Source organism: Manis javanica, chromosome 16, assembly GCF_040802235.1.
Source record: "Manis javanica isolate MJ-LG chromosome 16, MJ_LKY, whole genome shotgun sequence".
In the NCBI taxonomy this organism is placed as follows: domain Eukaryota; kingdom Metazoa; phylum Chordata; class Mammalia; order Pholidota; family Manidae; genus Manis; species Manis javanica.
In genome coordinates, this window is record NC_133171.1 from 56,652,786 (window position 1) to 56,780,700 (window position 127,915).

The window sequence follows — 127,915 nt, forward strand, 5'->3', positions numbered from 1 at the left end:
GGATATGTACTGAGATCCCATGGTCCCAAGAATGGCAGCATCAGGGAAGTCTTAGAGATGATGTCCTCGCCGGATTCGAAGATGAAACGGGGCATGTAGCCAAGTCTGGAAGCAAGAGCCACTGTCAGCCCACAGGGCAGGAGTTCACCATTGTATCCCCCATGCCTAGAACAGTCTGACATGCAATACATGCTCAGTAAATGCCAGAATAAGCAAATTCTTGGGGAGGGCTTCTCGCAGCTCCTAGAGCTCAGCCCAGACCTCTGGTTGTGAGGTAAAGCAAAATGGATGCCTGGGACAGGACCACTGCAGAGCCTCCCGAGTCCTGCAAACTCCCGGCACTTTCTCTGAGGGCAGTGGGGAGCCATGGGAGGGTTGCAAGCAGCAGTGACAGCCCCCGCCTCACCCTCCATCCCCTTTCCCTGCTTGATCCAGTGCCCCGCACCACTGCAGCTGCCCTTTCCTTCATCCATCAAGTCCTTATTTGTGGGTTGGTGGAAATAAGGATGTATTAGGCACCTACTCTATGCCTGATGTTTTGCTGTGAGCTGGAGGTGAATTGGACAGTCCTGCCCATAAGTACCCATGATCCAGGACTGGGGTTCTTAATCTGGGGTATTGGAGAGGTTTCAGGGGTCTGTGAGCCCCTGGAGGTGTGTGTGTGTGTGTGTGTGTGTGTGTGTGTGTGTGTGTGTGTGTGTGCGCGTGTGTTCTCAGGTGGGCAGGGCCCATAGCTTTTAATAGATTCTCAGGTGTGGTTAGCTCCCTATACAGGTCAAGACCCATGTGCGGGGAAGAAAATTGCTTCACCTAACATTGCATCTGGGTACTGCTGAGACAAGTCACGCCCCAGGATCTTCCAATCTCAGCCTGACTCTGACTCTGCCCTGGCCCCCTAGTGCTCCCCAGCCCTGTGTCAAGAGCTGGCCATTCCTGGCAGCACCTAGTACTTCCTGGCTGCCCAGCAGGGTGTCCCGCCCACCGTCCAGGCCCCTGGTTTTAGGAGGGTGCTGGGAACTGTGGCTGTCACTCTATTTGGGAAGTCATCATGGGGAGGGTTAGGACCCAAGGTCAGGGCACAGACAGTAGGATCTGAAGGTGGGACCCACACAGCCAAAGGGGCACAGGGGCTCCCTGAGTGTGGTAGCTGGCAGAGGGGCATATTTCAATGCTGATTCCACCTTACCCACCTCCTACCCCTCCCCCCAGCTCTCAGAAACGCTGTTTCCTCTTTTAAGATCCCCTCCCCCCTACTAGCATCCTTTCACTTACTGATTTCTTTCATTTATTTTGGGGCACCACGTGGAAGGAGGATAGGAGAATGGTCGGGAGCACCAGGCTCTTGTGTCACTGAGCTTGGTTGGGAGGTGCCGACAGGGGGCTGGGGAGGCCAAGGTGGGCATGGGGCACAGGGCCAGGCAGGCTGCTCCCCCAGGTGTCAGGACTGTGGAAGATGGGGCCCTGCATGGGGAGGGACTCTGAGACTGGCTGTAATCCCTCAGCTGAGCTATAGAACCTGCGGGGTGTTGGCGGGTGTTGTGTGACGACATCATCACCTGGGGCTCTGTCTACCTGGACCGGAAATGATGCCCTGAGCCCTCAATTGTGCCTCGATTTCCTCATCTGTAAAGTGGGAACAATTTAGAGCTAGACTATAAGATTGGTGTGAGAAATAAGTGAGTTAATACCTGCAGCATTGCTGGTGATAAGTTTGATCCTGTGTTGACAGTAGGTTCACGGTGTTCATCGTACCACTCAAAATTAAGAGAAGGCCATGCATGGAACGCCTGGGGAGTGTGTCACAAACCCAGGACTATGGTTAATCTAATTATCAGGGGTTTTTATAAAAGCCTCTAAAATGCTTAGCACATGCTGAGTGCTCCCTAAACTGTGGCCATAATCTGGATGAGACAAAAGTCCCTGCAGGGGAGAAAGCCTACTGTTCACAGGCCCTGCTGTGGGCCAGGCACTCACACTTTCTCTTGTTTCTTCTAACACCCCTTTGAAGAAGGAATCCTTATTCCTCTTTTACTGAGAAGAGAAACTGAGGCTGAGCGGGGAAGTGCCTTGCCTCAGGAGCTGGGATTTGAACTCAGTCCCCAGCAGCTCAGCTCAATAGAAACAGTGCCCTGAGGGCCTCTGAACACCACCCCCTACAACCCAGGCCCAAAGGGCACGGCCGCCCAGCAGCCTGTCAGCCTAAGCTCCCCTCGGCATCTGTTTCCCATCCATCTCCTTACAGCCCATCTGGCATGAGTCAGGCCCCGGGATCTGCCCATCCTGGCCTCAGGAGCCCACACGCCACCTTGCCTGGGGCTGCAGTGGCTCCCTCCTCCCTTGCAGGCCACTCATCCTTCACAGGGATTGCAGGCCTGTGTTGGGAGGGAAGGTGATGGGGAGCAGAACAGGGTTCCTCCTGGAAGACCCAGCCTCCAGGTCAGGCCACTGGTGACCTAGAGAACAAGTGGGGTGGGGGAGGGAGCAGGAGGAGCAGGAGTCTGGGCAGGGGGCAGAAGGGCAGACTTCCCAGCATCGGGATGCCATCCACATGCACCCCGCAGTCCTCAAACCGGAGCCTGAGCCCCAGCTCTCAGCCTCAAAGTCCCGTTGGCAGCAAAGGGTAGTCGGATGGCTGTGAGCACCTGTGCTCCAGGCTCAGCCATTCCCCAAGCCTCCAAGAACTGCCATGCTGTCTGCCCTGGGCCCTGGCAGTGCCCCCAGCTGAGGATAGCAGGAATGGGGGGAAGGTCCTGACTGGACTCTAACTCTTGTTTGGCTCTGCTACGTTGTGCTGTATGACCCTGAGCCCTTCACTGCCCTCTCTGAGCCTCAGTACAGATCAGGGTCTGGTTGGTCGTCTCTCTTGTCCAGGCTCAGCCCTTGCATGTTGTGAGTCTAACCCCAGAGAGAGAGAGACTCCTTCAGGTCTTGATCCCAGTATCACCTCTTCAGGTAGGCTTTCCCTGACCTCTCATCCCCTCACATACTTAAAATTTCCCCAACACCTCCTATCCTGTGTCCCTGCTGTATTTTTGCCCCATAGCTGAAATTTCACCTTCTGACACACACTGGTCCTATTTATTTGTGTTTATTTACGAATGTTAACCCCACGGGAGAGAGGGATTGGTTTGTCCTGCCCACTGCTGTGCCCAGGGCCTGGCTGTAGTAGGTGCTCAATAAACATTTGCTGAGGGTGTGACTGGGCTCAGTGCTGTGACAGGCCCTGTTCCTGAGGAAAGCCGGTCAGGCACATGAGACAGGGAAGGAGGCTGTGCCTGCCCGCTTGGCACTGAGTACCAAATGGTGGCTGAGAGAAGCCTGGGTGAAGGGATAGGGGAGCCAGGTGTTGCCGGCTGAGTGTGGCAGTGCCCGGGCAGGGCCTGGGGAGGTGCCCACCAGCAGGGGCAGGGAGGCCAGGTCTGTGTGTGTGAGAGCAAGGGCGCCCTGGGTGTCTGAGGGCCAGTTTTCTCCCAGCACGTGTCCCAGCACATTGTCTCCTCTGGGCAGGGGCCGAGCCAGGCGGAAGGCAACCTTCCGACTGGACACAAAGGCCTAGCAGCCTCCCTCAGAAAGCTTGCACCCCTGATAAGGTGAGTAAATTTCAAAGGGGCTAATGGGGAAGGGGGTGGGCAGGGCTGCTGATAGCCTGGCCAGGGAGCTGCCAGCCGGCTCCCCCTACTTCCCACCTCTCCATGGCCCACCCCCGCAGCCAACCTACGAGCAAAACAGGTTCCAATTGTGCTCTTATCTGGGGCTGTGGTTTGGTAAGGCCCTACTGGCTCTGTGCTAATGGGGGGAAAGGCAGCTCTCGGGTGTGGGCAGTGACGCGGGCCCCTCCATCTCCGCCCCCCACGACGGGTGGGCCGGGGGTGCACCTGGCACCCTGGAGCAGGCAGGAGGGAGGACTGACGCATTGAGCAGGAAGGGGGCCCTGCTGTGGCTGAGTCTGGGCTCTGCAGCAGGTCCTGGCTCTGTGCCTTGCCACGCAAGCTGCTATCCTCTCTGTGCCTCAGTTTCCTCACTGAAGCTAAAATAGGGACTCTAATGATAGGGGTGCCACCTCAAAGGGCTATTAAGACAATTAAATAAATTAACTTCTGTGAAGCAAGTGGTATGGCATGTGGCTCACAGTGAGCCCTGGGTAAATGAGGGGCTTGGCTGGGAAGCCCTGAGAAATGAAGAGGCCAGGGCCTCAAGACCCTGCAGACTGGCTCACACTGCCTTCCTGGCCTCATCTCCCTCTACTCCCCTCTCTCTCTGCTCCAGCCACATAGGCCTCCTCCGGGTTCCAAAAGCATACCAGGCACAAGCCTGCCTCAGGGCCTTTGCTCAAGCTTTAGTGCCTGGAATCCTTGCAGATAACCACAGGGCTCCCACCTTCACCTCCTTCATGTTGTTGCTCAAATCACCCCTTCCCAAGGATATCTGGTCTAATGACCAAATTCAATGTGTTCCCCATGTCCCCAAGCACTCCTCACATCCTGGGCCCTATTTTTCAGGTGCTCATCACCTAGAGTACTATATAATTTACTCACTTACTGCTTTTCCTGTTGACTCTTTGTCTCTCTCTCTAGAATGTAAACCCAATAAGATCCACCCAATTAACCATGCTTGTCCCACTCTGGACCTTCAGCACATATTTGTAGAATGAATGGATTCATGTGAGAGACAAGGCCAGGGTCCAGGCTATATCTTGGGATACCACCCCACTCCCCATTGTAGGGGCCTGGAATGCATAGAAAGGATGTGCCTTGGTGTTGGTGTGTGTGCCAGCTGTCTGCCCCTGGCCCCAGACAGACCTGAAGGCTTCCCAGGGCTTGGAGCCCATTTCTGGCTGGAGTCCTCTCTGGCTCCACCCACAGGGGAACTCCGAGGAACCGGAGGGCTGTGCTAGGGCCCTGTGGTTGCGGGAGGCCTCCTTTGATGGTACCCCAGGTGTGAATCAGTGATGGGGGTGGCTGGATGAAGCTACAGGGAAGGGTATTGGGGATAGGGGGTGATAAGCCAGGCCTTGAACACAGGGAAGACTCACCCATCCGCTCAACCCTCCTGGAGCTTTGGGGTCTCTTTGTAAGGGGTCAGTCTGAAGAGGAGCAGGAGATGGCATTGGTGAGGAACCCCAGGGCTGGGGAACCAGGCCCTAAGCTGGGAAGGCCTTTGGCTCCTAGAATGGAGCGTCTTATCCACTGTATTTACCACACACAACAGGTGTTCCTGAAAGCAGGGAGCCCACAGAGAGCTAGCCTGGGAAGGGGTGCAGGGGTCATCTGTACCCTCTGAGGCAGAGACTCTGTGGCTGTGGCCAGCAGGCCATGAACTCCTTGGGGCCCTGCATGCTGCTGTTGGTGGACCTAGATACGGGGCTCCCAAAGACACAGCCATAACCCCCTAGCTTCCCTGGTCCCCTTGTGCACCATCAGGCTGCAATATGATGTTCTGGGAAGAGGACTCCAAGAACCCAGCAGGAATTCTGCCTCTGCCCAGTCTCTGGCCTCTGGGGAAGTTTAAGGAGCCTCTGTTTCTCATCTATGAATGAGAAGATCAGTGAACCCCTCAGGTGCTTATGTGGGCTTATCAGGATTGAGAGAGTACATGCCACACGTGTGCACAGGTTGGAGTCTGAATTCAGATTCCAGCTCTGTTGTGTGTCCGTGGGTCTGTTCCCAGCCTCTCTGATCCCAGTGTTTCCCTCTGTACCATGAGGGCTGCATGGTCTCTGGGGTCCCACAGACGAGGCTTCCTGCCCAGCCTGCCCTGCAGTCCCATCTGGGTGAGCAGCCCAGGCTCTCCGTATCTCAGCAGGGGAGCACTGCCCCGGCTGTTCCCACCTTCTCAGAGCTGAGGCCTGGACAGGGAAGAACCTTGTGTCCACCGGGCAAGAGGAAGCCCCAACTCTCTGCGACTGGCATGGGCCCCAGCCTTGTCCCTGCCATCGTCCCCAGGCTGCATCTCCTAGGAGGGTGGGACCCAAGTGGGAGGACCAGCTGGCAGGGAGATGGGGGCAGAAAGAAAGCTAGGAAGGCGGCAATCTGGCCAACCAACCGACAAAGACACACTGCTCTTGCCTAAGCACGTCTAGCTTCCATTGTCAAAGGACATTCAGTCATCACAACGCCCTACCTGCAAGGTCAGTATGGCAAGTATCATCTCCATGTCGCAGAGGAGGTGAGGGAGGCCCGCAGGAGCCTGAGACTGGCTCAGGATCACACCACTAGTCAGTGGCTCAATGGCCGGGGTGAAACCACTCCCTGCCTCCCTGCATCCCACCCAGCACTCTTTGCTCTCCGACAGGCTAGTGGCTTGAGAGGGTGGGCCTGCGGAGGGAGGCGCAGGCCAGATGCTCCAGAAATCACATTCTGTGTGCTGGCACTTATCAGGAACTCCTTATACTTGCCTATACCCATGTTTTAGTAGTTCTAATATGGTTAATGCCTTAACATCTGGTGAGTGCTGAACAGTGCCCAGCATATTGTGGGCACTCACTGTGCAGGGTCCATTATCAGGGCTGCATTGGGGTGCTGATACAAGCACAAGCTTCTGTGAGAGTGAACAGGAGGGCTGTCTGCCTGGAAGGGAAGCAGAGAATCGAAAAGCATCTGGACAAGGTCCCACCTGGGAGAACAGGGGGTCTTTTTATTGATGCAGGAAGCCTGGGATGGTCGACTGTATCCACTGTCAGACTTTGTATTACCTCCCCCAACTTCCATCCCATCCTACCTCGACCTTTTCTGGGGAATGATCTTCACCAAGGTGCTGTGGAAGTACAACCAAGCACAGGGCTTTCCGGGGCAAAAAGTCTAATCGTATGTTGGAGAATGTTGGCATCAGTTACGATGAAGGGGCTAGTTCTGAAGACCTTGAAATCTTCCTGAAGCCCTAGAATACTCACACTGTGGGTGGTAACATAAGTCCTTCTGAAATTAGAAAATAACAATAAACATTATCTAAACTGCCCTCCTCTGACAGAATAGGGCAACAGGTGCTTGGTGCCCTTCCGAAATGATCCAGAAAAAGAAGAGCCAGCACCTGTCCTCTGGGGACATCCCTCAACCCAACTGGCAGGATGAGAAGGAAGCTGAGCACTCACCTACGCGGCCCTCCTTGGGCTCATGGAGATGGAGGAACCCGGGGGTGGGTGCCTCACTGCCTCCCCCATTCAGGTGCTGTGGGAGAGCAGGCTGCTGCAGGGTGACCCCCACTCGGGGTCTGGGAAAGTGAGCTGCAAGTCCTTCCTGCACACCGCTGAGCGACGACCCTGGGTCAGGCTCTATGGAGCACAGAGAACATGGCTCTCACAAGGGGTAGGTGGGCCCATGAGCCTCAGATCCCCTTCCCTGAGGTTCTTGAAGTTCCCTCCATCCCTGGCCTGGGACAGCACCTCCTCCAGGAAGCCCGCACTGACTCCCCTTTCCAGGAGCCCACCCTTGGTGCTCCATCAAGCCCTCCACTGGGGTATGTATGGGTGGCCCTGAATTTCCTGAGCTTGCTTGCCTGTCCCTTGATCTTGACTGATCCCCCTTAGCATCCCAGCCCTAGATCCCATCTCTAGATAGATCTATCCCCTGTGCCTTGCATATAATATGAGCTCAGTGGCTATGCATCAATGAATGAATGAGTCAAGAGTGAGTGAGTGAGTGAGTGAGTGAATGCATCAGTGAGTTCCCAGACTGCCAGGGTATGCATCCCCTGGCAAGGAGGGGAAGGCCTGCAAGGGTTAACCGGGAGCCTGCCTGTGGTCTGAGGTAAGCAGGGAGCATATTTGTTCAGGTAAATAAGGAAGGATTACTTATAATGGGAAATCAGGCCCTGGCCAACTCTTCATCTCACAGCTGCCTGACTTCCTCCCAGCACATTCCTCCACTCTGACCGTGCCTACACTGCCTTGCAGACCCAGTCCCCAGAGCCGACCGTGGCCCTATGTAAGCCCCTCTGGTTGGGTTTTGCCGCAGTGCCAACAGGTGGCCCTGGGCTGGGGGCAAGGGGGCTCCCCATAGGGCATGCAGCCCTGAGACCTCAGAGGACCACCCCTGCAGGGTGGCCAGGCCCCCGGCGGCCCACCCGAGTGTCACCTCTGCCCCCAGCCCCGCCGGTCCCTGGTCCCACCGGCACCCCAGATGCCTGGCTGAGCTCCAGCAGTAGCCTAAGCTGCCCACGCCTCCCCCTGGCCCCCAAGGTTGACACTGCAGTGGACGACCCTTTGGGCACCAGACAGCTAACTGGTAAGTGTTGGGGGAGGCACGGGGGCTTCTTCCTGACAGTTGTGGGATTGCAGGTAACTGAGGGCAGGACTTGGAAGTGCACTTTGCAAGCTCAGAACTGATCTCCCAGGCATCAGCCACCCTGTGATCTGGGTTCTCCAACCCCAGAAGCCCCTGACCCCTCTGCATGCAGCCCAGCCTGCCTCCCTGGGTCACCCCAGAGCCTGGTTGAGACCCCTTGGCCTGGTGAGGCCTGGGGTGCCCCATGTCTGTGATGGCCCCTTCTGGGCTGCTCATGGAGACCAGCCCCTACAGCCTGCGGGGAGGCAGCTCTGCAGGTGCAGAGCCTCAGCTCCGGAGACCTGCTGGTTCTGCTTGGCTAGTGAAACACAAGCCATCTTTCTGCCACCACCAGCCATAGCTGCTCTGCCAAGGGAAGGGTCCCCTGGGGCCAGGCCACAAGTGGGCAGGGGCTTGCTGGAATCTAGAGGCTCAGGGTCAGTGTCCAGTTTGGAGCAGGCAGAACAGGCCCAGAGCCCAGAGGGTGGGCAAGGCTGTGGTGGGTGCAGGAACCAGGTGGTCTGGGGAGCCATGGAGCAAAGCCCCTGGGCACAGGTATGCAGGGAGTGGGGGGGGTGCCCAAGCTGGGCACACTAAGAGAGAAACGAGGGCCCTCAAAGGCACTCATTTCTAAGATTTGCCAAATGCGTCCTGTGGAGAGAAGGAAGTGGATGATGGAGATGACAGGGTAGAAGGCCAAAGGGTCTGTGGGGCTGGGGACTGCCCTGAAGCTGGACAAAGTGTGTGTGTGTGTGTGTGTGTGTGTGTGTGTGTGTGTGTGTGTGCGCGCGTGCATGTGCGTGTGCACATGCATGCACGTGTGGGGGGGTGTTGGGGAGGGTACAGGCCCCTGAGCTAGCCCTGGGTCCCCTTGCTTCCCCCTGTAGCTGAGCCCACTCAGCAGCCCATACACTGGCCACAAGCCTCAACTGGCCTGTCCCCTTTATGACCACCAAGGCTTTTCTCCTCCTTGACCTGGGCTGGGACTTGGCCTCATTTCCGGCCCCCACCTCCCCTATAAACAGCTTCACAACACCCCCAATAAAGCTGCTTTCCCCAGTGCCAGCTGCTCAGCTGAGTAACAAAGCAAACAGGTGCCTGGGCCGCCCCAGGCCTGAGGTGAGGACGGGGATGGGCAGAGACTCTCCACCAGACAGATAGGTCCAGGCCATGGCCCAGCCCAGCCAGGCTAGCCCTGCCCTCCCCTTGCCTGCTTGGGGAAGGGCTGGAGCCAGGGACCCCCAGCCTGGGGTCTTACCACCCCAAACTCACAGAAACTTGGGGAAAGGGAACATCCCAAGGGCCCCCAGGGAGATTAGGGTATGAAGGAGGTAGTCTCTCTGGTACAAGACCACCGTCCCCTTTGAGGGCCTGACCGTGAATGGTCAAGTGTTTCTCTATTCTGGGCACCAGAGGGGGACAAAACTCTGTCCCTAATGGACATGTTCATGGTGCATTACCAATTGTAAAATATAGATGCAATGCCATTTGATTTTCACGAGGACTAATTAGAACTTCTCTGTCAACCAAGCCTGAGAGAATAGGGTGGCACCCAGTAGGTGCTCAATCAATGCTCAGAAATTGTGACACTGGCAGTAAGCAGAACAAGGAGAACCCGCTTTTTACCACCAAGGTCATCGCAGATGTAGTTAATAGCCCTGAAACAATTAGCACAATTTTATGCTAACTCAGTTGGTGCAGCTTGAGTGTAACATGGGAAATCAGTTCAGGCTGATTCCCGAGACCCTTTGGGTGGAAGGCAAGAAAGGATGGGCTGAGGCCCCCTGTGTGTGACCTTGAGCAAGCCGCTTTTCCTCCCTGCATTTGCAGCTCCTTGTCTGTATAATGGGAAGTTTAGACCAGATGGCCTCCTCTAGTCAAGGAGGTGTCATAGAGGAGACAACCTGGAGCTGGGTTTTGAAGGCTGTGTAAGAACGGGTGGAAGCAGGCTGGCCGGCTGGGTTTGCCAGCTCTGCAAGACCAGTGTGCTTTCCCAGCCCAGGCTCCTCGGCAGAGGTCAGGGGACTCTGGGCGGCTCTGGCTGGGGCTCCCCCTGGAGGCCGGGTGTAGTGAGGCTGGCAGCTGCCCTGGGCTGGATTGGAGAGCGGGATGACCTCCTCCACCACCACCCTCAGCTCCTTCCCAGACTCCACACTTCAGGTGCTCCCCTCTGCCCACCACTGCCACCCGACTCTTCCTTCCTCTTCCCCTCATCCCTCACCCCGCTACCTTTCCCTCCCATCTTCTTCAGCTCCATCCCCTCACCTGCTGCTCCCAGGTGCCTCCTTCATGCATACTCAGCCCATTAGAATTTACAAGGAATCCCCATCTACACTCTCCCTCAATCTTCTTAACCCCTTTAAGACTTGCTCTTGACAGCCCATTTAACAGATGAGACAACAGATTCTCAGAGGAAGTTGAGTCACTTGCCTCAGTACCAGAGCTAGAGAGCAGAGCATCTGGTCTAGGACCCTACCCATCCCCCATCCCATTCCACGCCCCACCCTGTGCCCCCAGCCAAGCTAGCAGCCTGTCAGGTGGAACAAGTCTTCCCAAAGCAAACTTTGCACAAGCCGAGTTGCCCTGGGCTCTTCCTGACATTTAATGCTGGGCTCCTTGCTCTACCGAGTTCGCAGGTTCCTAGTCCAGAAGGTGCCCCCTGCCAGATTCTCCTCTCCCACCTCCCGGCACTGGGTGGGGCCTCCAAACCAGAGGCAGGCGAGCCTTCTCCCCCAACTGGACCAATCCTTCTCAGCCAGGGACCTGAGTGGGAATCTGCTGGGTGCCAGATGGACCAGAGCCCATCCAGGACCGTAGAAAGGGGGAATGAGGTCCCTCCAGGCACCACCAGAACTGAGGTGCCCTTCCTTCTCCCTCTAGCTCTGAGGTTTAGGAGAGGAGTCTGGGGGTGACTGTCCAGGCTAGGGTTCCAGCTCCGGGGACTGCTGACCGCAGTGGGGACCCAGGTCTCTGCTCTGAGGCAGCAAGTTGGCCTGAGGGCTACCAGCATCCAGCTTTTCCTGCCATGAGCCCCTCCAGGGCTCTAGGACCAGAAGGACAATGTGTCTCCGCTGACACTTCACAGTGCAGGTGGGTCCCAGGAACCCCCAGTCACCTGCCCCTGCCCATTTAAACCTCTTTGTGAAGTAATTTCTGTTCTTAGCCTCTCAGGACAGGTCATTCTGGACTTGTATCATTTTCTATAATGTTGAAGGGCCCTAACTCTGCCCCAAAACCGCATTTCCAAGCCCCAGTGTGTGCTCCCGGGCCCTAGGATTGGGGCTCAAGGCACATTTTCTCTCTCAGTCCTGTCAAGATTGTACAGATTCACCATCTGGGATATATAGAGCACCTCGTGTTTCAGCACTGTGCTGGGCCTGGGGGAGGCTACAGAGATGTGTAAGATTAGAGACCAGAGTACCCAGCATGCACACATACCTCTTGGGGGATTATAAAGTCTTCTCATATCACCGCCTTGCCTTGTCATGCCAAACCCCAGGGACAGTTGTCTTTATGAGCCCCCAATGTCACTGATGAGGAGCCTGAGGCCGCGAGGACCAGCCAGGGTGCCACAGGCATGCCTTCAGGGACCCAGCTGCCAGGCGGTGGTGGGAGTGTGGGGAGTGAGATATCCAAAAAGCCTCCGAGCTGTGTAGCAAATGCTGGAGAGAGGAGTGTGGGGCAGCACCATGTGATCCAGGGTGGATAGGTAGATGGCCGGGGCATGGTGCTCCAGGTAGGGCAAAGGAGCTTGACTGGGTGCTGGGGCAGGGAAAGCACCTTCTGTGTATGCTCTCACAGTGTATGCTCTGCGAAGGCTGAATGGAGTGATTTGCAGTTTCTGGAGAGCCCTGAAAGGCAGGATTTGTTCTTGATGTGGCTGGCAACCACTTTGGGGCTGGGATTTTCAGGGGCTGGGTCAGCAGAGGCAGAAGCGGTGGTCAGCAGGGGTGACCCAGAGGTCTGAAGGTGCCTAGTTATCAGCACCATCTCAGAAGAGGGTGGCGCTCAGTCTTGAATTCCAGTCCTGCTCAGTCACCATGGATGTGTGCCCCATAGCAGTCGCAGCACCTGGGTCTATCAGGTGCAAACCTTACTGGCTGCCTTGGGGGACCGCAGGCAGAGCCCAAGGAAGCAGTTTACTTACCTTCCCCTCGTCCCAGAAAGAGGTGGGAGTGATTGTCAGTGAGGCTGTGTGTGTGGACGCAGCAGTAGCGAGGCTGCAGGAGTGAATGGGAGACAGAGCCAGTCCAAATGTGCTTCCAGGTCCATGGCCTCTGGGAAAAGTGGGCTAGACCAGATCTCCCTAAGGTTCCCCCAACCCTTTCTCTTCCTACGCCTGTCCTCCTACTACCTGGCCATTTTCCCCAATTCCCTACCCACCCTCGAATCCCTGCATAGCCTCACCCCAACTCCAACTCCAAGTCTCCCTACACCTCTTCTCCTGGGCCCCTGGCCGGCTTCTCAAGTTGAACCTCCTAGAGAACAGGGCTCCTGAGGAAGGTAAGTCAGTGGCCAAGATGGGTCTAGAGTCTGAAAAGATGGGGAAGAGCTGGGGGGATAAGAAGAAATCTGCCTCCCATACTCTCAAGCAGAGCCCGAGACACGTGAGTCTTTCCTCAACTACTTCCCGGAGATGCACCTCCCTTCTTTCTGCCCTTGGAAACCTCTGGGGCAGCATGTACTTCGAGATGGCCACAAAGAGGTGCTTGAGAGAAGGCTGGTGCTGCCTGCAGGTGGCCAGCCTGGGATCCCTTCCTGGGTAAGGGTGTCTGTCTACCGGGGAGGCCAGCACGCAGCAGAGAAGGGTGGTCAGCACGGAGGATGCTGGTGATTTTCTTGGGCCCAGCTAGTATGAGCACTTTCAGAGGGCAGGGAGCAGGGGTTCCATGGTAGGGCAGGAGCTGTACCAAGAGAAGTGAGGGGGCAGGAGGAGAGCTGAAGGGTGAGGAGGGAATGTCTAAGGAAGGGGAAGGGGAGGCTGGGGCCAGAGGCAGGGAGGGTTCAGAGAAGCCAGACATGCCTCTCGGGCAGGTCGTGGGCACTGGCCCCGGACTCCCTGTGACCCGGAAGGGCTCGGCTTCTCTCCAGGGTGTTGACGAGGAGCCTGGGGGTCAGGCCCATGTGGCCTCTGCCCCTCTGTGTGGCTCCAGGCCCGGTCCTAGTCACAGCCCCCACAGCTCCCTGATTCTGACCCATTAAAGAAGGCCCTTCGCATCGAGGGGGGAGGGCATACAGCCAGGGCAGGGGCCACAGTGGGGAGCCAGAGAGGGCTGCCCTGGCTGGGATCAAGGCCAACTCAGAGCTGAGTAGCGAGCTCTGTCACCCCCCGCCCCACCCACTCTCCCTCTGTGCTCTTCTCACTGGGGTCTGCAGTTGGGATCCTGGGCTCTGGGCAGATGAGGTTGGTTCTCAGGATTGAGGGAGAGGTTCAGGCACATCTACCGCACCTTCAATCTCTCCCACGGGTAAGGCCTGGGAGCCTGGACTGAGCAGGATGTGGGAGACAGGCTCCAACCCCATGACAGCCAAGGGCCTTATGGAGACCTCCTCGGTAACTCTACTTCCCCAAGGCTGAGTTTCAGGAGATATCAGGGTCTTTTGCTGGTACCAGTTAGGGGCAGGAGTGAGAAGAGAGGAGGCAGGGGTGTTCCAGGGGCACATCCTGGCCCTGAGTGGGGCCATGTTGGGAAACAGCTGCTGTAAATCTCTTACTTTGGGTCCCTCTGTGCTCTCTCCTTAATCTGCCTTCCTGGGGGTATGGGAGGTGCTGAGAGAAGGGGCCCAGGGTGGCTAATTCTTCTGGCCACTGCCCCACCAATCTGGCCCTGTCTTTGGGCCTTGGCCTCCACCAGCTGTTACCAAACTTCCTTTGTCTGGAATCAGAGCCAGAGCTTCTGAGGCAGGAGGGAGCCAGGACACACTGAGCCTTAATCCAGACATGTGGCTTAATTCAGAAAAGATCAGCTCGAGGTTTGGAAGCTGGAGGCATCACTCAGGAGACAGGCAGCCCCTTGAGCCCAGTGGGCAGAGGCTGCTGTGAAGGCTGGGCCTGCCATCGGAGGGACTGAGAGCTGGAAAACACTGGGCTTGTCCCAGGCCCCTAGGCCTATGGAGCAAAGGCCTGCAGGTCAGCAGTCCTCTAGCCTGGTCCTGGCTCTGCTGTGTGACTATGGGCATGCACTGCCACTCTCTGAGCCTCATTTTTCCCGATGTACATATGCCCTCATGAGTGGACAATCATCTGTGAATACAATCATGGCTGAGTTGCTTGGCACAGAGCGGGAGAGCTGGCAGGTCAGAGGAGGGAGCGGTTGGGGAGGGCTTCCTGGGCGAGAAGGGCTTTGGGCTGAGCTGTGGTGAGCAGGAGGGGGTGTTTTGGTCAGGGGACAACAACGCAAGAGGAGATAGCTATGTCATGCCCACAGTACAAGGGCCAGGAGAGAAAAGCTGCTCTTATTAGAGCCTGGATATGGTCACCATGTCAGTTGATCCCTGGTTCTTCTCCAGACCCTGCCGCTGACCAGCCAATTAATCTGTCCCCCACTCTGGGATTCATTGTTCCCATCTATAAAATCATTACATAATACATGGTCCCTTTCAACTCTGATTATCTGAACAGGACAGGAGGTGGGCTCAGCAGCAGGCACCAGCCATTGTGATTGGACAGGGCTGCTAAGGGGAGGTTCCTGGGCAAACGGTCTGCGTCTGACGAAAGGGTGTTGGAGGGAAATGAGTTTGACAGTCGGGTGGAATAAGCAGGTTGGAGGTGGGAAGGGACTTTGGAGGATCAAGTTGCCCAATCAGGAGGTGAGCAGGATCCTGGGAAGAAGGGACAGGCCAGAGAAGGAGCCTCCAAGGGAAAGTGGTCCAGTGAGCAGAGCCTATGCATGGCCAGCTGGGAACGCTGGGTGAGCTGCACAGCTCCTCTGAGCCTCACATCTGCATCTATGAAGCAGGGCCTTCACAGCCACATGACCCCAGCTGTGAGGAGTACAGGGGGTAACCTGCAGGAACACTCTGGGCCTGGGAGGTGCTCAGAACACAGGTCTCTCTTCCCCCCTGAGTCCAGCCCCAGGGCCTGGAGGAGATGGCAGTTGTAGCCCGGGCACCCTGGCTCCTGGTTCCCTGACCAGTACACCAAGGTCCCCCAGACCTGGGCCGCTGGGGTCAGAGCATCCCCACCACCACCTTGCCGGCGACCAACTGGGTCTTTCTTTCTGCTACATGGTTAATCATTAACTTATTTTTCACCAAGGAAGTGTTGGAGCTGGGACCAAGCCTTGGTTGAGAACAAGTTCCTTGGCGTTTAGAAGCAAGGTGATGGGGAACTGCAGAGCAGGGTGTGAGGAGGGGGTTTGAAGTCCCTGAGGGGGAAGAGCCCTGGGCCAGGAGCTGGGAAACCTGGATCCAGGTCATCTAAGTCTCTGCACCTTAACTTCCCCATCCACAGAGGAGGAATGGGAGTGAGGCCCTGGCCACCTCTCCCAGGGAGGGCCAGACGCAAGGGCTACAGAGCTCACTCGGCAGATGGGACAGGGACGTGTCATTGCATCCCCGCCTGGCAGACGCTGCCACCGGCTCTGTCCATTCATTCTCAGTGACCCCTCATGCCACTGTGCCCTAAAACACAGAAGCTGCCTCCCATCTGACCTGTGGCTGAAGCCAAGCAAATAGGAGGGCCATGAGGGAAGCAAGTTCTGCTTCTTGGAAAAGCTTCCGTCTCCCTGGCATATGGCCCAGGGTGTTGGCAGAGACTGTCCTAACGTGGCAGGCATGGAGTTCTGGGGACGTGGATGGGGCAGGAGGCAGGCAGGGGTGATGGGGGGAGGGGAGGTTGAGAGGGGCTCTCTGGGGGTGGGGCCACCTAGTGGGTACGGTGTGGGCACAGGCCAGGGTGGGGACCCAGGGACAAAGTGAGCTATTGGCACTGCCTGGGTAAATAACGTGGGCCCACAGCACACACGTGTGTTTGCACAGAAGGACTTGAAATGATTCCAGGCCTGCCCTCTGTCCCCCACAGCCTTGGCCCCCCTTCCCTGGCCCTGCCCACCCCACCCACCCTGACCTTTCCTTCCTTGTCACTTAAAGGAGCCCTTGAAAAGGAGAGTGGAAACCAAAGGAAACGCCTTTCTTTCTTGCTGGCATGCTCTCCTTCTTGATAACTGGCGGGGCTTCCATGTGAAGTTGGGAGTGTTGGGCACTGCACAAGAGGGGACAAGAGAGGGCCAAAATTCCACCTGAGCTCCATTCACCAAGTTTTGCTCACCAGACAGAAAAGGACATCACTTCCTGAATTGTATGAGGGGAGCTGTCTTCCAAACTAGGTTCTGTTCTTATCCCACCTGCAGGGACAAATGCCACTGCACACTGAGGCTGAGCAGGACAGTTCCATGGGGTGACTGGAGATGGGCCAGGGAACCCCAACTCCATTCCAGTGTGGCACAATAAACCCCACTACTAAAGAGTCTACCCAACCTTTGGTTAAAGCCTCCCCCACTTACTGGCCCGATGCCTCTAAGGCAGCGATTCTCAAATGTGAACATGCATCAGAGCCACCCAAAGGGCCTGTGGAAATGCTTTGCTGGGTCTCCCCCTAGAGCTTCCAACTCAGTAGTCACATTTCTAACACATTTCCAGGTAGTGTTGATACCGGTGGTCAGGCATCACATTTTAGAAACACTGCTTGCTTAAAATATAAATACCCCTGAGAAAGGGCACACGTGAATTTGCCCTTAATCGGTAGGGTGGGTACCAGGAACCCAGCCTTGAGTGGGGGTGGGGCCAAGCACACCCTGGGGTTGTTGCTCAGTGACCACCTTACCAGCCCTATGCTGGGAATTATTCACACACAGCCATCAAATGGCCTTATGGAAAGAGAGGGGGCCTGCCTTCCCAACTAGTGAGGGGGTCCTACCCTGCCACATGCCTCACTTACTCCTGTCGTTCCTCACCAGGCTGGTGAAGATGACAGTGATCTTCACCTTTCCCTACCCTTTTCAAGGGCAGAATAAAAGAAAACAAGAAAGATTTAGGTTAGCTTTCAGAAGGAGCTTCCTCCACAGGATGTGGACTGGAATCTGGCTATGGGCTGCTCAGGGACAGAGCCTGGACATTAAAGGCTCTTTACCCAGGGCTCAGTTTGCCCATCTGCCAAATGGGGCTAACCCTGTCTCCACTTGTGAGAACTGAAGGAGATCAAGAACCTCAGGAGGTTGTTTTAAGCACACTCTGTGTGTAAAGATTTGCTGCTCCCAGCCAACCTGGCTTCCCTGGGGAGTGCGGGGGCTGTGCATCTTCAGTGTTACCCGACTCACGCCTCACTCTTTCCCAGCCAGGAGGCCGGTCTGCCCAGCCCTGTCCTAGCTGCCCAATGACCCAAAAGCCCCAACTCTTTCCCAGGCCCAGCCACTGCCCACTGGGTTCCTTATCCCCATAACCAGCTTAGCAGGCCCCATGGGGACGGGGAAGCAGCCAGACCTGACTCTCCTCCCTCTTGTACTTCTGCAGACGCAACCGCCAGCCCAGGCCGCAGCAGCATGGGCAGTGCCAGCCCAGGCCTGAGCAGCACGCCCCCCGGCCGCCCCCTGCTGCCCCCTGATGTGGTGCTGCGGACAGGCCTGGAGAAGGCGGCAGCGGGGGCACTGGGGCCTGAGAGACGGGACTGGAGCCCCAGCCCACCTGCCACACCTGAGCAGGGCCTGTCCACCTTTTACCTCTCCTACTTTGACATGCTGTACCCTGAGGACAGCAGCTGGGCAGCCAAGGGCCCGGGGGCCAGCACTCAGGAGGAGCCACCTGAGGAGCCAGAGCAGTGCCCAGTCATTGACAGCCAGGCCCCCGGGGGCAGCCTGGACTTGGCACCAGGGGGGCTGACCCTGGAGGAACACTCACTGGAGCAGGTGCAGTCCATGGTGGTGGGTGAGGTGCTCAAAGACATCGAGACAGCCTGCAAGCTGCTCAACATCACTGCAGGTGAGTCCATCAGCATGCCCACCTCCCTAGGGTGGAGCACAGGCAGAGCTGAGGTCACTGGGGGAGGGGCAGGGGCACTGCCTCGGGCAGCCCCAGCAATGCTGGGGCTTCTACACCTGCGATCAGCCCGTAACACACAGCAGCCTTGAGCCTGGGCCCTCTCTGTGCCCCACTTTCCCAGCCCAATGTCCCCACTTAGATGAAGTGAATTTGGGCTCTATACCATGTGGCCCACCACCTCCTCTTGGGTTCATCTGTGCTCTTTCCTCATTCACTCTGCTTCAGCCACACAACACTCACACCTCAGGACCTTTGCATGTGCTCATCCCTCAACCTCTTCACCCATATACCATATGATAGGCTGCATATTTTATTTATTTATCTTTTACTTCTGTCCCCCCATTGGAATGTACACACCCCAAGGACAGGGATTTTCATTTGTTTTGTTCACTGCTACATCCCCTGTTCCTAGGATGGCACCTTGCACATAACAGGTGCTCAGTAAACAGTAACTTCTTATTGTGCAGGGCCCTGTTCTAGTACTGGGAAATTGCATGGTGACTGACCTTCATTCACCAAACTGACATTACAGTGAGGGAAATATCGTAAATAAATAGATAAATGTGTCACTGGTTGGTAGTGATGTGGGCTCTGACAAGAAGGGCCATCAGGAGGCCAGGCTCATGTGTGTCTGCCAAGGCCTGGGAGGTATGGCTGTGGAGGTGGTGCTGAGGGGCTGCCAGGTCTCCAGGCCCCGGTCCTGCATTATTCCCCTGGCTTTGGGAGACCTGACCCTTCTCCTTGGTCACTGGGCTCTGGCATTTGAGCCTCCCACCCTCTGTGCTGCTGCTTTCACACAGGAAGGGTCTTCAGGCATCCCTCAGGCCCAGTCCCTCCTCCTCGGAGTCCTCTGGGTCCAGCCCCTGCCCCCTAGCAGGCCCAGCTGGTGTCCCCCCTTGATGCGGCTCTGCCCCTGCCCCAGTCCTCTGCTTGCCCAGTGTCCATGCCAGTCCCCACCCCAGGAGGTTTTCCCACGGCACCTCTGCTCCCACACAGTGCTGGGAGGGGCCTGCCATCTGAACAATGGGAACAGAAACAAATTGCTTTGACCCTAAGGAGGAAAATGGGTTTACTAAGTTGGGGCAGCCCAGCTTGCAGGTCACCTAGCTGGGGCAGCAGCTTAGACCACAGTGTTCACTTAGAGGCCCCTTTGTAACTGTGCCCACCAGACTGGCCTCCACCTGTGTGCCCTGCCAGGCTCACTCCTCAGCAGCAACTCAGGGGGGACACTGAGAACTTGACCAGTGTCTCCTCCCCTAGCCTCTGAGGCTGTAGCTACCCTGTGCCATTATTCATTCATTCATCTCACATGCACTGAACAGCTACTGTACACCCAGCCATAGGTGTTGGACAAGGGGATAAAACTCTCTGTGCCTCAGTTTCCTCATCTGTAAAATATGGTAGAGCTTGGGGATTGGAGTTGTAGGACTAATTCCTGGTGGGTTTTTTTTTGGTTCTTTGAGGGTTTGGGGGAAAGCAAGAAGCAGCTGGGGCTCCCTGAAAGGTCCTTTGGGGGACATGGAAGGATCTGGAAGGATTTGAGGTCTGGGTGAGAAGAGAGCTGCATAGGCTCAAGCTACCCTGCCCTGGGCCAACTTTACTTTTAGGGCCCTGGCTCCTCTCTCTCACCACCTCTCTTTTTAGGTACCCCCACCATCAAAGGGCCCCTCAAAGTCCTGTCTGGCCTGGCCCTACCCCAGGCCACAAGTTCTCCATTCCCAGGGCTCCCCATCAGGGTGTGCCCTCCCCTCAGCCCCTGGAACTAAGGAGTGTCTCTTGCCAGACCCTGTGGACTGGAGCCCTGGCAACGTGCAGAAGTGGCTCCTGTGGACAGAGCACCAGTACCGGCTGCCGCCCATGGGCAAGGCCTTCCAGGAGCTGGGGGGCAAGGAACTGTGTGCCATGTCGGAGGAGCAGTTCCGCCAGCGCTCACCCCTGGGAGGGGACGTGCTGCACGCCCACCTGGACATCTGGAAATCAGGTAGGACGTGGTGTGGATGAGAGCAGCCCCTCCCAGGCTCCAAGCCAGGGACACTGATGGGGGTGGTTAGGCCAGGGTGCTGTCCAGGAGGTAACTCTCAGCTGGAGAAGCAGCCCCTTAGTCCCAATCTTGGCTCCCTTCCAAAGTCCAGCCCCAATTGCTGTTGCCTTCCTGGGTCCCAGGTGAACTCACTGTCCTGGCCCCCGCACAGCCCTGGTCGCGCCTCCAGAACTTAGGACAGAACACACGAAGTTGAAAGGTAGAAATTAGACTGTGAGGACACAGGATGTCATAGCTGACAGGAACCAGGGGTACTTATGAAGTCCTTTGGCCTTTTACAATTTCATTTGTTTACTTTGTGTTGTTTTTCATTAAAAAAATAATAAAGTAACAAATATGCATGAATTTTTTAAAAAGACATTAGTGAAAAACAGTGTACAATGAAAAGTAATTGCCCCCTCAGTCCTGGCCCTCAGCCTTCCAATCCCCTCCCTGGAGGTGATCACTGCACCCATTTCCTTGGGTGCTTTGCTGGGGCAATCTAGGCACGTACAAGCAGATACATGTGTGTGGGGTTTGCCTCTTTAAACACGGACAGTAGCAGAGTGTCACCTGTTCTGCACTTAGGGCATCTTGGACCTTGTTCGCCATTGGTATCTATACAGCTACCCTATTTTTAATGGGTGTACCCAACCCCTTGGTGTTTAAATCATCTCCATCTCACTGGGAGCCCGCTGTGTGCCCTACACACAGCCAGGTGCTTTAAAGGAGGCAGTGTTTGCTCAATGACTCAAGGCCCCTCCCCTTAAGGGCCCAGAATGAGTAAGAGGACAGGACCCACTTGTATGACCCAGTCAGACACCAGTGTCCTGCCCCAGCCCAGCCCACTGGCCAGGGGCTAACATGGGCAGTGGCCAGTGCCAGGTTGAGAGTGGAAGCTGGCTGCCTCTATCCCCTACCCTTGGTCTGGAGGTGGGAGAGATGGGGAGGGGGCCAGGTGGAGAGCAAGAGGGGATAGAAGTGCTTGGTGGACTTGGCAACAGGAGGCAGGGAGAGTTTTTCTTATGCTGGGCACTGAGCAAGGTGCTAGGCAGAATTCGTCACCCTGCAGGACCTGTGAGGGGGATGTCCTGGCCCCACTTCACAGGTGAGAAAAGGGAGGCAGAGCAAGACCCCACTTTCGCTCTCCTCTTCTGAACACGGGGCTGCTTGTGGGGCCTCTAAGTCCCCTTCCAGTTCCAGAATCCTAAGTTTTCTTCTAGGAAGCAGCTCCCTGTAAACTATTGTCTTCCCAGACTGGCAGGAGGGAGGGAGCCATAGGGGACCCCCCAGTCCTCCAGCTACAGGGAAGCTTCCATGGCCCCACAATCCCACCCAAATGCCCTGGTCCACCCTTGGGTCTTTCCTGGGTCCCCAACCTCCTCTCCTTGCCCCACAGCGGCCTGGATGAAAGAGAGGACTTCACCTGGGGCGATTCACTACTGCGGTGAGCTGGGGCAGGCAGGGAGCACCGGGCCCCAGGGTCTGGGGTTGAGAGGTGGCTGCCACCGAAGCAAGGGGGCTCCCCACTCACCACCACCCTCTCTGGCTGCTCAGCCTCCACCAGTGAGGAAGGCTGGACCGACAGCGAGGTGGACTCATCCTGCTCTGGGCAGCCCATCCACCTATGGCAGTTCCTCAAGGAGCTGCTGCTCAAGCCCCACAGCTATGGCCGCTTCATCCGGTGGCTGAACAAGGAGAAGGGTGAGTGGGGCACCCTGCCGGGGCACCGTAGGGCTCGGGGCCACAGGGGAAACAGGCGTACCAAGGTTGGTGGGGCCAGCCTGGGTTCCTACCCTGTGCTAGGCACAAGGAGGGGTTGGGCTGGGCGGAGGGGTGGAGCTGCCCCCACCTTTGCCCTGAAGGCCAGACATGCCGCCCTGACTGGATAGTCCAGGGTCTGTGTGCCATTTGTGTCCACATCCATGTCCCCACAGACTCTGTCTTATTTAGGGTCCCCAGTGCCACACGATGACTGGGACATATAAGGCTTAAAACTCTGCTGAGAAGTGGGACAGCAAAACACCATAGCTTTGTCCTCAAAACACCATCGCTTCTCCCAGGAGACTGATGGTGCCCAGTGAGAAATACAATGTAAGCCACATGTGAGATATTAGATTTTAAAGAGTAGCCACGTTAAAAAATTTTTAATTTAAAAACAGGTGAATTTAATTTTAGTAATACTTTTATCTACCTTAACATTATACATTATAATTTCAACATATAATCAATATAAAAATTACTAAAGAGACAGCTTCACTAAGTTTTCAAATCTGCTGCATATTTTAAATTTAGCACAGCTCAATTCGGACTTGCCACATTTCAAGTGCTCAAGAGCCACATGTGGCTAGTGGCTACCTCATTGAACAACATAGGACTAAATGGTGTGAGTGTGTGTGTGTGTGTGTGTGTGTGTGTGTGTGTTTTGGAAAAGGCTCAGAGCCAAGAAACCTGGGTTCTAGGCCTCATGCTGCCATTAGTAGCTGTGGGTACCTGGGCTTCAGTCCTCTTATCCACAAAATGGACTAGATTCATGCATCCAACAAAACTTCATTGAGTACTTCATCTCGTTCCACACTTGTTCAGCAACATTTATGCAGAATTATAGTGTCGCAAGGGTTGCAGGAGGATTCAGCTGCACCCTGCCCTCAGTACCTACAGTCTTATAGAACTAGCAGGGAAGTGAGCTGGTGTGCAGAGCACATCGGTGCTTTGATGGGGTCATGGGAGCATCTGTGCCTGGGTCCAGGAGCACTTCATGTAGGAGGTAACTCTAGGGCTGAGCATGGAGGATGAGAAGGGGCTAGAGGAGGTAGAGAAGTTCTTGCACAAGGTGTGCTAACCCTGTGTGTATATGTGAGACGACAGTGAGCCAGTGCTCTGGGAAGAGGGTCCCGTAATAGAGTTCTAGGGAAGGAAGATCAGGAAAGGCAGGGTAGACTGGAAAGGCTTCCTGGAGGGGGCATGCTGGCCTGGGCCCTTCCCAGGAGGGTTTAGAATGAGAGCTGGGAGTATGAGCATTGTAATAGCTCATACCAATGGGTATTTCCTTCAGGCTCAACAACATGCTAGCCCCCTTTGACCTACAAAAGAACGCTTCTAAAGGTAGAAAAATGGCAAAGTCAGGATTCAAATCCAGATCATCATGGCTCCAAATCCACTCTTTCTACTACATCCTCTGAATTCATCTTGCCAGAAAGGGCCGTGTGAGCTGAAATGTCTGAGAATGGCCAAAAGGTCTTTCCGGCTTGGGAATTGCAAGGGTGAGGGCGGTGGGGGCAGGTGATGACTTTGCCAAATAAGACGTGCACACAGTCCAGAACCTTCTGTGTAGGGTGTTTAAACCCCACAGTAGTTGCCAAGGCTGGCAGGGGCCAGGCTTCAGGGCCCCCAATAACCCACAAATGTACACAGGCTTGCCCTGCACCCAGATTGGTGACTTCATATTATTTACCACTTCTGGGGCCCTGTGACACACTGCGTACACATCTTTAACCCTCACAACCTTGGGGCTGAATATGGTGGTCCCAGCAGACCAGCCCCACCCACAGTCGATGCTCGCTCCCTTGGCTTTCCGAGAGACTGACCTGCTGGCCTTGGCCCTTCCCACTCCTGCCACCCCACTTGCATCACTGGCTCCTCTGGGCCCTCCTGCTCCCCCAGGCATCTTCAAAATTGAGGACTCCGCCCAGGTGGCCCGGCTGTGGGGCATCCGCAAGAACCGTCCTGCCATGAACTATGACAAGCTGAGTCGCTCCATCCGCCAGTATTACAAAAAGGGCATCATCCGGAAGCCGGACATCTCCCAGCGCCTCGTCTACCAGTTCGTGCACCCCATCTGAGGGCCGAGGGCCAGGCCTTAGGCCTGAAACTGCCCTTGCCACACCTGCCTCCTGCCTGCCCCTGCCTCGGCCAGACCCTGAGCTGGGGAGAGAGCAGCCTGCTGGCATTCAGAGTCCAAGGTCAGGGAAGGGACCACCCAGTGCTCCCAGGGGTGCAAGTGAACTCTCTGGGGCTTAAGGGACCCTGGGGTGGGGGTGCTTCCTCCTCAGCCCTGACTGCTCAGGTGCCAGTCCGCTGCAGGATGGAGGGCGCCAGGGCTGCCCTCAGTGCTCTCGGCTCTCCAGTGTCGGCCCTCCCTCCACCCCAGCCTCTGACCTCAGGATTTCCTGAGCAGAGTCAACAGAATGGCAGTGACTTGGCCAAGGCCACCCTCAGCCCAGTGCTTTCTGCCATCCGTTCTGTACTATGCCTGGCATGGTTCTAGGAGACACCTGCCCCCCGAGCTGGTGAGCCAGTGGTGTCCTGCTGGAATGGATAATAAAGTTACCTAGAGCTGGCATGTGTTTGTGAAGTGAGTTAGTAACCCAGCCTGGAGGCCCTCTGTGCTCAAAGTGGCTGTGGTTGCAGGATCCTGGGTGGTCAAGGGAGGCTTCCTGGGGGAGGTGGCATTGAGCAGAGCCTAGAAGGTAAGCGAAAGTTGATTGGTAGAAGTTGTGGGAGAAAGGCAGTGAGGCTTCAAGGCCAAGGAAGGGCTGGAATGGTCCTCATCACCCTCCACCTGGTGTGGGCTAAAAAGAAGGAGGTGGGCTGGGGCCGAACAGGGTTCACTGGAGAGAAGGCAGTGGCGGCCTCTGTAGCCTCCTTGCTCAGCTTCCTGCCTGGGGCAGGCAGGCCTCCTGTGAAGGGACCTGGTGCCCTTGTCTCTGCTGGACCAACCAAGGGGCTGTGGGAGAAGCTGGGAGCTCAGCCCCCTCATGGAATGTTGGCTCTGCCTCAGACAAGGTAGGGGGAAGGCTGGCTGTGCAGTGTCCCTCTTGAGGAGAGGTCACGGGCCTCTGCAGCTCCCTCCATGGGCTGTGAGTCAGCAGCAGGGTGTGAGGGTTGCGAGTGTGTCGGGGAGGGGCTGTGGGTCAGGCGTGTGTGTGTGCTGGGGAAGTGGGGACCCCTCTCCTGGGCAGCACAACTCAGCTTCCTCATGCTTTTCTCAAATGTTTGCTCATCTGGCTCACGGGCCCTGAGGGCCAGCTATACGCAGGGGCTTCCGCTGCTTGATCGTCATTAACTTTCCGAGCAAAACTGTAAGGCCGGGTTACTCTTCCATTTTGCAGATGATGAAATGAGGCTCAGAACAGTTGAGTAACTTGTTTACAGTTGTACAGCCAATTGGTGGCAGAACCTGGAACTGAACCCACCAGGACGGGGCTCTCTCTGGCCCTCCACGCCTCCTGCTTCTTGACTGGTTGGCACCCTTAGCCTCCCTTGACCTTTAGCTTCTGAGGACAGGCTTCTAGGAGATGGGACAGGGAGCCAGCCAGTGCTCCCCAAACCACTAAGGGTTAAACACTGCCCTGTACTGCCACCTGTGCCCTCAGCAATTTCATTGTCTCCAGAAGAAAGTTTACTCCTGGCAGTGAGCAAACAGCACCTTGGCATCTGTCAGCTGGGCCAGGACTGGGTGAAGGAGGGGGCCCTGCCCAAGGCCTGTGTTTCACTGGGCCCCTGCTGTCTGCCCACCCTCAGGGAGAGGGCAGCCTGGGACCCTGGCCAGAACCAGCTCAACTCCGCTGAACTGGTTTTATCTTCAGTCTTCCCTCCCTGCCCCCAACTGAGTCCCTTGAGCCACCTGCATGTATGTCCCCAGCTGGGCCTGGACCTGCAGAGGCCTCCGATCCCAGGCTGGGCTGTGGGGGAGGAAGCAGAGGGGGATTAGGGTTTAGGAGTGGGTTGCTGGAGCCATTCCAGAAGGGGAGCTGTGGGGGGTCAGATGGGGCAGCTGTCTGGGCTGTGGATCTGCCACAGGCACACACACATCCGTGACACCTTGTGTGCTGGTGGCAAACCAGATTTCTCTTCCTCCTCCACACATCTGCCCATCAGAGCCCCATTAACCTAGGTATTCCCTGACCCTCTTCACAGGACCCTGCCTGCAGGGCTCCCATAACTACATGCAGCAACCTGCACGAATAAGACAAGGAAACCTTTTGTCTTTACTTGAAGTTCTCTGATTGGCTAAAAGCAGGGGCTTGTCACTGGAGGCAGATTTGAGGGGTGCAAGATACAGGGTAGAGAACAGATTCAACCTCATCTTGACCTTTTCTCCCTCCTGGGTACACCCTGAGGCTAGGGGATAGCTGGGGGCAGGGGGCAAGGGGACTGCAGTGTATCTGCCTTGAACAGATTTGTGTCAGGGTCCTGTCCGGCTGCCAGGGCCAGAGGGGCCTCAGAGAGACATCTAACTAGACTGTGGGGAGATGAGGCTGGGGTCAGGACATGGGGATGTAATGAACTGATGGCAGAACTGGGACTGGGCCTGGGATGCCTGCCCTGTCCCAGAAGAGATCTTGCTGGAGGTGGGGAGACTAGAGCAGGGCCTGGGCCTGGTAATACAGAGACCCAGAGACCCCATCCTGCATAGCCTCCTGAGGAAATCTCTTGCAGGAGCCCTCCTAGGGGTCCCAGACAGAAATGCTGGAGGTCGGGCAGGACGCAGAAAATGTAGCATGGCCCAATGTCATACTATAGGGAGCCTGGGACTGTGGATAGACAGGAACCACAGGCCTCAGCAGTCCTTCTAGAGTTTTGCTTTAAAAATTGAAATCTGCCTGTGGGTCAAATTCACCCTTGAACTCTGAGTTTGGGACTCCAAATGCCCTAGCTATCTTGGTCAGATCTCATCACCTGCACCCAGGACCCTAAAGGCCACAGCCTCAGGGCCCTGGAAGGTGAAGGGACCAGCGTTCAGTCTTCTAGCCAGTTGGTGGTCAGCCAGGAAAGCACCCAGTCATGCTGGGCACTACCTCTGCCAACATATACCCCAACCACATGTAACTCTCAGAGGGAGTGAAAGATACGACTCAAGATAACAATGTCCAGCCAGGTTGACACAGTTCTGGATTTTATCCACAGTCATACAATCACAACTTATATATATATATATATATATATATATATATATATATATATATATATATATATATATATTTGTATTTATATACCTTTAAATCATGTATAAAACAGGTGCATTGCTGAGACCACAGCACTTCTCAGAGTTTCACAAGTGTCAGACTAATGGAGTCAAGAAGCCAAGGATGGCAGAGGTGGGCATCAGGGCAGCACAGGCTCTTTACAGAGTCAGGCCGCAGAACAGTGGTTAACTGGGGACAAAACACATTACACCGAGCCCCACAGGGAGGGCCCATGCAGCATTGAGGGTGCGGGCGGGGGCTACAGGAGGTGGTGGGCACAGCGAGGGGTGCTGTGTTGAATGCCCTGACACCAGTGCTGATAGGTGGGGCTGGGTCCCTGGAGCTCAGAGGGTCTTCCAGCTGGGAGACCTTCCCACTCCGGGGTCCCAAGGAGAGAGTGGCCCCAAAAGGGGCTGCGGCGGTGGTTACTCAAAAGGAATGGGGTTTCAAGTCCCCCAGAGTGGGCAGCTAGAGTGCTAAGGGGTACAGGCCTGGGGTCCAGAGGAGCCACATCCCTTCCCCAAGTGTTGGGAAGCTGCTGGCACAGAGAGGGGGAGCCCAGGCCCCAAGGTGCACATGTGCCAGCTTCCTGCCTTCAAAGGGTACTTGGTGGGGGGCAGAGACCTCTAACCCCAACTTCTGCTTGGAAGAGAAGCTGAAAAGGCTCTTGTTCTGGTGTCTGGAGGACTGAGGCCTTCCGCAATCTTGCTTCAGGCTCTGTTTGGCCTAGGGCACATCTCAGGCTGCAGCAAAGGCCCAGTGAGCAGACAGTGACAAGAAGAGGGATGCTGGGGGAAGTGTGCCTGTTCCTGGGAGTGCCATCACCCCACCCCCCAACTCTCCAGGCCCTGAGGGAGGGCAGCCCCAGCTCAGACCCCTGCCAGTCTGCTGGGATCTTCTTGCCCACATTAACAGGGTCAGGGCTTTGAGGCTGGGGTCTATGACCTCCTAAAAGAGGGTTGTTGGAAGAAGCAGGGAACAAAAGAGGACTGAGGGGTGACAGAAGGGCTGGAGTTTCACACTCTCTTTACTTGAAGGCCCAGGGGGGCTGGTATTGTCTCTGGAAAGGGGGGTCCTAAGTCCTGAGGCTCAGAAGTGGTATCAGCTGTGATCAAGGCTCACCTGGTGCCTCAGAAAGTCCCAGGGACTCATTCCAGACCTTCCCAAGAGACTCCTTTTCTAGCCATTCCCCCCACCCACTCTTGGGGTCTTGTCCAGCCCTGCCTGCTTCTGCACCACCCATTCCCAGGGGGAGGCCATACTTGGTATGGATACTTGGTAATCCAGCACCACTTTCACCAACCATGGGAAACACTCCTGTTCTGGGCAGGCCCTTTGCCTCCTCCCATCCCCAAAAGTCCTTTAACTGAGACCCAAGCTTGGAGATATGGAGAGGCTGCCAGCAAGGGGAGTGTGGCTCCAGGGACTAGCGCTGGGTTTGGCAGGCGGGGGACAAGGAAGAAAGACAGGATGACTGTTCTGCTCCTGAGGGCCAGGGCTCTCCCCCCTGCCAACCCCATGCCTCTCCCATTGGCTGCAGGCTCTCCCCAGGCTGGAAGCTTCCCTGGGCCTGCAGTGTCTCCCCAGGCATGCCAGAGAGGAGGAGAGAGGGATGGGGAGTCTCGTGGAGGTTGGCTGCGCCTAGTGATTCTGCGGTTTTAGACGGACAAGGAGGGAGGGAGGCAGAATGGGCGGGCGATGCTCTCCTCCCCAAGAAACGGGAGGAGGCTGCTACTGTCGCCGGCTGTGCCCGGGGCGTTGAGGCCCCTCCCCTCAGCCTGAGGACTTCTGAGAGGGAGCGGGGTCTCTGCGAGTGCCGGAGGGGTGTGGCCCTGAGGAGGAGCCTGTGCCCACAGGATGAAGGGCCCCGGCGGAGTCGCCGTCCCTCAGCGGCGCCAAGCCTGGCCTGGGAAGGCGGCGGACTGCTGCCCCTTCTCTCACCCTCCTCCACACCACCGACTGTCACCAAGTCCAGCTTACTCCTCTTTGTGTCTGGGGGAGCCTGGGGATTCCTGGGAATCTCTAAGGGGGAGGAGAGTGACCATTCCTCCTCAGGCCCCCCAATCCTTAGGGGTGAACTAGAAGGGCACTCCCCAAGGCAGTGGAAGACTACAGACTGGGAGGCCTCCTTTTTCTGGGGTCTGGAGTGGAGGCCTTTGAAAAGGGCGGTTGTGGAAGGGCAGCAGGGTGGACAGGAGGCAGAGGTGGGGAAAACCAGGCCCAGGGAATGGGGGCAGGTGCTGGCGGCCTGAGGAGGGAGGGCAGGGCTGAGGTAGGGTGGGGGCAGTGGGACAGGGGCGAAGGGTCCAGGAGTCATCCCTCAGGGCCCCGGAGACTCTTTGGTGGGATCTGAAGAGCAGACGTGATGTCTCTGTTGCGCTAAGTCCCCAAACCCTCGCCTACGCTGGAGCCATCACCGCAAGTCCCACCACCCTGGCCTCCGGGCGGCCCTGAGAGTGCTCTGTCTCTTTGTAATTTTTGTTTTGTCCTGTTTTAACTTTTAAAAAAATAAAAGCTTGGTCGGAAAATATGTCTGGAACTCTATGGCAAGGGGAGGGAGACGAGAGTGAGAAGGGAGGGGAGGCTGTGGGTGACGGAGGGGGGAAGTGCGGAGGGCAGAAGGGCAGCTAGATGGCCTCCACGTAGTTGGCTGGGTAGAGACCCAGCTGCCCGCTGTCCAGCCGCCCGCGGCACCAACCCTGCTCGTCCTCCTCGCCCAGCTTGGTGAGCTCATCTCCTAGGAAGAGGCACAGAGGAGCTCCGTGACAGGAGCTCAGAGAGGGCGGACTCCCACCCCACACTGCTAGCCCTCCAAAACGATTATGCTGGGCGACCCCGATGCCCAGCCCCCTCCCACCCTGACCCCAATCGTTGCCCCAAAGCCCGCCGCTGAAGAACAGCGCCAGCAGCACCCGACACCCACCTGCTGCCCCAGCCACACACCTAACTGGGTCTCAGACCAGCTTCCCAAGGCCCAGGCTCCGCCCCCAGCTCTCTTTCTCTGGTCCCGTCCCAGTCCCCCACGCCCTGGACTTGCCCTCACTCGATTCTCAGGTCCTGACTCCGTCCCCGCCACCCAATTGCCACTCTCCGACCCGCAGTCGCCCTCCAGCTTGAGTCTCGGCCCCCGCAAATCCCTGCTTCCCCTGCCCTCAGGCCCCGCCCCCGCCTCATGCCCCGCAAATCCCTGCTTCCCCTGCCCTCAGGCCCCGCCCCGCCAGCCCCCGCACCATACCCGCCTTGAAGCTGAGCTCATCTTGCTCCTGGCCGTCGTAGTCGTAGAGTGCCCGCACACGCACCCCCTTGGCGTCGTCCTCGAAGGGGTTGGAACCCCCGTTGGCCTCATTGCCCCCAAATGGGTTCCCGCTCTCGTCGTCCGACCACTCGGTGGCATAAGGCTGGCCCCTGTCATAGCTACTGACACTGAGGGTGGAGAGAGGACCTGGCATGTACTGCCTCTCACGGATGGGCCTCGTGAGAGGGGTCCAGAGCCAACGGCCCTCATTGAAAGCTCTTTAAACAGATGGGAGGCAGGACTATTAGCATTTCCACTCAGCCCTAGAGTGAGGAGGTGCTTAAAGAGACCCCAGAGAACATCCGACCCCTTTTCTGAGAGGGGTGGTACAGCCTGGTGGTTAAGAGTGAGGATTCTGGAGCCTGGCCTCTTGGGCATCATATTCCGGCTCTGAGGCCCACTGACTAGCTGTGTGACCTTGGGCAAGTCACTTAACCTCTCTGGGTTTCAGTTTCTCCTTCTGTAAATGAGACCGTTTACACAGTTCTCAGAATGTTAGGAGGCTTCAATGAGTTCATATATGGAAAATGCTTAGAACAGTGCTGGGGACACAGTAGGTGCTTTCAAAGGATCAGCTACCACTATCTGAGAGAAGCATGAGGTTGCTGTAATTCAGGCCATTTCTTGTCTCCTGAAGTAAAATTCAGTTGCCCCAGTGTGCAGGCCCAGGAAGCTCCACAGGAGGCACTCACCTGCCACGGTCCCCTGCCTGGGATGTGGGCTCCACCACCCCAGTGGCGTTGCTCAGCATCACCCCCTCTGCCTTCTTGGGCTGTTTCTCCTTCTTGGTGGTGGTGTGAGGGAGGTCTGGGTTCCATTCCTGGTGGGTGCCAGGGGAGCAGTCAGGCCAGAGCGCTGCTCCCTGAGCCCCCTTCCAGGCTTTTCAGACTCCCTTCTCCATCCCCACACACCCTCACCTCAAACTGGGGCCAGTTCATGGGCATGTCTGGGCCGCTAGTGCTGCGGAACCATCTGAGGTCATCCTGGGCGTCGGCCCCCCGGATGACCTGCTCCAGCTCCCGGTACACGTGGATGTAGCTGTGCACAGAGGAGATGGGGAGGTGGGGGACAAGATGAACCAAGGCCCTTTTTCAACCTTAGGGAGGGCCAGAGCCCATTCAGGGGCCCAGGGTGCTGGCATGCCCTCCAGCTAGGAGTTGGGTGGAGCTTCCAAGGCACAGTCTCAGTGTGGGCAGCTCCCAGCATGCCCAGTGGGCACCCTTCTCCATCCCCACCTTAGCCACTCACCCATCCATCCAAGGATGTTTCTTGAGTACCTAATGTGCATGACTTACACACAGGCAGCCACTGCATTTGGAATCTCTTCCCCCTTGGCCCCTGCAGCGCTGTGTTACTATAACACAGGGGCCAGGATGCCCTGCATACTAGTTCTACCCTCTGCTGCCTGTGCCCGTGTCCACCATGCTGCCATGCCCAGCTACCTGCTATTCTCAGCTAGGTTGAGGTGACGTTTGATGTCCAGCAGCACCTCCTTGAGGAAGACCAGTCGCTTTTCCTCAAATTGCTGGCACTGTTCGAACACCTGCTCCATGCCCTCCATGTACTGGGGTGTGGTCTTGCCCACATCATCTAGCACCTTCTCATACTTCTCCTGCGTCTGTAGGCATCAGGGCAAAGGGAGAGTAAGACCCTAGCCTGAAGCTTCCAGCCACCAGCCACCAGGGACCCTCGGATCCCAGCCCTGTGGCACCTTCTGCACATCCTGCTTGCACTTGTCCACTTTGTCCTGCAGCTTCTTCTGCTGTTCAGGGGTGATTGACTGCTCCGTCTTGCTATTCATCTCCCGTGTTATGGCCAGCTTCTCCTCTTTGCAGGCCAGATGGTAGGCCTTCTTGGCTGCCTCTAGCTATGGGGAGGGGATAACAGGAGGCAGGGCTCCTTCTTGTAAGAAGGAAGAAAACCCTCCCACTGTCCATTTCTTGTCTCCTGAGGTGGGAGCTGTGAGCTCACATCCTTATGAGGCAGAAGGACTGCAGGCCCAGCTCCAGGTATCTGGGACCGGTGCCCACCCATCTGTGGATGTTTCCCTGCATGGCCCTGCCTGCTGCCCTTACGCACACCCTCCCATCGGACAGGCACTGCAGTGCCTGCCACTGTGGACATTTCCTACTGGAAGGCTGTGTGGCATCCCTGTGGGCACTGCCTTCCCCCCATCTACAGACACCCTCCCTCTGATCAGACTGCCCCTCTCAGCTCAGCCACCCTCCCTGGCCCCATCCACAGCAGCCACCCACTGGATACCTCCTTCATCTTCTTGGCCCAGGGCTTCTGGGCCTTGCGGAAGCCATCTTCAGCCTCCTTGGTCTCCTTGAAGCCGCCCATGATCTGCTTGTGATAGGCGTCCTTCTGCCAGTTCTTGACCTTCTCCAGGTCCTCGTTCAGAAGGTTGTTCTTTACCTCCTGGTGCAGTTCACTCACCTTATCTGCCTCTGTCATTATGGCGCCCCAGGCCCGCTCCAAGCTGCCATACTGTGGGCCTGAGGAAACGGGGATGGGGTCAGTAGGCCCCCCTCACACCTCTTTTTTCTGAGGCTTTTCCCATAGTTCCCACAGCAGCAGAAATAGCCTCCTCTGCTCTCTTTTGTTTTATCCATCCTCCAGGGCCCAAGCACAGCCACCTCCTCCAGGAAGCCTTCTCTGACTACTCTATCCTCACATTCCTAGCCTGCAGCACTCACTAAATTCTTCTTATAGTATCTGCCTCTGTGCCTCCTCCCTGTCTCCCTATCAGCTTGTGAGCCCATGGGAGACAGCCTGGATCCCATGAGCCCTCAAAAGACCAGTATACCACCAGTATGTCCTCCAGGAATGTTGGCTGAATATCAACTCAAGAACCAACTAGTGACATTTGGTTGGTTGGATGACATGGAGACATGCCAGGAAGCCATTGGAACCAGACATTCCAGTCTTTTGCTTGTATATTGGGCATCAACTCTTTGCCAGGCACTTGCTGAGCAATATGGACCCAGCCTCTGCCCTCTTGGGGTTTAGAGTCTAGTGGGAGAGAAAAACATTAACAAATACATGTAGAGCCCAACTTGAAACTGTTCAGATTAAAGGAATCTAGGGACAGGATAACTAAATGCAATGTGTGATTCTGGATTGGATCCTGGACCAGCACAAACAGTTGCTATAACAAAGTTTGCATGTGGGCCATAGTAAATGTCCTGAATTTGACAGTTGAACTATGGTTACATGAGCAAATGTTCTTATTCTTAGGAGATATGTGAAGGACTTAGGGTGAAGGCTCCACTTAAACAGTTTGGGAAAAAAAGCATTTTTTAAATTTGAGAGCGGTGAAAAAAATAAATGGTACAATGCTAACTGGGTGAAGGGTATGCAGTTCTCTGTACTATTTTGCAACTATTCTCTAAGTTTAAATTATTTGAAAATTAAAATTACTGTTTTTTTAATCCAACCTATAATTGTATCAAGTTGAGTTGAGCAGGGAGAGGGAGGCCAGGCTTGGTTTGGGAGGGGAGGAATGCAGATGTAGGGTCAGTGCCCGCAAAGGCCCTGTTGCCGGAGGATGCACATGCATCCAAGTGGCTGGTGCTCCCAGGACCCAGGCAGCTGGGGGACCTGTTGAGGTCCGGGGCGTGCATACGGGTGGGCATGGGGGAGCACCTTTCTCGATGAGCTGACGCCAGCGCTTGGCCCAGTCGGTGAGCTGCTGCGCGTACGCCTTCTCGATCTTGGCGCGCTCCTGCACGCAGTTCATCAGGTCGTTGCACAGGCGGTGCCCGTCATCGATGCGCTTCACCGTCCGCTTGTAGTTCCCCACCTGGCGGCCAAGGGGCAGGCACTACTCCCGCGGGCTCCCCGCCCCGCCAACCCGGTGCGCCCGCCCTGAATGCCGCGTCCTGCAGGGGGCGCCTGCCGCACCGATCTTCTCCCTTCACTGCCGCGCATCCGGTGGTGATGCACTGGGGGCTCCAGACCGCCTCATTTCAAAAGCCTTGGCACCCTGCATCACACCCCACCGTCTCTTACACCCCCTCATCCCACTGTAAACATAATTTCCTTGCTGCCACAAAATGCATAGGGATTTTTATAATTTGGACTTGGACTAGAATGAATTATTCATTTAGTTCGTGTGAGCTAAATCTATTATATTTATATAGAATCATATAAGCATTGAGTTGAGCTGCAGCTTCTTGACATAATATTATGTTTTGTAGACATCTCATTAGACACTTATTAATTTAGGTTTGGCAGTTTTCACTTTGGGTTTGGAAGCCAATAGAAAATTTTTTTTCTGGGTCTCAAATATTTTGGAAGGCTCCTGAAATGCTGGCTTCTAGTCTTGTCTCCACCCCTTCGTTGCCATGGGGCTCCCCCAATTCACTCCACTTCTCTGACCAGTGCTCCACCTGCTGCCCACTTCACAGGGTAGGGGTGGGCAGCAGCTGTGAAAGACTGTGTAAACTGTGAAGCCCCACACCTGGCTGTGTGAAGAAGGGCCAGGGTCTGAGCCAGGACCCCCAGAGCAGAGCATCAGGAGCAGCTTATTCCACATCATGAAATGCTACCAGATGTCTCGGGGGCAGCTGTGGGGCAGAGGAGCTCTGAGCTCCTGTGGACAGTAATCTTTTTACCCCACTTCGCGGCTACAGCTGCCTGCATGGGGGGGTGGGGGTGGGGGGAGCCTGGCTTCCCAGACAGCCAGGTTGTCTGGTCCCCTGACCTGGGGAGCTTCAAAGCCTCACCTCCCAGAAGCTGTCAGTGGTCTCCTCTGGAGCTAGTGAGGCCTCGTCGTAGGAGCCAGACATGGTGTGGCCGTGGGGGGCTGGACTGATGCAGAGCGATGATCAGCAGGTTGGGCTGTTCATGCGCTGGGAGGGCGGGAGAAAGATCCTTGGAGATGAGGGAAGTGCCCCACGTGTTCCATTCCAGGCCTGGGGTCCCAAATTGCCAGAGACATGAGCCTTGGTTTGGGGACTTCCTGCCCAGGGACTAGCTCAACACCTCTGATGAAACCCCAAGAGTCACCTGTAGCCCCCCTCATGCCCAGCGCCCCAGGAGCCCTTCACTTCATGTCCTCTCCTTCCCCTCTCCCCCAAATTCTTCCTCCAGCTCCCACATGGGTACCTCTTCTCAGAGGCCTGCCGCAACCATGAGAACCATGCTCCCCCAGCTGTTTCTGTGCTCCTGGACTCGGAGCTGAAAGCTGGAGCCACAGTTACACATTCACTCTATATAAGTGTGCGGTTTGCTTTGTAGACACATACTGCCCCTCAAAGCCCGCAATCAGGCTTATCTTTCCATGTCTGTACCCCTCCACAGGGACCGGCACCCTGTAGAACCCAATGGGGCTCAATGAACCCCAGCTGGCTTCTCAACCTGCCTGACACAGCCAGACCCCTGCAGCAGCCCAGAAGATCCTCCTCAGCTCCCCCACCCTCACCCAACACAGAGTCCCTGGTCTCAGCTCCCCAAACCCCCCACTTGCAGCCTGGATCCAAGCTTCCTGGGAAACTGGAAGAAGGGCCCCCTCCCACCTCCAGCCCAGGCTGAGTGCCTTAGTTCTCTGAGCCGCTGGTCCCTGTAAATGCCCTCCTGGCCACCCTGGTGTCCAGCCTCAAAAGCCTCCATTAGCTGCTTACATGTCTCCTAAGAGTCCTGGACATGCAGCTTCATGGCCCACAGGTCAGACTACTGTGAGCATCAGGACAGCTGTGTGTGGCCTGGATCTGTCATCAGGCATCACAGCTGGCTAATCTAGGCCGTGTGCTGCCCCAGGGATGGAGAAGGCTGCCCTACTCCCATCCCCAACCCAGGCCTTGCTGCCACCCCAGGTAAGAAGAGCTCAGCAGTCAGGGGACAGGACCCAGAGGGCTAGAGGCCTGGTCTTCAAAGGGCAGCAAGGCCGGGACAGGCCTGACCCCACTAGGAGCTGTCAGCCTCGGGCAGGGGATGCCCCCTGCCTCTGTGCTGCAATCTTGGGGACTGGGAACCCTGTGAGGGTGAGGACTGCAAGATTCAGTCCAACCTGGGGGTCCCTTGCCAGCAGTTGGCCCTCAGGCTCAGGGCAGGTGGCCCCAACAAGTGAGGATTCTTGACCAAGGATGTCCCTTCCCTCTCTAGCCACAGTCTCCCTATCTGTCCAGAGGCTAGTGCTCTGTTCCCAGGAAGAACCCAGTACTACCTCCTTGCCCCTCTCAGGCACTAAGTATGTTTTGCTCCTTTCCCCTTAGCAAAACCTCAGACAGATTCTCCTACAAACTCATGTCAGGGTGGGGGAGGGGGACAGGTAGAGGGAAGGTGGCTGGAAGTCATCAAGGGACAAAGAAATGAGTCTGAATTTTTCTTCTTAGCTTAGCACTTTTCACTTATAAAGCAGAGCTCACTTCATAAAGAATACTTTGAATTCAGAATCAGAGAAGTAAAACAGGGATATTTAATGCGGGACTTTCAGGCAGGTTAGGTAAGTATCCCCAGAGCCTGAGCCCCATCTAGAACCCTTAAAGACAGAGTTCTGCTCTTTGGGATCCAAATAATGTTCATCTGTCAGTGGGCTGGTGGTCGGGGCATTCCCTCACAGGACTGAAGGTAGAACCCACCCATGGCAGTGGGGAAATGACATGGTGCACCCTGATGGGGACACCTTGGGGTCCTCTCTCACCATTACAGGGGGCACACATCCTCCACCCAGCAGCACTACTCATAGGATTTCAGCTTCCAGTCAGCTAGGCGAACTCATGATGCCAGTTTCACTTGCTGCAGCACTACTTGTAAAAGCCAAAGGCTGGAAACAACCCAGATGCCCACCCAGGGGATGGGTTAACCTCAGGGATGGGTTAAGACAGTTATGTGCGGGCCTGTGACGGAATGCTCTAGTCCCGAACAGAACCCTCCCGCTGCCATGTCACTGAAACAGAATGAGCAAGATGCCGGACAGCGAGGCTCTGGATGCTTCCATTTGTATGGGGGGGAATACAGAAGCAGGGAACAGTTTTGGAAAGTGGGTAACGGTGGCTGCCTTGGGAGGACAGGGTGGCTGGGGAAATCGGGTGGGGGAGAGATTTTTCATGGTAGGTCATTTCGTACCTTTTCAATTTTGCCCTGTGTACATAAGCTGCGTATCTTTTTAAACCCTCCAGTCGGTGGTAGAGGAGAGCTGAGGGAGCCTGGGGGCAGGACCGAGGGTGCGCTCAAAGCATGGAGAGAGGGAAGAGTGCAGCTAAGACCTGGCATGTCAGGCTAGAAGGGAATGCATGGCAACGGCCACTCTCCACCTTGTCCAGACGCAGGGAGGGTGGACTTGCAGTGGTCCCTCCCTCAGTTGGGCAGGTAGCAAGTCTCCAGGCTGCCAGCTGAGGCAGCATATAGCAGAAATAGTTCTAGCCTTGGGGTCCCCTGCTCTGCCACCAAACTGCCAGGGGCCCTTGGGCGATTCACATGACCTCACTGGGCCTGGCCGTGAAATGAGGATGATACGATTCAACTTCAGGATTAGATGACATGGTGAGGGTCTGACCCACTCCAACCCCTGGCTGGACACCCCCAGAGGTGGGCTCAGGAGACAGGCAGGCAGGGTCAGAGAGGGGCTGTGGAAAGGGTGCATGAGCTCCCCAGCCCCATATGGCCACACACCATACATGCTGCCCTACCTCCTCCAAATGGGCCTCACTCCCCCTGGGGGGCAGGTGGGAGGCTGAACTCTGGCCAAATGTCATGTCTCCTGATGGCAGTCAGTGGCTGCCATCACTGAAAACGCTGCATCTCTCAGTCAGGAAGCTGGTGTGACCAGTGACTGCCACTCCTGTGTGCAGGCCCGACATGCTCTTAGTCTTCCTCAACCCATCAGATGGGCACAAGGCCCATGGACCTTCCTCACCAGTGGCTGTAAAGCTGTTGCAGACCTGTAAGCCCTTTATCATTAATAGCAATAGCTGGCATTTAGGAAGCACACACTTGGAGCGGAGGACTGTTCCCTTGTCTTAACTCATCAACTCCTCACAATAGCCCTAGGGCAGGCGCTCTGATCATCCCCACACTGCAGACAAGGGCCCGGAGGCTGAGGCAGGACTGGAAGAGCTCGGTCAGCTCTCAGCATTGATTTGTCACCATGTTGTAGTGGGGGTAGTAGTCCCGTTTAGGGTGGACCCTCTCTTCCTGTGAGCCAGGGAGGGTGCCAGTCCTTTCTGGCCCACAAGGATGGTCTACCCTCAGCATGCAGAACGGGGGGCCTGGAGCTCTGGCTCCAGCTCTACCACTTAACAGTGAGACCTCAGCCAAGTACCATCATGCGGTCTTGGTTTTCTAACTGATATGATGGGAAAACAACACTTTGTTTCTTTTGAAGATCAAATGACAAAGGGTAGGAGCTCATTCTGAAAAACAGAGATCACTATGGAAAAGTGAGGTTTGCATGCTGGACTTTTGACTTTTCCTTTATGGAGAAAGGAGCTCCAGGATGAAAGGTGTCCCTCCTCAGGCCCTGGGCTTACCACCAGCTGCCCCCAAAAGACCCTGAAGAGCAGGGACCTTGGTCAGGTTCTGCCCACCCTTGGCTTGAAGAAGGCATAGAAGAATTAAGAGCATGAGCCCAGAGCAGGCAGGCCTGGTATGGACAATGGCGCTATGTGGATTCCTATATCATCAGTCATTAACTACAGGCCTCAGGATCACCCAGCTCCTATTTCTCCTCCTGCCCCAAACCAACCCTGATGTGTAAACACTATGCCAGGTTCCACTGTTGCCTTACTTGGAATCTTCCAGTGACTCCCCATTTGCTTGAGTAAAAATCCGATTCCTTGCCAGGAGGCCCTGTGTGACTGCCCTTCCCTTCACCTCTCTGCCCTCACCTCCCTCCACGCTTACTTCCTGTCCCACTGACTTCCTTGCTGTTCTAACCCCAGGGCCTTTGCATCTGCTAGGAACGCTCTCCCGAGATTTCCAGGTCTGCTCGAATGTCCTCCCTGCATCTAAACCTGCAACTCTTTTTCTACCTTCAGCACTCCCCACTTCTCCCTCTGCTCACTTTATTGTTCTCCACAGCACTAGTCACTAGATGACAGGCTGTCAGCATTAGAGTATTCATCATGTTCACTGTCTTCTTCTCCCACTAGAATGTCACTTCTCTGAGGTAAGCAATTTTTGTATGTCAGGCTCTCTGCTGTATTTTCAGCACTCAGAGCGGTGCCTGACACAGAGTATGTGTGTGATACATTTTTGTTGAATGAATGAATACATGCCAAGAACCTTCTGGAACATTCATTCATTAAATAACAGAAACACTGAATTCTTTACTCCAGAGACAAATAATCACCTGCACACAGTAGGTGCCCAATAAATGTTGATAATGTTGGTGACACAACCAAAGAATCTCACAAGAGGGGAATCCTGGATGCCACCTGTCCTGTTGCCAGGTGTCCTGCTTCTCTTGGGGTCCCCTTCCTCTCCTCTTGGGCAACCCTCAGGGTCCAGTTCCAGGTCTTCCTCCTTGAGCCCTCATGACAGTTCTGCCCTCAGCATGGGGCCCCCTCCTCAGGGACTCTACAGCACACAAACAGAGCAGGTGTCAACAACCTCCAGCTCTTACACTACCCCTCTATTCACTTTCCCATTATGTCAACTACAACAAACATTTTTGATTACCTACTATGTGCCAGCCTCCTCATATACACTTTATTTCTAATCCTCACAACAACGCATTGAGATGGGCAAAGACTTCCCTGCCTTCTAGAAGACTCAGAGAGGTTAATAATTTGTCCGAGGTCACACAGCAGGGAGGAGACAGTCAGATTCAGATCCCAGGGTGAGTCCTTCCCCTGCCACCCACAACCCCGTGCTCAGCCCAGAGCCAGCACTTGGTGGGGGGTGGGGGTGGGGGTCACCCCAGCCCTCCTGGCCTAAGGGAGGGCTCAGCTCAAATCGGGGCAGGGGCATGGGAAGCCAGAGCTGCCTCCCCTCACCCCGGGCGGGCCTCAGGTCCCACAGACATTCCCAGCAGCTCCTCCCCTGCTCACCTCACCCAAGATGGACGGGCTCACAGTGCCTGACTTGGGGCCACACAGGGGCTGCCACAGTCCAGATGCAGAGATGCAGTGAGGAGCCAGGTTAGCTGTCAGGGGCTGTCCTTGCCCTCCTCCTCGGGACTCTGTGTGCCTTCCAGCCTCTGCCCCTCTGCTCACGCCCTCCCCCTGCCTGGGGTGCGTGCCTTCCTCCTTCCCCTCACTACCTCTCCTCAGGATAAAATGACCAACTCAATCCCACCCCTCTTAGAAGCCTGCCCTGAATATCCCAGCCCTCACCTACCCCACCCCTACCCCCTGGTACAGTTCCTGGTCACACCTGCCATGAGCCTCATCTTTCTGGGACTGGTTCACGGGTGTCGACCTGCTCTCCTGCTACCCTAGCACAGTGGCTGTGAGCACTGTCTGGGGGCCAGACAGAAGGACTAGGCTCAGATCCCAGTGTTGCGGCTTGCTGGCCGTGTGATCCTGGCAAGTTGCTTAAATTCTGTGCCTCAGTTTTCTTACCTGCAAAATGGAGGTGATAATACCACCTACGCCATGGGGTTGGTGTGAGGCTGAATTGAGTAACCAGCATGTAAGAAGCACTGTGTTAACCACTATTATTATTATAGCTATTGTTACCCATGTTTCCCACAGCTACAGAGCTTTCAAAACAGGAGACTCATCTCTCTGGATGACCTCACAACTCATCCCCTCTTTGGGCTAACATCCCATAGACCTTTGTTAAAGACTGAATTGTGTCCCCACAAATTTGTATGTTGATGTTCTACCCCTCAATGTAACTGTATTTGGAGATAGGGCTTTTAGGAGGTAATTGACGTTAAATGAGGTCATAAGGGTGAGGTCCTAATTTAATAGGGTTGGTGTCCTTATGAGAAGAGGAAGAGAGAGGTCTTGCTCTTTCTCCCCATGCACATAGACTGAGGAAGCAAGAGCGCAGCGAGAAGGCCGCCGTCTGCAAGCCAGGAAGAGAGGCCTCACCAGGAACCCAAGAGGCCAGCACCTTCTAGCCTCTAGGACTTTGAGAAATACATTTCTGTTGTTTAAGCCACTCAGGCTATCGAATTTTGTTATGGTGGTCTGAGCAGACTAAGTTGCCTTTCTGTGATGGTTGGGATGCCTGTGGGACCCCCAGGTCTCCAGGCCCCTGAGAAAACAAGATCCCAGGCCTGGCTTCCTCTTGCCTTCTCTTTGGGTCTAAAAACCAGGCCCCCCAACCTCCGTCTCCTCCAAGGGAACATCCCCTGGGAAGTCCCCAAGGGGCCCTCCCTCCAGAAATGAGTCCCAAGGTGGGGAAGAAGGAAGGGGATGGAAACATAAATGGGGAGACAGAGCAAGGTTGAGCCTGGGTCTCGGTTCAGGCCAGAGGTTCCCCAGGGAGGCCCAAGGTGGAGGGGACCAGCTGGGCTCATCCCAGCCAGGAAAGCCACCTCAGCCGCCCCCAGCTGCTCTCTCCCCCACTTCCCTAGCCCACTTCCTAGACTTGGGCCTTTGGCTCTTCACCACTCCATCCTCTCTCTTCTCCCTCCAGCTCCCCAAGCACCCAGGTCCTCTCCCTCCTCCAGAAAAATCACCCGTAAAGGCAGCCCCCCTCACTCCCCTGCTTCCAGGCCAAGTGGATGAGGCATCATCTCACTGAGTCCACCGTCTCTAGGGGGCCTGTAGGGCTGCGCCAGCGGCAAGCTCAGCAGGGGACGGAGCTTACACTCCAGTGCTGGTGGACGCCAAGAAGTGAACAAATATTCCCTCGTTAGGTTGTTAACAACAGTTCCTGGAAGAGTCAGGAGCAGCCCTCCAGCAATGACCTTGCCATTGGTGTACCATCCTCCTGGTGGGCTAAGCCTGAGGTGTCCTGCACTGCCTCCCGGAGGGCACCAAGTGAGCCCTCGCTGCCCACAGTGGGAACTGTCTTGATAAAGCACCTCTCTGCCTCGCCGCCACACTCTCAGTGCTTCCAGAGACTGCCTCCCAGATGAACCGCCCTCATCATTTCCTTGTCTCAGAGTCAGCTTCCGGAGGAGCCCCAGTGGGAACACCACAGGTGGGGAGGCAGGAATGCAAGCTGGTGGGGAGACAGGCCCGTCCTTTCTGCTCTGGTGCATCTCTCTCTCCTTAAGACCAGTCATTGTACACTTGGTCCCTCTGAGACTGTCCGTCCTGTTCTAAGCCCCCTGCATCCACGGCCTCCTGGAGGCAGGCACCAGGTCTATGCCCTCTGGGTGATGCTCCAGGTGGGTGTGCAGCATGCTCTCCTGAAAGCACACAACTCTGGGATGAATTCTGACCTGGAAGAAGGGGTCCCCCATTTACCAATACTAGGGGTGGGATGCATGCAGCTTGCTCACCTCCCCTTCCTGGCCAAGTAGAGCTGCCCTGGCCATGACTGGAGCAGAAAGAGGCAAGAAGCACGGACCCAATCCACGTACAACACTCTGTCCAACCCGATGCCTCTGGGGCAAATGTCCCACCAGAGGGATACTGCATCCCTTCCCCTGTGAGGGGAATCACAGGCCTCCCATTTTAGCACACATTCAGTGAGCTGGCCAGAGACAGAGGCTCCTAGCTTTCAACTGCAGCCCTGATCCTTGCTGTGCAGCTCTGAGCTATAGCAACAAACAGGACAGAAGATATCCTGCCTCATGGAGCTGCCTGTCTAGAGGGGCTAGACAGACAAGAAAGCCGAAGGACAAGTGAATGATCAAGTGTGTTGGAAGGTGACATGAGCTGTGGGGAAGAACAAGGCAGGGAGGGGACAGAGAGGGATGGTGGAAGTTGGAGTGATGATGTTTTACAAGGGATGGTCAGAGAAGGTCATGCTCAGAAAGCAACATTTCAGCAGAGACCTGAAGGAGGTCAGCAGGAGCTGTGCAGGTATCTGGGGGAAGAGCATCAGGCAGAGGGAACAGCCAGTGCTAAGGCCCTGAGGCAGACAGGGCTACCTCACTTGAGGAACAGGGGCTATGTGGCTGGAGTAGAGTGAGGGGGAGAAGGGAGGAATGAGGGTGGGGTTGGGGGCAGACTCTGGGGGGAGGACACAGAGCACACGGGCCCTTGTAGGTCAGAGAGAGGCCTCTGACTCCCCCAACCCAACAGTGAGATGGGGGCCCCTGTGGGCATGAGAAGAGGTGGGATGCTATCAGGTTCAGGTTTTAAAGGGTCTCTGGCTGCTGAGTGAAAGGTGGACTTGGGAAGTGGCAGGGCTAGGAGGACAGGGAGCCCGCTGGTGGGCGGCTGAAGTCCTCCAGGTGATAGAAGCAGGGAGAAGTGGTTGGAGTCTGGAAATACCGTGCGGCTGGAGCCAAAGGTAATTGCTAATTGTTCAGATGCATGAGAGGAAGGAGTCAAGGATGGCTCTGAGGTTTGGGCCTGAGCAACTGGCAGGTAGGATGCTGTTTCCTGGGATGGGGCACTTGGGGGGAGCCCAGGAACTCGGTTTTACAGACCTCAGTTCCCCATAAAGAGCCAAATGGAGATGTCTCCTTACTCTCCCCTACAGCTTCTGTGAGGCATGGGATATGGGGGCCTACCCGGGGCCAAATTGTTCTTCCAATCCAGGGCCAGACTCCTGGCTGAGCCCCAGGCCTCAAGTGTTCCTGGGGCTTCCCTTCAGCAACCTCTGAAATAGAGAAGGCTATTCGGGGCAGACTGGGAACCCAGCCTGGCTTCTAGGCAAGTGCGCTGGGCTACAGGCCCACTGGGTGCCATGGGGTAGGGCTGGAAAATGTGCCCCAGGAGGCCAATCTGGCGGGCTCACTGCCCCAGCATTTGGGGACCAGAGTGTAAGTGAGAGATTGAGCAAGCAAAGACAGAGCCAGGGACTGTGGGACGATAAACAATGAAAGAGAGGGCACATACTGCCTAGAAAAGGCAGGCCAGGATATGGGAGGTCAGGGCCAGACCTGGAGAGCCTGGAGAAGGGACAGCTCCTTCCTGTGTTTGCCAGAAACCTGTCCTCCAGGACTCAGCAGCCCCCCATCCTGGCTGTCGACATGAGGCAGGACAGATGCATGTGCCAGGCCTTGGAGGGTGGGAGGGTCTCCAGATCCCCCCAAAGGAGAGAGGGGAGCCATGGGTCCCAGCTTGGCACCCTTTGCCAACCCAGAAGAGGGTGGTGGGGTCAGAGAAGTAGGGGCCAGACTTGTGAGTGTCCACAGGTCACTTGGCTGCTGCTCCTGGGCACATCTACATCCCCTACCCACTCCTGCCCTATTGCCACCCCAGGCCCTTAACCCTAAAGCAGGAGCCCTCTGGGCCTAGGCTTGGCAGGTGCAACTAATGCTTGAAATGAATGAAGCCACATCAGCTTCTCAGTGTGAATACCCCCCTCTTGGCCTTGTACCAGGCCCTCTGCCCCAGTGCCCATGGAACAGGGAGCCCCACAGTGTGGTGCCAGGGCCCAACAAACGACCCAGCCCAGATCTCAGGAGGTGCTGGGTAGAAAAGGTGGGTGGGAGAGGGGGCAAGCCCTTTGCTGCCCAGGTACCTGAAGTGCACCCAAGGTTGCCCACACCAAGTCCCCTGACTCTCTCGGGCTGGGATCTCCCTTCATGTCAACCTTCAGCTCTGTCCCAGGGCAAACGGACCAGCTGCAGCCCACCCACTGCACTCTTGCAGGCCCCCTCCTGCCTACTGTGTGCCCAGAGCCAGGCAGCTCGGCCTAGCTCCTCCCCGGGCCTCAACCCCACCCCCTCCTGAGCAGCGGTCAGAGGCTCCTCCGCAGTGCCTCCAGGAGCAGTGCAGCAGAGGGAGAGAGAAGTGGAGCGGAGCGAGGGCCACAGGCACCCCCATCCAATGGGGCTGATCTCCTGTACCCCAGTATGGAAACCCTGGGCTTACTGGGTATGAAGCAGTGGTCCTTTGAGAGACCTGGGGAATCAAGGTCTGCAGGGAGAATGAGGGGAAAGAACCCAAGCTTGGGAGAGAAGGAGAAAGTTCCTCTTGCCTGACCAGGGGGCTCTAAGCCCAATGCCTGAGACCAGCTGGGCCAGCAGGGAGGTCCACTGGGGTGGTGGGTGAGACAGGTGGGACGTGGGCCTGTGCTCCAATGACCAGGGCCTGGCCTTGCCCAAAGTGGGGGTGGGGGCCATCTCCACTTCTTCCTGCCCACCCTCTAGCCTCAGCCTGGGGAGGGGTGCACTGTTGGTCCATGGCAGCCCCAGCCCCTCTAAGCCCACTTCCCTCATGGAGTGAGCATTTCTACAGTCAGAACCTGTGCAGTGGTGGAGAGAGGGATGGAAGTGCAGAGGAGGGAAGGCAACAGAGAGGGGCAGTCCTCCTGATGAGCAGGCTCCATCTTAAGGGGGCCTCCCAGGGTGCTGGCTGCTCTCCCCCACGTCCACTGGCCCTGGCCCCTCCAGCCTGCATGCTTCCTCCCAGGGACTGCTGGTAGGCAGGCAGGGGCAGTGGGCCCCGACCCTCCATGCAGCCTCCTCCAGCTGTCCCCGTTGGGATGCCTACCTGGGCCTGGCTGGGCACCAAGCCAGGGGCAGGTAGGAGCACACTGCCCCTGCTGGGCCAGGCCAGGGCCGGAGGGGCTGGCTGTCCTCCTCCTCCTCCGTGGTGGCAGGTGGGGAGGGGGCCTGGCGCCCGGGCTGGGGGCTCTGTCCTCTTGGGTTCCCTCCACCGGCTTCTCAGGAAGGCAGCAGCTCCAGAACTGCGGAAGCCAGCTCCCCGCCCCGCAGCGCCGCCTCCTCCCCCTACCTCCTCCCGACCCGCCTCCTTCTCCAGCCACCCACCTCCTGCTCGTTTCTATGGCAACTGGGCAATGCTTGTACAGACAGCCTCCCGCCCATGTACACCAGGGGACACCCTCCTTCTGCATGGCGCCTTCACCTTCACCGTGATGCTGGTGAACGCACAGGTTCACACGGCCACCCCTGACTGTGGGGAGCACCCTGCTCCAGCCCCTTTCCTCTCACTCTCCCTGAGACCTTGCTTCCCAACATCTGTTCAAGACATTGTAAGCTGCCCCTTTCCACTCATTTCTCTCAAGCCCTTAAAACTTACAGCCTGAAGTTCCATAAAAGACTTCCATTTGCTTGATCATTTATTCTCATTCCTCAAATTTTTATTTCAAGTCTTTTCAGGGTCAGGCTGAGTGTGAGATGCTCAACTACAATTTCATTATATGAGATTCCATACCGATTTCACAGAGTGGAAACTGAGGCCCACAGTAGTCAAACAACTTGTCTGAGCATCCAAGATTCCTGGGCTAGTTACTGGCAGTGAGGCCTCGTGATTCCACCTCTGGTGCTTCCCCCACAGGCCACAGCCGTCAGAAACTCCCACACACACAGCAAACACTATCATGGTCAGCACTGCACACATGGTCCATACACTCTATGTGTCCATGCACACATGCACCCCATCAACACACGTATATATACAAACAGCAGCGCATGTATTCGTGCACATGCATTTTCACAGGTCTGAGTACCTGCAGATTCAGACACAGGTAATACTCACATACACATACACATAACCATAACACTACTATCAGCACAGACCCAGCTTTAAGGCATGTGTACACACATCTACACAGATCTGAACACACACAAATGCTTCCCACACAGAATCACGGCTATACACAAAAGCCCCCAGCCCTAGCCTCATGGGAGGTGATCAGTGGCAAAGTTAAAGTGTCCCAACCAGGGGACTGAAGGTGAGCACTGAAAGAGGGGCTCTGTCCACTCCACACTCGCCCTCTAGGGATCAGACACTAATCTGCGCCCTGGGTCTCAGCTCCGCTGCTGGAGGGACTGGAGTTGGGTGGAGACCAGGTACCTGCTCCACCTTCCTCGTTCTGAAAGGCTTCTCTGCCCATCCAGACTAGATCTACCTAGATCTCCCTCAGCCTAGGGATCACAGATGTCTATACCCACCCCCAGCTGCAGTTGCCGCCCAGTCCTGGGACTTGGAATTATGAAAGGCTTCAGACAGCCCTGCCACCTCCCAGGAGGGACAACATCAAGTGACGGGGGAGGGCGTGGTGGGGAGCAGATCAAGTGGAGACTGGAGCCCAGGGCACTTAGCATGCCCCACAGGATGTGATGTCCCCAGCCCAGTACCACCTCGGACCTCAGGCAAGGATCACAGCAGCCCCTGTGCCCCAGGGCAATTCTCAGATACCGCACACAGCCCAGAGAGGGCAGATAAAATTGGAAAGAGCCGGAAGCCCACTGAAATTTAAGCATAAAGCAAAAGTAAAACTGCCTTTTCATAATAATGATAGCCTTTTCCATTTTTCATCCCATCTAAGACCCCTCTCAATCATAAGACTGATGCCAACTACACTGATATGCCATAAATTGTATGAAGCATCCCAATATCAGAGATGTCAAATGTGAGGGAGGATAATCATCTTGGGATAGATGACACAGCATTTCATTCATTCAACAGGTATTTATTAGGCACCCACTAGGTGCCAGGGACTGTCCTAGGTGCTGGGACACAGCCATGAGCCATGGGCAAAACCAAGTCCCTCCTTCAAGGGTGACAAGCTGGTGCATCCACTGAACTCCTATTCTCCTGCAGCACCTCTGGCCGTCACAGCAGCTGCAGGTGAGGTACCTACCAGAGCTGATTAGGAAACAGAAGCTCTAGAGATTGAGCAAAGCTAGTAAATGCCTCGACTGCGATTTGAAACCTCTGTCTGCCAAGCTTTTTTCAATACTCCACACTGGTTCCATTAAGAAAGATCTGATTAGGAGGCACAGCAACAGCTACCCATTTCCTAGAAGTTTCACAGCCAAGTGTGCTTCTCATCCTTAGATCAAAGGTAGGGCAAGGTCATATGAAGTGTTAGTCAAGTAATGGGTATGAGTAAGGAACCCCCCAGAATGACCTCAGAGGTGACTTCCAACTGACCTTCCTTGGTCCAGCCACCTGATGTGGCTTGTCCTCAGGCCTGGAGGTCCTCAGCAGAGGATCAGGTGGAGGCTCAGGCCAGGAGGGTAGGGACGCCTGGTATCTGAGGGCAGAAGCTCCCTGGAGAGCGGGGAAACCTCAGCTAGAAGGCAGGGAGGGATTGAGTTCCCAGGCACTGTAAGCAGAGCCCCCTGCCCACCTGCTGGCCCCCAGCTGTGATCATGTTTCTCCTAAAAAGCCAGCTTCATCCAAGGATACCGAAGACAGCTCCCCTCCCCGACCCTTCTGTCAGCCTGATCTGGCCCCATCTGCTGCCTGTCAGAGCCCCCAGTTCTGCCCTCCACACTCAGGCTCCATGGAAGGAGCTGACCCCTTCTGTCACCCCTTACTGACCAGCCCAGAGGGCATCCACCCCCACCCCACTCCCACTGTTAGTCTGATCCAGCCACATCTGCTGTTGGGAGGGCCCCCAAGTCACCCGTCTGCAGCCTTCTACTCCCCAAATTGCAGGTCCAGACAGGTCAGGTATACCCCTTACACTACACACACACATACCCCAAGCCCAAGCTCAGCCCCTATTCCTGGATCTTAACCACATTCCAGTCCTACAGACAGAATCAGTCTACAAACAAGGAGGCCTCACCCAGACCACAGAACAGCCCCCTCATGCCCCCCAGAAGAAGCTAACTCGTCCTGTCACCACCTCCTCATCCATCCCTAAAAGCATTCATTGCACCCCCTTCCCTGCCCAGCACACTTATCCCACATGTTCCCCAGCACCAGGCAAAGGTAATCAGGGCTGATTAGCTGCTGCTTTGCATATCATTTGCATAATTTCCCATGACTGTCAAAACGCCAGAATCCTCCAAACCCCTACCCATGACAGGTGGGGCTGGCCAGCTCTGAGAGATAAAATGGACAAAGCTCCCCTGAGGGTCTGTGTAGGGGGCTAAACACGTGGGCATAGAGAAAATCAAAGGGAGAAAATCAGCAGTGACTTCGAGTTTCAGACCCAGAAAGGCATGCAGAAGAGAAGGAGTGGATACTTACTGAGCACCTGCCAAGTCCGGGCACTATGCACAGTGCTTTATGCACTTTGCTCATTTGTTTATCATAATGAACCATTTTATAGATGTGGAAACTGAGGCTCACAGTAGTTAAGGCCTCACTAGTGAAAGCCTGAGTTCCAGGTCCAGCAGCTTGGGCACCAGCTGGGAGCTGGTAGGAAATGCAGAATCTCAGGTCCTACCCCAGACCTCCTAACTAAAAAGCTGCATTGCCAAAAGACCCCAGGAGACTAGATGGTGAGAAGTGCTAGGTTAAAGGACTTGCCCTATGATACTCAGCTGGAAGATGAAGCTGGTATCAGAGCTGAGGCATCTGACCAAATCCCATGCTAGTGTCTTTAATACATTTAATGCATATTTCCTGAACACCTACTATGTGCAACACTACTCTAGGGAGTGGGATACAGCAGATAACCAGACAGACAACACCCAAACCTCATGGGCACTTCATGCCAAAGTGGGGGGGACACACAACAAATAAACAATAGAAGTTCAGGTGGTGATAAGTGCTATCAAGAAAAATAACGTGGGGTAAAGAGACAGGATGAGTCTATCGGGACCATTTTAGAATCCCTCTTTGAAGAGATGACATTGGAACAGAGACCTAAATAAAGGGGGAAAGGGAAGTATGTGATGATTTCAGCAAAGAGTGTCTTCTGGCACTTTTGGAACAGCAAGGGCAAATGTCCTGAGGCAGGAGTGAGGTAGGCATGTTGAAGGCACCCCAAAACTAATGGATGGTTGGATGGTTGGATGGTTGAGTAGATGACGGTATGGCAGGTATAGTAAGCCAGACAGTGAGAGGCAGTAAATAAGGTAGGAATAAAGAAGAGGGGGGCAGGGGCTAGATCCTATAGGGACTTGTACACCATGGTGAGAACACTACTGTCTTATTCTACAGGTAGACTTCGGTATTTTTGAGCAAGGGGAGAAGGGATCCAATTTATGCTTTGAAAAGGTCACTGGGGCTTTTACATGGAAAAGTGACTAGGAGGCAAGGGCTGAAGCAAGCAGACCAGCTGAGAGGTCTTTCCAATATTTATTCCCAACAGAAATGAGTGCTCTGGCCAAAAAAATACATGTCCAAGAACATTTGCTCATCATAGCAAATTCTGTTCAAAGCACTTTGTTCATAATAGCTGAAAACTATTAGCAATCCAAGTGACCATCCACAGGACTGATAAGGAAATTGTGTGGTTTATTGCATGTGGTAGAGGCAGCTTGCATTTCCACTGCTGTATAGGATTCCACTGTGCAAATCCCACTGTGTGGTTTGTTCACACGGTTACATCTTATACAGCAATGAAAACATCTGACCACACACGACCACATGGATAAATATCAAGACATCATGTTGAACAAGAGAAGCCAAACTTAAAGGAACACACACAGTGGATTCTATTTATATGAAGTTCAAGAACAGGCAAATCTGGACTTCTGGATCCTGGAGTAGACGTAGTTCTCCCTGTCGCTCCTGTGAAGTACAGCTAAAAGCCCTGGACATTATTTATAAACCAAACCTATGGAGATTCTAAAAGGGGAGAGGAGGCAGACTGAGTAGGGACCTCAGGACCCAAGGGACAATGTGGCAGTGAGTTCTCTGGGTTTTCTTTTGAACCCAAACATTCCCTTTGGAGCTGGAGAAGTCAACAACCCAGAAATACCTGTGACTGTGGACAAAACATCCCCAAGAAAAGCCTGTCCTCTCTAGTCAGAGGACTAGGACAGGCACAGCCTAGCAAGACAAAAACCTTTAAAACAATAAGTGCCCTACTCTAGCCAAACACCCCGGAAAAAACTGCAGCCTCAGCCCCAAACCCACCTGCATAAACAGAGGCAGAGTGGGGAGCATTGCCTGGGTATAACCAGTGTCCCATCCCCTGCCACCAGGCTGGTGACAGAGAACAAGTGGGGGGCCAGCACTTCCATCCCCACCAGCAGTAGCAAGGCATCCCTCCTCTCCATGCTGGGCTCTCTTCTCTTCCACATGGCCTCAGCTGGGGCTAAAATGTCCAAGGCAGCCTCTTCATTCACATGACTGACTCTCAATGAGATGGCTGGGGTAGCTAGGAGCCGCTGGCTGGGGTGCCTGTCCCTCTCCCATCCCTCCACCCATACCCCATTTTCCCCTCCAGTGTAGTCTCTTCAGCAAGGTACCTGGACCTACTTATGGGGTAGCTTGGGGGTCCAAGAGTGAACATTCCAGAAGGACAGGTTCCAGTGTGTAAGCACTTACCTATCAAGCCTCTGCTTCAGTCATGCTGGTCAATGTCTCATTGGCCAAAGCAAGTCACATGATCAAGCCTAGAGTCAATGGTAGGATGCATGGGTACACCAGGGTGTGAATAGCAGGAGGTAGGGTTCACAGGTCGGGGTAGAGAGCACTGCAGTAAGTCTGCAGTGGGGCAGAAGATTTTGCATTTTTATGACTTAGTTCCCCATTATGATACAGGGTTCCAGTGACCACACTTCCAGAACTGGTCCTATCCTACAGCACCTGATCTGTAACACCACCACTAAAGAGGTTTTTAAATCTCCCCGCCTGTTCTGGTCCCTGATTAAAGGGAATGCCACAGACACCATCACTGTTCGGGGCGGCTGACAGCCCAGGGAAGACTCCCGCACACTGGGACACAAGAACACCATCCAGACCCCGGCTTCTTCAACAAACCTGGGATTCTGGCTTTTAGTCCAGACTCAGCCCCGTTCCAGCCAGGTGGCCATGCGCAGGTTACTCCCCTCTCTGAGTACTAGTTTCCTCTCCTCTAAGTGAGGGCATGGGACCAGATTAGCAATCTCTAATTTCTGCACCACCGAGGGACCCTTCCTGTGTTTCTTCACTCAAGTAACTACCCAGGTTTCCTAAGATTTTTTTTCTACCAGAAACTGCACATGCTAAGCAATTATCTAAAACCTGGAATTCTACTTGGAATTGAGAAAATTCTTAGCAAAAGCAAAGAGCTCTGAGGTATTGGATAGACTGGCCTGCCTCAGCTTAGGAGATGCTCAATTTGGGTACAGTTTTCTGCAATATTCAAAATAACCCAGGCCCTCTGGGATCTCAGGGGCCTCCAGCTGACATCCACTAGACAGGGTGTCCTCTAAGTAAGAACCCATCCAGCTCTAAGTATTCTGCGTGCTGGGCGTCTCTCAAGCCCCACCACAAGCCAGCACACTGCCGAGTACCATGGGGAAAACTCACGGCGTCTAAGGCTACACTGTCCATTACAGTAGCCACTAGCACCATTTGACTATTTAAAATTATGTTAAATAGAATTGAAAATTCAGTTCCTAAAAAGAAAAATCAAATCCTCAGTCACACTAGCCACATTTCATGTGCTCAACAGCCACATGTGGCTACCATATTGGATAGTGCAGATATAGAACATTTCCATCACTGCAGAAAGTTCAAATGGACAGTGCTGGAAGGTATGGTCAAAAAAACCACAAATGCAGGCATGTCCAACATTACACTTTCCAAAAGGAGAGTTCCCACACACCAAATTCTGGCTGCTCTATGGCTCATATGATATGGTAAAGTTGCATTTCTTGGACAAAAAAAATTGGCTCTATAACAGTACAAAAGCACACTTAGGGATGCAGCCAACCTTTAAAATCATGTACTGTATTTAAAGAGAGATGCTTATGCTCCAGATAAAACTGCATTACCACTATATCAGGAAGCCACCAAGTATGACCCCTCCCATAACTCACCCCCTCCTAGGGATCCCCCACCCTCAGAGAGGGGAGAGACAGGGGCTATGTCTGCTTGTCCTGACACATAGAAACTTCTTTGACCCTGTAAGTCCCATACGTTGCATTCTATAGTATTTCTGTGTCTATTTCCAAAGAAAGGAATCCTCTGTGAGAGGACAGTGTGGGAAGATGGTAGGGATGCCTGATTTATCGCAAGAGACATTTTTAGCAGCAGACACTGTTGGTTGTCTAACCAAACACTGTTCCTCCTTTGTCCTTGTTGACCAGTCTCAACTGCATTCAGTGACTCAGAAGAAATGCAGCTTGGCCTAAAGCAAGTGTCTTGCTTGCAGGTTTCAGCCCTGAGAGAGTTCACTATGGATCCAATGAGACCAAGAAATGACAACAGAACATTCTTGGGATAAAGGGGTTTATTCCCAGCTGTATTCTCCCAGCAGCAGGTCGAGCACTAGAATCACATCTGCATCCAGCAGTCTGCAGATCTGTAATCCATCTCCATCTCTGCCTCCACGCAGAGCACTGGGCAGAGCTCTTTATATAGTGACTCATTCAATAGTAGTTCATTGCCTACAGGTGTGGAAACAGTAGCCTAGCAGGGGACCAATTACCTCATCAGGTAGTGTAGGGTCAGGTGAGGATCCTGGCCAGAGAAACTTCCATTTTCCCCAAACAAAGTTTCTTAACTTCGGTACTACTGATATAGTTTGGACTGGATAATTCTTTACTATGGGGCTGTCCTGTCCATTGTAGAGTGTTTGGCAGCATCCCTGGCCTCCACCTACTAGATGCCAATAACAGCCATCCCAAGTTATAACAACTAAAAATCCCTGCAGACATTTCCAGATGTCCCCTGGAGGGTAAAGTCAATCCAAGTTGAGAACCACTGGTCTAAGGTGTAAATTCTAAGCCAGTGGTTGTCAAACTTAAACGTGCATCAGAATCACCCGAAGGGCTTGTTAAATCAGATTGCTGAGCCTTACCCCCAAAGTTTATGATTTAGTGAGTCTGTGATAGGGCTTTAGAATATGGATTTCTTTCAAGTATCCAGGATTTCTCATGGTCCAGAAATCCCACTTTAAGAATTACTGGCCTAAGTTATTTGTGGTGCTCCTGTTCCCTTAGCCAATCAGACCAGAGGGAAAGAGCTTCCAGGAAGGATTTCCCTGTTGATGATAAGAGACACTTGGGAAGAAACAGTTCCCTGTCTTCTTGAACACTGTGGAGTCTGCATGTGATGTTTGGAGCTGTGGCAGACATCTTACGACCACAGGCGGAGTTAACTTGAGGTCCAAACCTACCCAACAAGAATGGAAAAAGCTGGTTCCTAGAGGTGGTAGAGTTACAGAACTAACTAATGCCGGAGCTGCCCTCAGGAGATCCTGGTGACAAGGTAGAGCCTTCCTTTTTGTTTAAGTAGTTCTCAAACTTTGTTGCCCATTAGAATACTTTTAAAACTCACCCATAACAATTAAGTCAGAATCTCTGAGTGTAGGACCCAAGAATCAGTACTTTGTAGAAGTTCCCCAATGTGTTTCAATGTGCAGTCGGGTTTGAAAACTCTTGCTACTCAAAGAGTGGTTGGTCGACCATCAACATTAGCATTACCCAGAAGCATGTCAGAAATGGAGACTCTTAGGCCCCACCCACACTTGGACCTACTGACTCACAGTCCACATTTCAATAGGTAATATGTGATCTATATGCATGATAAAATTTGAGAAACAATGGTTTAAGCCATTTTGAGTTGGTTTTTCTGTTATTGATATCACAACTATTACCATCTATAGGACCCACACATCTGGACACTGGGTTCACATGCTTAAATCATATCAAAATAATTCTTTCAAGAGAAACCCCAGTAGTGTTCCCAGTACTGCAGGGTACTGCGTCTATGGCACTAAGTTCACCATGGCCAGACCCACAACTTAGAAATTGTACTTCTTGGCATATACTCTTGGGAAAAACTTACCTGTGCTCAAGAAAACAAACATGTCAAAGAAAGAAAAACAATGTCCTTTGTAACTTTGTTCCATCATGAAAGAGAGAAAATTTAAATGTCCATAACTGGATGTGGATAAAATGAGAGTTCCTATGGCCAGGATTCTCACCTGGCCCTGGTTGACGAGCTCACTGCACACCTTTGAGAATACATGGCTGTTGACTCTATATAAAGAGCTCCGCCCAGTGCTCTGGGCACGACACGGTGGCAGGGCTGCAAGGCTGCAGGAGAGCAGAGCAGAGGCTGGAGTGGTGGCAGCGCCAAGGTCAGAGGCCCAGAGGACAGCTGTGTGGGACGACTGTGCAGAGAGGCCCGGAGGACAGCTGTGTGGGACTACTGTGCAGAGAAGCCCAGAGGACAGCTGTGCGGACAGAGGGGCCCAGAGGCAGAGACCCGCTTGCTGCATGCAGACTCACTCTGAGTGAACGGGATTTTAGTGACTGACCTGCCACATGGAAATAAAGTTGGGTATAACCCTTTCAACCCAAGAACATTTTGCTGTTGATTTCTTTGGTCACACTGAATCCATAGCGAACTTGCCCAGGGCTGAAACCCATTGGCAAGACACTGGAGTAACTGATGAGTAAATTATGGCATATTCTTATTACTATAATATTAGCTAATGTTTACTGAGTAAACACTGTCCTAAATGCTTTGTATGAATTACCTTGTTTAACCTCATAGCTTCCCTATAAATGAGGCATTATTATTATCCCCATTTTATAGATAAGGAAACTTACGTACAGAGCAGTAACTTTACTCAAGGTACTAGACAAAAGTCACTGAGCTGAGTGGGATTGAGATCAAGCAGTCTTGGCTCTAGCACTTATCTCCTAATCATTAAGGCAGCCTGCCGTTTGGGGGGAAAATATCTTCTTCCCTGATCTCTAAGCTTTCTACACATTGTGTCCACTCTTTCCACAGATACATCCAGGTCTATCACAGTACCTGTATTACTTAACCGTAACTAGTATTTTATGCATATCTGCTGGCCCCTCTTAGAGTGCTTCTCAACCTAGACACGCACATGAGAATTACCTGGAATACATTTTTAACTGTGGTAAAATATATATAACATAAAATTTACCATTTTAACTATTCCTAAGTGTACAATTAAGTATATTCACATTTGTTATGCAACCATTACCACAATCCATCACTAGAACTTTTTCATCATCCCAAACTGAAACTCTGTACCCACTAATAATGCCCTATTCCCATGCTCTCTCCGGCCCCTGGTAACCACTATTCTACCTTCTGTGTCTGTGAATTTGCCTAGTCTAAGTACCTCACATTAAGTAGACTCATACAGCATTCATTCTTTAGTGTCTGTCTTCTCACTTAGCATAATGTTTTCAAGGTTCACCTATTTGTAGCATGGATCAGAATTTCATACCTTTTTAAGGCTGAATCATATTCTATTTGTATATATACCGCATTTGTTTATCCATTCATCCTCTGATGGACATGGACTGTTTTCACCCTTTGGCTATTGTGAATAATGCTGCTATGAATGTTGGTGTTTCAGTATCTGTTTGAGTCTCTGCTTTCAATTCTTTTGGGTAGATACCTAGAAGTGCAATTTTGGATTGTTGTATGTTTAATTTTTTGACAAAGAGCCAAACAATTTTCCATAGCAGCTATACCATTTTACATTCCCATCAGAAATGTGAAGTGTTCCAGTTTCTCCACATCTTAACAATACTTGTTATTTCCTGTTTTTTTGGCTTTGGGTTTTGTTTTGTTTTTTAAATAATGGCTATCCTAATGGACATGGTGTCTCACTATAGTTTTGGTATGTATTTCCCTAATTTTGATAAAGTCCAGTTTGTTTTTTTCTTTTGTTGCCTGTGCTTTTGACGTCATATCCAAGAAATCAATACCAAATCCAATGTCATAGAGATTCCCCTACATTTTCTTCCAAGAATTTTATAGTTTTAGTTCTTACATTTAGGTCTTTGATCCATTTTTAGTTAATTTTTGTATATGGTGTAAGGTAAGGGTCAAACTTCATTCTTTTGCTCATGGATATCCAACTTTCTTACCTAGGACATTTTTAAAACTCCTCAAGTCCAGGCTGTACCCCAGAATCTCTGTGGTGGGGCCCAGGCATCAATAACTCAAAGTTCCTCAGGTAGTTGCCAAGGGTATCCTTGGTTGAGAACCACTGTCTTACTGCACTGAATTCTTCTTAGTCCCAGGTCTTCTTGTCTTGGTCTCTGTGTTCCCAGTTTCCAAGCACAGGCACAGACCATGGAGGTATTCAATGGGGTTTATGCTGGGCCTTGGGTGACTATGGGAGGTCCTAGCCCTGAAACTTTTCAAACACAGGGTTCCCCCACACCTTCCACACCAGGCACATCCAAGATGAACTAGAATTGGTCATGGGTTTAGCCCCAAGGGAAGGTGGGTGGACTCAGGAGAGGCCACAGAATCACATGGTAACAGGGCTCTGGACAGTGTGGGGCATGCTGTCGGTGCCATGAAATCAGAGATGTCTGGCTGCTGGGAAGGGCTGCCTAGGGGCAGGGCTGCCTAGGGGCAGGGCTGCCTAGGGGCAGGGCTGCCTAGGGGCAGGGCTGGGGTGCAGTCTTGCAGGGCCAGTGAGGAAGGGGAGCTAGAGCAGAGGTGCAGTGGCAGGCATTCATGGAGCAAATGGGAAAGCCTCACTGGAGAAGCTTCCCAAGGAGGACAGAAGAAATCCTTGTAACCGCAGCTGGCATCTGTTGGAAACCTGTCTGCCTGTGCTTTCCTCAGTTGTGTTTCCTCATCTTTATTACTGGGAATAACAGTATCACTCACAGAGCAGCTGGAAGGATTGCGTGACTTAGGACAGGAAAAGCCCCTGGTACTCTGCCTGACACAGAGGAAGTACTAAGTGCCAGCTAGATGTTCCATCGTTATTATCTCCTTTAATCTCAGCAACAACCCTGAGACAAGATCATTTCTATTTTTTTAAAGAGGAAATGGAATCAGAAAAGTGAAGTCAATGGCTCGACATCATACAGCAAGAATGAACCAGGATCCGAACTCTACTCTGTCCATCTCCAAAGCCTGTGCACAAAACTTCCACAAAACTGAGGGAACCAAGCCTGGATTCCTGGAATCCAGAGCTGGAAGGGGACTCTCATAGCCATTGTAACTGGCCCAACTCCTCCATTTTGTAGAGAAAGGCAGCCAGAGAAGGTCTGTGACAGCATGGGGCCTCACAGCATGTCAGGCTGGAGGAGATCAGGTTCTGAGGCTTCTAGAAGACCAGTGGGCAGGGCTGGTCACTGCCTCAGCCTCAGTTTCCCCATGGGTCAGGGAGCATGGAGTGCCCCATCTGCAGCCAGCTCGGCTGAGAGTGCAGCAGAGAGCCAGAGTGCCATCCTGGAGAAGGAAGCAGAGCAGCGCTGCACTGAGAGCCCACCCACCTGCCTCTCACCTCAGGCTGGCAGAGATCCCCCTGAGGGGCTCCGAAAACCCCACCCCCTCAGCTAGGGCCTGCATCCCAGGACCCCCTGACAAGCCCCCACTGCAGCCTTCTACCCACCATGGGAAGGAAGTCAGGCAATTACAGATGACCTTTGCAAGAGAGCAGAATGTGAGCTGGAATCCATTTGCCTGTGCAATTTTCATAATTACCACAGCAATTATCTCCAATGAACCATTGTGACTAAGGCTTCAGCACAGGTGCTAAGCCCCAGTATGCTTTAGCCCCACCTTCCTTTCACAGGCTGCCCTTCCTCCCAGACATTATCTCCTGCACGTGTGCATCCCATGGCCTCTCTACACGCCAGCAACCTCTGGAGTGGACTATGGTTAGTGGCTTCATCCCCATTGCAGAGATGAGGTAACAGAGGCCCATCCTCACTGTGGATGGATTGGCCCGTAAGCAGCTGAGTTCTGGTGGGAGCTACCCCTTAACACCTGCCTCATCTGGCTCTGTTTCTTCCTACTCAGCCTTTTCCTGGATGAGACAGAGGGACCCTTTGAGTAATTCTCTCTCCTTCAGAAACAGAAGGAAAATGGATACACAACTAGCACCCATGGTATGATTTAGGGAAGTTTGTTTTCTAAACCTGGATGTGTAACAAACATTTCTTTTTTAAAAAATTCACAGTACTGGTCCCCACCCTGGAGTTCTGATTCTGTTGATCTGGGGTAACACCCAAGTGTCCCTGTTTTGTCTTTATTTTTTAAAGCTCTCTCATATGATTTCAGTCATCAAGCCGGGTTGGGGAAATGCTAGGGGGTACAGGAAAGAATTCCTGAATATTTCCTGTTCCTTGTCACTGACTTTTCCAACAACTAAAAGTGCCTCTTTCTCACACCTAAATAACTCCTGGAAGAGTTAAGGGAAGAGGTGTGAGTCATTCACACTTTAGTATAAATAAGTTTACTCAGCCAGCTTTCTGCCTAATATCTAGCTGAGATTCTGCCTTTTTGTGAGGAAAGAAGGATGGGAACGAGGAGTGTTGATAAAGAAGGACAGAGAAGAGAACAGGAAGAGGGAGGGTGTAGAGCTGCTCCTGAGAGAGGTATCAGGAGTAAGCAGCTTCAGACTGAGCCAAATGACTTGGATGGTCTGTCCCATAATGGAAAAATCAGAGAGAGGCTTGAACTTACAGTAATTAACACTCATGCCAAAGTCCAAATAGTAACTAACTAGTGTTTGCCTGAGCCCTATGGGAGATGCCAAGCGCAGCATGAAGACCTGCCTATCCTGCCCCCAGTTGGGGAGTGGTCTAACTCCTCACAGCTCAAAGTGTTCTCCATGGACCAGCAGCTCTGGCACCTCCTGGGGGGTTGTGAGATAGGCAGCATCTTGGGCCCACTATATCTCCTGACTCAGAATCTTTCAGCAAGGTCCCCAGGACTCCCAAGCACATTAAAGTTGGAGAGGCTCTGGTCTAATTAGCACTTAGGCCCAGAAATCCTTGGGAATCACCTGCTTCTAAGAGGATATTAATGGGCAACAGGCAGAGGTACACCATAAAACAAGAAGAGGAGTACGGGGAAACTGGGCAGAGGGTTAAACCCCACAGAGGAGCCAGCACTGAGTTGCTTTCTAAAGAAAGGGAAGGGACAGAGGCCAATAAAACTAAGAAGTAAACCTGGGACCCTGGACCTGGAATCTGTCGCTGGATTCACAACTCACTTTGCCACTAATTTGCTGTATGACTTTGCACAAGTGATTGGCTTCAGTGTCTTCTTCTGTCAGATGGAGCTGATATGATACTATGTTCTCTTACTGTTTTTTAGGGATATTGTGAAGCACAAAGGAGCTGAGATGAGAAAGCACTTTGGAAAACTGTGAAACACTGGACATGGTGAGTCACTGTCACTGCTTCCCAGTGTCCTCATGAGACCCCACAGAAGCCTGGCCTCTCACCAGCAGAATTTACCTATTTCCTTCCCACAACCCTTCAGAACTGGAATATTATGCTGAAAGGAGTTGCATAAATCAAGTTACACAAGAGCATTACTATCTTATAACATTTTAATGCATCTGCCCGGATTTCATTTTGAAGATGACCTGGGAAATGGATATCAGATACAGTCAGGTATGGGTTGTCCCAGGGCTCCCCAAATTTCACACCCACCCACCTACCAGGAAGCAGTGGTTTTCCACCCTGACTGCACATAAGAAGCATTGATGTGTGGACCCCCAGAATGTCTAAAATAAAAGGACAGACAATATAAAGTGTTGACAAGAATGCAAAACAACCAGAACTCTCAAACACTGCTGGTGGGAGCAGAAAATGGTGCTGCCGCTTTGGAAAACCATTTGGCAATATCTACTACAGTTGAGCACATGTATCCACATGCTTCCACTCTTGGTTATACACCCAACAGTAATGAATACACATGGCCACCAAAAAACATATACATGGTTGCTCATGGCAGTGGTATTCATATTAGCCATAATATGAATTAGCACATTCATATATTCATTGGTTGCATCCAAACAATCCAAATGTCCATCAATAATTGAAAGAGTAAATAAACTGTGCAGTGCTGTGTGCTATGCTGCCCAGAAGCCTTGCTTCAGGGCAGAGGTACTGGTACCCCTTCCCCCCAGTTGTGGGGAGTATTTCCTGCTGACAGTTCAGTCCCTCCCCAAGCGCATTGCCCTCCACCTCACAGCCCCCTCCCAGAAGCAGCTCACGTCCAATGTCTGGCTCACACAGGCCTAATCCCTTGCCTTAATGCAGGATGACTCTGAAGCGCCAGCCCAGCCTCAGAGCTCCCCTTGGCATCAAGCGAGGCCTGTGTTCAAATGGCTCCTCAGTTCAACCTCTCCCTCTCCCTGCTTCCTGCTCCCCTCCCCTCTTACATGGGCTGTTCCTGAGAGTACTTCCCAGTGACACTTCTGTGCACAAGTCTGCATTTCAGAGTCTACTTCCACAGGAACCCACTCCGGCCAGTGGGGTCAGGAGTGGTTCTGTGAAGCAGCCCCTGAACATCAGGACAAGAAACTGGGACACCCACTAGGGGCTGGCAGTGAGGACATGGCTGGGCAGGAGAACTGGCAGCCCATAAGCAGAAGCAATGAAGCTGCTGTAAGTCCCCGGGGTTGGAAGTGTAAAGGAGTGCACTGTGGGGACAATACCTCCAGAGTCCGAGAGGCTGGGGGAGTAGTAATTGATTATGAAGCCCACGGAAAGGGGTGGCTTTTACGTGTCTATGGGGGAGGGCCTCTCAGGCCCTGGAGAAAGACAATGAAAGGCTTAAGAGTGATTAATCACTAATTTAAGGCCAACTGTGAAAGCCAAGGGCCTCCTTAACTGCAGATTAATTTTCTGCAGCTGGAGGGGAGGAAAAAGCTGAGGAGTAGGCACAGGGCTTAATTATAAGTGGAGTGGAACGTCAGAGAAGATGACTTCTCAGCCAACAATAAGTCTACAGTGCTAAGGTCAGGCCCCACTCAGGAAAGAGTGGATACCGAAGTGACCCCTCAGAGCCTAGCACACCCCCCTGCTTGAAGACAATGCTGAGGACCCTCCTCAGATCTGCCCCAGCTCCTCTCCTGGCCACCAGACCAATAACTAGGGTGAGTCCCGCCTCAGGCTGGCGGTGGGTGGGGGCCACAGCACACTGGCAGAAGCCAGCAGAGCACATGGGAAGCCATCTGAGGGCCTCAATCAAGAGCGGGGGGGCAGGATGTGAAACTGGATAAGGGAGAGTTAATTCCACATGCCAGACTCAGCACCATGGCAAGGACCCCAAAAGACAAGAAGGACTCAACCCACTGCTGGAAGGAAGCAGGGGCAATAGACAGTGGAACAGGGCTCAACGCTTTGGAGAAGCGGACACACCTGGGTGCCTGTGCCATGTCAGGCCACAAACACCCAGTTGTCCATCTTCCCCAGGTCAGCCTAAGGGATACCCCTTTGCCAAAGCCATAGGGGAAGTGCTGGTACAGGGGAGGTGGGAGAGTGGGGAGACTGGGGAAAGGGGGGCAGTGAAGGTGGAGGCGACAGCCATGGAGAGAGAGGACCCCCAGATAAGAGGCCAGGTGGCAGTGCTTAGCCATCAGAAGCAAGGTGGGTGCAATTATCACAACTACTGGCAAGGTCGGAGCAGCGGCTGGGATGGCACAACCGGCAGAGTTACGGAAACGGTGAGCAGAACCTGGCATCTTCAGCAGCAAGCCAGATGGGCAGCCAGCAAGATCACTGCCGACTCCATATTGTCAAAAGAAACCAAGACCCGGTGATCAGGGGGCTGAGGCTGCACCTCAATAAAAGTCATGATTCCTTGTCCAGTTTCCAGACCTGATAAGATTTCAGAACCAAATGACTGCAGTAGAGACCAGGTACACAGGGGAAGGGCCTTGTGACCCCAGAACAAGTACATGTGGTAATGATTTCACCAGTCCTTCCCCTGAGGGACTGACATGGCTGTTTATTTAGGGAACCATCACTGGAGAAAGAGGAATACCCAGGCATTTCCAGGACTAATAGATACAGGGTCCAAATGGCTATCAGTACTAGGAACCTAAACAAGCATCACGGCCCCCATTAGGTGGGAGCAGATAGAGGCCCGGTAATAAGTGGACTCCTGGCCCAGGTCTGGCCCACAGGGAGTCCAATGCATCTACCCTGTGTCACTCTGTATGACCTGGGGGCCATCACCACTCCTGTCTGGGGTGCCCTGTGGGTGAAGGGCTGCACTGTGCAGGGGGCTGGAGGAGCAGGGTTTAAGTTCACATCCTGATACCCATCCTCCTGTATGAACACCCAGAGGAGTGCTCTTGCAATCCCACCAGACTCTGTTCAAATCTTGGGCCTGTCATTTCCTGGCAAGTTACCCACAGGCCCATTTTCTCTCTGCAAAGCAGAGATGATGGCACCTACTTCACACGGCGGCTGTGAGAGCCGCAGCGGAGAGCAGTGTTCACAACACCTCCTCCTTCCTCATTCTCAGCTGACGGGTGTGTGGTTCATTCTGAGGAAATGGGAGCAGTCTAAAGAGAATGCCTGCACCTCCTGGTGCCCCCCATCCCAGGCCCTGCCTCCCCCGACTGGGGGCACAAGCCCCCAGCCCTCCTGGCCCTCCCACTGCCGTCCTCCAACAACTGCCCCTCTCCTATATGATTGGGTTTTCCTAGACACACAATCTTTCCCATCAAGAGAGAAACATGGTGCTGTTTCTCTTATTTTAAAAAAAGGCTCTCCCCAGACTCCACACCTCTCTTGGTTCCTGCCCCACAAGCCTGCTCCCGGGACATGCCTGGGAAGGCTGTCCAAACACCCTGTCTCCATTCCTTCCCCAAACCCCCTCCAATCAGGCTCTAGCACTCACTGACCACTGCCGACTCCACGAGGCCAGAACTCCTGGTCCCTCTGTAACCCTCCTTCCGTGGCCCTGACAGACATGGCCTCTCGGCTTCTCTGACACCACACTCCCACCCCTGTCACTCCTTGGTTCCCGGACCTCTAAACTTCAGCACACCATGGCACAGGCCTGGGCCTCTTCTCTTCCCCATCTACCCCTGAAGCAATCTCATCCCCCAGCCTGTGGCTTTAAATAGCCCACCCTCATACTTCCAGCCCAAGCCCTGCCACTGAACTCCAGCCCCATAAACCCAGCCAACTTGAGCCTTGCCGAGAATAACGAGTGCAAGGACTAAAACATCAACTTAATAGAAGTCCACAATGATAATCAAAACCTAAAAAAAACTTTAAAAATCTTAATAACCAAGTATCTGCAAGAATGTAGAACACTGGGATCCAACACACACTGCTTGTGAATGTGTGAATTGGTGCAACCACTTTGGAAAACAGTTTAGCATTATCTAGTAAGTTTGATCATACACATACCCCAGGACCCAGAAATTCCACTCCTAGGTGTATATCCTGCAGAACGGCATGCATGTCTATGCAGAGACATGGATAAGAATGTTCAGAGTGACATTTTTTACAGCTACAAATCAGGAACAACACTGATACCTGTAAACAGTAGCCTGGAGAAGTAAATCATGGCATATTCACACATTGGGAGACTATGCAGTGATGAAAAATGAAAGGACTACCACTACACAGAACACTCTAGATGCATAGTAAAAAGAAATGTAAAAAAAAAAGAAAGAAAAAATGTTAACTGAAAAAAAAACAGGATAAAAGAATACATAATTCCATTAATTAAAATTCAAAAAGAGAGCTATTGGGTTCTGGATGCATATATATGCGGTTTGCATAAACAAAGCAGCTGATCACAACTATTTAGAATAGGGGGTTCCTTTGGGACAGAGAGAGGCTAGTGTTGGTGGGGAAGGGTCCGAGTGGTCTTTTGGAACTGTAGCAATATTCTATTTTTGACCTAGAAGCTGGTAACTTGGGTGTTGGCTTTATATTTATTTGTTAAAATGTACAACATATTTTATGCATTTATATATATACATATTTTTTTTGCATTTTCATATTTTAAAAGTGGGGAAAATACTCACTGGTCACCATTGGAGGTTGCTAGAGCACCAACTCATTTCTCTAAAAAGTTGATAAATATAGGGAAAGAATTGAGTTTTCATACTACTACATATGCCATATTTTAGAATAACAAAATAGGTGAAGAGGGAAAGTTCTTTATAGAAGTCTAGCTAATGCAAATAAGATTATTAAAATAGAAAAATCACCATCTGGTGAGGAGAAAAATATGATGGAAATCAGATGTTAACTTGCAGCAAAAGTGGGATGGCCACGTTCTCAGGACTCCCCATCTCTCCCTTGTGTCCCCTCAGCAGCTTTGGAAGCACCTGATTTCCACACAGACCAAGCACTCCAGCCATTCCAGCCAGGCTGTGATCAGAGTACTGATCCACTGGCCACAGCAGCAGGAAGATGGGCTTATTTGCATATGCTTTGCATGCTACTTCATGTCCAAAATTTGCACAAATATTTCCAGAGCTTTTCCAAGGGGATCACAGGCCTCTCCTCAGGGCAGGCCTTGGAGACAGCCTCTAGGCCTGAGGTTTGGGACAGAGCTAAGCTGGGCAGTGGTTCAGAGCAGCCTGGGGATAGGGTAGGAAGCAGGTCCTAGGGGGAGTGTGGGTCTCAGGGATCTGGAGCTGATGCACGCTGGGGCACCTACCCCTATTCTACTGCCTCACAGACCCCCATTACCAAGGCAGTCTAGCAGGGCCCTCCCCACATTTACATCACTCAGGCAGCAATGTCCTGCCTTGGTTTATTCCTGTCGGCTTGTCTTGGCCCTGTTTGGGAGTGGTGAGGTGGGAAGGAAGCTCGCTGTGCTTTGCCACCCCTTCCCCAGGCCTGTCCAGGGGCACCCAAGCCAAGCCAGCTTTGCATGGTGAAGGGAAGGGGCCACCAATGCCCAGGCCAGCTGGGGCTGACAGAAGGACCCACCAGCCAATTAGGGCCAGTGACAACAGGGCTGGAAAGGGGGCAGAGGCAGGGATCCTGGGCTGTGGAGGATTGGAGAAACCTCCCAGCACAAGTGCCCCATCTGGGGCAGGGCCAGATGGGGCAGGTGAGATGGCAGCCTGTCACCCAACACTTGGGGAGCAGGCAGCAGTGGCAGGCTGGTGTCTGATGGAGCTGCCGATAGAGGTGACATCAGATATCCTGCTGTGGGTGGGGCCGAGGGAGGTGAGAGGGGAGGCAGGAGTGGGGAGAATCATGTCAAGACTGATTTTTGGACCCCAGCTCTGTCACCTTCACCAAGGGACCCTGGCTGGAAGCCTAAAGCCCCTCTGCAGCCTCAGCTTACTCATCTGAAAATGGGGTACTCTGCAGTGAAGTGAGCCAAGTGCCCAACACATAGTAGGTGCTCAGCAAGTATCACATGTTTTCATTATGGAAATTGGGGTGGCTGAGGGCTCAGCAGGGGTACTGAGGGTGGTGGACAGCTAAGTGCAGGACAGATCCACAGACTGGAAAGCGGGGTTCACTCACCATGGCCTGACCAGCACCCAGTTCAGCACAGGCACAGAGCATTCAGTACCTATTTACTGAGGGTAAAGCTAAGAAGCAGCGGCCATGAAGGCTTATCAACCAATCAGAGGATCCCAAGTAAGGATTTGAGCTCAAGCCCCAGGTCTGCCCACTTCCTGGCTGTGCAACCCCAGATAAGTCATTTCATGCACACATCTATCAAACAGGAATCATGGTAATTAATAAGTGCCTTCCTCACAGCTTATGTCAGGGCTTGAAGTGGAGGAGGGGTGTCAGTGCCCCTTTATCAGATGGGGCACCCACTGCCCAGCTACCGCAGGTGCTGGCTGCTTAGGGTCCAGCGGCCCGCCTCTCCTGAGAGCTGACTGTGGCTTCTGGGTGAGCAGCTTCATAGGGAAGCCTGGGAGGTTATGGCCCCCACCCCCAGGAGGCAGCCAGTGACTGCCCGATAAGGGGGTACAAAGGCCTGGGCCCTTGTCTCAAGGAAGGACACTCCCAGGGTGCTTGCTGCTCCCAGCCTACAGCTCCCTGCGGGATCAGGCTAGAGCCGGACTACAACTGAGACCACATCTTCCCCAGATCCTTCCCTGCCCTATGATGCCCTTGCTCCCTCCTATGAGTGTGCCTGCAATAAATCACTTGCCCAGAAATCCCTGTCTGGGGTTGGGCTTCCAGGAAATCTGACCTAGGACAGAAGTATTTTGTAAACTACGAAGTGCTATGTGCGATTATGGGGTTGTTTTATTTTCCAGGAAATGCTGAAAGGAAGGGAGCTGGCAGTGATATAAGTGGAAGAGACCCACGGCCCTGACCTCAGGGAACTCAGGAGTAGGGAGGGGAGACAGACAAGAAACCAACAGGATCTTAATAGCAGGGATGGATAAGTGCTATGAAGGAAAATAAAACAGAGTCAAGACAGAGAACAGGGGCTATTTTAGATGAGGTACACTGGGAAGGTCTCTTTGAGGAAGTTAAGTGGGCAGAAATGTGAACGGCATGAGCCATGCAGACCTCTGAGTCCAAGCATAGGGAACAGCAGTGCAAAAGCCCTGAGGCAGGAGGGTATTTGATACATCCAAGAAATGGCCAGGAGCCCAGTGAAAGTGGATGGCCTGCCATGAGATCAGAAGTATTGGGCAGCCAGATCACGCATAGCCTCATAGGCTGTTATAGGACTTTTTATAGAACTTTGAATTTTATCCAAATAAGAAGGGATCACTGAAGTTTTGAGCAAAGGAGGGATGTGATCTGATACAGGTTTTAAAAGGATCTCTGACTGCTGGGACAAGAAGGGGGCAGGGAGACCAGGTGGAGGCTGCTGCAATAATCCAAGAGTGGACAGTAGAGGCTTAGAGGGGAGGGCAGCAATACAAGTGGTGAGAAGTGGTCAGATTCTGGGTGTCTCAAAGGTAGAGCCAGGAGGATTTACTGATGACTGCATAAGGAGGGATCAGAAGTCATATGAATCCAGCTACCAATTTACAGAGGAGGTAGAGGAACATGTTAAACTATATCACAAGGATGCACATGTCAACAAAATCCAGACTGTGGGAAATCCAGACTGTGGGAAACCAGGACAAATAACCTGGTTTCTCCAATAGATAGATTGCCAGGAACAAAGAATAAGATGGAAGGGGATACTATGGATTAAAAGAGACTAAGACATGTACTAACTGTAAAAAAATTTTTCTTAAATATCTGCACCATTCAGGAATGTGAATGGATATTTAAGGATATAAAGAGATGGTATCTTAGATATAATAATTATTATGATTATGTTAGAAAAAGTCCCTATCTTTTAGAGATATATTTTGATATATTTGTGATGAAATTATGCCAGGATTTGGTTTGAATTATAACAGGGGAGGGGAAAGGGGGGTAGAAATGAAACAAAATTGGCCATGAGTTGGTAACAGTTGAAGCTGAACAATAAGTACACAGTGGTTCATTATACTTTCTCTCTACTTTTGTAACTGCTTATAGTTTTCCATAATAAAAATTTAAAAATAAAGGACAGAAGAGAAACCAAGTCCAAGAGAAGGTGTTGAATGGTCCAAGTCCCCTCTATGAGTCAGTGTTAGGGCCAGAACCTAACACTGGGCCCCCGACCCCAAGTCTGTGCTCCTGCCCTGCCTCAGCTCTCTCTCTTCTCTAGTCAAGGTTGGACTCAGGCAGGCCAGGGATAGAGTCTGTGGCCCCAGGGAAGGACCTGGGGTTGTGAGTGAGGGATGCTGGACCTCTGGCAGTCCCTGCAAGGCACAGGGAGAGCCCTGGGCCACCTGTCCCAGAAAGTCCAATGAGGCCAATGGTTTAAAATCTTCTGCATCTGCCCAACCAGCCTCATCTCCCACTTCCTCTGGGGTTGCTGTAGTGATTTCCTCCCCAGCCCCTATACCCACCTTCTATGATGTCCTTCCATGGTCAATCACCTCAGTCTTTGGGGGCATGCCTGCCTCCCCTCTCTGAGAGAAGTGATCGTCTATGCTCCCTAATGAGAAGTACTGGGACAGAGAGGTTAAGACAGAGCCTCTGGATCCACACCGCATGGGTGTGACTCCCACCTCAGCCACTTACTTGCAGCATGACCTTAGGCAAGTCACTTAAGCTCAGTTTCCACATCTGTAAAATGGGGATAACTTCATAAGATTGCTCATAAAAGTAAATGAGTTAATAAATATGGATAAGCAGAAGAGTGCCTGGCAGATGTCATTGGATTTCAGGACTCCTCGGGCCCCTGGCACAGCTCTCTAGGGCCTGCCTCCCTCCTCTGTGATCCCAAGACACCCCAATGACACACACAACGTGGGTGCTCAGTCGCATAGAGTTCATGGACACTTGGCTTCTGCAATGCTCCTTCTTCAGTCCTCTCGATATCCAGACTTACCTTACCAGGTTTCATCCACCCCAGGGTTGGGAGGAGGAAGAAGAAGAGAAGCAAGCCCATGAGGGGACCAGTTAGAAATCATCCACAAATAAAAACTCCTCAAACCCAAGTAGCAGACTCTGACTCAAATTAAGGGGGATTAAATTGAAATGCTCATTGTTTTTCAATTTCTAAGAAAAATCCCAGGTATTTTATGAGTAATAGTGTTGTATAAAATGCAAACAACACAGGATGGCTGAAATAAAAAGCAAACAGTCCCCATCTTGCTTGGCATGTGGCCTCCCAATATCTGCCCTCAGAAGTAAGCTCTAGTAACAATCAGGTATTATGCAGCCTTCTAGACATTTTTAGGCAATACGAGCAGAGATGCACATGTATATTCTTTAAATGGGATCATTCTGAGCACATTATTCTGCAAGGTCACTTGCTTTAGCTCGCCAATGTGCTCTGACCACCTTCCCACCTTTTTATTAAGCTCCGCCCCATTCTTTCCTCTTGGCATCCCCAGCACCTAAAATGGTGCCTGTCACACAGAAGACATCCAGTGAACAATCACTGACCAAATGAAAGAATGGACAGCTGCCTGAAACCACATCACCTGGAGGGGTCCTAGTGATGTCACTGGCCCTTTTGAGGGATATTTAGTTTTGCCACACTGACCATCTCCACCCGGCAGTCTTCACATCCGGTGCCTATAGCAGAAATCCCTGGACATGGAACCATGGGATCAAGACTTTGATTATTATTGCCCAAAAGGTAGTGCCAACCTATTTTCCCTGGCTGGTGTGAGAGCTCCAGTTGCCCACACCCTCTGCCACATCAGAACCCTATTAAGATGATGACTTTTATTTCTCGAGGATTAACATTTAGTCACTCCACCCTTGATCATCAAATCTCCTTTTGTCCCACCTGAATAAATAAGAGGATGTATCACTTTTTACTTCTGAGCTGTGCTAGGGATCCACAAAGGAGGAGCTACCTTCTAGACAGTAAACAGAAACAGTTTCCGGATGCAAAATGTGAAACATTAATTTCTGAAAATGGACATGTTAAAGTTTTTAAGTCACCTTCAAACAAGCATCCATTGATCCCTCTTCCAAAACTACAGAAGAGAAAATTAAGACCCCCCTTCACTCCCTCCCTCTCTACCCCTTCACGCTCCAGTCTAGGGTGGCCAGATTCAGCAAATAAAAATACAGGACTACTTAAATTTGACTTTCAGACAAAGAACAAATAAAAATTTTAGTATAAGTATGTCCCATGCAATATCTGGAACATGCTTATACTATTAAAAGGCCAAATTTGTTGTTTATCAAAAGTCAAATTTAACCGGGCATCTGGATTTTATCTGGTAAGCCTACTGCAACCCCTACTCAGCCTTTTAATATCAAGTGATTTTTAAATAGTAGCTGAGGCCTCCTTACCCTCCCTATTATCAGGCATCCTGCTGCCCCCAGACACCCAAGCTCGAGGTCTCCGGAGGCATTACCCCAACCCCACAGACATACTCCCCACCAGATGGACTACCCCACCAACTTCCCCAGCATTAGAGTTCCTGTCCCCTCAGAGCCAGCTCAGACCAAGATCCTGCTGGTCTTCCCCCTTCAGCCGGTCCCGCAGGTTCCTTCCCTGCCATCCTTTCAGGGCATGGGCACTATCTGTTGCCCTGGCAGCAGAGGGTGCTGCCAGCACATGACCTTCAGGGCTTGCTGTGCTGCAGGGCCACCAGCCTAAGGGCATGCCCCGGCCACACCCAGGGCCTCGCAGATGCTGACCATTGCAAACTCATTCTGCTCTAAAAGGCCACTCGAACTCCACAGTGCCCTGTGGATCCCTGAGGTTGCCTGTTGGGCTTGTGTTGGAGCACCACTCCCCTACCCCACCCCGGTCCTACTTCCTTCACCTTCTGTCTACAGGTGAAGCTCAGGGACCTCTCCCCTGCCTGCATGCTAATCTGAGCGTCCACTTCCTGGGACCATGACCTGCCCCACCTGTCACCTGTCTCCTGTCTCTACCTTCCCTTTCTGGCCCATTAGCTCTAGCTCCCTGGCTGGAAACCAGCCACAAAGTGCCCAGGGTGGGTCTGGTGCTGGCTAATGGGTTTTCCGTATTTGGTTTTCCAGTACATTCTAAATTTTACATAAGCACATACTACATTGGTAATGAGAAAAAAATAATAAATACTTTTTTTCTTTAGGAAAAATGTAAAATGAGGCAGCCCTCCTCTACCTGGCACACTGGCTCTTCCTCCAACCCTCCCACCTGCTTCCCCAAGAAAGACTCCCCCCAGATCAGCAACCTCCCTCACCCCAAATGCTCTCCCTTGTCCTGACAAGCCCACAGCAGTTTTACTTCTCCAATGAAAGCTTTCTACCACCAGCTTGTTGGGCTGGGGGGATTTATGCAAATCTATGAATGGTTTCCTCATCTCATACTGGGAGGAGAAGAATGATTGTATGTCCTGAGATTGGTGAGAAAAGGAAGGATATGGTGGGACTAATCTTCATTCATGCTACCAGTAGGAACTAGGTAGGACTACTCAATGCCAGGCACCTGGGACACTGGGAAAAGGACACAGACCCTGCCCCCTCCAACTTCACAGCCCAGTGTGGGTGGGGAGACAACAATCAAAGTCCCAGAGGATACTGTGTGAGGGGAGGTTAGCAGGGTATGGGAAAGAGGGTTCATGGCCAGGGGTCTCAACCCAAGCCAGAAGCTTCTGGGAGGAAGAAAAGTCTCAGGGATCCCAGGGGGTGAGAAGATAAATATAGGGAGGAGAGAGAGTGTTACAGGCACAGGGGACCAGCATGTGCAAAGGCCTGCAGGTGAGAGAGGCTTGGCTTCCTGGAGGAACTGAAAGCAGTTCAGAGCAGCTGGAGGATGGAGGGAGGGAAAGGGGAGGAAGCCAGGCTTGAAGCCACATTAGGGAGCCTGCACTTTGTCCTCAGGGCAATGGGGAGCCATTGAAGGATGCAGAACAAGGGAGTGACAGATTCATGTGCATCATATAACATCACTATCCTGCTCAGAGACCCATTGATAGGGGTGTTGCTATTCTGGGCATCCACAACTGTCACAGTCACACTTCATCATGCACATACTACCTACCATGCATGAACTTTAGCCACGGAGTATGAAAACCTGTTTCTCCGTGGAGACAGCAAGCCCATAGCACCCACGTCCACAGTCCTCTTGCTCTTGCCGTAGGGAACATAGGTTAAGAGCATGGACTCTGGAGTCTAAGTTCACATCCCAGCTCCTCCACTTTCAAACTGTGTGGCCTTGGACAGATACCTGCTGTGTGTCTCAGTCTCCTCACTTGTACAGCTGGGATAATAATGGTACGTACCTCATTGGGCCACTGTGAGAACTGAATGAGTTAATATACAACAAATAAATCAGGACATGGCACATGAAAAATGCGTGTCCCTTTGGTTCTCCTGTCAGTACTGCACCCTCCCCTCAGGGCCCCCAGGGCCAACCACTTTCAGTCACTAACTAAACCACCTCCGCTGGCTTCCCTCTACCCCTGACACACTCTCCCTTATTCCCTTATTCTCACCATTACTAGGGGCCAGGACAGAGCCAGACAGGAGGAGCCTCTGGGTTCTAGGCCAACCAGACTCTCTGACTTAGCTCTGGGGCCTGACCCCAGCTCCCTCCGACCCAGTGGGGAGAGCATGGGACTTGGGACATGCCCCTGGCTTGGCTGCTCACCTCTGTGTGCCTCAGTCTCCCCCTTTGCCAGAGGATCACAGGAACATCTTGCAGATGTCTTATCAGCATAGCTGTCAAAAGGAGCAATTAGGGCTGGGAAAGAGTGAATGTCCATGTCTGTCACAGACATCAGGACCCATGGTGGCAGTCTCTTCTTCTTTTGGCCTGGGGTTTGTTCCTCCACGCAATGGAGTCATAAGATTTGTTCAGAGGTAACTATGAGGGCCCCCAAGGCTGAGGATGGCCTGGCTGGGGCCTTCCCAGACTCCCTGATGCTGACTAGGACTTTTCCAAGGGCTGGGACAGAGGCAGAGACCCCTGGTCTGAGCTGAGCACCCCAAGAACAAAGTGCCAACGCATGGGCTTACGAAAGCCAGACCTTGGGCCTTCCACCAAGCCTGGACTAAGCCATGGTACTCAAACCAGAGACCCCAAAAGACCCTCTGGAGCCATGGGGACTGAAGCTTTTAGCTCCAAATGCTATAGCTGCCTGTCAGTTCCAGGTCTAGGAAGGGCCTAAACGGGACTGTCTTTGTCTTGCTTCTTTGCACTGAGGGACAGAAAGAAAGCCCAAGAGGGGTTCACCCGCCTCCTTCAGGTTTCCAGCTTGTTCCCAGAGTTCAAATTCTTTCAGTCACTCAAATATTTACTTAGTGCTAGACCCTGTCAGGTGTAGGGTTGATGATAGATGACCAAATTCCTACCCTGAATGCACTTCCGGTCTAGAGGCCGACAGACAGGACATAAATACCCAAACCACAAGGCAGACTAGGTCAGATAATGCAGGCAAGGACCTCACCTAGGGTATCAGGAAGCTGCCTGGAAGGAGGGAAGGTATCAGGAAGCTGCCTGGAAGGGGTGGCTTGTGAGTGGTGATTTGGATATGTGATGGAGAGGCCAGGAGAGTGGGTTATAAAACATCCAAAATCATTGACAGACAGTTCTGTTTGCACCCCGGCTGTGCCAGAGCTAGGGCAATGTGGGTTATTTCTGGTTGTGGCCAGAGAAAAGCAGCCACATGTGTCACTGCACGTGGGGTGCAGAGCTAGGCTGTAGTGGGGGTGGGGGCAACTGGGGCTGGCCAAACTCTGGGGTTTGCCACTGTGTTCCTCACACCCTGATCATCTTTCCATCTTTTCTTGCCCTCCTATAAGGCGAAAACAAGCGGGAGACAGAGTTCCAACGGGCAGCAAGTGGCCTGGGGGGTGGGGAGGAAGGCAGTGCCAGACAGACCTGGCTTGTGCTGTATCTGCAGACCACTTAGCATCACCTCCTTCTCGCCCACCTCCCATCACAGCTGTGGGGGAAGAGGTCTAGGGAACGGAAGAAAATATATCTTTCATTGTAAACCAGACAAGGCATAGGGCACATCAGCTGCTGTGTTTCTCCCCAACCCACTCTGATCCATAAATAGCTTACCCACCAAGCTGGCACCAGTCCACCCACCCAGCCGGTACCAGAAAGCCCCAAGCCAGAGACTCGGACTCCTGGGGCCTGGGTCCCAGCTTCCCAAGAAATATATTTCCTGCGTTTTCCCTAGAGTGAAGGCCTCTGCCGCCAGCAACCTCTCCCAGAGGGCCTAGCGCAGGGACATCCTGGCACAGCCTGGGTGATGCCAGTGAACCCCGGCTTCAAAGCACCTCCGGCCGCGCGCTCACCTCTCTCTGGGTAACTGCCCAATTCTCCGACGCGCTCTGGAGGGGAAGATGTCAGTCTCCTTGCCCCACGCAAACACGCACTTCCTAACCGGATCCCGCCCTCCCTCCCCACCCTCTATCCAGGGACCAGACCCCCTACCTGGGGGCAGGAGTGCCCTACACCAGGGGCTGTGCCACCGGGCAATGAAGGGCGTCTGGGGCCCGGCCTCAAGCCCGGACGGCTTCCCGGGGGAAGAGAAGGCTGCGCTGCCGCCGCCGTTGCTACCGCGTCTCTCCAGATCTCGCCGGGGCTGCGGGAAGGAGGAAGGTCAGAGCCGAGAAGGGGGTGGGAGGGGGGAGGAGGCGTGCACAGATGGGCGCAGATTAGAGAGGCATTTTTAGCGAGCCAATGACAGCTCGGCGCAGGGCGGCGCGGTGTCTGCGCAGGTGGAAGCGCCGCGGCTGCTGAGGAGGCAGCCGCCGGCTTAGCAGGAGTGGGGGGGGGGGGGTGCCCAGCTCCCCCAGTTCCCTGGCGGGCGACCCTCCTCCAGAGGGTCCTTCGGGCTGGGGCAGAGGGGCTCTGCTGCAGGCGGGCGCAGGAAGCACCCGGGTGCGCCCTCCTCCCAGCCCTCCTGCGGCGCGCTCTGTACCAGGGTGTCGCTCCTCTCCCTTCATTCCGTCCCCACCTTTTGAACATTCCTCTGGCCTGTCTGTCTGTCTGGGGTTTCCGGCCTCCCCTATCCTGCGTCTTCTGGTACGTGCAGGGCGTATAAGGTGAGTGTCCTGGATGGCAGGGGAGTTGGGGGGTGTTAAGCACTGGAGTGCCGGCCCCTCCTCTAGTCCCCAGCCCCCATCAGCTTCCCCGGAGTACCTCGTTCACCCCATGGGGCAGTCACTAACCCTCGTGCCCTAGTTCCAGCTGGACTTGCTGTCACCAAGACAGACCCCAGGCCATCTCCTTGGGGTTTCTGGGGGAAGGGGGTGCTTGTTGTGACCCCAAGAGCCTTCACTCTTCCTGCCTTGAACCCCAAATGCTTGGGAAGCCTGAACACTGCAGGGACACTGGAGCAGCTGTCTCGGCTGCAGAGATGTGCAAGGAGCTGATGATTTACTCAAGACCTGTTTACTGAGAGCCCTCGGGAGTGCCGGCACTGATGAGGGGTTGGACTACACAGCAGACTATAAAAGACCAAATCTCCGCCCTCACGTAGTTCAAATTTGTGAGGGAAGATAGATGTTAACTCTAATAAATAGTTTATAGAGTATTTTTTAAAGTAGTATGTACAAAGTAGGAAAATTAAGTTAGGAAAAGGGAAAGAAAGTGATAGTGTTCAGGGTAAGATTAGATTCCAGCCGTTTGTGGGGAGTGGGGGCAGCTGGATTTGATCATAAGCCCCCCAGGTAGGCATGCAGACTCTATCTAGTTTGTCACAGATCTCACCACTCCCTATTATTTGCACCTGGGCTGGTCACACATTTATATTTCCTGCTCTCCCTCTCCATCCCCTCAGCTGAGACACTGAAATTCATGACCCCTATGGCCCAGAGAAACACCCCAGTACAGCATTTACTCATTCAGGAAGAATTCTCGGAGCACTGATTGCATGCTAGGTGTGAGCGCCTACAGGAGCTCAACAACACCTAGTTAGGGAGGCCAGATGGCAGCACCTACCCCAGCGATGAACAGGACAGCCAAGTGAGTGGACAATATTCTCAAGAAGGTCAGAGGGTTAGCGTCATCCAGGAAGGTTTTCTGGAGGAGGCAGAATTCCAATGGGGATGCTGAGCATAGCTGGGACTCTGATGAGCCAGATGGGGCAAGAGGCAGAGAAGGTTTCCTGGAAGAGACCAGCAAGCTGGAGCTCAGGTCCTGGAGCATAGCTGGGCAGCCTTCGTGTAAGAGGAATGCTGGTTTCTGGGATGCGGTGTCCATCCCCATCCCAGAAGTTCCTGGTGCCAAGTACGCGCTCGGCTCAACCTGGTATTTCCCATTGTCCCAGGAGGAGGTGTGATGAGCATAAGGAAGGAAAAACAGTGACTTCACTCAGCTGCCGGGTAAAGAGGCCATGTTACTTAACCTCTCTGAGGTCGAGCCTGCTTATCTTAATAGCTCTGTGACAAGACACATTGATCTGTGCCTGGGTTTCCTTATTTGGAAAATGGACATGGCAACACCGCCTACTACACAGGTTGTGTGAGTATTATTCAAGCAAATCAAGGTGAACTGCTTAGCACATAAGTACTTGGCTCATTTTGTTGTATTTATTATAATGATGATTACACTTGCCTCATCCGGTTGTTGGAACTAGACAAAGGAAGTAAATACCTAGCATAGTGCCTGCAGCAATAAATAGTATCTGTTATTATCATTGACTTCGTGTACCCCCAAATCTCTCCCCTTGTGATCTACCACAGTGCTGTGAAATTCCCCTGATAGAGTTTCTTAATGTGAAGAGGCAACTTTCCCAAGAGGGGTGGGTAGACTACTATGCGCCCCTCTCCTATGATACATCAACTTGGCCCAGTGTGTCATCAGGGGCTTTGATGAAAATGGAATGGAGCCCAGGACTGGTAAGTTTTGAAAAGGCAGTGAAACGCAGAGCACAGGACTCAGTCTCCCTTGGTAGTCAGGCATTTGGTGGAGGATGACGAGAATGGGAAGCATTCAGGCATTCACAGGGTGGGGTCATAATTCAGAGGGCTAGGAGGCTGGAGGCTGGAGGTGCACAGAAGCTAGAGCCACTTGGGGAAGTTATGGGGAGGGTCATGGAGGAATAGACCTGATCAGGAGATGATAGAGGGAGAGGGTAGGGTGTTGGGGAGAGGGAGTAAGGGAGCAGACAAGCTGGGCTTATGCCATTTGAAGTTGAGGTGTGCCTGACATTGCATTATGGTATAGATAGGCAGCCCCCTCCTTAAAAAAATGAGTGGAAAACACACACACACACACAGAGGCACACACCCCTGCCTGTGTGTAATCCAAAAGAAAATGTTACTTGGGAAATTGAACCTCCATGCTTCCTAAAATTGAGCTAGCTTCCATCTAGATTTTCTGATTGCAAAATATATGTTCATCAAATCTGAACTCCCCCATATCCCTCTCCCTCTCCCTCTCCTGCTCTTTTGTGTCCCTGTCCAGAGAATAAGACATTCTGCCTTCTGCACAGTGCGTTCCACTCTTCAAGGTGCTTTTCACATCTCTTGTCTGCCTGATTCACTTTTCTCAGTCCCATTAAGTTCTGGCCCATCTGAGATTCGGAGGAACCTTCCTTCCCTCAGTCAGAAGCCTTCTCCACTAGTCTTTTTCCATGCCATACAGAGCAAGGAGGCAGGCACAGACCTCCCCAGATGAGTTTCCAATGCAGACAAGACAAAAAGGACATGTAGACAGAAGGACAGAGAAAGCATGTGGAATCAATCAGAGAGCGAATAATGGAGAGGTGATTAATTATCATGTGTTTAGCCAGGGAGAAGTGGAGGGGGGTAGGGAAGGATTTGAATTCCCTGTTGTTCCAACCCAATATAGGAGGCTTCAAGGAAAAGGTGAGGTGTTGAGTTTATCTATTCTCACCCCATCTCTGGTTGGAAAAGAAGGACAGTGTGGTGTCCCAATTTTGGTAGGCAGGACTCTGAAGCCCAGAGAGGAAAAGAGACCCGTCAAGGTCATACAGCACATCTGCGATAGAGGTGGGTTAAAAACAGATTTCCTGACTTCTGGTCAGGTGCTGTCGTCACCAGATTCCTCTACCTCCCCCGCAAACCTGCATGGAGAGCAGGCAGGACAGAGCGGGAAAGCAATTGGCCCTGTAGCCCCATGGTGTTTTATTGGCTGAGCTGCCTCCCAGCACCATGCAAGGAGGTGAGCAGGACACCTCCAAGGGACAAAGGTACTTTAAAAGCAGCCTCGCAGCCCGTTCTGCCCTCTCCTTATCTTTCCACCAGCTGGCTTTGCACTTGCAAATTGGTTTCCATCACCTGCCTGGTAGACAGAGGCTGTTGCCAGCTGTGCCCTGAATCCAAAGACCAGAGTGTTGGGAGTCTTGAAATTGTGACTGCACTGTCGTGACTCATGCAAAAGGGGTTAAAAATGCCCTGAAGACATATCATTTTAACAAGGCACTCCATATCGGGAGGCGCCCAGAGTTAGGACCCAGATTATGCTTGAGAGAGAGTCATATATAGACAATAGCAAACTCAGAGCTCTTTTCTTGGACCAGGCACTTTCTAAGCACTTTACACATGTAAACTATGGGTGGAGGTACAATTACTAGCCCCATTTGCAGACAGGAAAACTAAGGCCCAGAAAGGTTAAGTAACTAGGCCAAGGTCATACAGCTGGTAAGTAGTGGAGCTGGGATTCTTCAAAGCCGGATAGTCTGGTTCTAAAAGCAAGGTTCTCAACCACTCAGCGAGGAAAGAAGCAAACATTTACTGAGGGTCTTACTGTGACAACAGGAGGATTTTACATCATTTAGTACTATTACCCCATTTTACAGATGAGGAAACAGTCTCAGTGGGTCCTCTTATGAGGCCTCTCAAAATATAAAAAGGGAGGACATTTGAGAAAGTTCTTGGTGTTACCGCCTCTGTAACAGACCTCAGTGGCCTGAACACCATCGCCACCTAGTGGAATTATACCTTAAATGCAGGCAGACTTATCTAAACTGACGCTGGGTGTCAAGTTCAAAATCAAAGAAAGATTTTGTGTTTTGATTTTGGTTTTGGTTCTGATTCTGGTTTTGGTTTTTAATTTCTGTGGCTCACTAATAATAGTCCTTTTGTTGAAGATGTGATGGTAAGCAGAGTTACCATTTGTAATGTCAGCCTTAAAATTAATCCCTAGGGGAGGGAAATCTGTGTGGTGTGCTGATTTTTTAGTTTTCCAAGGACATTCACATACATTGTTTCATTTGACTCTTCTCACACCCAGTATTATTTTGATTCCTACTTTTTAAAATGAGGAAATGAGACTTTTCAAGGGAGCATCAATTGGGTTGGCTTTGGAATCTAACCCTGGTGGCTCCAGAATCTGGATCTTGTGACTGGAGAGTCCCCATTAGATCAGGCTCCCACCATCCAGGCCCAGAGAGACTGGATGACTTGCCCAAGAATCCCGTGAGCCTGGGTCTCCATCTCAGATCTGAATTATGCAGTTGACCCTCACCAATCCTGAACTGTGTTTCAGCTTCTGCTTCCTCCAAAGCAAATCCCACCTGAAGGAGAAAATGAGGTTTGCAAAGGCACTGCCTTGAGGCTCACTGTGACAGAACTCCCCCTCCATCCCATGGTCTCTGCCTTGCCTCTCTTCTGTCTGAGAACCTGGGGTCCTCCATCCAACTGGTTCTTCTTCATCATGCAGCCAAGGGTCAGGCCAAGGAGGGAAAACAATAACACTAGCAGATGCACCTGTTCATCACCCTCACCCTCCAGCCACCTGTCCCCTTTCCTGCTGGCTACCCCATCCCAGAGCCAGGAGGCCCATGCGAAGGTGAGATGGCTGACATCATTGGGTGTCAGGCAGGGAGACTGCAATCTGATCACGGTTCTGCCACCAACTGACCAGGTGGTCTGAGGTGGACAATCTGCCTCTCAGGTCTTGGTTTCCTCACCAATGCAATGGGGATGGATCACAAATTAGTGTACTAGAGCTGAAAGCTGCAAACCACTGAAGTGTCCCTCTGTGAGGGGCTTATTAGAACATCATGGCACAGCAATGCAATGGAATATTATGCAGCTGGTAAAAGAGAATTAGGCAACTCTTAATATTCTGATAGGAAACAATCACCAGATACCTACTTTCAGGGAGAAAAGCAAGGTGCAAAGCTGTGAGTATAGTTGCTACTGTGTGTATTTTTTTTTAAAGTAGTGGTGGAAGAATGTATATCCAAGTTTGCTTGTAAATGCAGGGAGTACTTCTGGCAGGACACAAGGGCCTGGGAAGAGTGGTTACCTCCTGGGAAGAGAAGGTGGCTGGATACCAGGCAGGGGACTCCGCTCTGTGGACCCTCATATTCCTTTTGGATGTTTGAATCATTTAAATGTATCACCTAGTCAATAAATTAAATTACCAATTTTAAAGATAAAAATAAAAACACTGGGGGAGTAATAATAATAAGAACCCTTCACATGGACTTGCTCTGTCCTTGATGCTATTGCCCATGCTTCACAGCCAATTCCTCACTTAGTTCCTCACACTGAAGCTGTGAAGCAGGCATTATCATCATCCCCCCATTTTACAAGTGAGGAGACTGAGGCACAGAGAGGTGAAATAGCTTGCCCAAGTCACAGGAAGGAAGCAGTGGTGTTTGGATGCAGCCCAGCTGGTCTGGCCCCACGCCACTGTACTGCCTCTCATGTGCAGCAGGTGGAGAAATAGACCCCACGTCCCTCACAGGTATTGTGAGGGGCATGGGCATGAAAGCTCTTTGAAGAGTCAAGCGTGATCTGCAAAAGTGGGAAAGCTTTTCTTGGCAGAACCTCACCCCAATGCATTCACATGCTGTGACAGAGTATATTTATAAAGATGACCCAATGGGTTTCCCTGGTGGAATATTATGCAGCTGATAAAGAGAGTGAGGTGGCTCTTAATGTTCTGACAAGAAACCAGATACCTACATCCAGGGAGAAAAGCAAGGTGCAAAACTGTGAGTATGGTTATGGTCATGTGTCTACATATTTTTAAATGGTGGTGTTAGAATATATATCTAAGTTTGCTTGTAAATGCAGGGGGTACTTCTGGCAGGATCCAAGGATCTGGAAAGTGTAGTCAGGTTAATAGAGGGTTAGTGATTCCCCTTCCAGAGGTGGTGTCTGCTTCTCCACCTGCCTTCAATCTGGGTGCCCGGTGACTACTCTGACAGACAGAATGTGGCAGAAGTAATGCTCTGCTAGTTTCCAGAAGTGCTATGTAACCTGCATCTTCTGCTTCCTGCTACACGTCGTGCTCTGGTTGACAACCTAGCCAGCAGCCATGAGAGAAGGAGCCATCCTAGACCTTCAGACCAGTCAGGCCTGCAGATGACTCCAGGTCCGGCAGCAATCTGACTGCAAACACACAAGAGACCTCAAGTGAGAAAACTGCCCGGCTCAGCCAAGTCAATACACAGACACAGGAGAGATAATAATACATTGTTGTTTGAAACCAGTAAGCTTTGGGTGGTTTGTTATGCAGCAGCAGGTAACCAGAATGGAGGCCTTGAAGTGAGGCTACTCATCATGGGGCCCCGTGCTTGCCTACGGTTCTGAATGGAGGCAGAGAGGGTAGAGACCCTGGCCAGGCTCCTTGGTGACAGCTCCCAACAAGAGCCACCATGAAATTCAGGCTCAAATGTGGTCAAAGCTCCACCTCCTTGTCTCTTGGTCTCTCCTTTTGCCCTGATGGTCAGGGTGGTACCATCAGCACCATTTCTAGTCATGCTGACAGTGGGCCCTGCTGTCCCTATACCCTAAGTCACCACTTTACAGCATCAGTGAGTCAAATACTATCCAAGCCATACTTCATTTCTTCACTCCTTCCATGTATCAAGGGCCAACTCTGTCCTGGGCACTGTTCTGAGCATTGGGAATACAGCCATGTGTACAAGACAAGCAATATCCCTGCCTTTATGTGCTCTCAGCTTGGTGGTAAGACAGATGATAGGCAAATAAAGAAAGAAATATAAACTAATACCAGGTGGTGATAGTGCTATGAAGAATAACATGAGACTTGAGAGTTAGAGAGTAACAAAGCATAGTCTTTACAGGGGAGGTCAATGAATAATCCTAAGAAATCATCAAAACAACATAACAATGACTCTAAGAATCAGAACTTCTTGACAAAATCCACATCTGCAATATTTGATGAGTGATATTATACTTGGTAGAAATGTGGCCACAAAGAAAATTTATAACTGCAGGAGCTCTACCCAGTAAAACTTGGTATGTGCTCTCCCATCACCAAAAAAAAAAAAGAAATCAGTAAGTCGCATGGGATTTTTTTTAATTATTAGAAAAGAATTGATCCCAATGACAATAATCTCAGCAGGGTAAAAATAAAAATAAAAATAATTTTATTGCATGCTTAAGAAAATTCCTTAAGGACTTATCTTGTTTTAATATCATTCAGTCCAGAAGATCAGGCACCCAAAATTGATAAGGTAAATAGATCCGATTAAAATTTTAAATTAAAAAGTGAGGTCAATAGGCAGATCTATAGAAACACAAAGTAAATTAGTAGTTGCCAGGGAATGAGAAGAGGGGTGAATGGGGAAGTGACTGCTAATGAGTGTGGGATTTCTTTTTGGGGAAATGTTCTGGAATTAGGTAGTGGTGAGGTGCACAACATTTTGAATGTACTAAATGCTATTAAATCGTATGCTTTAAAATGGCGAATTTTATGTAATGTGAATTATCTCACATAATTTGTTGTATTATGTGAATTATATATCAGTTAAAAAATTGCAAACAGTGTGGTCAAAATTTTCCCCTACTCTATTGATAGTGCACAAGTTTTTAATTTTGATGAAGTCCAATTTATCTATTTTTTCTTTTAGGTGTCATATCCAAGAAGTAATTGCCAAGTCCAATGTCATGAAGATTTTCCCCTATATTTTCTTCTAAGAGTTTTATAGTTTTAGCTTTTATGCTTTGATCTCTGATCCATTTTGAGTTGATTTTTGTACACGGGACTAGGTAGGGATCTAACTTGACACTTTTACATGTGGATATCCAATTTTTCCAACATCATTTGTTGAAGAAACTGCCCTTCCCCATTGTGTAACTTGGTACCCTTGTCAAAAATCATTTGGCCATATACATATGAGTTAATTTCTGGGCTCTATTCTGCTTCATTGGCCTGTATGTCTGTCTTTATACCATCACAGTGGGGGCTGAGACTTGGGAAAGAAACACGTCTTGCGCAGGATCAACACAGGTAGTTGCTATTGACCTAAGACCAGAGTATAATAATGACCACCCATCTCACCTTCATTTTTGCTGGTCCCTGTGTGGTAAGCTAAATAATTGCCCCCTCACCACCACCAAAGATGTCTACATACAAATCCCCAGAACCTGTGAATATTGCCTTACAAAAATCAACCATCTTGATTACTGATGCTTTATAGTATGATTTCAAAGCATGCTTTGAGATCAAGAAGTATGAAATCTCCAACTTTGTTCTTTTTCAAGATTATTTTGTCTATTCAAGGTCACTTAAGCTTCCATATGAATTTTATGATGATTTTTTCTATTTCTTTAAAAAAGGCTGTTGGAGTCTTAATAGGGATTGCATTGAATCTCTTTATTGTGAAACCCCTTTTCTTACCTCTCTGAGGCCACCTTGCCTGGCCAGGGGCATCCTGCACAGCCATGGGCTCAGGTGGTCCTGAGCCTTCATCCTGGCTCTACTACTTGCTGGCTGTGTGAGAGTGAGCCTGGACACAGGCTGAACTCCTGGGCTCAGCTTACGCATCTGAAAAATGGAGCAAGCAGTGGTCACTTTGCTGTGTTGTCAGAATTGACCATTACTAATGTGAGCCCACAGTGGGCGCTTCACAAACAGTGGGAGATTACTCTGCTATTTGTGTAGGCCCGTCCATCTCCTGAAGGGACAGATTTTTCACCTAAAAAATCTGGATCTTTACTGGGAATGGGCATTTGGCACTTCCTGTAGAAGGTGAGAGGCCCCAGCCTTTTTCTCATTCCTCTCTGGCCCTGGGTTCCTGTTCCAGACAGCTGAATCTGCAGTAGCCCGAAGGGAGGACAGCTGGGCAGGCCACAGAGGTGCTGAGTCCCATCGGTCCCCCTCATCCCATTCTGTCCCCTTGGCCCCACCTGTGGTAGAGCAGGCCAAGGCAGGTGCTGAGGGCCCCAGGTCCAGCCCCAAGCACACCCTGCCCACAGGCACTGAACTTCAATGAAGAAGAAAAGCAAGTGTTGACAGGAGGTGGAGTCACCGTCCCATCTTCCCAAGTTGGAACCTTCATCCAAATTACAACACATCCCAACACCCCAAGCCTCCAAGCCTCAGAGTTGGCCAGCACCTGGCCCCAAAGAAGACAACCAGATCTGTGGACTGAGCCCTGATCCCCCAGACACTGAGGGGCTAGGCATGCCTCTGGGCCCTCCCCATTCCTCGGTCCTAGTGGTGGGCCTCCCTGGCAAGGCCTTCCCACTCTCCTACCTGCACCGAGCTCTCCAAAAAGGAGATAGGGATCTCAGTGTCTGTGCATCACTCAGCAAATTCATGCAACAAATACTGGCTGGCCATTTTCACCTCTGAATGCAACTCCTGGTTTTACAGCTCCTATTGTTAGACTTGTTTTACATGTGAGGATGCTGAGACTTGGGAAAGAAAAATGCCTTGTGCAGGATCAACACAGGTAGTTGCTAATGACCTAAGACCAGAGTATAATAATGACCACCCATCTCACCTTCATTTTTGCTGGTCCCTGTGTGTAAGCTAAATAATTGCCCCCTCACCACCACCAAAGATGTCTACATACAAATCCCCAGAACCTGTGAATGTTGCCTTACATGGAACCACAAATGGGACTTTCCAGAAGTTATTAAATTAAGGACCTTGAGATGGAGAGATTGTCCCAGACTATCCAAGTGGGCCCAATGTAACTACAGTTGTCCTTGTAAGAGGGAGAGTCTTCTGACTGCAGAAGAGAAGAAAGCAATGTGATGACAGAAGCAGGGACTGGAGCGATGTGCCTGTGGCCAAGGAATGCAGGCAGCCTCTGGAAGCTGGGAGAGGTAAAGAATAGCTTCTCCCCTGGAGTCTCCAGAAGAAACCAGCACTGCTGACACCTTGAGTTTGGCCCCATTGGACTCATTTAGGACTTCTTGCCTCCAGAGGTATAAAAGAGTAAATGTGTATTTTTTAAGCCACTGAATTTGTGGTGACTTAGCAGCAATTGGAAAGGAATGCCTTCAGCCAGACCCTAGCTCTTGTGTCAGCCTTACAAGGCAGGTCATTATGTCCATGTGACAGATGGAGAAGCTGAGACTTACAGAAACTAAGTGACATTCCCAGGGCCATACAGCTGGTGAATAACAAAACTGGAATTTGGACATGGGCCTTTCCAACAGACCCTACTGTCCCCTACACAGAGCAGAGATGGGACCCAAATCTGGGTCTCTGGGCACCCACCCAGGCTACTTTTCGCTTTCAAGCTGTATGACTTGGGGTGACTTAAGTTGTGTCCCTGTTTCATCATCTGTAAAATGGGATCATAACCATAACAAAAGTAGGCACACAGCAAACAGGCAGCCCCCTTTATCTGTTACTGTCCTTAGTGTTATACCCAACTGCCTGCAGGCTGCCATCAGGCATTTGCCTGTATAGTCATTCCACAGGGCCAGGGAGCCTCACAGAAGCCTGTGTTCCATATGCTTCTGGGACAGTGCTGTCCAGCCCCAGAAGCCAAGAAGATCAGGCACCCAAAGGCCTGGGGTTGATACTAATGGACAAGAGCTTCCAGTCAATACACACGCGCATCCTCAGCCCACACCCAGTGTCTGCACCTTGCCCAAAGCAAGCCCTAGCTCTCTGCCAGGGAAATGGAATAATGCAGAGTTACTTTGGAGACGTCTTGGGGAAAGGCAGACAAGTTCAGGGAAGGGTTCAATTCCTCTCCAGTCTGTTTGTGTGGTGATCTGGTCTCCTGGTCAGGCCCTCAGAGACTGAGCCACAGGTCAGCACATGGGGTGAACCAGGCATAGTGGCCTGGGAGCAGGGTCCTCCTCCTGGCTCTGGCAGCAACTGAGGAGTAGGCACAGACATGGCAGCCCCCTCTCTGGGCCTCAGTTCCACTTGGGCCAGAGGAGATTCTTGAGTTTGATAATCATAATATATACATGGATCAAGTGCTTGGGATCGTTAACTTCTGTAATCCTCACAACAGTCCTCTCTGTACTTGGACTTATCATTTCCATTACATGGAGGAGAAAGCTAAGGCACAGGGAGGGCACGTTGGTTTCCTAGGGCCACTTGGGTTGCCAGGTACTTTGGTTTCAAAGCCTGTTTTCTTTATCGTGATATCTAAGATGAGAAATATTATTGGGCTTAAGAATTACCTGAGGACTTAGTTAAAAAGCACCTTCCCACAAAAAAGAGGGGAAAAAAAGAAAAGGTAGCTCCCTGAGCCTCTTCGGTAGGGATTATGATTTGCGGAGTCTGGCAAAGCCCAGGAACCTGCCTTTTTTTTTTTTTCATTTCCAAATGGAAGGAGCTCCCCTCCTTTTTTAAAAATTGTGGTTTAAAAAAAAACACATAACATTAAATTTTCCATTTTAACTATTTTAAGTGTACAGATGAGCAGTGCTAAGTATATTTACATTATTGTATAATAGATTATTACTTCCTCACCTTGCAAAAATCAAACACTATATCCATTAAACATTAATTTTCCCCAACTTCCCCCAGCCCTTGGCAGCTACCTGTTTTCTGTTTCTGTAATTTTGACTACTTCAGGTACTTCATATGAGGGGAAACATAAGTATTTGTCCTTTTGTGACTGGCTTATTCCCCTTAGCATAATGTCCTTGAAGTTCATCCATGCTGTAGCATGTGACAGAATTTACTTCTTTGTTTTAAGGGTGCAAGAAATTATATTTATGTGCCACATTTTCTCTGTCCATTCATCCAACCATGGATATTTGGGTTGCTTCTGCCTCTTAGTTACTGTAAATAATGCTGCAATGAATGTGGGTGTACAAGTATCTCTTGGAGATTCAGCTTTCAGTTCTTTTAGGTAAATATCCAGAAGTGAGATCACTGAATCATATGGTAATTCTACTTCTAATTTTTTTTGAGGAACCTCTGTACTGTTTTCCACTGTGGCTGCACCATTTTACATTCCCACCAAGAGGCACAACGTTTTCAATTTCTCCACATCCTCACCAACACCTTGTTTTCTGGTTTTTTGATAGTAGCCACCGTAAGGTCTGTGAAGTGATATCTCATTGTGATTTTGATTTGGAACCTGACATTTTTTAAGGTTCCCGTGTGATTTTTCCAATGGGACCTGGGCTATACTTTAAGAAAGATAGCTCCAACATGTTTCCCAGTTCAAAAGAAACTCGATGACACGGAGTAATGGGGCACAAGCACCATAAGACGGCAGCAGCAGGGAACAGAAAGCCCCACGGCCTCACGGCTCACAGGGTCTCCCCCACCTGCCTTGCTCGTCTTTGCACCCTCTGATCCTTCCTGCACTGTGGCTCTCCTGGTGAGCCCAATAGCAAGATGTTTGAGTTCTGACAGGTGAAACTCCCAGTTTCTGCTTTTTAAGGATGAAAGGTTTAGCCTGTGGAATTTGGCTAGAGGCAGAAAGTCAAATCTTCACCTTGAAGGGAGAAAGCCAGGCACAGAAGACAGCTGGACGGTGGCTTGGGCTGGCTCTCCAATTTGCAAAAATCCACCTCTATTGCTGAGGAAGTGGAACTGCCATATGGCATCAGCCTTGCAAGCCCTCCCAGCTAGCCCCAGAAAAAAAGCTGAGGCACCAGAGAGGAAAATGCCCTGCCCTTTCATCCATCAGAATGCCAGGGCTCCAGGCAGAGATTTGTCCCCACACTCAGCCAGGAGGCTCAGTCCCATGCACAGAAGAGCAGGAAGGTAGGAACAAAATGACTTGAAGTCCCCCTGACGCCTCAGATTATCTACCTTCCCCTTCATCTGTCCTTGCCCTGCAGGCTGCAAGGAGCTATTGTGCCAGGCTGTCAATTAAGACTTTCAGGCCAAAGGCAAGGGAGGTGGCACAGCCAGGACTCTCCAAGGCTATGAAATAGGCCTGCAGAGCTGCAGCACACCCAGAAGCATTATTTATGGCCCTGGCCATGCGGGCTGATCTGTGCCTTCCTCCTCCTCCATCTGGCCCTCCCTGGCAGGGCTCCCCAGCTTGACTTACCACCAGCCAGCCGTATATCCTGCCTGCCCTCCAAGCCTGTGAATGACAGGGGCGGGGAGGAAAGCTGAGAGCTAATTCCTTTCCCTTCCACCTGGCAGGAGGAGGGTCCCCATTCTCTCCCCCCACCCCACCTGCTTCCCAGAGCCCCAGGCAGAAACTCCATACCTGGATAGAGTACCATGGAGTCAGAATACTAGGATCCTCCTCTGAAATTGGAGGCCAAGAACCACCCATCTCTCCCTCCCCACCTGGTTGGGCTTTGGATGGCCCCAGGCAAGTTTCCTATGGGCCAGGGATGGTGCCTTCCTAGGCTTTGGGTCAGGCAAGCCTGAGTTGGGATCTCTGAAAACAGCCTCATCCATCCCCCTCCCGGAATGCACCTGCTACTCCTCTCCTTCCGAGAGGAAACAGAATCTGTTTCCCTCCCCTTGAATCTGGCCAGGTCTTGAGACTTGCTTTACCCAACAGAATGCAGTGGGCGTGACCTTTAGGAAACCTTGCAGCCTCTGCTTTTGTGCTTTCTGGGAAGCCACCACCATGCTTTAAAGAAGCTTAGATGACTGAATGCTGAGCCACCATGAGGGGAGAGAGAGGCCACATGGGAGAAAGCCAAGTGAGGCCTCTGGACCTTCTAGCCTAGCCCAGTCACCCATCTCCAAAAACCACAGACACGGTTTGCAACACAACTGGTAACAAGTTATCTCCATGAAGCCTAAAATACCAGCGGGTGAGGACAAACACAGGCAGCTACAAGACTTGCATCTGTGAAGGAAGAAAGAGGGAAGTGGTAGAGGAGGCACCTGGTGACCTGAAAACAGGAGAACCCCAAAGTAAGCAACAGAAAGTCATGGGAAAGCACAGCAGCCAATGTGCAAAGAGCAGCTGGTGCTGGAGTGTGGCTAAGTGCAGGAACTTCAAGGGGTGAGAGCAGTTTAGCTCCTATAAACTCTTGAAAAAGACCCTCCAGGGCTCCCTGCCTTTCAGCTCCAACATCCCCTTTCTTCCTCATATCAGATGAGCTCACAAGAAATTGTATATATTTGTCACAAGGAATTGTATATACTTGTGAATATATACATATATATATGTCCACCAAAAAAGCTAGACACAGTAACCATCCCAAGAGCCCAGATTACAGTTCTAAAATATCATTTCCCAAGAAAAGAAATTAGGCTTCTTGGAGAAGTGCCTAGTTTTTCAGGTCTGGAGCAGGAAGATACCAGGTATAAGGTACAAGATGAGCCTTGACATAGGAGCTGGCAGGAAGCTCTCAAAGACTAATAGAATTGTGTCAAAAGCACTTAGGAGCCAGTTTAAAGAGGCTCCACTTGACCTTGTGAGCTTTGATAAGAATTGCAATGGATTCAAATCAATCAAATGTGTTTAAATCCATGGGTTCATAATGCTATTAAAAATAGTCATCTTGATAGGGAACCAATCTATTCTCTTGGAAACTGGTAAATAAAATTAATGAATCAAGCATGCTCCTGCCATCCCTATATGAACTATACCACTGAGTAAATAATAGATAAGGGAAGCATCTCTTTTTAAGAGTATTTGCAACCAATAAGCTAAGTAATAGAATTAGAACATCATTATTTGGCTACCCACATAAATTAACTGACATAGGCATTAAGCATTGATGGCTGGTAACATCACAAAAGGAGAGATAGCCAGACATCACATGCCCCCTGGGAGAAGACCACACCACCACCTGACATGGTGCCAAAAGGACTCAAACTGAGTCCATCAATCCTCTGAGTCCGGCTTGCCAGAGATACAGGCACAGAGGAGTATGTTGAACTGCTCCATGTCTGCAAACAGTAAAATCCAGCCCAGGTAATTTCAACAAATCAATTGTTAAGAAAAAAAGGAATGGCGAGTGTAGCCAGCATATCCAAAGTGACCTTTAGTAATTATGGCCTTGTATATCCCTTCCTCTTGAGTGTGGGTTTGACCTGTGTCTTGCTCCTAGCCAATAAAATATGGCAAAGATGATAAAATGTCACTCCCATGACTATGTTCTGTCTAGTCTTGAATAAAACAACAGCCATGCTGTGAACAGCCTATGGAGAAGACGATATGACAAGAAATTTGGGGCAGCTTCTAGAACCTAAGGGTGGCCTCAACCAACAGCCAGCAAACATCTGGGGCCCTCAGTTATGCAACCACAAGGAAATCAGTTCTGCCAACAACCTGAATGGCTTTAGAAGTATATCCTTCCCTAGTTGAGCCTCCAGATGAGAATGCAGCCAGGCCAGCATGTTAACTGCAGCCTGAGAGATCCTGAGCAGAGGACCTACCTCAGTCATGCCCAGCCTTTTGACCCATGGAAACTGTAAGATAATAAATATGTATTGTTTTAACCCACTAAATTTGTGATACTTTGTTACACAGCATAGAAAAACTAATAATGGAAAAGAGAAAATGCAGATTTAAAGATTTAAAAGACATCAATTTTCTTTTTTCTTATCTCCTTTTTTCCTATTCTTTCCCTCTCTTTTTTCCTATTTATTTTTTATTTGTGCCTTTTTGTGTGTGTATGCTACAAAATGGATGAACCTGGAGGGTATTGTACTAAATGAAGTAAACCAGCCACAGGAAGACAAATATTGCATGATTCCACTTATGAAGTACTTAAATAGTCAAAATCTAGAGACAGAAAGCAAACGGTGGTTGCCAGGGACTGGGTGGAGAGGGCAAGGGGGAGTTATCATTTAATGGGTCTAGAATTTCAGTTCTGAGGATGAGAAGAGTTTTGGAAATGGATGGCAGCAATAGGTACACAAAAATGTGAATGTACTTAATGCCATTGAGCTATACAAAGAAAAATAATTAACATTGTAAATTTTATGTTATGTGCATTTTACCACATAAAAAAACTGGGAGAAAATACCTGCTAAAAAAAAAAAGAATAAGATATATCAAGTCTTTTTCCTATCTACCTCATTCTTTTTCCTTTTTTCTTTTTTAACAGACATTGTTTTGTAGAGCAGTTTTTGAGTAACCACCAGATTGAACAGAAAGCTGAGTTCTCATATGCCCCCTGCCTCTCCCTCCATTCCCCCATCAACATCTGCACCCCAGCAGTACATTTGTTACATTCAATATTCGTACATCTTTGAAACTTTGTATTTTGAAAGAATTTTAGACTTAGAGAAAAGTTGCAAAAATAATACAGAGTTTTTTTTACATCCTTCACTTTGCTTCCCTTAATTTTAATATCTATATAACCAAGAATAGGAAGTTAACATTGGTGCAATATTATTACTTAACCTACAGACCTTACTTTCATTTGATGAATTTTTCACTAACATTCTTTTTTGGTTCCAGGGTCTGACGCAGGATCCCACATTGCATTTAGTTGTTATTTCTCCTTAGTCTCCTTCAATCTATAAGTCTTTCTTTGTCTTTTATGACACTTACCAAAAAAAAAATCTTTTTAATGAGCAAGCCAAACGTTTTTTTTTTAAAGAACAGAGTTGGAAGACTTCCTGATTTCAAGACTTCCTATCCTATAAAGAAGCAATGTCAAAGTGTGGTGCTGGTGTAAGGACAGATCTGCAGACCAATGGAAGAGAAAAGAGAGTCCAGAAGTAGACCCACAAATTAATGGGCTGTTGATTTTCAACAAAGATGGCAAGGTAATTCAATGTGAAAAGAATAGTCCTTTCAACAAATGATGCTGGAAGAACTAGATATCCATTTGGCACAAAAAGATTCTCGGTCTTTATCCTACATTATACACAAAATTTAATTTGAAAAGGCATAGATGGAAGTGTAAAAGTTAAAACTAAAAAACTTCTGAAGGAAAACATAGGTGGATGTCCTTGTGACACTGGGGTAGGCAGGATTTCTTAGATAGGACACAAAAAGCATGGGTCTCAAGATTAATTAATTTAAAACTCATAGTCTTCAAAAGACACTGTAAAGAAAATGGAATGACAAGCCACAGACAAGGAGAAAATATTCCTAATACTTATGTCTAAAGGAAGGACTGGTATCCAGATTATATAAATAACTCCCACAACACAATAAGAAGAAAAGTGATCCAGTTTTTAAAATGGGCAAAAGACTGTACACTTAAAATGAGTAAGATGGTAAATTTTATGGTTTGCATATTTTACTATAATTAAAACTTTTTTAGGACAAAAGATTTGAGAGGATCTTTCAGAAAAGTAGATACTAAAACATCAGGTTGTACACCATATACAATATTTGTCAATTATATCTCAAAAAAGCTGCAGCAAGGGAGAAAAAATGATATATGACTGGCCAAGAAGCACATAAAAAGATAATTATATTACTAGTTATTAGAGAAATGCAAATAAAAACTGTAATGAGATACTATTGCATACTTATTGGAATGGGTTAAAAAAACTGATTTTTTAAAAAATCTGACAATTCTAAATGCTAGCAAGGATACAGAGTAACTGGAACTCTCATATATTACTGATAAGAATGTAAAATGGTGCAGCCACTTGGAAAAACAGTTTGACAGCTTCATATACATACACCTTTTACACAACCTAGCAATCCTGCTCTTGTGTATTTATCCAAGAGAACAAAAGCATAGGTCCATACAAAATCCTGTACACCAATGTTCATAGCAGTTTTATCCATAATAGCCTAAAACTAGTAACAAGCCAAAATGGCCTTCAAAATAATGTATAAACAGATTTAGTAGAACCATTCAATGGAATATTACACAGCAAAAAGGAAGGAAATACTGATACAGGCTACAAAATGGATGGATTTTAAAACCATTATGCTGAGTGAAAGAAGCTATTCACAAAAAAGAATATACTATACGGTTTCATTTCTATGAAATTTTAGAAAAGGGAAGCTTAATCCATAGTGACACAAAGCAGATCAGTGCTTGCCTGGGCTCAGGAGTAGGAGAGGAGGGTGGAGTATAAAGGGACAAAGGGAATTTTTTGGATGAAATGTTCTCATATCAAGAAGTTTATAGTGGTTACCTAACTGTACACACTTATCAAAATTCATTGAATTGTACACTTGAAGTTGGTGAATTTTCTTCGATGTAAATCATTCCTCAATAAAGTTAATTTTTAAAATGGGCAAAACTGAACTGCAGTGTCTAGAAATGTACACGTGGGTGCTAACACTCCATGAAAGTGAGTGCTATGAGTCAGGATGGGAGGCACTGTTGGAGGTTGTACTTGGGAGGTGCCAGGAGGGGCTGAAGGTAGGGGAAGGGCACAGCAAAGTTCTACTTCTTGACATGCTATGTCATTACAAGGTCATTTGCCTTATAAGAATTCACTAAGCTATACCTTTATTTTCTGTGGTTTCCTATATCTTATTTTATAACAGCATGGTAACAAATAAATTTTAAAAATTTAAGGTAATACTAACATTTCTTGAACACTAGCCATGTGTAAGGCACTCCTCCAAGCACATCACTTGTATGAATTCTTTTAATTGTCCACACAACTCTGTAAGGGTGGGCCTGTCCTCATTTCCAGGGAAGAGATGGGAAACGGAGCCATAAAGAGGCTAAGAGATTGGCCCAAGGCCCCATAGCTGCAGAGGAGCAGAGCCAAGGTTTACAGCCGGCTGTCTGGCTCCTGAGTCTAGCACCTCTCAACAGCGAATTGGAGAGGCCCCTATGGGGCAGGGGAGAGGAAACTTGAAAGGGGAGGCTGGCTACCTTGCTTGTCCTGGTGGCCTGTGCTGAAGGAGGCTCATCAGGAAGAGGATACTGAGGCAGGAGTTTCCAAACCAAAACTCACCACAAGCTTCACTCATTTCCTTAAGAAATCCTCACTGAGCCCCTCCTGTGTGCCAGACACTGTCCTAGGCTGCCGGGGCACCATAGGCAGAAATCCCTGCCCTCATGGGGCTGACATTCCAAACTTTCCAAGCCTCAGTTTTCCAGCTGTAAAAAAGGCACTCCAAGATATAGTTAGGCAATTAAACAGAAAACGAGAGGGTGCGAGATATGAGAGAGGCTTAACAGTGACAATGGATGAGCCAGACCTCAATAGCAACATGGATCATCTCCGCAGCACAGCAAGATGAGGTTGCAGGACAACAGATCCAGCAGGCTGCAAACATGTGACATTCCCTAAACTCTGCTATTTTTGCCTCAACAGGGGTCACTACCAAATAATTCAAGAAAATAATCATGGCAGCTCCAAGCAGGTGAGGTCAGAGGAGCTGCCCCAAACAATGACAGGCGAAGTGATGGCAATCACTGAAGGAGAGGTTGTCCACAGTATGATTTGCCCACAGGGAGGGGAGGGTCACTGTCCATTTAGAGAAGAAATCACACCCTCAGTTGCATGGCACCAGCTGTGGTGACTCATGTGTGTGTGTGTGTCCAGGAATGTATCAGCAGCCACCTACCCACATATACAAACTCAGATATGCCATGGGGTCTATAAATGAAAATTCACAGCACAGATGGCTCTTTTGAGGAGGTTTCTCAGTAGTGGGAGGAGGTAACAGGACCAGGAAGCTATTCTAGATGCGGTGAAGGGAGCTGCGGGAAGAGGTGCGTCCTGGGGTGTTTGTTAGGGCGTCTGATTTACTGTTGTTACAGTCAGTGCATCACCATATCTGGATCAGAAAAGTGCCCTTCACCCTGTTGTCCAGCCTCAGAAATAGAAGCCACCAAGCTGGCCACAGGGGAGGCTGCTCCCTCCATTCCTGTTTCCACAGAGATTTTATTAAAGTTTTTGGAACCTCAAGAGGAAAGGAATGCAACTAGAAAATCTTAACAAACCATAGTTTACTCATTTGCAACCTGATGTGTGGGGGTGACAGGGGAGGGGAGAATCTCCCTTGGTCCCTGGGGACCTAGACCGTGACTTCCGTCTTTAGCAGTAGCCCTTAGAAGTTTATAGATTCCTCAAAGCCAGTAACTCTCAACATTGGCTGCCTTAGAAACTGCTGCTGCCCAACATCATGTCCACCAGAAGACATACATATAAGGACCTTGGCCCCAGCAGCAAGATCCCATTGCAGAGGTGCACTCTAAGGCAATGGGGAAGCCTGAACACTCTGAAGAATCCAGTTCCATCACTTCTTTGTGACCTTGGATAAGAAACATCTAGTCATCAAAGCCTGTTTTTGTTTTGGGGGGATTTGGGTTTGTGTCTTTAACATGTGACAGGTGATACATACGTCATGCACAATATAGCGTGGGAGTGGTAAAAGCGGGGGTGGTCTTTGTAAAGTCAATACCTTCAAAACCTGATCCTGTCACTACTGCCTGAAATTTTTCCATGGCTTCTCACCACACTTCGAATACAATACTAACTCCTTCCCGAGGCCACTGTCCTATACAGGTTCACTTGTTCACAGTGTCCTAGCCACGCTGGCTGCCTTTCAATTCCAGTGCTTTTCTGCAGTAGGGCCTTTCATGGAATTGTTCCCCCAGCCTGTTCTCAATCCAAGCTTGATTCCTCTGAAGGTTTTGGCTGACAGGTCACCTCCTCACTCCCCATTACTCTCTGTCACCACACCCTGATTGTTTTCTTCATAGCTCCCAGCACATAATAGAGGTATTTGTTGCCTGGCTTGGGATCCATGTGTGTTCCTGCCCCAACACTTGCCCTACCACCTGGCCCATTGCCAGGTTCCCAGTGCTTACCTGCTGCAGGGGATTCAGTGAACTGAGGGAGGCATGTCATCTGAGATGCCTTCTGTAGTGTCAGTGGCTATTGTTATTCCTCCTTCTTCCTTACTAAATAGCCTCGAATCTCCTCTGCTTTCTGTGAGGTTGCTGTTTATTCCTGAGGCATGTATCAGGTATACCTAATGTGTGTGAGACATGGTGCTAACCTCTGGAGAGGATGCCGACAGTGGAGAAAGGCAAGGTCCCTACCCACCAGAGGGTTCCATTAAGGGAGGGAGACCCCGACAGGAATACCATCCAAGGGTGCTCTGGGAACTGCTGTGGGTCCCTCATCTTCCCACTCCACACTCTCTCTAAGTAATCTCAGATCCTCCCAAGATCTTTGATGATTCCCTTACTTAATTGAACCCAGCCAGCTCTTTCCCGCAGGACTAATTCTGAGCTTTTTATCTAAAATCTTAACTGGGAATTTTCACTCGTGTGTCTCATAAACACAAATGCAACAAAATCTAAAACCGAATTCATATCTCATAAACAATTTAGTGGTATTTCAGATAAATAGAAGAATAGCTTATTGAGGAAATGGTATTGAGATACCAGCTAACACTGGGGAAAATTTTACATCAGAAAACATTCTAGGAGAATAAGATATTGAAACATAAAAGACTAAGTCACATAAAAACTGAATATTTTTGTAAGTTTTTATTAAAGGGGAGGCACTGGAGGATTTAAAGCAGGGGAATGACTTGGTCTGATATTGCAGAGGGATCTCTGTAGCTAAGGGATGGGACCTGGGAGACTATCTTTCAGTGGACTCTGTTCCAACATTGCTGCAGGCAGGTGATCAGTCACACCTGTTTTATTCTGCTGGCTGCTTTTAAGATCTCTCTGTCTTTAATGTGCTACAACTTCATTATGACATGTTTAGGCATGGATCTGTTTTTATTTACCCAAATTAGAATTTAATGAGCTCAACAAATCTGAAGTGTGTTGTCTTCCAATAATTTTGGAAAATATTCTGATAGTATCTCTTTCCTACATTCTCTATTATTCTCTTATGAGACTTCACCTAGACATATATTAGACTTTCTCACTCTGTGCTTCATACCTCTTATCCTTTCTTTCAAATATCCCAACTCTTACTCTGGACTGCATTGTGATTTTTTTTTTCACTTCTATCTTGCATTTCACTGTTTTTCTCTTTAAATTAAGTTTTAAACTTCAGTCATCTTAGTTCTCACTTCTAGAAGTTTTATTGTATTTTTTAAGTCTGTGTGACCAATCTTTAGATTATATTGTTCCTTGCCCATATGTTCAACTGTCTTTTTAAAAATTTGTTATGAATGCTTACTTTTTTTAAGTTGTGGTAAAATATACATAATGTAACATTTACTATCTTCACCATTTTTAAGTGTACAGTTCAGTAGTGTTAAGTATTTCACTTTGTCATGTAACCAATATCCAGAATTCTTTCCATCCTGCAAAGCTGACAAATACTTATTTTTAAGCAATGAAACCATGAAAAATACTTGAAGAAACTATAGGTGAATTTTTATATAATCTTGAGATGTAGAGTGACTTTTTAAGCATTGCATTGAGTCTGAAGCCATAAAGATTTGGATGTAAGGAAATGTGAAACTCTTATTTCAAAATACCATGAAAATCAAGACAAATAAAAAGCTGAAATTTTCAAGAAATGAAAATTCTTGAAAAATATGTAACAGACCGTAGCTTTAATCTGTAAAAAGTGATTTCAAAAAAGTGTGGAAAAAAACTCTCAATAGGGAAACGGGCAATGAAAATGAACAATTTATAGAAGGAACACAGACACCTAAAAAGGAAAGATTTTTAAAAAGTTTACAGAAGTAATCAAGTAAATCAAATTATAACAGGACAATGAGGTTAATATTTCTTATCTATCAAAAATGAGTAAGAATAATACTATCCAATCTCAGCAGGGCTAATGGGGAAGTGAACCTTGTTAATAAGTGCTGACTAAAATGAAAGTGATTATACCTTCTTGGTAGTCAAAAACCTAAAAATGTGTTGTTTGTTACTCAACAATTACATTTCCATCTCTAGGACTATGCAATGCTATTTCAAAGTGACCATATATTATATTCATTGACGATGGGAGACAGAAACCAGTCATTTAAATATAGTAATATATTTAGCTTTATGTCTTCAGAATAGGCATAAAATCAATGATGAAACATAAAAAATAAATAACAATGCTAACATTTCAAATAATTTGAAAATAAAAAAAATAAAAACTACATTTCCAGGAATTTATCCATATTGGGCAGAGGTACATTTATATGTGTGGCATTATTACTTGTAATAGCGAAGGATTATATATATTTATATATACAAATACAATCACAGAGTGTTGATTAAACTATCCATCAGTGGACTGCTACGTAGTCATTACAATTGTAGGTATTATTTACCATGAAAAGAGATTCATGATGTATTGGTAAGAGGGGAAAAAAGCGGTTACCAAACATCGTAAGTAACATATACAAAACATCCTATTTTTGTTTTAAAAAAAAATGCTTGGTGCATATGAATTTGGAAAAATATATACTGAAATGTTAACAGCGATTATCTTTGGTTGACTGAATTGTTTTAATTCTTTCATTATTGTGATTATTACTATTTTGTATGTTGTCTCCGTCCTCCGTCCCCCTCTCGACTCAGAGTATATATTACTTGCATAACAATAACTTAAAAATCGGTGGGAAATAGAGCAGCAGCGTGTTTTAAAGGGCCTGCAAAAGCATAAAAGTGACTATTTTCTGGCAAAATTCCCCCAGCTCAAAATCTCCCAGCTACGGTTTCTACGAGCGTGCAAGCTTACAGCGTCAGGATTCGTGGCTGCTGGAACCACCAGTCCCTCAGGCACCACCCAGGCCACCCCAGGCAGCGCGCGGGTCCTGGCGTGGGGGCGGGGAATGCCAGCCCGGAAGAGACTCAGCGCCGCGCATGCCCTTTCCTTTCCAGCCTCGGTCCTGGACGCAGCGGCTGCTGAAGTAAGTCTCACTGGAGTCCCGGTTCCATCGGCCAGCATCCTGGATTTCCTACGGCCGTGGGTGTCGCTCTTCCCCGGAGTCGGGGTGGAGGGCGCTCTACTTCTCCCTGAGAGCCCATTTCCGAGTAGTGAAAGGGGTCGGCGCACCTCGGGGAATAGTGGGGCGCTGGTAGGCGGAGATGGGCGTTTCAATGGCCGAGAGCCGCGGAGAGGAGGATGAAGCCCTTGCATGACGGAGACTATCCCAGCGAGCCTGGGGAGACTGCGCCCTGTTGGCAGAGCTCGCCTCGGCCTCGGGCTGCCTGCTTACCTAGGCCTGGAGCTCTGGTTGCTGGGGAGAGTGGTAGAAGATGAGGGTGTGCAGGAGGTCACGACCTGTCATGAATCGAGGGCCTTCCTGTTTGGGACCCTCCTTGCATACCTGAAAATACAGTAGCGTCACTCCACACTAGGTACTGTTGCTAATGGTACTCAAATACTCTCAGGATAGAGTTTGCTCTCGTTTGTACCTCTGTGGTTGTGAGTGAAAATCTGGAGCGAATGTGTAGCCCTACTCCCGTTTTGTTTTAAGGTCCCAGGCAACTGTGTTCTTATCTGAAGGGTTATTTGGGAGGTGGAGGAGGGCGGCTGGTAGCTGGTGGGTTTCACTTTTGCAGTCTGAATTCCTCCTTCCTGCCTGGTTTCTCCTCCGTTTTTGAGATTTCAACCTATTGGACAGTGATTTTTATGTGGTTGTCATGGGGTCATGAACTTGGTTAGTGGACCCTGGCCACATTGCTCAAACATGTTCTTGATGAACTGCTTTCTCCTTACAGATGTTGATGCCCAAGAAGAACCGGATTGCCATCTATGAACTCCTTTTTAAGGAGGGAGTGATGGTGGCCAAGAAAGATGTCCACATGCCTAAGCACCCTGAACTGGCAGACAAGAATGTGCCCAATCTGCACGTCATGAAGGCCATGCAGGTAGCCAGGGGGCTGCTGGACTGGGATACAGATGGAGAGATTTTCCACTAAATGCACAAGGAGAGGTCAGGACAGCCAGAGCTGATTGCTGCCTTGAACGGTTGTGAGGGAGATACTGTACACTGGAAACTTGCCTACTACATAGTTTAGCTCCCCTTTGTATTGCGTTTCTCGATTGAAGCCTCTAGGTGTATTTTAACAGTAATTTTCTGTCTTACAGTCTCTCAAATCACGAGGCTACGTGAAGGAGCAGTTTGCCTGGAGACATTTCTACTGGTACCTTACCAATGAGGGTATCCAGTATCTCCGTGATTACCTCCACCTGCCCCCTGAGATAGTGCCCGCCACCCTGCGCCGCAGCCGTCCTGAGACTGGCAGGCCACGGCCCAAAGGTATGGTGCCTAAATAAATGCTTCCAAAGGCTTGTTCTGAAGCTGCTCTTTCTTGGGGGAGGGGTATACATGAAGTGGTAGGGGTGTTTTGTTTATGTGGGGGACAGAGATGATTTGTAATACCCCATTGGTGTCAGCTTTGAGGGACTCACATGCAGGACCTTGGGTGAAGTCCTGGAACCTTTGTGCCCTGCATGGGACTTGGAACTGGATTCAGGTTTTCAGGACTTCCTGGGAGATGGTGATAAACACACACTATTAGTCTGCAGCCAGACTAAGGCAGTAGTAGCATTGAGTGAATTCCAGGAGAGAGACGTTCTTATCTCCAAGAAGTCAAGAGCAAAGCTGTTTACCACATGTGAAAGAAATGGAGTTTTATAGAGTTTCTTGGGAGCACAAATAACCAAAGGTCAAATAGGGGAGAACAGATGTGTATGTAATCATGGTGTGAAAGGACAGGCTTCTGTGTGGGGGCGAATAGTCTTCTGACTCAAGGGCATTGCAGGCTTGCAGTTGTGTTCTGTCAAGGTTAAGTAGTTTCCTTTCCTAGATTCTTGGGGGAGGGGAGTACCTTGCCAAGGGCATCTTATATGAGCAGCAGTTTTGTCAGTTTGGGTGATGAGATGCAGAGGCTCTTAAAAGCATTGGGTCATCAGAGTGTTCATGTTCCCCTGGAGAGAAGCTTTATGGAGCTCGGGAATCTATGAAAGCACCCTAGGGGATTCTGGTGGTTAGGTAGGATTACATCTTGGAATCCTTTGGAGGGGGAATAACACTGTCTATCTGTGCCCCCCACAGGTTCTGATTTAGTTTGGCTAGGTGGGGCCTGGCAGTTGTTTTTAGTCACTCCTACAGATTCAGCCTTATTTCTTCTGCTTAAAAAATATTTGTGTTCTAATCGTGTGGACTCTAGGTAAGATCCAGGGTAAATGGATAGAAAGAATACCAGATTAAACTTCAGTGTTTATGAGAATGTTTTTAAGGTAGCTTTTTAAATCAGTGCCTTAATATGTGTCCCACAGCCCAGCAAGGTATGTGGAGAAGGCTGGAGGGGTGGAGGGGAGGGTCTAAGGGAGGTTTGGTGGCCTCTATATTTATATACTTACTATTGGAGGTGGGACTTTCTGCTTATGATGCCTCCTTTCCCATTTGCACAGGAAGTGTTCCACTTCAGAGATGGGTCAGGCTCAAATTTTTGGCTATTCAGATGTTTGTAGAAATGACTGGATTACTTAATTTGCCAAGGAATTGGAAAACGTGCGTTTGTGTTGAGAAGTACAGTAGAAGGCAATTATTTTGGAGACATACGGAATTTTAATAAAAATGTGAGTTTTTATAGGCCTTTGAGGCATGAATATGTCAACAATGACAAGTTTCTAGCTGACAGTTCTGAGTGTAAGAGTTCCTGTCCCCATTACCCCATTGTAAAAGTTACTGCCCAGTGAGACTAGGAAAGCAGTTGCAGTTTGCTTGGCCTGAAGGAAACAATTCTCACATTGTACTATGTTCACAGTGTGGTTTATTTAATTTGTGTAGGTTTGGAGGGAGAGCGACCTGCAAGACTCACACGAGGAGAAGCTGACAGAGACACCTACAGACGAAGCGCTGTACCCCGTAAGTAATGTATCCATTTGTCTCGCATGCTGGGGCAGAACCTCTGGGTTCTTAGTCAGCCCTGGCTGGTCCCCAGCCCTTGAAGATGCCAAGTGGCCAGGAAAGGTCCTTAGTTTCAATCTCTAGATCATGTCCAGCTGGAGTGTTTTGTGCTTCTTGCCTTATGCAGGGATTTGATGGTGAAGATAAGGAGGAAAGTCCTGTAAATGGGGGACACAGGAGTCTTCAGTTGAAGGCCTTAACTAGAGCAAAACTGAACACTTTGAAAGCAACATGCTTTTGTATCATGGTTGTGTTTCTGTGTTGTAAGCTCCTTGAGGGTAGGGCCCACTCAAATTACCTTTCTTGTATTCATACTGCAAAAATAGTGCAAAATCTTGTTTTTGAATAATAGATGTTGGCATTGGCTTGAAACAATAGGTATTCATTCAGCAACTAGATACTCAGTGCCTGTGGTGTGCCAGATACTGCTGCAGGACTCTCACGGTGGTGGCTGTGTGCATGGCGAAAAAGGCCTCATCTCAGTGAACTTGCTTTTAGTAGTAGGAAATAGCTAAGCAAAAATAATTTACCAAGAAAAATTAAAGTAGGGGGATATGTATTGGCAATTTTGAACAGGGTTTTCAGGGAAAGTCTTACAAAAGTGAGATTTTAAGTGCACACCTCAGGGAGGTGCAGGGAGCCAGCCCATGACTGTCTGGGGGAAGAGCATTCCAGGCAAAGGTCCTGTGGGGAAGGAACCTGGCTTGTCTAAAGAAGAGAAGACAGCAGGAGAGTCAGAAAGGGAGATGTAGGGTCTCAGCTCTGGGCTTTGGTAGGACTTGGGATTTTACTCATGAGTAAGATGGGGAGCTATTGGTAGTGTTTTTGCAGAAGAGTGATAGGATTCAACTTGTTTTTCAAGAGTCGTTCTGTCTTTCTTGTAAAAGGAGTTAGGTGTGAGATAAAAGGAAATGTAAGTTCTGCCACTCTTGCCTTCCTCTTACCATGGTTTCTGAGTCTTTCTATGTAAAATAGAAGGGAGCACTTGACTTGAATGTCTTATATAATGATAGTAAGAATGGATTCCTCCAGCAAACAGGCTCAGTTCAGGAAAAATTGCTGGTTGCTCTTAGCGCATGCCACATGAGGATCAGTCAGGGAATGGTCCAAAGAAAGTGAAGCTAGGTCGGGGCTTCAGGGGTCCCCAGGTTGGGGGGAGTGAGCATCTCAGGTGAGAGATCAGCATGAACAAAAGTGTGGAGATAGGGAAGACACCGTGGCTTTCTGGTCAGAAGGACAGAGGGATGAGCAGACAGGGAGGGCCTGTGATGTGTGTAGTCTGGAATGGGCCAAAGGGAGACCCTAATTTGAACAAGATTTCCTGAAACCATACTCACTGTTGGTTCCTGCCCCACACCCCCAAAGTTGAATCATAAAATTTCCTAGTAGCCACACTTAAAGCAAACGGAAATAGTTTGTACAAATATTTTTTAACACAATCTTTTAAAATGTTAACATGTAATCCACATGAACATTAATGAGATTTTGCATGCATCTCAGTTTGGACTAGTAGCTGCCATATAGGACAGGGCAGCACTGAGTCTTTCATGTTTGCTTCTTTCCCATCGTCATGTTTTTTGTATCTGGGCCCTTGTTTCCTTTACTTTCAGTTCTTCTTTATTGAGTTCTTTCTGTAAGCTAGGTTCTGATCAGAAGCATGTAACTCAGTGGTGAGAGGTGAGGGTTTTCTGGGACTGTAAAGGAAGGGCATGTAATCCAGACTTTGTAGGCAGAGCATCCTTCCTAGAGGAGACAATAGTTTGGGCTGAGTTCTGAATGATGACTTAACAGCCGTCCAGAATGGGGGCAGTGGAAGGGGGCAAAAGTATCTCAGAAGGTGCTGCCCATGCCTGGGTGTGATCTACTTGTACTTCATGGGGTTCATTTACTGATGTGGATTTTCCTGTAAGATTGGGTTGTGTGACTTGTCTTCCCTTGTTCTGTAGTAGATAGATCAAGTCATATGATGAATCTGAATTGATGTTTCTCATTCCAGCTGGTGCCGACAAGAAAGCCGAGGCCGGGGCTGGGTCAGCAACCGAATTCCAGTTTGTGAGTATCTCCATTTGCTCTTCATTAGCAGTCACTGTTCTGGCCTCAGACCCGTGGGTCTGCAAGTTCTAGGGATGCAGTACAGTGTGGATCCCAACCCTCTCAAACTCCCCCAAAACAAATTCCAAGTAAGTTTTCCACTAAGACACAGTACACAAACTTTAGTATGTAAATTACCAAATGAGTCTCACAATGACTTGTGGCATAATGGCATTTTCTATCTCAGTAATCATCACAGTAAACCCTGAATTAGTTTCATGGGCCAAAATGAAGTTGACAACTGAGCATTAGAGCATTGGAGGTTGGGTGGCATTTAGGACTAGTGTGTGAAATCAAATCCTCCATCTCCTTCAGATGGTGTCATCTTGGGCAGGTACTCTGTGTATCACTTTCATCGACTGTAAAATAAAGGTGATGATTATAGCTCTCTCAGGTTAGTAGTAACAGTTAATCCAGGAAAGTGCCAGGGGTAGATTTAACCAATTTGGGGCAACCTCTCCTGTGGCAGGTCTTCACAGGACACAATCTCTGAGGTCTTATTGGTGAAAAGGAAGTATGTATGGCAGACACAAGATCATGTCCTGTGATAGGTGGATCATGCATGCGTGTGTGTATGTAAGAACACACTTCTAAGTGTGTATCCATATCCCTGTTCTATAAATGAGGAACCAGGTATCTATATTCCTATTTTACAAATGAGGAAACGGGCCAACAGGTTGAATGTAATCCTATAACCATTAAGTGGCAGGACTGGGGTTTATGGCCTGTACTTCCTAGCCCTTTATGTTTGGGGGCCTTTCCAGGGATAAAGGCATCTGCTGCCTCGCATACTGCTAATACTGATGTCATGCTTTCTTTTGCAGAGAGGCGGATTTGGTCGCGGACGTGGTCAGCCACCTCAGTAAAGTTGGAGATTGTTTTGTGTTGAATAAACCCACAGCCAGAAAAAAAATTAATCTTATATATCCTGTTTTGTTTGCATTATGTAGGCTGAACAGGAATGATTTAAGGATCAGAATGTAACAAGCAAGACTGGATTGGTTCTGGGAGTTGTCCTTACCTAGGATGATAGCCCTTGTTACTGTTAGAGCTGCAGTACTTCGCTTTGATGTGGACCCTTTTTGCTCCAGCAGGCACTTCCTTGTAGAGTCATGTCCAGTGTGGTTACCTTTCTGGGTGGTGGTTTGAAAACGGCATCTTTACCAGACCACTGCTGGCTCAACTCTGCATGGAAGGAAAGTTGCCATTTTCTTGGTCTTGGAGTTATCTCAACCTTTAAGGCTCAGGGTTTGTAAGAATAAGGAGAAAACAATGCATAAAAACATGTTTTGACACCCAGCCATCTGAAGACCCCTGAAATTTTGTTTTTCCATAATCATAATAAATACTAGACAATTGGAACCACCCCAGAGGGCATTGTCGAGCTTTCCCATAGCCTTTAGAAGTGGTGACTCAGCATAAGATGACTAAATGAATGAGAGCAGTGTGTTCAGTTTTGCTTTGATGGGGCTGAGTGCAATCTTCCAGACGGGCTTGATGGGACCCTTTCTAGTCTTGCACCGCAAACACCATATGCATGGCGCAGTGCCAAAAAGGGGCCTTGAAGGTGGAGCCTAGTGAGAGCTCAGGCACAAGCCTGCAGATGGGTTTGCTGGGTGAGACCAGTTTGGGCTTGCAGATCAAATTCTGATGGTTTGTTGTAGTAAATACAGACTTTGAAGCAGGAGTCAAAGCTTTTGAGGCAACAGTGATGAGCCAACCAGAACTCATGGAAGGCCCACCAAGGTAAGGTATTCCAGCTAGTAAAACTGGTAGCAGAAGTGGATCTTATGGGATATGGGTGTTGGGGTCATTTGTGGGGTACTATGGGCCAAGCATTGTATGGCGGTGGACAATAATTAGCCAAGTGGGTTGGTAACTGGAAATCACACAGGTGGTTTTGGGCTGGTAGTCACCCATTTCAGTCTTGATAGGCAGTTGTAATTTAGACCACAAGGTGGCAGCCGACTCCAACAACAAATAAGTATTTAAACTTAGTCCTGGGAGGCAAGCTTTGTATTCTGAACCACCAATAAGTAGAAGCTTGCTTTGGCAGAAAGGTAGTGTTTGGGTAAGCTGTTTGAGTGTGGCCTTGGCTGCCTTGCCAAAGATTGCTTTTTATCCAATTTTTCTGCTGGCTCGAGTGATGTCAAGTGGTTTGCCTGTGTTCACACGCCTTGTGATTGTTTAACCTGGATTCCACTGTGAAATGTTAGTAGCTCCCGGCCTTTCTGTTTCCCACCAAGGCCAGCACGTGAGCAGATGGGTGTCCTCTATAGCCTTGGTGATTTTCTGGCCCCCATTTTTTTTTTTAGCTGGGGCTCTTTGCCAACCCTTTCCCTCATGACTTAAATTAGTTCCAAGATGTATTCAAGATCACCCGTGAACTCTGGGAAAACCTAACGAATCTACAAGGTAAAGTCAGAGCCTGTGCATAAAAATATGCAGATGGAGGTGGCTCTTCCTGCCTGCCAGTCCCCTGCCACCACTTTGATAGATTAATGGCCCCTGCCAATCAATAATTAATTTAGCTTACTCAGGGATCAGTGCTGACAAAAAGTGCTCTGGGAAAGACTTGAAATTTCTTGTCTTCAAGGATCCCAATCTAGTTAGGAAAAACAAAACCAAAGCTGTACATTAAAAGTCCATAATGCTAAATACCATGTAAGTGGTAAATGGTTATATCCGGAATTCTAAGGGCGAGGAGGAAGAATGAAGTGACCCAGAGGGGTTTGTGGAGCAGGGAAGGGGTGAGACCAGGCAGGGCATCTTGAAGAGGTTTGATTGGAAAATAAAAATGTCAGATGGTGTCAGATTATGAAACTAATGTCAAAGGGTTTGTTGGGTAGAGCTAAGGAAGGTGAATATTTGCTATTTAAAGTGCCTGAGGTTATCTAGAGTGGCTGGGTTACAGGGGCAGGGAGAGACTGAACTGGGTACCTGCATGGGCCTGTCAGTCACTAGGCAAAAGCTTTGGGGAAGTTCTGGCCCATTTTTCAGGGCTAGTTTTCAAGCCTGTCACATCTCACATCTGCGCACCAGGTAATCCTCACCACCCCTACTACACCCAAATGAGGCTCCAAAGGATTTTTAAAGAATTTTGGAAGCTGACGGCTGATGAAGATAACATTTAAACAAACTTCCTAATGTGGGCACATCCCTTTTCCCTGAAAAATAACCGTCCCCCTGCAGACAGTGCCAATAGCAGCTTTAAGTCTGATTCTAGTAAACAGACCCTTAAGAAGCAGCTGCTATATGCCTATGTTAGAGGCTGGGAGACAAAGATGTTTTTGAGGACAGATCCTCCAGCCCTGAAGACAGGAGGGCCCACAAGAACATTCCTTACAGTGGGCCTCCTGCAGGGCAGTACTGGCCCGTCATGGCTAGAAATTCCCCAGACCTAATCCTTGTTTCCAGAAGCCAGGCCTGCTATGGGAGAACTAAAAGGGAAGCCCCCTTGTGCCCAAACTTCTCCAAGGTTGGGGAATGCAGCCACTGGTAGCTCCAGAGCAGTGAGGGTTCATGGGTTCCTGCCACTTGCACAGACCCCTGAAAATGGATGTATCAGTCCTTAGACCTTGGAGAAATGAGACTTGGCTGAGAGCACTACTTAGGACAATTGTTTCAAAGTCCACAAATGAGGGAGATGCTGGTCTAATCACTACCTGTCCTGGGTCAAAGTCTGCCTGTTTCCAATGAGTGTAAAGCACTCCTGGCTTTCAGAGAAGGGATCAGTGGCCACAGTGAGAGATGGCCTATTTTGGTTAGGCTTTCAGGAAAAGGACTTGGTCTTTGGATGCAATGGGAGGAAGCTGGCAGTCTACTGGCAAGCAGAGAACTAGGCTGAGGAGAAGTGAAACAGATCCTCCTGCCTCAACCCTCCCTCCTCCACCTTGCCTCAGGCTGCCATGAACTTCCCCAGAAACCACTGTAATCCCTAAGAGGGTTCCCTGCCCTCTAGCTTTTCCCTGCTCTAGGTCGCTATCACCCAGCCAAGGTTTTTTTCTCTGGAACACAACTGTAAACAAGGTGTTGCCAGCTTAAAATCCTAAAAAAGCTCCGTGTTGTCTTCTAGAGTCGTCTAGAATCTAGACAAATGTCAGGCTCCTTGCATGGCCCAACAGGTCCATCATGACTTTGCATATGCCTACCAAAGGGCTCCAAATTCCAGAATCCAGATAAACTAGCTCTCGGTCTTTCTCAGCTTCAGGCTTTTTTGCATGCAGCATTCCATCTATTGGTAAACACTCCCACCCTCACCCTTTCAGAGCTTTCATTCATCACTATTCAGATTAAGTATCGCCTCTAAGAAGCCTTTCCTGACAGAACCCTCCCATACTTCAAACTCAGGTTAGTTCATCCTGTTAGTGCGCTGTTGCATCTCAGCTTTAGCAGTTGGAACTGCTTGGGTTAACTTGACTCTTGCTCTGGGGGAGCCTATCTCACTGCCAGCATGCAATAGCTCCTTTGTAATTGTTAGCTGCATAAATGATGCCCCTAAGGAGTTGTCTCTGAGCTGCTGTCTACTTACATGAAAAGAACACTTCAGGGGAAAAAAAATCTTTTCAGGCTTAATTGGCAATGCAAAAGTGACTGAGATACATCCGTACTATGCAGGTGCTGCCAGTTAGGGAAAACCTAGAAACATACATTGTGTGGGAAGTGACTATGGCTACAGCTTGAGTTTTATTGGTGGCTTTCAGGGAGGAAGGGAGCAGATAGGACCCAGGGAAAGACCACTGTGTCTTCTCTGACCAGTGGGTCACTGGAACCATCTGAGCTGAATCTTACAGTTTTGACTAAAGTAGCATGAGGTCATGCTGGTGGCTGGCTGAGGTGGTGTCCCACAGAGTAATTGGAGGAAAAAATGGGGGCTTTCTCTAAAAGGAGTTCGAATTATTTTTATTCTTTTATTTATTTTTTCAGCTATACTGAGACATTAAATTGACTATATTTAGAATGTATACTATAATTTTTTACATATGTATTTGCCCATGAAATCAAGATGAATGTAGCATCATTCCAAAAATTTCCTTCTGTTTGTAATCCCTCAGCCCAGCCTACCCCCACCCCCAGGCAAACACTGATCTGCCTTTTGTCAGTATAGATTAGTTTGTACTTTCTGGAGTTTTAAAAAAATTGAATTAATACAATATGCCTTTTTCCTTTTTATTTAAATTGTTTAATGTTGTTATTGATATACACTCTTACGAAGGTTTCACATGAAAAAACAATGTGGTTACTACGTTCACCCATATTAAGTCCCCACCCATACCCCAATGCAGTCACTGTCCATCAGTGTAGTAAGATGCCACAGGTTCACTATTTGCCTTCTCTGTGCTACACTGTTTTCCCCGTGATCCCCCACACCATGTGTACTAAACATAATACCCCTCAATCCCCTTCTCCCTCCCTCACCTGCCCTCCCACACCCCTCTTTGGTAACCACTAGTCCCTTCTTGGAGTCTGAGTCTGCCACTATTTTGTTCCTTTAGTTTATAATATGCCTTTTTCTATAGTCTGGCTTTACTTAGCACCATTGTTTTTAGATTTCAGCAATGTTGCCGCATATATCAATAGTTTTTGTTTATTGCTGAGTAGTATTCCATTGTATGGATATATCGCTTTTTTTAAATGCATTTACCAGTTGGTGGGCATTTGGGTTGTTTCCAGTTTTTGGCTATTGTGACTAATGCTGCCATGAACATTCACGTAGAAGTTTTTGTGTGAATATTTTCAGTTCTTTTGGGTATCCACCTAGGAATGGAGTTGCTGAGTCATATGGTAACTTGATAGTTAACATTTTAAGGAGCTGCTAAACTGTTTTCTAAAGTGGCTGTGCCATTTTACATGTCCCACCAGCAGTGTCTGAGTTTCATTTGCTTCACATCTTCACCAATACTTGGTCTGTTCAGTCTTTTTATTGTAGCCATTCTAATAGGTGTAAAGAGTTTGGATTTTATCCTATAGATGATAGGGAGCCAATTAACAATATGAAGGTGAGAATTGGTACGACCAGGAGGGCTGTTTGGCGAATACTTGCACCCTCACTGCAGTAAACAGTAGACTGAATTTGGGTCTGTACAACCATACTGGCACTGAGTGGTCATGGGTAAACCACTCAGTCAATAGTGACCACAGTACACATTCAGCCTGCTGACGGGAAAGGGAGGGGGGAAAATCCATCATTTGATTGCTCAGTTTTAGAAAGGGAAACTAGGACAGAATGAGGGCATTAAGAGGGAGAAATGAAAGGAATTGTTTAAAAAGTTGCAGCCCATAGAAATCCTGGAGCCCATTTCTGTTTAAAAGTGCTTTATTGGAAGCCTGTGATAAATGCATGGCATAAATCTGAAAGAACAGCCACTTGAAAAATAAGCCTTGAATGGTTTACTGACAGATCAAAGAGGCAATTGTGAGGAAAAGGGCATCTTTAAAAATAAATATTAAATGGAAGGGGATACCCAGGCTAGGAAATAAGGAAACCTTAAAACAGAGCAAAGTTTGTAAAAGCTAAGAATCAAATGGCATTAAAAAGTTTTTGAAGAGTACTATCAAGAAATACCAAAGTAAATAGTTCTAGTTTATTTAAGTGCCTGAAAAGCAGAAGGTCAGTTTGAGAATCTCAGTTCTTAGTGTGCAAAAAGTATAGCAGGAGGATAAACAGACTGACCCTGTGACATTTTGTCTCCATCACAGAGATTTCCCCTTACATTAAAATTTAAAAAAAATTACTATGGAAAATTTCAAGCATATATAAAATAAACGAGTATAATAAATCACCATGTACTGGCCACTGAGCTTCAACAGTCGTCAACATTCTGCCACTCTACATTGATCTCTAAGCCCACTCCCCTCTTACCCTAACTCAATTCATTTTTTAGAGTCAGGTTTATGAGGTATAATTTACATGTAGTAATATTTACCCTTTTTAGGTGTACAGTTCTAAGGTTTGATATAGAGCCATGTCCTATATAGTCACATTATCCTGTATTATGTGGGTGGACCCAATATAATCACAAGGGTCCTTATAAGGAAACAGAAGAGCCAGAGATAGAGAAGTGATGAGGAAAGTAGAGGTCAGAGAGACTGACAGAGATAGAGATGTGAGTGGGGACCATTGGCTGCTTGGCAAATACTTGAACTCCCACTGCAGGAAATAGACTGAATTTGGGTCTGCACAGTGCCCATACTGCCACAGCAAAGCTATGGAGCTTTCACGACACCCTGAAAAGGTCCCCCATCCTGCCCCTTTGTGGTCATCACTGTGGCAGCCATTGTTTTTGGTCTTTATAATTTTGCCTTTTCCAGAACATTAGAAAATCATACAGTATGTCCTGTTGTGTATCTGGCTTCTTTTGCTCAGCATAATATTTTAACATTTGTCCATGAGGTTGCATTCATCAGTAATTTGTTCCTTTTTATTGCTGAGTAGTATGCCATGGTATGGTCGCACTACAGCTTATTTACTCATTTAAATTTTTTTCATATAGTTATTTTTGAGTAAAATTGATGTTGAAATATACAAATCTCCTTTGGTGAGTGGATATAGCTATGTAACTCACACCCCTGAGAAAGAGGAAGGCTGCCCCTCACGTCCAGAGGTTAGCCTGACCCTTACAGCTAGGTTTGAAGTTGGCCTGGTGCTAATAGGCCATGTCATTCTCCTCTTGGATATAAAAGATATCATCAGATACCAGCATCAGACAGGGTCACTTTGTGACTGATAAAACCAAAAAATCAAGACCATCTTACAATTTTGTCTAAGCACAGACAAGGCAAGTTCACTGTACAAACTACTAAAATATAAAACATCAAACTCTCCCAGCTAATATGAATGACTGCTGCTTCTCTCTCTACTAATTACAGTTTTAGTCGTGTTCATTGCAACCTCCTTGTAGGTAAGACTTCTTAAGATACCCAGTTATAGAAAACCCAGCTTCCCGATAGCCGTCAATCCAGACCAAAGCCCTACTTCCTTAAAACCTCACCCAACTCACCTGAAAGAAACCCAAATCCTAAAATAAATCATTCATAACACCTCTTACTGAGACACTCTGTGCTGCTCAATTGTATATGCTCTCACTCTATAAAGAAAAAAATGACCAACTTTGCTCAACTATGTTCTTGGTCTTTGGCTGGAGGGCATTGTTTTTAAATGTATCAAGATGCAGAGCATTTCACTTTCCCGTGGACATCTGTGTTTGGTTATTATGAATAGAGCTGCTATGAATGTTTTGTATAAAAGACTTTGTGGACCTATGTTTTCATCCTTTCTAGGAGAGTTAGTTTCCTATTGCTGCTGTAATAAATTATCACAAACTTAGTCACAAAATAACACAAATTTATTATCTTACAGTTCTCATGGTCAGAAGTCCAAAATTGGTCAGCAGGGCTGTGTTCCTCTTGAATCTTTGGGGAGAATCTGTTCTCTTTCCTTTTCCACTTCTCAAAGCCCTGCATTCCATGGCCCGTTCCTCCATTTTTTCCCCCTTTTTTAAAATTGAGGTACCCCTTTTTTTATCTTAAAGCCATCAGTATAGCATCTTTAACTCTCCCTCTCTCTGACCTCTACCTGCCTCATCACATCTCTTGTCTCTGACTCTCCTGTCTCCCTCTTTCCTTTATAAGGACCCTTATTACACTGGGCCAACCCACGTAATACAGGAAAATATCTCCAACTAGAGGTCTTTGATTTACTCCCTTCGGCAAATTCCCTTTTCCTATGTAAGGTAATGCATTCATAGATTATGGGGATTAAGATGTGGACGTTTTTGGGGGACCATTATTCTGCCTACCGCACTCGGTAAATACATCCAGGAGTGGAACTGCTTTGTTATTAGGTAGATACATATTTTTAGACACTGCCGAACAGTTTTCCAGTTCTCCACTGTTTTATATTCTCAGCAGCAATGTATGAAAGTTCCAGTTACTCAATATCCACACCAACATTTGATGATGCCAGTCTTTTTAATTTTAGCCATTCTAATAGAAATGTATAAAATGAGAAATTAGGAAGAATCGAAGCATAATTATGCAAAATCAAAATAGATGTAGGGACATTTCATTGTTTTAACTTGCACTTCACTGATTGCCAGTGATACTGAACAATATTCAATATTCAACTACAATGATTTGTAGTTCCATATGAATTTTACAACTATTTGTTCTAGACTGTTGAAGAATGCTGTTGGTATGACTAAACATGTTTTTAACTTAGTAAGAATGTTCTAAATAGTTCTTCAGTGTAGTTGTTTCATTGTATAGCCACTATACAACCGCTGCATGAGTATTTCAGCTACTCTACATTCTACCCAATATTTGCTACTGTCTTTTTGCTTTTATTCATTCTAATGAGTGTGAAATTGTATCTCACTATAGTTTTAATTTAAAATGCCTCATAACTAATGATCTTAAGCATCTGTTCAGTTATATTTTCCATTTTTAGAAATTGGAATGTTTGCTGTTGTATTGATTTGCATAAGTTTTTAAATGTATTTTGGCAAGCTAGTCATCAGTTTCAAATATATATATAACAAATGTGTTTTCCAGGCTTGTCTAATCATTTTCTTAATGGTGTCTTTTGATGAGCGGACTATAAATTGATGAAATCCAATTCATCAAATTTTTCTTTTTATGGTTTCTGCTTTTTGTGGTCTCCAAGAAATTTTTGCCTACTCTCAGGTCCTGAGGATATTCTCCATTACTTTCTTCTATAAGTTTTATGAGTCTTAGCTTTACATTTAGGTCTGTGATCACCTCAAATTAATTTTTGTGTATGGAGTGATATAGAAGTCAAAGTTCATTTTTTAACCATTTTATATTGAAAATATAGCTACTTATAAAATGTTTTATTGAACACTTATATTCCTACTACGTAGATTCTATTAATATTTTATTATACTTAATTTATCACCTACTTATTTGCTATCCATCCATCAGTACATTTTTTAAAAATACATTTCCAAATAAATTGCAGACAATAGTGTGCTACCCCCTATATACTTAAGCATAGATCAGTATTATTTACACAAGTGAAATACATAAATTTTTTTTTTTTTGAGAGGGTATCTCTCATATTTATTGATCAAATGGTTGTTAACAACAATAAAATTCAGTATAGGGGGGTCAACGCTCAATGTACAATCATTAATCCATCTCAAGCCTAATTCTCGTCAGTCTCCAATCTTCTGAAGCATAACGAACAAGTTCTTACATGGTGAACGAATTCTTACATAGTGAATAAATTCTTACATGGTGAACAGTACAAGGGCATTCATCACAGAAACTTTCGGTTTTGATCATGCATTATGACCTATAAACAATCAGGTCAAATATGAATATTCGTTTGATTTTTGTACTTGATTTATATGTTGATCCCACATTTCTCCTATTATTATTATTATTTTTATTTTTAATAAAATGCTGAAGTGGTAGGTAGATGCAAGATAAAGGTAGAAAACATAGTTTAGTGCTGTAAGAGGGCAAATGTAGATGATCAGATGATCAGGTGTGTGCCTATGGACTAAGTATTAATCCAGGCTAGACAAGGGCAGCAAGACATCCACGGATGCAGAAGATTTCTCTCAAAGGAGGGGGGGTGAGGTTCTGAGCCTCACCTCACCTCTGTTGATCCCCAAATTCTCACCTGATGGCCCCCCTGCGACTGTGCCTGTCTTAGGTTGTTCCTCCCTTGAGGAATCTTACCCGTCTCTGGCTAACCAGTCATCTTCCGGGGCCATACAGGGAAATGTAAAGTTGGTAAGTGAGAGAGAAGCCATATTGTTTGCAAAGGTTAGCTTTTTACTTCTTTGCAGATTTATGCCCTGTGGCTTCTATGCACAGCACTTGTCTCGAGGTATCTTTACCACCTGGAGGAATTATGATACTCAGTAAATTCGATATGAGGCACGAATTCTATTTAAGGGTTGTAATTAGGAAGGAAGAAGAAAAGCTATAGATGTAGCATATGAAGGAAACTTGGGAGGATTGATTATTTCTTTGACATATCTTCTTGTAGAGTACCTTAAGTATGTATAGGTTTTAAACTACTAACTAATTTGCACACACATATTAACATAATAGGAATACGGTGACATAAACAAAGCAAATCTATAATTACCATCCATCTCCAGTGAAGCCAAGAAAACCATTTAGGCACCCTAGGCATTTGTGAAAATTTATCTATGATATGATGGATATTGTCCAACTGTACTTGAACCATCAGACAAATTAAAGCAGCACATTTCTGGGATCTGTTCACATCCCATATGTTCTTTTAACCATAGATAGTCTATAGTCATGAGATTTTGGAGTGCTACAACTTGCACCCCTCCCAACTCCTGGTTGAGTTCCAACAGTACAGATCCAGTCAAATTCGTTGTCTCACTGTATGCACATGCCAGCCTAGACATCTCCCTCCTCATTCCTATGGCAAGTCCAGGAGACGGTGGGCTGGATGCAGCCACAACCTCAGCATCGTCCGGATACCTGTGGAGGCTTTTTGATGATCATCCCCCGGCACAAGTCCTCCAGAGAGTGCTGATGCTGGAAGCTCCTCCTCATATCGTATCTTAGTTCATTTTCTGGGTATCCAAGCTAGGCCTTGATCTTCTGCATAGAAACAAACAGACCCTTTGCCCACACTTTGACATGCCCTCTATACCACTGTGTAGAACTCATTGGAGGTCAGCACACAGTAACTGCTTTTTTTATTTTTATTTTTTTTAATTCAGAGAAAGGAATATTATCAGAAAAGAGTACCTCCATAGCTGATCATCTGACACCCTTTAAGTGATCAACATTAAGGATATTTAAAGCATGCGTTGATCTTTGATTTACCAATAGTTTTATCCTGTCAAGGAGTAATCCCCCTTTTCTTTCTTTCTTCTTTTTTTTTTTTTTAAATTTTTAATCTACACTTACATGAAGAATACTATGTTTACTATGCTCTCCCCTATATCAGGTCCCCCGTAACAACCACATTACGGTTATTGTCCATCAGCTTAGCAAAATGTTGTAGAGTCACTACTTGTCCTCTCTGTGTTGTGCAGCCCACCTTCCCCTTTCTCCCTCCCCCCGATGCATGCTAATCTTAATACCCCCCTTCTTATTCCCCCCCCTATCCCTCCCTGCCCACCCATCCTCCCCAGTTCCTTTCCCTTTGGTACCTGTTAGTCCATTTTTGGGTTCTGTAATTCCGCTGCTGTTTTGTTCCTTCAGTTTTTCCTTTGTTCCTATACTCCTCAGATGAGTGAAATCATTTGGTATTTCTCTTTCTCCGCTTGGCTTATTTCACTGAGCATAATACTCTCCAGCTCCATCCATGTTGCTTCAAATGGTTGGATTTTTCCACTTCTTATGGCGGAGTAGTATTCCATTGTGTATATGTACCACATCTTCTTTATCCATTCATCTACCGATGGACATTTAGGTTGCTTCCAATTCTTGGCTATTGTAAATAGTGCTGCGATAAACATAGGGGTGCATCTGTCTTTCTCAAACTTGATTGCTGCGTTCTTAGGGTAAATTCCTAGGAGTGGAATTCCTGGGTCAAATGGTAGGTCTGTTTTGAGCATTTTGATGAACCTCCATACTGCTTTCTACAATGGTTGAACTAATTTACATTCCCACCAGCAGTGTAGGAGGGTTCCCCTTTCTCCACAGCCTCGCCAACATTTGTTGTTGTTTGTCTTTTGGATGGCAGCTATCCTTACTGGTGTGAGGTGATACCTCATTGTAGTTTTAGTTTGCATTTCTCTGATAATTAGCGATGTGGAGCATCTTTTCATGTGTCTGTTGGCCATCTGTATTTCTTTTTTAGAGAACTGTCTGTTCAGTTCCTCTGCCCACTTTTTAATTGGGTTATTTGTTTTTTGTTTGTTGAGGCGTGTGAGCTCTTTATATATTCTGGACGTCAAGCCTTTATCGGATCTGTCATTTTCAAACATATTCTCCCATACTGTAGGGTTCCTTTTTGCTCTATTGATGGTATCTTTCGCTGTACAGAAGCTTTTCAGCTTAATGTAGTCCCACTTGCTCATTTTTGCTGTTGTTTTCCTTGCCTGGGGAGATATGTTCAAGAAGAGGTCACTCATGTTTATGTCTAAGAGGTTTTTCCCTTATGTTTTTTTCCAAGAGTTTAATGGTTTCATGACTTACATTCAGGTCTTTGATCCATTTTGAGTTTACCTTTGTATATGGGGTTAGACAATGGTCCAGTTTCATTCTCCTACTTGTAGCTGTCCAGTTTTGCCAGCACCATCTGTTGAAGAGACTGTCATTTTGCCATTGTATGTCCATGGCTCCTTTATCAAATATTAATTGATCATATATGTTTGGGTTAATTTCTGGGGTCTCTAATCTGTTCCACTGGTCTGTGGCTCTGTTCTTGTGCCAGTACCAAATTGTCTTGATTACTATGGCTTTGTAGTAGAGCTTGAAGTTGGGGAGAAATACATAAATTTTAAGTGAACTTTCACTGCTTTGTGACATGACCTGCCTAACACAAACATCTATTAAGGTATAGAATCTTGCCATCATTCCAGAAAATTCCTTCAGTTCTCTTCCCAGTCAATCCCCATTCTCCATACCCGGGAAGCAACCATTGTTCTGGCTTGCTTTTTCCTCACCACAGGTAAATTCTGCCTCTTCTAGGACTTCACTTTATGGAATTATATAGTATGACTCTTTTGTGTAAGGCTTTTTATATTCAGCATAATGTTTTTGATATTCATCCATGTTGATATGTGTATCAATAGTGCATTCCCTTCTGTGGATGAATAATATTTTGTTGTATGGCTATTCCACAGTTTATTCATTCTTCTATTGATAGTCACCTGGGATGTTGCCAGGTAGATTTGTGGCTTTATGAAAATTTTTATACAAGCTTTTTGTGGACACGAATTTTTAGTTCCATTGGGGTAAATACCTAGAAGTGCAATTGTTAGGTCATAGTACAGGTATATTTTTAACTTTTTGATAAGTCATCAAGCACTTTTTTTCACTTCAATATTTTAAATTTAGCCATTCTGGTATATTCCATGTAGTTTTAATTTGCATTTCCCTGGTGACTAATGATGTTGGACATTTTTAAGGTGGTTATTGGCAATTTCTTGTATCTTTGTATGTGATGAGTGTTAAATCTTTTGCCTAATTTTAAAAAATTTGTCAATTATACTTCCACAAAGCTGGAAAAAACTAAAATAAAATTGAACACTCAAAAAGGTAACTTTTTAATTTAGAGATATTTACAGATTTGCAGTTATAAGAAATAATACAGAGAGAGCCTGTGTACCGTTTACCCAGATTAACTTAAAGGTAACATCTTGCAAAACTGTATCTTGAAAATAAAATCTTGCAAAACACTGTTGCAACCAGGATATTGATATTTATACAGTCAAGATAGAGAACCACAACAAGGATCCCTCATGTTGTCCTTTAAAAGCCACACCTATTTCCCTCCCACCCCAATACCTTCCTTAACCCACTAGTCTATACTCTTATTTCTATAATTTTGTTATTTCAAATATGTTATATATATGGAATGATATAGTATGTAGCCTTTTAGGATTTTTTTTTTCACTTAACAATTCTCTGGAGATCCATTCTAGATTGTTTCCTGTTTCAATAGTTTGGTTCTTTTTATTGCTAAGTAATATTATGTGGTATGGATGCACCATACTTTGTTTAACCATTCACTCAGTGAAGGATATCTAGATTGTTGCCAGCTTTTGGTTGTAACAAGTAAAGTTCCTATAAACATTTATATGCAGGTTTTTGAGTAAACATAAACCTTCATTTCTGTAGGATAAATGCCTCAGAGTACAGTTGCTGGGTTGTATGGTGGTTGTGTTTTTTTTGTTTTTGTTTTTAAAGAAACTGCCAGGTTGTTTCCCAGAGTAACTATCATTCCCACCATCAATGTATGAGGGATCCAGTTTCTCTGCATCATTGCTGGCATTTAATGTTAGTCCTTATTTTTTATTTAAGCTATTCTCATAGGTGTGTAGTGAGTACTCACTGTGGTTTTAATTTGCATTTCCCTAGGCTAATGATGTTCAACATCTTTTCATGTGCTTATTTGCCATCTGTATATACTCTTTGGTCTTTTTATGTCTTTGCCCATTTTCTAACTAGATTGTGGGTTTCTTAAAATTGTTGTTTGACAATTCTTTATTCTAGATAATAGTTCTCTGTCATATCTATTTGCAAGTATTTTCTTCCATTCTATGGTTTGTTTTTTCCTCCTCGTACCAGGGTCTTTCACAGGGTAAAATATTTATATTTTGATGAAATCCTATTTATTAATTTTCTTTTACAGATCATATTTTTGTTGTCAAGTCTAAGAAGTCTGCCTAGCACTTGATATTAAGGTGTTCCCATGTTTTTCTCTAGTCTGATAGTTTTATGTCTTACATTAAACCCATGATATGCTTTGAATTAATTTTTGCAAGAGACTTAGGTTAAGGTTTCTTTTTTTGCTTATGGATTGTTGTAGCCATTTGTTGAAAGTCTATCTTGTTGTCCATTTAAAAATTATGTCTTTTTTATTAATGAGTTGTTGTAGCTGTTTCTATATCCCAGATTCTAGTCCTTTGTCATATATATTCTTCCCATTGATGGTTTATCTATTAATTTTCTTAATGTTTTTTGATGAGCACAAGTCTCTAATTTGATGGTGTAATTTATTGATTTTCTTTTATGATTATTGCTTTCTTAACCTATCTACCTTTTAAGTAATGAAAATATGTTTTCCACAAAAGTCTTTATGGTTTTAGTTTTCATGTTAATGTTTATGATTCATCTTAAATTAATCTTTGTGTGTTATCTCTTTGTAGAGATAGGAGTCATGGCTCATTTTTTTCCCTATGCATATCCATTTATTCCAGCACCATTTGTTAAAAAGTCTGTCCTTTCTGCATTGGATTACTCTGTTATCTTTGTTGAAAAGCAAGTAATCATGTAAGTGTGGGTCTCCTTCTAGGTTCTCTATTTTCTTCCATTGATCTATTAGTCTGTCTTTACACCATTATTCCATTGCCATGATTACTGTCACTTTATAGTAAGAACTGACTTTAGGTAATATAAATCCTCTAATTCTGTTCCTTTTCAGTTTTTTTTTTTTTTTGCTATTCGATATAACCTGATAGCATTTTTATAGGAATATGTCAGTTTAGGAATAATGGATTCTTTTTAATACTGAGTTTCCTAATTCATGAATTTGGTATATTTCTCCATTTATTTACGTCTTACTTCATTTTTCAATTGTTTGTTGCTTGTTATATAAATATATCTGATTTTTATGTATTGACTTTAATTCCTTTCACCTTGCTAATTTCAATTATTAATGCTAATATTTTGGGTATAGCTCTCTTTGAATTTTTCCACATACACAATCATATTGTCTACAGATAGTGATGGTTTCTCTTCCTTTCCAACATTATGCCATATATTTATTTTTCATGTCTATTTTACTAGCTAAGGTCTCTAATACAATATTTACTAGTGGTGGGAGCAGATATTCTTGCTTTGTTCCTGATCTTTGTGGGGTAGCATGTATTCTATTATGATTAAGTATGATGTTAGCTATGATTCATAGATATCTATTATCAGATTGAAAAAGTTCACTTTTATTCCTAGTCTGCTTACAGTTTTTATTACAGAAGAATGATTTTATTAAACTTTTCTTAAACCAAATACTTTCCCCAGTTCAAAATGATCATATAGTTGTTCTCTTTTAGTCTGATCATGAAGTTTACTTCATTGTTTGTTTTTTTGTAAAGTTAAGCTAATCTTATATTTTTGTATTAATTTCTTTGGTCATAGTATATTTCACTGTAGATAGCTGGGTTCTATTTACTGATATTTTGTTCAGGATTTTTGTGTTTGTCTATATTCATGATGATGATTAACTAAAATTATGATTTTTTTAACACATTATATATTTGTTGAATAGATAAGGCTATTCCAATTTTCTATTTTGTTATTTTGGTAAGATGTTTTTCTAGGAATTTGTCCATTTTACCTAAAGGTATTGATTTATAAAGTTTTTCACAATATTCCCTTATTACTCTTTTGATGTCTGTAGGATCTGTAATGAAATCTCCTTTTTCATTGTTGGTATTGGTAACTGGCTTTTTCCTTCTTTTTTCCTTTATCAATCAGTCTTGCTTATAATTTCTCAATTTTATTAATCTTTTCAAGTAACTAACTTTTGGCTTTCTTGATTTTCTCTATTATTTTTTTTCCATTAATTGATTTTTTTTTCTTTCTTCTACTTAAGTTTACCTGTTTTCTTCTAGCTTCTTAAAGTAGAAACTTAAATAATTCATTTTAAGTCTTTCCTCCTTTCTAATATAAGCATTTAAAGCTATACATTTCCTTCTAAGCACTGCTTTTTTAGTTGAACTCCATGAACTTTGATGTAGTTCATAGTTCAGTTAGAAATATTTGTGATTTCCTCTTTGTTTCATGGATTATTTAGAAATCAATTAATTTATACAATTATTTGGATTTTCTGATATCTTACTGTTATTCTTTTTCAAATTAAGTCCTTTTTCCAAGAAAATATTCTGTAAGATTTCAGTCTTTTCAAATTTATTGCAGCTTGTTTTATTATCAAGTGTATGGTCCATCTTGGTGCTGTTCCATGTGTGTCTTTAACTGATGTATATTCTATACTTGGGTGTAGTGCTCTACAAATATCAAGGTCAAAATGATTGATAATGTTCTATATACTTTGACATTCCTCTGTTTTAAAATTTTTTATTTATTTTTATTCAGGTATCATTGATATATAATCTTATGAAGTTTCACATGAGCAACATTATGGTTACTACATTCACCCACATTATCAAGTCCTCCACACACAACCCATTGTGTAGTCAGTGTCCATCAGCGTAGTAAGATGCTATAGAGTCACTTCTTGTCTTCTCTGTACTTCTCTATACTGCCTTCCTTGTCCCCCCCTACATTATGTGTGCTAATCATAATGCCCCTTAATCCCCTTCTCCCTTCCTTCTTCCACCCCCCACCTCTCCACCCCTTTTCCCTTTGGTAACCACTAGCCCCTTCTTGGAGTCTGTAAGTCTGCTGCTGTTTTGTTCCTTCAGTTTTTCTTTGTTGTTGTACTCCACAAATGAGTGAAATTATTTGGTACTTGTCTTTCTCTGCCTGGCTTATTTCACTGAGCATTATACCCTCTAGCTCCATCCATGTTGTTGCAAATGGTAGGATGACATTCCTCCTTTTTTATTGAGTTCTATCATTTACTGAGAGATGGGTAGTGCAGTCTCCATCTAAGATTGTGCATTTGTGTATTTCTTTTTATTTCATGTATTTGGAATTTCCTTTAGTGTATTTCCTTTAGTTCTTTTTATTTCATGTATTTGGAATTTGTTAGTAGGTACTTATACATTTATAATTGATAGGTTTTCTTTAAGTGTCTGTCTCTCTATCTTTGATGGTATTCCCCTTTTGAAGCAGACAGGAAAAAAAGCCCATCTGGTGAGAAGGTAAGAAGAACCACATAGATATATAGTGTCATCAAAGTAGATGGGAGACATGGGGCAAAATTGTGACTGACTCCGTGGAAGGGATGAGTAAACATGTTCAATTTCATAACTCTATTAAAAAATTTCCCCTCAAACCTGTTCTGGAACCTGAAATATATTTATTGAGTTTTACCCTCTAGAACTTCTGGAAACTTGTAGAATAACATATTAGTTGGGATTAGTTTACTTGATTTAAATCTCTTACTACCCACTATCCCCTATGGAAGGTAATCCCCCTCTCAAAAATTATGGAAGATAATCCCCTTCTCAAGAATTATTTCCTTACCCTCTGTTAAGTACACTGCCTGGGATATAGGGGCAACTACATGAATGAACTACAGGCCAGGTAACTTTTATTAGAGGTAGGCAGCTTCTAACATGGCCCCCAGTGATTCTTGCCTCTGGTATCCTTGCCTTTGTGTAACCTCCTCCCATATTGACTTGTGTGATCTTGTATGATCAATAGAAAGCTGTGGAACTGATAAAGTGACTTTCAAGGCTAGGTTAAAAAAGGCATTGCAGTTCAGTCTTAGAATCCTATGTTGTTCACTCTGGGAAGAATCTAGACACCATGTATGAGGGTGCTCAAGTAGCCACATGGAGAAGTCTACATGGAAAGGTACTGAGCCTCCTTCCAACTGCTGGTCATATAAGCAAGCTACCTTGGAAGTAGAACTGCTCAGCCAAACCACTCCAGGATCCTTTTTTTTTTTTTTTTTGAGAGGGCATCTCTCATATTTATTGACCAAATGGTTGTTAACGACAATAAAATTCTGTATAGGGGACTCAATGCTCAATGCACAATCATTAATCCACCCCAAGCCTAATTCTCATCAGTCTCCAATCTTCTGAAGCATAATGAACAAGTTCTTACATGGTGAACAAATTCTTACATAGTGAATAAGTTCTTACATGGTGAACAGTACAAGGGCAGTCTTTGAATTTTTCCACATACACAATCATATTGTCTACAGATAGTGATGGTTTCGGTTTTGATCACGCATTATGAACTATAAATAATAGGGTCAAATATGAATATTCATTTGATTTTTATGTGAATTCCACATTTCTCCCTTATTATTTTATTATTATTATTATTATTTTTAATAAAATGCTGAAGTGGTAGGTAGATGCAAGATAAAGGTAGAAAACATAGTTTAATGTTGTAAGAGAGCAAATGTAGATGATCAGGTGTGTGCCTGTAGACTTAAGTGTTAATCCAAGTTAGACAAGGGCAATAAAACATCCACGGATGCAGAAGATTTCTCTCAAAACTGGGGGGTGAGGTTCTAAGTCTCACCTCTGTTGATCCCCAATTTCTCACCTGATGGCCCCCCTGCACTCCAGGATTCTTAACCCACATGAAAAATAATATTTTAAGCCATTGAGTTTTGGTGAGATTTGTTATATACATTAACAGGTAACTAATACAAAAACAAAGATCAGAAACAAAAGGTGCTCGTGGGGGACCTGATGGGTTGGACCAAGTAGTCCCAGTGAGGTGGGAGGAGTGAGAGGTAATGTTAAGGGAACAAGGTGAAATAAGGAACCTGTGAGAACCAATTTTCTATATTTTTTTTGTCACTTCATCTGGGACTGGCCCTTAACAGATGATCTCTGAAATGTGGAATAGGAGACTGATGTGTTATCTTCATTCAGAAGACAGAGTTTTCGTGTGTTATAGGTTCCTGTAGATAAGTAAGCCTCATTCCATTCTGGGCAAGTACTTCAGTAACTAAAGATCAGGTTCTGGAAGGGTGATAGTTGTTTTTTCATTAAAAATTTTTTGAGATGTGTTAGATGTCAGGCCTGGAATAATTGCTGAGTGAAATAAGCAAGGATAAGTGAGACACAGATCCTGTTTTCAAGAAGTTTGAAATGAGAGATTGACAAGAAAACAGTGACACTGTGACAAGCAACATCATAAAGCAGGACAAATCCAGGCCAGTAGGAGGCATAGTAGCAGTTAGAGAGGGCTTCCAGGAGGAGGAAACTTGTAATCTGAGTTTTGAAGGATAAATATTATTTGGCCTCTTTCTAGGTGAGAGGGGAGGTGCAAAGGAGTGTATGAGGGTGTTGGTAGAAGAGACCTGCAGATTGCAGGAAAACACGTTTAGAGACTTGGAAGACTGTTTAGAGGTTCAAGAAACTGTAGGTAGTTCAGAATGACTAGACTATAGGGTAAGGTTGACTGGGGCCAGCTTTTGCACCATCTTTTATCTCCTTATCTCTGGTAGTGTTTGAATTTTATCTTCAAAGCACTGAGGACCAACTGTAGTATTTTAATCAAGGACATGACTTATTTTGGTCTGAATTTGGGAAGGATTCCTCTTGTTGAAGTGGGTGGATAGGGTTGAAAGGGACTGGTTGGGACCCAAGAAGATCATGGGCCTGGCAGGAAGAAAAGTTCTAATAAAGTAATGGTAGAAGGCAAGGAGGGAAGGAGATGGGGTTGAGTATGTCAAAAAGGTAGAAGCAATGGAGTTTGTTATCAACTGGATGAAAGGTAAGACATATATCAATTCCCAGGTTTCTGGCTTAGGCTACTGGAGAGTACAGGGCATCGGTATGCTACTAGGTTTTAATGTGGTCATAGGGAAACAGGAAACATTTTACATAGTTTTTTCTTACATGACTTTCAGAGAAGTATTTAACTGGAATGTCAAGAAGTATAAATTTTAAGACATGCACCCCTGTTTATTGCGGCACTATTAGCCTAGAAATAGCTAAGAAATGGAAGCAACCTATGTGTCCATCAGTAGGTGAATGGATAAAGAAGATGTGGTACATATACACAATGGAATATTATTCAGTCATAAGAAGAGAACAAATCCTACCATTTGCAACAACATGGATGGAGCTATAGGGTATTTTGCTCAGTGAAATAAGCCAGGCGGAGAAAGACAGGTACCAAATGATTTCACTAATCTGTGGAGTATAAGAACAAAGCAAAAACTGAAGGAACAAAACAGCAGCAGACTAACAGAACCCAAGAATAGACTAAAGTTACCAAAGGGAAAGGGACTGGGGAGGATGGGTGGGAAGGGAGGGATAAGGGGAAAAGGGGGCATCACGATTAGCACACATAATGTAGGGGGAGGGGCACGGTGAAGGCAGTATAGCACAGAGAAGACAAGTAGTGATTCTATAGCATCTTACTATGCTGATGGACAGTGACTGTAATGGGGTATGTGGTGGGGACTTGATAATGGGGGGTAGTCTAGTAACCATGTTGCTCATGTAATTGTACATTAATGATACCAAAAAAAAGTATAAATTTTTAATGAATTTAAATCTAATATTTACTCATTATCTCCCAGGAAATGGTGGAATACCTTGGTAGGAAGAGAAAGTATTACTACTACAGCAAGGTATCTGAGAGTCATCTTGTGGGTTCTTGCAGCTAAACAGAACCGTAATAGATAGGGGAGGAATTCGAAACCAATAGAAAACCTTTATCCATCTGACCAATCAACATTTACTGAGATCCTACTATGGACAAGGCCCTGTGCGAGGTGGATAGGAAGGTAAATGACACAGTGCCTGCCCAAAGTAGTATACAATCTAACTTGCTTATAATCTTTAGTCTGTTATACTGAAACCTGAAATACCATTTGCAATTCTGCTTTCAACCTCAAAGTATCAGATACATACAGTGTGGCTGTCTAGCTGCTGGTGTGATTGTACTCACACAAGTTTTCTGGGAAGACTTTGGCAAAGGCAGGAGCCATACCCCCAATCTGCCTCTGGGAATTTATCTCAAGGAACTATCTAAGATAGGGACAAGGATTTATATACAGGGATGTTCATTTGCTGTTCTAAGGAGACAAAGGACACAACCTGAGTTTCTAACAATGGTAAAGTAATTCATGATAAATCCCTATGATGGACTATTAGTTAGTCATTAGGAATGACATTAAAAAAAAAAGATTTGAGGAAAAACACCAGAGAAGAGGCAGAATATAGAGCTCTATAGAATGTGCTCAAAGATGTCCATAATTTTGTTTTTTTATGGCCTCTGTATTGTTCAAATTCTTGACAATGAGCATATTACATTATTTCTACAATCAGAACTTTGTTTTTTCTTCCTATCTTTTAGAGACATAATGGCAGAGGAGAAAGCTAGAAAGACAACCAAAATGACCAAGATTTGGGGAATTCTGTTGCATGAGGATTGACAGAAATTAATCTGTTTTATGTGGCTAGGGTTGATTGAAATATCTGTATTAGTTGCAGCATAATGTTACTGCATGTGCCAAGCACCAGGTTTATTACCTCTATTTTACAGAGGTAAATAAATGATGTAATTGAGAGTCAACCTAAACTTGGTTTCAAATCCTGATCTTTTCAGACTGCTAAATATAAGCAAATTTAAAAGGGTAATAAGCAATTCACAGATCCTGCACAGCATTTTCAGCATGTTCAGGGCATCAGCAAGTTACTAGGTTCGGTCTGGGCTGCTGCGAACATTCACAGGCATATTGTTTTTCCTTCCTCGAGAGCGTCTGGCTATCTATCTTCCCCTGGATAATCTGTCTGACATCTACAATATATACTCCTCGTTTTAATGCCAGAAACAATACCTTATAATTTGAATTGCATGTGTACACAAACAAGTATGTCTTCCTTTTTGGTCCTTCTGTTTAAGAGGAAGCATTTACTGTTTTGTACCAGTAAAGGACTGCAGAATAAACATCTGTTCTTTCTAATGGACTACATGCCCCAGCCCGTAAGACTTCCGGCAATGTACATGCCCCCGCCACCCGCCGTTTCCTTGCAGTGCCTAATCCCAGGCATCTCCGGTTGCACTCTCCTTTGCGTGTAACTGCAAACCACATTTTCTTCAGGACCTTCCC

General features: G+C 48.6%; 3 protein-coding genes and 2 long non-coding RNA genes across 13 annotated transcripts; 3 read left to right on the top strand and 2 right to left on the bottom strand.

Moving 5' to 3' along the window:
- Positions 1 to 5,561: 5,561 nt before the first annotated feature.
- Positions 5,562 to 11,885, bottom strand: LOC140846884 (uncharacterized). The gene is made up of 3 exons (XR_012126380.1): positions 11,697 to 11,885; positions 7,088 to 7,267; positions 5,562 to 6,914 (listed from the first exon to the last, which is right to left on the bottom strand). It is a non-coding gene; the product is annotated as an uncharacterized lncRNA (long non-coding RNA).
- Positions 7,781 to 24,155, top strand: SPDEF (SAM pointed domain containing ETS transcription factor). The gene is made up of 7 exons (XM_037000724.2): positions 7,781 to 7,919; positions 8,082 to 8,219; positions 17,769 to 18,233; positions 20,077 to 20,274; positions 21,713 to 21,760; positions 21,871 to 22,017; positions 23,977 to 24,155. The coding sequence occupies exons 3-7, from the start codon at positions 17,798 to 17,800 to the stop codon at positions 24,153 to 24,155; spliced, it is 1,008 nt and encodes a 335-aa protein (XP_036856619.2). The 5' UTR covers positions 7,781 to 7,919; positions 8,082 to 8,219; positions 17,769 to 17,797.
- Positions 24,156 to 27,288: 3,133 nt separating this feature from the next.
- PACSIN1 (protein kinase C and casein kinase substrate in neurons 1) lies at positions 27,289 to 75,171 on the bottom strand. 7 transcript variants are annotated; one of them, XM_073225047.1, is made up of 12 exons: positions 75,030 to 75,166; positions 73,233 to 73,303; positions 39,872 to 40,098; positions 35,307 to 35,432; positions 34,225 to 34,381; positions 32,839 to 33,074; positions 32,288 to 32,443; positions 32,019 to 32,194; positions 31,494 to 31,614; positions 31,269 to 31,396; positions 30,517 to 30,704; positions 27,289 to 30,018 (listed from the first exon to the last, which is right to left on the bottom strand). In XM_073225047.1, the coding sequence occupies exons 4-12, from the start codon at positions 35,367 to 35,369 to the stop codon at positions 29,909 to 29,911; spliced, it is 1,335 nt and encodes a 444-aa protein (XP_073081148.1). In that variant the 5' UTR covers positions 35,370 to 35,432; positions 39,872 to 40,098; positions 73,233 to 73,303; positions 75,030 to 75,166; the 3' UTR covers positions 27,289 to 29,908. The 7 variants fall into 7 exon arrangements, with proteins under 7 accessions (XP_073081148.1, XP_017518589.2, XP_017518590.2 ...); XM_017663100.3 differs by lacking the exon at positions 73,233 to 73,303 and having other exon boundaries at positions 75,030 to 75,170; XM_017663101.3 differs by lacking the exon at positions 39,872 to 40,098.
- Positions 75,172 to 75,305: 134 nt separating this feature from the next.
- Positions 75,306 to 85,741, top strand: LOC108398811 (uncharacterized). Of its 2 annotated transcripts, none has more exons than XR_001853514.3 (3): positions 75,306 to 75,643; positions 76,870 to 77,063; positions 83,401 to 85,741. It is a non-coding gene; the product is annotated as an uncharacterized lncRNA (long non-coding RNA). The 2 variants fall into 2 exon arrangements; XR_012126379.1 differs by having other exon boundaries at positions 75,342 to 75,643; positions 75,913 to 77,063.
- A 13,507-nt stretch (positions 85,742 to 99,248) lies between these two features.
- Positions 99,249 to 105,422, top strand: RPS10 (ribosomal protein S10). Of its 2 annotated transcripts, none has more exons than XM_037000725.2 (6): positions 99,249 to 99,402; positions 100,217 to 100,366; positions 100,587 to 100,758; positions 102,295 to 102,372; positions 104,411 to 104,466; positions 104,821 to 105,422. In XM_037000725.2, exons 1-6 carry the CDS (start codon positions 99,325 to 99,327, stop codon positions 104,902 to 104,904), a joined length of 618 nt encoding a protein of 205 aa, XP_036856620.1. In that variant the 5' UTR covers positions 99,249 to 99,324; the 3' UTR covers positions 104,905 to 105,422. The 2 variants fall into 2 exon arrangements, with proteins under 2 accessions (XP_036856620.1, XP_017518592.1); XM_017663103.3 differs by having other exon boundaries at positions 105,330 to 105,422.
- Positions 105,423 to 127,915: the final 22,493 nt, after the last annotated feature.

Excerpts from the sequence above, each read along its gene's own strand:
- PACSIN1 (XM_017663098.3), bottom strand. The coding sequence starts at position 35,369 with ATGTCTGGCTCCTACGACGAGGCCTCACTAGCTCCAGAGGAGACCACT. Across the intron at positions 33,075-34,224 it reads GCGTCAGCTCATCGAGAAAG|GCCCACAGTATGGCAGCTTG; the intron begins GTGCTCCCCCAT and ends CCGTTTCCTCAG. Across the intron at positions 32,444-32,838 it reads GGGCCAAGAAGATGAAGGAG|CTAGAGGCAGCCAAGAAGGC; the intron begins GTATCCAGTGGG and ends CCCTCCCCATAG.
- SPDEF (XM_037000724.2), top strand. The coding sequence starts at position 17,798 with ATGGGCAGTGCCAGCCCAGGCCTGAGCAGCACGCCCCCCGGCCGCCCC. Across the intron at positions 21,761-21,870 it reads TGGGGCGATTCACTACTGCG|CCTCCACCAGTGAGGAAGGC; the intron begins GTGAGCTGGGGC and ends CTGGCTGCTCAG. Across the intron at positions 22,018-23,976 it reads GTGGCTGAACAAGGAGAAGG|GCATCTTCAAAATTGAGGAC; the intron begins GTGAGTGGGGCA and ends CTGCTCCCCCAG.
- RPS10 (XM_037000725.2), top strand. The coding sequence starts at position 99,325 with ATGCCAGCCCGGAAGAGACTCAGCGCCGCGCATGCCCTTTCCTTTCCA. Across the intron at positions 99,403-100,216 it reads TGGACGCAGCGGCTGCTGAA|ATGTTGATGCCCAAGAAGAA; the intron begins GTAAGTCTCACT and ends TTCTCCTTACAG. Across the intron at positions 100,759-102,294 it reads TGGCAGGCCACGGCCCAAAG|GTTTGGAGGGAGAGCGACCT; the intron begins GTATGGTGCCTA and ends TAATTTGTGTAG.